General features: G+C 40.3%; 1 protein-coding gene and 1 long non-coding RNA gene across 5 annotated transcripts; one reads left to right on the top strand and one right to left on the bottom strand.

The window, feature by feature from the left end:
* Positions 1-52,450: 52,450 nt before the first annotated feature.
* On the bottom strand, positions 52,451-109,313 carry ANKRD50 (ankyrin repeat domain containing 50). 4 transcript variants are annotated; one of them, XM_002717240.5, is made up of 5 exons: positions 109,024-109,313; positions 106,627-107,546; positions 69,418-69,647; positions 58,546-62,093; positions 52,451-55,494 (listed from the first exon to the last, which is right to left on the bottom strand). In XM_002717240.5, exons 2-4 carry the CDS (start codon positions 107,136-107,138, stop codon positions 58,549-58,551), a joined length of 4,287 nt encoding a protein of 1,428 aa, XP_002717286.2. In that variant the 5' UTR covers positions 107,139-107,546; positions 109,024-109,313; the 3' UTR covers positions 52,451-55,494; positions 58,546-58,548. The 4 variants fall into 4 exon arrangements, with proteins under 4 accessions (XP_002717286.2, XP_008266164.2, XP_069903719.1 ...); XM_008267942.4 differs by having other exon boundaries at positions 106,627-107,867; positions 109,024-109,164; XM_070047618.1 differs by lacking the exon at positions 69,418-69,647.
* Positions 109,314-127,362: 18,049 nt separating this feature from the next.
* On the top strand, positions 127,363-129,719 carry LOC138843488 (uncharacterized). The gene is made up of 3 exons (XR_011378254.1): positions 127,363-128,444; positions 128,648-128,795; positions 128,940-129,719. It is a non-coding gene; the product is annotated as an uncharacterized lncRNA (long non-coding RNA).
* Positions 129,720-144,179: the final 14,460 nt, after the last annotated feature.

The following is a 144,179-nucleotide window of genomic DNA, read 5'->3' as shown; positions in this document are numbered from 1 at the left end:
TCAAGAGTGTATATGTTTTCCTCTGTTCTTGGATGTATTTTAATCCTGCCCTTTAAAAGAGTTATTAAAAGATATCTATATTTCATTTTTAACCACTTGCCTTTGTTTTTCATCTTCAGTTCTTATAGCTTTGACATAGTCTCTGTCTCTAAAATGCACACACTAACGCAACTGCTACATTTCATGCTGTATGATTTTTTTCTAAATGCCACTTACTGGAGTCAAATAGAGTATCTGCACATACTGAAGTGCCATATTGAGTGCTATTCCTAAACTCACACCTGTAGATGTTAACCTTCCATGTCAGTACCTTGTTCTTAGAGAAATCGCATTTCCATTTTTGCCGATATTTTAAACAATCATGTACCACAGAATTATTTTGGGTGATAGGGACAGACATGGTAGAGAATGAAGCAGTGGTCAACTTTACTTTCAGCATGTTTACAGGTCAAGGGTACGAACTGAGCAGACTACTGCAGAGAGAAGTAGACTTAAGCACCCAGTAGTCACTCTTTCTCATTGTGTAACCTTGAGCTACGTTTCTGACCAGAGAGCTGAGCACAGGCAGAGTATTTCCTTCAAATGTGATTGTTACAAAGAATACATGACATTTCCAGCTGGAAGTGGTTGACAGATTTTACTGCATGTTTTACATGTATGCAGAAATTCTAAATAGGAAAATCTTAAAACAGTCATCCCGAAATAAAAATAAAAGTGGGATATCTGTTGAAATTTTTTGTATAGTTTTACCTTTGTGCTTTAGGATATATTTGTGAGAATAGATTGAATTCTGGGGTTTTGTTTCGTGGTGGTTGTTTCCTACACCTTACTAGATCCTATTGACATTCAGGTAATGAGTCTTAGTGTAAACTATGATTTGCCTTTTCTTTTACAGATTCATTTATTTATTTGAAAAATAGCATCAGAGAGAAAAAGAGAGAGAGAGAGAGAGAGAGAGAGGGAGAGAATCTTCCATCCTCTGGTTTACTCTCTAAATGGCCACAAGAGCCAAGGCTGGGCCAAGTGAAGCCAGGAGCCAGGAGCTTCTTCCGGGTCTTCCACATGGGTGCAGGGGCCCAAGCACTTGGGCCATCTTCTGCTGCCATCCCAGGTACATTAGCAGGGAGCTGGATTGGAAATGGAGCAGCCAGGATTGGAACCGACACTCATCTAAGACACTCGCATTGTAGGCAGCAGCGTAACTCACTACACCACAACTCCAGCCTCTATTTGTCATTTTTTTAAAAAAACTAAAATATAAATTGGTAAATAGCTATCATCATTAAAACAAATTTAAGTATGTACTGGGTTATAATCACTAGTTACAGTCACATTAAAAAACTACATCCAAATAAACGATTCTAAGTTTAACAGGAAGTTGTTTACTCTGGAAAACTACAATGATAGCCCCTTGACTTTGTCTTACTGGCCAGAATTTAGATGAGCTAACCCTGTTTACAGATGTAGATAATGGTGGCTAACACTTTTATTGCTGCCTGTATTCTAGGCTCTAGATACTATTCTTCATTTCAGTTATTCTCTGTGAACATCCTGTGAAAAAAGGAATTCTTATTTTCCATTAAATGTGAGAAAACTACAACTCAGCTGTGGTAACTTGGTTACCTAAGATCATACAAGCAGTAAATTCCAAGGTCGTTTGATCAGACACCAAGCCCACGGTTTTACCCACAATATCAGGATGATTCTTATGCAGAAGGAGCTCTCCATGCAAGCAGGGCTATGAAAGCAGCAGAATCAAACTGCAAGGCTTGCTCTGCAGGTTGTATAAAATATTGAATTAGGAAACATGGAATTAACCTTGAATCCTTCACTAACAAAGCCTGGTCTTAGGTCACTTGGCTGACCAATAGAGAGATGATGTCATTAAATAATTTCACTTAGGTATTCTCTAACACTCCCTAGCTCAATCTTTCTGTGTGAATTATTATTATTTTTTTTTTAATTTATGAGGTTTAGCACAATGGTTAAGATGTTGCTTGGGGAACTTGACCTCACGTTGAAGTACCTGGATGTGTGTCCCAGTTCCACTCCCAGTTCTGGCTCCCTGCTGTTGTGTGCCCTGGGAGGCAGCAGTGATAGCTCAAGTTCTGGGTCTCTGTCACTCATGTGGGAGACCTAGACTGAGTTCCAAATGCCGGAGTTTGGACAAACTGTTGTGGGCATTTGGAGAGTGAACCCGCAGATGGATGATGTCTCTGTTTTTCTGTCTTCCAACTAAATAAACTTAAACAAATTTTTAAAAAGTAAGCAACTAATTTTTTTAAAAAAAATAAAATGTTTTGTCTAATATCTGGTTAGGTGACCTAGGCTGGTAAAAGAAATCTGGATGTTTACCTAATCACAAATTCACTAATGAAGCAATTATATGATCTGGTTGCTAAAAATTAACACATATTCAGAGTTTACCCTTACTTGGAGTTTGTTCAGATAGCAGGAGGTTATAGCTTCCCTGGGCCATGCGTGACTCAGGCAGTGTATCAGTGTTGATTCATCTCTGGCCCCAGATGAGTGGGTGACCCACAGAAATGTTGACATGGGGTCTCTGGATCCAGGTTAGGACATGGAATTTGGGTGCAACCTGTTGAGAACCAGGAAGGTGTCAGGCAAAGTGGAAACCACACATCAAAGAGCATAGCCAAACAAGAGCTTCCTCCAGCAGGACCAAGGCTTTACACCCTACAGTCAACCTCTCTCCCTGCCCACTAGAGCTATGCCTGGACCAGGAACCTGCACAGTCTCAGGACTCAATGACTCAAAATGGAAAGGAGGGGAGGAAGCAGGTAGGAGAGGGGAAACAGAAAGAAATGGAGAGCTAATCAGAAAATTATACTGTAACTTATCTGGAGGGTCTATATACTCTACCAAGAGAAAGAGCAGTGGATTTGCCAGTTTGGCAAATACAGCGTGCTTTACCAACAGAAAGAATACTCGCCCAAGGGAGCAGCTGGCCAGAGAAATGCTGAATGAAGATAGGTGCTCTGAGGAAAAGGAAACTTTCATACGTGTTTTTCTGGACTCTTCCACCTCTTCCCATGACTTGTAGGTTATTGACACATTTTGCTAATGACAAACTTGATTTGCCAGGTGAAAAATATTTTCTGTATGCAAGAGTTTGATAAAAATGTAAAGTTACACACTCTGGTCTAAATACATCTCTGGGAATTCACTAATTTTGGAGATTTCAAGTTCCCTATTCCTGCCTTACGGGGAGAAAATGGTGGTGCTACCCATGCTACTCTGTAAGGTCCTACATGTAGAATAATCTGGCTTTTGTCAGCAATTACACTGTGTGAGAGCTAACATTACTCTGTAGTTATTCAAACTTGAGCCCAGTTTATAAGATTTTCTCGGGGAATAGCTCAGCAGGAACTCCAATAACAGTAAGTTTAATGTTCTCTGTTCCAAGAACAAATCTTGCAAGGTCATCTACCCCACTGACTATATTTTCTTTCAACTCTCTAGTCACATAATTCACCTCTCTCAATCTCTCTTTCTCTCTCTCCTCTCTCACAGCACCTTTCTCTTCCTGCAGGCTGATCTGCTTAAATTCTCATACACAATCTTTTTTCAAGACTGCTATCTAGAAAGTCTTTCTTCTTGTTTTCCTCAACCTGCATCAAGCCCCCTTCAAGGGTTCATCAGGGTGTGCTTTCTTTAGAAGAGTTTACTCCCTGTTTCCCCAGGACCACGGTTGCTTGTAAGGTGTCACTGCTGTAACATCATGAAGATTGTCATTTTAGGTACATTCTGCAGTATTGTTCTTGTTATCTCTGCTTTATCTTCTTAGGCATGGCTTTTTTTTTTTTTTTTTTTTTTTTTGACAGGCAGAGTTAGACAGTGAGAGAGAGAGAGACAGAGAGAAAGGTCTTCCTTCCTTTGGGTCACCCCCCAAATGGCCACTACGGCCAGCAGACTGCACCAATCCGAAGCCAGGAGCCAGATTGCTTCTTCCTGGTCTCCCATAGGCATGGCTTCTAAAAGAAGCAACTTGGGGTGGGCATTTGGCCTAGCAGTTAAGACGCTAGTTAAGACTTCAGCATCCCACTACAGAGTACCTACATTGGATCCCAACTGCGGCTCCTAACTTCAGCTTCCCTATCAATGCACCAGACAAGTAATGCTGACTCAAGTGACCAGGTCCTGCCACCCGTGTGGAAGACCCAGATTCTGTTCCTGGCTTCTGGCCTTGGCCTCAGCCCAATTTCAGCTGTTGTGGGTTTTTAGGGAATGAAATAGTGGATAGGATATCTCTCTCTCCTTCCCGCTCTGTCTTTCCTGTGTTTCTCTGTCAATTAAATAAGTAAATAAATAAATAGATAAATAAGTCGATGCTTTCTTTCTGATCATTTCTTCATTTTCTCATCTCAAAATGCATGCCCCATTACAGACCCACCCATTTTGCCTCATTTTGTAATTTTAGTCAGAGAGATTGAGCAGGCACGCAGGATTATTACCATTTGACCCCTCTTTTCTATTGCCAAGATTGTGTTCTATTCACTAGAAAATTACTCTGCTTTACAGGGAAGGCATTGAATAAAAGTCTATGACATGGTTCATCGGAAAAAAGAAAAGTCTCATAATGTAAAAAGAAGGGCTACTGCTTTCCCTAATTCATAGGAAACTAGATACCTTATATATAAGAATAGCATGATCATACCTGACAAAGACAAGGAACAAAATTGTTTTGCCTCCTTTCTGAAAGCCCTGGTTTAGACAAATTTCCGGTTCAGCATGTCATTTTGGTCTCTATTAGTGAGTTAGAGGCACCAGCCACTTAGCACATAAAGTGACTAACTCATGTAAAGCGAGCAAAGCAAGTATATTTTGTCTAAAATTTTAAAAAATTATATTAAGGAGAATTTCTAAGTTGTTGGCTCCTTGAAATAATTAATTTCTTCAATGGTTGGCAAGAATTTTTGCCATCTTTCTTTTCCAAATGATAAATCAAGATCTAAAACAAGTTAAGAAAACGTTCCATATTCATACAGATGGTGAGTCCCAGAGCTGAGAACCAAACCAGCGCGTTCTGTGCCAGTCCCAGTCGCTCCATCATGATCACAGCTGCTTCATAAGAAAACAGATCTGTATGTTCATGATACGGCTGCGACAAACAACGTGCTTTAGATCTTATTGTTTAAAGATGCATATACTAAAATGATTAGATGAGTGTTTTATATAGATAGATTGACACTAAAAATACAAATTCACAAACACAGAAGCAGCTAAATATGAGGATGTTTTAAAAATAAATTAGTGGGAAAATGGAATAAGAAGATAACTGTGCAGGTGAGAGTTCCAATCCAGCTTCTTGCTAATGTGCATCCTGGGAGGCAGTGAGTGATTGGGCCTCTGCCATGTAAATGGAAGACCCAGATGGAGTGTCAAGCCCCTGGCTTCCACCTGACCAAGTCCTGGCTGTTGGTTGTAGGCTTTTAGAAAGCAAAGCAGCAGAAGGAAGAGCTCTCTCCTTCCATTTCTGTCATTTCTCTCTCTGCTTTTCAAATAAAATGAAAATAAATCAATACAAAATTTTAGTAAGATAAGTTTATTTGAGTGCAAAAAAATTTTTTGAAATCCATGCATAGGTTTTTCATACATGTTTTCCATGAATTTTTTGACGTTCCCTTGCATGAAAAAGTAAAAAGGTATGGATTCAAACTTGGGGAAGAAATTAAAATAGTGTTTCTCAACAGTCTAAAGAATGAAGTCATCTGTCTCTCCTCAGCAAATAAGGAAGAGGATCCGAAGCAAAGATGTGTGTTGCCTACAGCAGGCTGCCAATTCCTGCCAAACACCCATATCTGTTTTTACCTCCACTGGGGCCCATTGCTTCAGTGTAAGACCTTTGGAACTTGTTGAAGCACAACTTGTTGAATTTGCTTTCCTGTCCTCCTTGCAAACATGGCAGAGATGATCTGCAGTGTGGCCCCAAAATTGTCACTGAATCTAGAGCCTTCCCCAAATAGGACAAGTGTTTTCTCTTGTCTTCCCTTTGGAATTCAATCCAAATACTCTTCACAGGAGATAACTAAGAGAAGACAAACTCAGAACATGGCTGGAGTGAAATTGATATTTGATGGAGTGGGTAGGGTATTATTTGGTGCCCCTTCAAATGAATGGTTTTAAACATCTAAGAGTAGTAGAAGTTCTGGGAGAACAATCATTCCTCCTGCATCTTCCTGAGATATTCTGACTCCAAATTTGGATGTTCCCCTCGGCAAGGCAAACTCATGCAGTTCAAGTGATGCACCAGTGATTGGAAGTAGATTATGGATCAACACTGGGGAGAGGAGGCTAGGAGGACTTTGCCCCACTGTCACTCTTCCTGAGAACAGGTATGGTAAAAAGGAAATCCTGAACACCCTTCCATTTCTAGCAACAATTAGTTTTCCAGCCATAAATGATCAGCTTTTATAGACTGAAACCTGGAGATCTGGCTATTTGAATGTACACATATGTCATTCATTTGAGCCTGGTGTAAAGCCATTTTAAGCAAACACTTCTTAGGCATCTGAAGAACAGATTAGGATAAGGTGATTTTGAAGTTTCTCATTCATCGTCTTCACTTTTCCCTGCATTCCAAGGTGTGTGTGATCTCACTTTGGATCTTGCCACCGCCTCTAATTGCCCCATTCTCCCGGCCCACGTCTTTTCTCACTCTTGTTTGTTCAACCATTCCCACCACAAGTAAGCACTGGCTGTGGATTGAGTCCAACAGCTTTTTGGTCTGGCGGTAAAACCTTCCACATCTTGAATCCAACCTACCCTGTGAGGCTTAGCCCTTTGTAATCCCAGACACAGCCATCACTCACTGGCCCATGGCCTTTCCTGGGTGTCCTCTAATGTCTCCAGTCTTGGTTTAATGTGACCTTTCTTCATAAAGTGATAGTTGTCCTTCACCATTTTCATCTGTTGAATTCTACCTCAAATTTCAACTCTACCTCTTGCTCTCAAATGATACTTAAAATTTATTTTTTTCCTGTCTGATTCATCTTTCTCTTCCCCAAATTCTAGTGCTGCTCACTTATTTTGAATTTCTCTATTACTCCATTTCACCCTAAATATGAGAGTACTCTGTTTTGTTGAAACCATCTATGAGCTCTTGGAAGACATGGAAATGGTCTTCATCATTGCTATATTATCAATATAGTTAGCTCAGGATTTTGAAAATAGCAGTTTCTCAGTAAATCAAAAATTAGGCTCTTCTGGAGTTTTTATTGATAGTGTTGAAATGTTCATCTCCTTTACAGAAATGAAAAACGCAAAGCTATTTAGAGTTAGTCAATTTGGTTGTACTTTCCAGGGACTACATTAATGCTGTGTGTACTGGCTTTAGTAGAAGTAGAGAGGAGATGGCTGTATGGTTAAACAGTATTTTAGAAGCTCACACCCTAAATTACATTTAAAATTTTGTCAGCTGCCTAGCCTCTCTCAGTTAATATAAACATGGGTACATCACCTAGTGGTAGGTGCATGAAGGAAGCAACAAGTTAACAGTGCCTTGTGTGTTTCTAACATTAATGGAAGCATGTTAAATGATTCAACAAAACATTTGATAAGAGGAGTCACTGTGTCACAGTGTAATTATTACAAAGGTCTTTAAATCACAGCCCCTTACTGTAACTGGTATTTTTGTGGCATGTAAACATACCACCAAGCCGGCGCCGTGGCTCAATAAGCTAATCCTCCGCCTTGCGGCGCCGGCACACCGGGTTCTAGTCCCGGTCGGGGCGCCGGATTCTGTCCCGGTTGCCCCTCTTCCAGGCCAGCTCTCTGCTGTGGCCCAGGAAGGCAGTGGAGGATGGCCCAGGTGCTTGGGCCCTGCACCCCATGGGAGACCAGAAGAAGCACCTGGCTCCTGCCATCAGATCAGCGCGGTGCGCCAGCCGCGGCGGCTATTGGAGGGTGAACCAACGGCAAAGGAAGACCTTTCTCTCTGTCTCTCTCTCACTGTCCACTCTGCCTGTCAAAAAAAAAAAAAAAACAAAACTGTATATTCCTTAATTTTCTAATCTATTCATTGTCACCTTCATTTTTTCCCCTCATATATTTTTTTATTTTTTTAAACTTTTATTTAGTAAATATAAATTTCCAAAGTACAGTTTATGGATTACAATGGCTTTTCCCCCCCATAACTTCCCTCCCACCCGCACCCCTCCCATCTCCTGCTCCCTCTCCCATTCCATTCACATCAAGATTCATTTTCAATTATCTTTATATACAGAAGATTGATTTAGTATATATTAAGTACAGATTTCATCAGTTTGCACCCACACAGAACATAAAGTGTAAAATACTGTTTGAGTACTAGTTATAGCATTAATTCACATTGGACAACACATTAAGGACACAGATCCCACATAAGGAGTAAGTACACAGTGACTCCTGTTGTTGACTTAACAATTTGACACTCGTGTTTATGGCGTCAGTAATCTCCCTAGGCTCTTGTCATGAGTTTCCAAGGCTATGGAAGCCTCTTGAGTTCGCTGACTTCGATCTTATTTAGACAAGGTCATAGTCAAAGTGGAAGTTCTCCCCTCATATATTTTGTTCCTGCTGCTCCCATCTTAAACCTTGGACTCACTAAGAAAACGCATGAATTGCTTCGATATTCCCACACTGTGTTCAGAGTCAGGGGCTCTGGACTGCAACTTAGAAAGTGGGATGGTTCAGTGTTCTTGCTGTTACCTATCAGTGAATTATCAGTAATTTGTCTTTGCTACTAAAGTTTAAATCCAAGGGGCAGGTGTTGTGGTGTAGCAGGTTAAGGCGTGGCCTGTGACGAGGCCAACATCCATATGGACACCTGTTCGTGTCTCCACTTTCAATCCAGCTCCCCGTGAACGCATCTGGGAAAGCAGCAGAAGATGGTCCATGTGCTTGGGCCCCTGCCACCCACATGGGAGATCCTGATGAAGCTCCTGGCTTTGACCTGGCCCAGCCCCAGCCATTGTAACCATCTGGGGAGTGAACCAGGGGATGAAAGACCTCTCTCTCTTTCTGTTACTCTGCGTTTCAAATAAATAAAAACAAATCTTTAAAATAAAGTTTAAATCCAGAAGCTTAGTAATGTATTGCTCCAGTTTATTTAAGGGTTCTAATTAGCTGAAAATAAGAGAATTCTTCACTTTGTGTGTGTGTCAACCTTGTTGCCTTATAAAGTAGAATATAATGAATATAATAATTATAGTGAGGATATTACATAGCCTAGGACCAATATTTATAGCATATATATTAACTTTATAATAAAGATAACAGTTGCATGGGAAATGTTTGTTTTGTTTTTCTGAATGGGTATAGACACCAAACTATCCTGCAAGTTTTGGGTGGATTTTTGCAAAGTAAAAGTTTAATCTATGTTTATTTTTAATTTTGGGTTACCTCAATTTTTCAGCTTTTTTCGGGAAAAAGTGTAAATTAAGGTATCCTATCATGTGAATTAAACTTAAGCAGGATTGATTATACTGGATTTAGAATTCTTAAAACAGCACACATAAACTCAGTTAACTTTTTTCTTTTGAGGCCACATATTGCATTGAAGTCAGTGGTTAAATAAGCAGCCCATGAAAATAAAAAAACAGTTTTCTCCTGCCAACATTATTTTAATTACAAGTTCCAATTTCTTCAGTATTTTATTGTTTGTTGATATGTGAACAGCTTACACAGCACCTTGGTCTGCCATTTCAAGTAATGTATTGGTTCTCCCATAATCAAATTTAAGTAAATTATTTTCCCCAACACACAGCTCATCATTTGTAAATTATACAAAATTTTCCATTGGTTATTTTTCTATATTTTTAAAATCAACAATAAAATTTTGGATTAGCATAGCTATTTCTTAAAAGTCTCATTTATCAGATGACATTTAATATGAATACAAATCCTTTCATAAATATTTATGTTTCTTATTTTGTGCTTTATAATGTAATTTCAGCATTAGGGACAGGAATTTTAATCCTAGCATTATTTTGCATAAATACAACCTACATTTTTCAATTTTTATTTTTCTTTGCTTCTCTTTGCTAAATGTAGACACAATCTCTATTAAAACAAACAGTGGTTACAACTTTATCCCATTGTGTATTTCTTTGGTGCCAATTATGCTTTACCAAAGAATAGTTGCTCTCTCTAAGCAATAAACATCACTCATCAACAAAGACAATAAAATGTAGTTTACATTTTTATTTAGCATATTTGATAAAATATTGTAAGCTCACCTTGCTAAGGGCAGGGAGACAGAAGTGTGAGTTACTGAAGGAGACATGTTTTCTCATTTACTAATGGCTCAAGTGGTCTATTCCCTGCTACTATCCAAATATAGAAAATCTCCCAGGTCAGTGCTGCAGTGTAGCAGGTACAGCTGCCTTCTGCAGTGCCGACGTCTCTTACCGCACTGGTTCCTGTTCCACCTGCTCTGCTTCCTATCCAGCTCTCTGTTATGGCCTGGTAAAGCAAAAGAAGATGGCCCAAGTACTTGGGCCCCTGTACCGCCGTGGGAAACCTGAAGGAAGCCCTGGCTCCTTGCTTCAGATTGGCCCAACTACACTACTTGCAGCCATTTGGGGAGTGAACCAGTGAATCAGCCTCTGCCTCTGCCTCTCTGTAATTCTGCCTCTCAAATAAATAAGTAAATGTCTTTTTAAAAAATAAAAATAAAACAAATATAAAAAATTCCCCCAAGAAGGGAGGTTGGTTTTGTGCAGGAGAATCAGTCATCGAGCCTAGTTGCCAGTACAAATCCAGGGGCTTCATTTCTAGAGTTATTGGTTAGAAAATCTGGAGCACGTTGTAGTTAATGCCTTTTCTATAACCTTGCCGCTATCCCTGACCCTCTCCCGCTACACCAGCCCCTGGAACTGTACCTGCCACATGCAATTGTCTAGCAATGATACATTGGAACACACTCAGTGAAAAACTGCATTAGAGATTACACTTCTGCGTGGAAATCATGTCTTCTAGTCAAAAAGTGGTCAACTATCAACAATTTCCTCTGACTCAAGCTATTACGTTCCCTGTTTATTATATTAAAGTATAAATTTAGGTTTCCCATGGGTTGAGGAATTCAATATTGTGGTGGAATAATATTTTGAAATATTAGTCCAAGTGTTATCCCTTACTCTGGGACTCACTGGCATCAGGCCAGCTAAACCATGCAGCATCTATTGACTTCTGGAAGAAATATGCTCCTAGCAACAGAGAAAAGGGGAGCATTCGGATGATACATGAAATGTGTTCCCTTTATGTAAAGAAACAAATTTTTCAAAAAAGAAACAGAACAGCCTTTTGGGGATCCCTGTGTTTTTCCATAAAGAATCTCAAGGCACAGAGAGTTGGTGACTCAGTACAATGTTACTGCTTCTGTCCCCTGTTCACTTATCTTCCCTCACCCCGAGATGAAAAGTCACCCCAAAGTTAGGAGAAGACATTGGGAAGGATATCTGGGAGGGAGCAGGCATCGTAGAGGCTGGGACAGGGGCATCCAGTCTCTCCTGCTGGATTCCAAATCTGTTATGGAAAACAAATGTAGAGAGGACATTTGCTTCATTTTTCCTGGAGGGAAGAAAGAAAGGGAAAGTTCCTTAGAGTAGGAACAGCTTCAAAATACAGCGTCCCTCAGTGCCTGCAGAGGACTGGTCCCAGAACTCCCTGGATACTGAAATCTGAGGGTGCTCAGGTCCCTTAGGTGAAAGCACGCAATATTTGTCTAGAACCCACACACATCCTTCCGTATTTTAAATCATCTCTAGACTACTTATAAGGCCTGTACAGTCCCGTGTGAATAGTGGTTGTGCTGTATTGTCTAGGAGAGAGTGACAAGAACAAATGTCTGCACATGTTCAGTGCTGGCCCAAGTTGGTTTGCAATGTTTTCTCTCCATGCTTGGTTGAATGTGCCGATGCAGAACTCACAGACACCGGGGTGAGAAAGGGAGGAAACTGGACCTTTAGGAAGAGGTGACCTCCTTTGTCCTGACCTCAGTGACCTCCTTTGTCCTGAGACCACAGGAGGGGGTGAGAGCTGGTGTTAGCCCCAACTGGGTTTCTGTAGTCCTGACCCAGACAAGAGAAAATGACTCCTAGGCACCCAAAATGGGCCCAAGCTTCTACTGGGTCATAATGTGACCCATGAAGGCTTGTGGTCAGCACTAAAGAAGGTCACGCAGCACTGTGCATGGGCCAGCATTCAAAAGCCACACTATACAAGGCTGCTGCAGGGGACATGGGGGTGGCTAGTGGGGACACACGCCATTCTGAACTGCTGGGCACTGTGTAAGCGCCCTGAAACGCAGGCACAACCTTGCATTATGGGGAGTATGTGGAGTGGGTGGAGGGATAGTTACCTGGTGAATATTGGGGTTCAGGTTGCATGTATCAACAGAAGAAAATCAAGTAGAATCTGAATCTTGGACATTTGAGCATTGAGGATTAAGTGGAAGACTTTTCTTTGCATACAAGCTATACACAGTTGACCAACATTTCAAACCAAGAAAAATGATTACAGTTGTGCCTTTCCAAACACTGAGCTGGCAGCACCTCTGGTCCATAGCTATCCTGGTTCTCTCTGTGAGGAAAAGCAATTTGACTTTACAGTCTGTCTCCCAAGTCAGAGCTGTACCGACGTCAGGGCCATGTTAGAAGCTGGTGAAGCTGGTTCTCATTCCGGTTTTTGATAAATGCATTGTGGGTCTCACCACCTTACTGAGTGCCACATAGTGCTGCTGCTCAAGAATCCTTATCTCCTCCTTCTCCTATACTCCTATTTACAGACTTTTCTTAAAGATATTTTCATTAGCCCCAACTCATCCCTGCATCATTTTGTCTGACTTCCTGTTATGTTTATCACAATGGTAAAATCCACCTTGCTCTCACATTCTTTCCAAAGCTCCTTTCCTTTCTCCATCCATTCCCCTTTCCCCAGACAGTGTGCTTGTGTATGCTGAGTCTAAAATGTTATAAAATGTCTTCCAAAGGTAACACTAACTCATCCTATACACTTTATTTTTTTAGAAAAAAATCTGTTAACAATGCTTGTGCATATTTATAGGCTACCGTGTGACATTTCAAATCAAGCTTACAATTTGTACTGATCAAAACAGAAAAGTCAATCCCCATCTGTGAAATTGTTTTGTGATTATAAACTTAGGGCTTCTTTCTTCTGCTTGTTTACACGATATTTACCAGGTTATTGTGAACCTCAGTCTCCCTACTGAACTGTATAACACTAGGAATTTATTCCTTCAATCTAACTCTGGTTTGATACCCATTGTCTAAACTGCCTCCATCCTTGCAGCCTCTAGTCATCATCATTCTGTGTTTAGATTGAGTTGGTTTTTTTTTTAGCTTCCACAATAAGGGAGAATATGCAGTATTTGTCTTTCTGTGTCTGACTTATTCCACTCAACATGATGTCCTCCAGTTCTATCCATTTTGCTATAAATGACAAGATTTCATTTTTTATTTCAGAATACTATCCCATTGTGTATATATACATTTTCTACATCTAATGATGGGTACATTAATTGATTCCTTATACTGGCTATTGTGAACAGTGCTGTGATAAACATGGTGGAGCAGGTATCTCTGATATAATATGTTGACGTCTTTGGGATGCATATGCAGTAGTAGGATTTCTGGATCATGTGGCAGTTCTAATCCAGTTTTTAGGAAATCTCCATTCTGTTCCCTGTAGTGGTGGTACCAACCTAATTTCCCTCTAACAGTGTCTGAGGGTTCCCCTTTCTTCACATCCTCACAAGAATCTATTACTTTCTTTTTATTAATAGCCATAAGTCAACTCTAGATGAATCGAAGACCTAAATGTAAGACCTGAAACTATGAAATTGCTAGAAGAAAATATAGAAGAAACACTTCAAGACTTGGTGTAGGCCATGATTATTTTTTTAATAAGACCCTAAAGAAAGCATAGCCAACACAAGCGAGACCAGGCAAACAGGATTATAACAAACTCAAAAGCTTCTGCACAACAAAGGAAGCAATCAACAGAGTGAAGAGACATCTGACAAAAAGGGAGAAAATATTCCCAAGCTACTTATTTGAGAAAGGATTAATATCCAGAATACATCAGGAACTGAAAAAAAGTGAAAACAACAAACAACCAATCCAATCAAGAAATTGACAAAAGGACCAGAATAGGCAATTCTTAAAGAAGAAATACAAACAAACAAACAAAAAAAAAAAAAACATGAAAAAACTCTCACTATCACTAGCCATGGGGAAATTGGCTAGTGATCACCCCATCAGAATGGCTGTTATCCAAAAGACACTTTCTTGAAGTGTGACTTCTCGACATCGCCCTGTAAGGCAGAGTTAGTCTCGGTGCCCCTTAACTCCTGATCCTGCTTTGACTAACACTATCACAACAGTGACACAGGCAGTTCTGGGTGTAGCCCTTTCACTGGGTTGGCAGCTCTGCTTCCTGCTCCTTAGAAACCAGCTGACACGGAGGTGCAACTAGCATGCAGTGAGAGGCCCAGCCACCTGGAGAGGCCCTGCAGGACAAAACATCTCAAGGAAAGACAGCCAGGAGGCTTCGGGAAGGGGTCCTTCCGATGCCTTCCCACCAAACCTTCAGATGGAAGAAGAGGCCCTAAGAGAGAAATGCCCCCGGCACCTTAGTTAGGCCTACTAACTACATTTGAAGGTATATTCTAGTCTGAATCTCCCTCCAAAAGCTGTGTGTTGAAATTTAATCACCAATGGAGAAGATCAGGGTGGGGCCTTCAGCAGGTGGCTAGACCAAAGGGCTCCACCCTCACGGACTGGATTAGTCGCTTAGAAAAGGGCTGAAGAGAACCTGGTGGGTCCCTTTCTGCCCTCCACCTTCCCCATGTGAGGAAGCCTGATGCTGCCATTGGAGTAAGCCTTCACCGGACAGTGACCATGCTGATGCCTTGAATCCAGATTTGTTCTTCATAAATTACCTACCCTCTGGTATTTTTTTAACAGCAGCACAAATGAGACAAGGTGAGTTGCTGTGTAGTAATGGATAATTGAAGCAAGAGAAAATGATGGCATTGCAATCCTGACTCATCACAGGAGCTAGAGTCTGGAAGACTTTCCCTCAGGAAGCAATGATGGGGCAGAGGTGTGATAGGGAACCAGTAGTTAACTCAGAAAATTGAGGAGGAAAAGATATGCAAATAAGAACAGAAAGAAGGCCATTTGATTGGAACAAAAGCAAGGTGGGCCCAGAGCGCTGTGAGGAGAAGTCCTGTTCATGTGCCCGTCATCACAAGGTTCTTCCTTTCCCTCAAGGACCATTTACATTTCATTCATCTCAAATAAAATGGCAGGCTTTTGGGAGACTTAGCATGAGGTTACTTTGTAGTCATTCATTTTTGCTTAATCCCAAAATATTAACTTAACATGCCATTCCACTAAACTAAACAATTCCACTGAATTGTAAACTATAAATGACATTTTCCTGTATAGGAAGTGGTACACACAATGGTAGGCATAGTGGTGTGAAGGATATGCTTGGTGGTCAAGAAATCTGTCAGATGAAATTTATAGTTATCAATTAAATCAGATGACTTTGCTAGGATATTACTTATCCCTTTAGAGTTAACTCTTTTTGCATTACAGCAAAACTTCCAAATCCCTACTGTGGTACAGTAAGCAGAGTGCCTAAAAGAACCAACCCAAATACTCAACTTGCAGCCTCTACAAACTGTGATGAATTAGCCAAGGAATATTTAAATCTCCCTGGTTCTGCCATGGTTTGAAGAGTTAACTTTGTAAATTCTCAGTGTTATAACCAAGTTTTATCTACTATGTATCTACACTGATGATTTTCTAAAAAATTCTTTGCAAGGGAAAGAGAGAGGGAAAGTACATGCTTCCATCTGTTGCTCACTCCCTAAATGCCCAAAAAAATAGCCGAGGTTGGGCTAAGGCCAGAGCCAGGAACTGGGAACTCAATCCAGTTCTGGGTGGCAGGAACCCAGTTACTTGAGTTATCCTTTGGCCTTCCAGAATCTGTATTAGCAGGAAACTGGGATCAGGAGCCAGTTCCAGAACGCAGACCCAGATACTCTGCTATGGGATGCGGACATCGTAACTGGTGTCCTAACCTATGACAAGTGTCTACTCCTGATGACATTTTCCAAAGCGAAGCTTTGCCAATTTGACATTGAGGACATCCATTATTCCTTAGTTCAGGGGAGTCTAGAGGTGGGGATGGAGAATGTGGTATTGGTAGCCATAAGTCTGTGGCCAGAGGTAAAATTATTAGCACAGAGCTATTTAGCTGTAGGTTGTAGCACAATGAGTCAAATTGTGTCTTTGACTATATCTTGATCTTTGCCATTCTGCTGTCATGGATGAGACTCTCACATCAAAACTGGACTGATGGTGACCACCGGTGAGTTTGGGGTCCATTGTTCCTTTCACCTCTTCCTTATATATTGCAGGACCCTTCAGAGATGAAGAAAGTAGAACAGAGTACATGAAAAGAGATTTAAAGAGATAGGCAAAAGGAAAAACACGGATTGTTCATGCTGTATTTTCAAAAAGAACTCCACAAACATCCAAGTAAATGATATTTTTTTTTCATTAATGCATTCAGGTCTCAGGGTTTACTTTCTTTCTCTGCTTTTTTTTCTTTCTTTCTTTCTTTTTTTTTTTTTTTTCCAAAGAGAGAGAAACAGAGATCTTCTATTCACTGATTCACTTTCCAAATGATTGCAACAACCCAGGCTGGGCCAGACCAAAGCCAGGAGGAGCTTCTTCCCAAGTCTCCAAGCACTTGGGCCATCCTGTGGTGTTTTCCCAGATGCATTAGCAGGGAGCTGGATCACAAGTGGAGCCGCCAGGATGCAAACTGATGCCCGTTTGGGCTGCTAGCGCCGCAGGCGGGAGCTTAACTTGCTGTGCCCCAAAACCAGTCCAGAAGGTTTACTTTCGTATAAAAACTAAATAATTAAAGAAGAGCCATATTTTGAAAATTATCCAATTGTTAGTATATCTAAAGATAATTCCTAGCTCTCCCAGTGCTAAGAAAGAGGAAATACACAATGAATGTGACTAAACAAATAAAGTTGTCAACAAGCTTTTTTAGTTACCTTACAAGTCTAAACAATGAGTGGCTCATCTGAATTTTGCAATCAAATATACTGTTATATTTTCAATAGCCAGAACTTTCAATTAAAGTGATTATAGGGCTAAAGAAATTTTAAAAAAAGACTATATTATTAACTAAATATTTCTGTTCTCCTGAAGTGTGACATTTAAGATTATCAGCCTGTTTGGAACACATAATTCCACAGGGATGGGCAGGAGGACATTTGAACACAAGAGGCTATAACAATGCTTCAATCTGAAACATTTAGCATAGCAATTAAATTATTGTTGGATTGTAAGGTTTTTCTGTTTATTAGAATTACTCTGCTCTAAGCTTTATCTCTAACCTCTTTGATATGTATGTGGGGCTTCAAAAGTTCATGGAAAATGTATACTATGAAAAAAACTAGGGGACCAGTGCTGTGGCATGGGAGGCCAAGCCTCTGCCTGTAGCGCCTGCATCCCATATAGAGCTCATGTCCTAGCTCCTCTTCTGATCCTGCTCTCTGCTATGGCCTAGGAAAGCAGTGGAAGATGGCCCAAGTGCTTGGGTCCCTGCACTCACATGGGAGACCTGGAGGAAACTCCTGCCATTGTGGCCATTTGGGGAGTGAACCAGCAGATGGGAGACCTTTCTCTCTGTCTCTCCTCTCTCTGTCTGTAACTCTACCTCTCAACTAAAATCTTAAAAAATTGTGAATTATTAAAAAAGGAAAAAGAAAAAAAACCAGGCATGCATTTAAGAATGTTTTTGCACCAAAATTAACTTAACTTTAATTCCGTTTTCAGTGAACTTCTTGTGTTTTTGTTTATTCTATCTCCTTGTACTTCTCTTTTTGGTATAAACACTTTCATAAAAGAGATTTAAACACAATTATGAGAGATTCTTATTTGTGGAGATTAATGCCCATAAATTCAGTTCACACAAATGTGATAAAGAATTCCATTTTTTGGTAATTTTTAATGGTCTGTATGTAACACACAGCACAAGAAGCTATTCCTTGTATTGCTTTGAGACTGCTGTTTCCATACAGAAGATCACTGCCTCAGTGCTCATGTTAAAAAGATCCTACATGGGCTCCAAACAAACAAACGGAAAAGCCAACACAGCCTCCTTTTCTTCTAAGAGGATACACAGAAGGGCTTTACTTACCTTCTTGTTGTTGTTTATCGTTCTAAGAAAAGCATAAGGAAGAGGTGTTGGCTCTACATAAAGGAAGTGGAATTCAGGAAGTTTAATGACCTCCCCAATCCCTTGTCCTGGGATAAAAATCCAACTTAGGAGTCAGCTCTTTAAAAAGCTCCTTGTTCTAGGTCACATCCAGTGTTCACCTCCCCACCTATGAGAACTCAACACTGCTTGCCTCTTGGGAAACTGATTTCATGTGGCACGACATGAGGCCTCCTGATAGGATATATTAACTGATCAAGTTTCAAAATGATACTTGCTTCATCGGTATCATTCCAGGCCTTGGTCTAGAGGTTACCCATGACAGCTTGAGCAGCAGAACCTTGCTGTTCTGGAACCCAGTGCCTCTGTCAGTCTAGATTTGTGGCAATGAGCTGTGTTGCCCATTTGAGACAGAAACAGATAAAATTGTTTTTAATTCAGAATTTCAAGCAGATATTATCTTTCTTCCGTGAAACTCTTTTCTGCATGTCTTCATGGGGATGTAATAATCCTTGCATGCATATAAATACTTTTATCAGGTGTTGCCTAGCAGCAAATAAACTCTTGCATACCTAAAGTAGAGCACAGGAATAACTGAACAAGCTTAGTGGAATAAGGAAATTGGAATTTCAACATAATTAGCTCTCTAATTGTAAAGCCCAGCTTAGCTGATGTATCCAGAAACAAAATTAATTATGATTTACTTAAACACAATTTAAAATGTATATTCTTCATTTTCTAGGAGCTGAATTATAGAGGGAAGAATTCAGTTTTGAAATCAGTAGTATTTATAAACATTAAAAGTTAATACAGTAATTAGGAAGTTAGTTGTAATTGTCTAAGTGTAATTTTAAAGAGAAAACATCATACAACATAAAGGAGTATAAATTACAAGAAAGTCAGGCCGGCGCCGCGGCTCACTAGGCTAATCCTCCACCTAGCGTCGCCGGCACACCGGGTTCTAGTCCCGGTCGGGGCGCCGGATTCTGTCCCAGTTGCCCCTCTTCCAGGCCAGTTCTCTGCTGTGGCCAGGGAGTGCAGTGGAGGATGGCCCAGGTGCTTGGGCCCTGCACCCATGGGAGACCAGGAAAAGCACCTGGCTCCTGGCTCCTGCCATCGGATCAGCGCGGTGCGCCGGCCGCAGCGCGCCGGCCGCGGCGGCCATTGGAGGGTGAACCAACGGCAAAAGGAAGACCTTTCTCTCTGTCTCTCTTTCTCACTCTCCACTCTGCCTGTCAAAAAAAAAAAATTACAAGAAAGTCTGTTTATATCAAATCAATTCATAATAGAAACCTTTCTACTTAGACAAATTAGCAAAATATTTTTAGAGCAACATATTCTCATCATAATTTACAGGCAAGTAATATGAAAAAACTGCAAATTTGTTTCTTAGAGATAATTTTTAAAATTATTTTTAAAGTGGCAAAAAAGAGGAAAAATTTACTATCTTAGCAATATCTAAATATACAGTTCAGTATTGTTAAAAAATATATTCACACTGTTGTGTGATTAGTCTCCAGAAGTTTTTGATCTTACAAAACTTACACACTATGTTTATGAAACAAACAAAAAAGAAAAAACATTCAGGTCTGGCGCTGTGGCATAGCAGGTTAAAGCCCCGGCCTGCAGCACCCGCATCCCATATGGGCGCCAGTTCAAGTTCCAGCTGCTCCACTTTCTATCCAGCCCTCTGCTATGGCCTGGGAAAGCAGTAGAAGATGGCCTTGGGCCTCTGCACCCGAGTGGGAGTCCTGGCTTCAGATTGGTGCAGCTCTGGCCATTGCAGTCATTTTGGGAGGGACTAGTAGATGAAAGACCTCTCTCTCTCTCTCTGTCTCTACCTCTCCTGTAATCCTGTCTTTCAAATAAATAAAATACACCTTTAAAAAAAAAATTCACCATTCTCCCTTCCTCCCAACCTCCCAGCCATTCTCCTTTTTGTTCCTATGAATTTGACTATGAGAAATACCCTATGTAGAAGAAATCATGAAGGATTTGCCTCTGACTGGCTTATTTCACTTAGCATAATGCCATTAGGATTCATGCATTTTGTAGCATGCATCAGAATTTTTTTTAAGGTTAAGTAATATGCTTTCTCATGTCTAAAACAGGGTGGAAGAGCTTGGTACCTCCGCCTTCATAAAGTGTGTCTGCTGTGCTCCCTTCACCACTGGGTCGGATGTTTCTGCTCAGCTGAGCCTGTGGACAAGTTAGTCATTAGACTCAGCTTGCAGCTCCAGTCTTCTGCAATTAGAATCCCACCCGGAGAGAAGAGTATGCACAGCAATAAGGAAATAAGGACTTACAGGAGCGGCTTGGCCAGACCCCCCCCCCGCACACCCCCCTCTCCAAAGTCAGCTAAACAAGGACTGGGAGTTTCACAACCCTTCTTGGACCCCTGCTGGTGCCAAGGTGTCTGCAGTGATCCTCACCTCTTGACCTCACTCCCTCTCTTTTTCCTGCCACTTGTACTTAAAAACACTGTTCCAAGGTACAGGTAACATCATTTTGTTAGGACATTAGTTTCCCATCTTCTTGGTTAGTGTGCAATACGAATAAACTCGCCCTCTTTGCTTCAACACCACCCTGTTAAGTTATTAACTTTTTTACGTGGCAGGCAGATGAGCTTGGCACTCACCAACGGGTATAGGCCACATTTTATTTACCCACTCGTCAGTGACCTATGGATAAGGCTTTCCTGAAATCATTTGAAAGCAAATATGAGGGTATTTCAAAAAGTCTGTGAAACATGGATATTAAAATGGGTTTATTTTGCTGCAAAAAAAGTTTGAAATGCATGCATAGGCTTTCCACAGTACACATTTCCCGTGAACTTCTGAAGATCCCTTGTATGTCCCTGCAGTGCTGTGCAAGTGTTTCCTGGGGAGTTACAGGGTTTTCATAGGCCAGCTTAAGAACTTGGCTTTTCCGAAAATGTTAGTAATGAGGCTGAACTTTATTGTTTAGTCTAGGTGGTCCCATATCTCTCTGAACTCACATTTTCTGATGAAGAGTCCATTTGCATCACCATTGTTGCCTCAAAGAGCAAGTCTGGTTTAAATGTGCATGTGCACGTGCATGCCTCTCATCCTCTTCCAGGCCCCACAGAGTTGATCTGATTTGGACACCACAGCCACCTCCAAAAAAAAAAAAAAAAAAAATGGAGCAGCTGTTGCTTGGGGACACCAGCATCCCATGGCCAGTGCCAGTGCCAGTCCTGCCCACTCTGCTTCCCACCCAGCTTCTTCCTAATGCACGTGGGAAGTTGTGGAGGAAGAGAGGCAGATGGAGTTGCTGGCTCCTGGCTTCACCCTGGCCCAACTTCAGTGCCTTTAAATAAGTAAATAAATAACTCTTTTTTCAAATCTCATATTCAGATCAGCACAGGGCACTGAGGATAATTCCAAGAGAGCAGTCGTCATGGGGGACTCAGCAGTGCTGTTAACACTGTAGTTGATATCGGAATCTGGGGTGCCATATGATATCACCATATGCTTATTAATAAATCCCCGATATTAATAAGCCCAGGTGGGTTCTTGCCTAATATTCAGAGAAGACTTCTAAATACCAGCATAAATGAACGCGGCAGCATGGTACATTTTAAGCTTTTATTCAGTGCGAAAGGTGCACAGGAAAGTGAGGGCTTTCGTTCAGTCTCAGGAGAAGGGAAAGCCTGGAAATTAGGGTAGAGTTCACACCAGCAGAGAGCAGGCCAAAAGCCGCGTGCAGCAAGTGCTTTGAGCGGCTGTTCACCGCTTATCATGGGCAGCGGGGCAGAGGCAGAGAAACCTTTGGGGCGCTCTCCCGTTTTACATATTTTTCAAAGGGGAGTGGTTAATTAACATGATTGGCCAGTGGGAGCTCAGGTATGGTCAGGTAGGGCATGATGTCACACAGGGGTGTGGTGAGGGTATCAGGTAGGGTGTGAGGTCATACAGGGGCGTGGCAAAGGTGTAGTCTTCCAGCTCACGAGCCTAATCAATTTTAACCTGTATGCCTGTCTACTTCATAGCGAGTTTGGGACTCCAGAGACATTTTGGATTTTTGTTAATTTTACAATGAATGCTAACTTTGAGTAGTAGGCCTAAGTACAGCAAACTTCTGTAGACAACTTATACTAAAAGTACTAAAAGTCAGTTCCGGGGGGATGCTTGGCTCAGTGTTAAGATGCTACTTGGGTTCAAGTGCTGCCTCCACCCCTAATTCCAGCCCTCTGCTTTTGGGCACCAGGGGAAGCAGCAGGTGATGGCCAAGTAATTGTGTCCCTGCCATCCATGTGGAAGACTTGGCTGGAATTCCCAGCTCCTGGCTTTAGCCTGCCCAGTCCCGGCTGTTGGTGGATATTTGAGGACTGAATGCAATGAAAGTTAATCCATCTCTGCCTTTCAAATGAATAAAAATACATTAAAAAAAAAAAAAAAAGAAAAGGTAAATTCAAATACGGAGTTTGTAATAAATCGACTACCAGGTACTTTCAGGGGCTCATTTCACAGAGCTCCAAACGCACTGCACAGCCCTCTGATGTAAGCAGACAGTTCAAGTATTCTGGGAGAAACACAACCCCGTACACGGTCGGAAAATCCTTTATGCTTTATGCTCTTTGCTCCTGTTGAGGGTAATCCAAGACAGACCACGAAACGAGGGCGACGCTTCTAGTCGTGCACTGCTCATTGCTTTCCACCTCGGGATGACCACGTCTGCTTCAGGCACATCTGCAGGAGAGTTCCAACTGCTTTAACAGCCAGGGTCCACAGGGCCCCTGAGAGCAGCCACAGCCCGGCCTCCCCAAACCCGCCCGCCCATTGGCCGGCAGCAGCAGCTACAGTCTTCTGATCTCCAAAGCTACATTTGCATGGAGCCCGGCCTTTGTGTTCAGATCAATTAAAGTGCCCTGGGCAAAAGGCTAGTCTCTTCCTTTCATGTGCTTTGCTCCCCTCTGCGTGGCCTCCAATGTGTTTACTTTAAAGAGAAACTTATGGATGTGGAAAAGCCTATTTGTGTGATGAAAAACTGGGCTCTGTGGTTCTAGAGAAATTCAACCGTCCTGTTAACTCTTGTATTTGTGAATGGGAAGTGTGGCGGGAATCCTTTTGGGGAATACATGCTCATGAAACTTCTGTTGCTTGCTAATCAAAACATACTAGTCTACAGGAAAGGGGTTGCGTCTATGTTTTGGGGAAAAGGGTATGTGTAATGATCGTGGCTGCTTCAATTTCTGCTCTCTTTCTTCAGGGATCACGGGCCTTTCCTAGCTTCATTAAAACTAGGGAGCACAGCACAGTGAGGAAGGTAGGTGCAGACCTCACGCGCTAGCCGGAAGAAGATAGGGAAAGTGCCCGTGTTCAACACGCCAATAGCAGACTGAGTCACAGAGAGCAACACGGCCACAGTCCAGGGCTGTAGGGAGGCTGACCTGAACTAAACACAGATTTATTCATTATTGCCATTAAATTTTCCCCTTTTTATTTTTTTTAATTTTTTTAAAGTTTATTTATTTATTTGACAGGCAGAGTTAGACAGTGAGAGAGAGACAGAGAGAAAGGTCTTCCTTCCATTGGTTCACCCCACAAATGGCTGCTACGGCTGGCGCGCTGCACCAATCTGAAGCCAGGAGCCAGGTGCTACCTCCTGGTCTCCCATGCGGGTGCAGGGCCCAAGCACTTGGGCCATCCTCCACTGCACTCCCGGGCCACAGCAGAGAGCTGGACTGGAAGAGGGGCAACCGGAACAGAATCTGGTGCCCCAACGGGGACTAGAACCCGGCGCCCATTTGGGATGCCGGCACCGCAGGCGGAGGGTTAACCCAGTGAGCCACAGTGCCGGCCCCAGTTTTTCCCTTTTTAAATATTTGAATGTAGTTTTTAAATTTTCTCTTTTCATTATAACCTTTTTTTGTAAAATTTTAAGAAGATTTTATGTTATTTATTTGAAAGGCAAAGTGACAGAGAGTGAGGGGAGAGACAGAGAGAGAGAGAGACAGAGAGAGAGAGAGAGAGAGAGAGAGAGAGAGAATCTTCCATCTGCTGCTCACTCCCCGAAGGGGCATGACAGTCAGGCCTGGGCTAAAGCCAGGAGCCAGGAACTCGAGGCAGTCTCCCACGTGGTGGCAGGAACCCAAGTACTCAGGGTCGTCTTTCTCTGCCTTCTCAGGAGCAGCAGCATGGAGACTGAAGCTGGCTCTGCCCTGTGGGATGCCAAGGAGGCTGTGGCCACCGGCGGAAGCGTAACCAAGGTGCCACAACGCTGTAAATGTTTGCCATGCCATGTCACCTGGTTAATGGGAGGCTGCTGGGGTTTAGGACTATTCAAATTCAATTCTAAACACTTTTATTAAAATTTATACATCATTTTAAATTGAGTCTCCAGTATTAACAAAGTCTATATATTGTTTAAAGTGTATATATAATTTTGCTCATTGCATGCTTGACAAAGTTATTTTCATCTAAATATGAACAGCTAGAACAGAAATGATTATTTCTACTTTATAGAAGAAGAACAGTAGCTCAGGACTTTCTATGCTTCCAGGGGCTAACTCGGCGTTGTTTCCAATACATCGCCGCCTGCTACTGTTTTAGAGAGTTCTCAGGGCCAACGTTGTGGCTCAGCAGGTAAAGGTGCGGCCTGTGATGCCAGCATCCCGTTTGAGCACTGGGTCATGTCTAGACTGTTCCACTTCTAATCCAACTTGCTGCTAATGGCCTGGAAAAGGCAGCGGAGGAAGGCCCAAGTGTTTGGAGAGACCTGGATGAAGCTCCTGGACCCTGGCTTCAGTCTGGCTCAGTCTTGGCCGTTGAAGCCATCTAAGGAGTGAACCCGCAGGTGGAAGATGTCTCTCTGTCTCTCTCTCTCTTTGACTTCCAAATGAATACATGAATACATACATCTCTCCAAAATTTAAGTGCCTAAGGAATGGCCTCTTCAGAAACCTAGGGAACCAGGTTTTTGTTGTTTGCTGTTTAATGTGTATTACGTACATTGACATTGATGCTAAAATACATTTGCCAAGGATAAACCACACATGTAGGTGTGAGGATTTTCCAGCTTAGCCATTGACTCCTTAGGGGGTGGGATTAATGTTTCATACCCACAGAAAGCACAGAAACATTAATCCCCAAGTTTCAATAGCAGACAACTATCAATGCCTTACTCATCCTTGCTAATTGACAGAGCCCTGTAAAACATAAACAACCACCAAACTGTGAACACAAGAGTGTTCTAATGACTGAGAACTCTCTGAGTTATGGTTTGGTTTTGTAGCTGCTGTTTTGTTTGTTTTCTTTTGGCAAGGTCATTGAGTTTGTATTCAGGCCTTGTTCCAAAATCAGTTTACATATACATAATATAGCTTATCAGATTTTCATCTTATTCCTTTCCCTATATTTGAAGATAACCAAACGCCTATGGCAACTCCGCCACTCCCTACTCACACAGCACGTGTTGAGAAGGAGCCAGGTACTCCCTTGCTGACACTTGGGATCCTCCTGGAGATTCTCCCAACTATTCAAGTTTTCTGCCTGCTAAGCTCAGTGAACAAGAAGAAAATAATGTGATTGTGATCACCTGGTGCTTCTTCTACATCCACGGGTGTAGCTTTAGGTTTGGTCATTTTTCCCTATCTCATAATTAAGAACTAATACCTGAGAAATTTCATATAGACAGGTCTTTTCTATGAAAACTGTATCAAAAATTTTTTAATTTTCCTAAGCATTTTTACCCTTAAATTTTTCCTGTAGCTAAAGCTATTCTTTATTATTAAACTTTTTTTAGTTGTACCCATTTTTTCTTCTTTTCTATGTAAAGTATAGAACAACTCTTAAATACTTTACTTAGTTTATGAACTCAGAGGCGGTATTGAATTGCCTTTCCCATATGTTGCAAAAATCTCAGTTTCCTGTCCCTTGTCTATAAATCTAATTTATTACTCCCCAGTTTCTTTAGCTTTTTCTTGAAACTAACATTCAATAATAGTGAATGTGGAAACTTGTCTCTGTCTTGTCATTTACTTTGTTGTCAATGTTACTTCCCTCTGGAAATCTATTTCCTTATCTTATAAAACATGGATAATAAAATTAATTTCCTCAAAATGTCTCAGAAGTGCCTGCAACAGCTCCTGGTCTGGGAAAGAGGGGAACGTGAAGAGGCTTTGTAATTTGTAAGTCATTCTCCTCTAAAAATTCTAACAATGAGATGAAGAAGAAGAAACAAAGGAAAAAGAACAAATCACCAAACTTTTCACCAAAATTCATTGATCCCACCAGAAGAGAATGTCTTCCCACTCTGCTTAGTTTACAAGGGCCGCCTCTCCCTCCACGAGCAGGGGCTTGCATGGCCCCTGTTTCTGGTTTTGCCTATTGGCCTCATCCTAAATAGGTTATTTCTTTGCAAACACATCCCTGGATTGCTTTACACCGTGTGTTCTGCCTGCTGTTCTCATTTCCCCAGCTCCTGAGTTGATGTTCCTATTCTTCAAATTGAGGGCACCCTGAGGATGGAAAGCGGCAGGGCGGCAGAATGCATTGAATCCCTTTGTTAGCTCCTATTCTACACTGCTCAGCAAGCAAAGAGCAACTCCTTGCAGAACGCGCTGCTCCTGAGAGTGAAAGGGTAATGAACTGTAAAACCAGATGGCTCAAGCCCCTGAAGCCATTCCCGGGTTAGCGTCCCACAAGCCTGGGTGCCGCCTGCTGCTGGTCGCAGCTCCAAATCCCCTGTAGAACTAACTCCATCTTAAAAGAAGTCCCCTTTTTTGAAGGCAGAAATATTAGAATTTGTTAGGAAGATTAAGAAAAAGGAAGTCTCAGTTCCGGAGCTGATACTTTAATTTGGGGAAAGAACCTTTGCGTGTGGATTGGAAAAGAAAGAAATGAATAAACAAATAAATGTGCTCTATAAGAAGCTTGACCAGAGTTCCTCTCTTTCTTTTTTTTTTTTAACTTTTATTTAATAAATACAAATTTCAAAAGTACAACTTTTGGATTATAGTGGCTTTTTCCTCCCCATAACCACCCTTCTACCCGCAACCATCCCATCTGCCACTCCCTCTCCCATCCCATTCTTCATTAAGATTCATTTTCAATTATCTTTATATATAGAAGATCAATTTAGTATATACTAAGTAAAGATTTCAACACCCACACAGAAACATAAAATGTAAAGTACTGTTTGAGTACCAGTTATACCGTTAATTCATATAGTACAACACATTAAGGACAGAGATCCTACATGGGGAGTAAGTGCACAGTGACTCCCGTTGTTGATTTGACAATTGACACTCTTTTTTATGACATCAGTAATCACCTCAGGCTCTTGTCATGAGCTGCCAAGGAAGCCTCTTGAGTTCTCCAACTCCAATCTTATTTAGACAAGGTCATAGTCAAAGTGGAAGTTCTCTCCTCCCTTCAGAGAAATGCACCTCCTTCTTTGATGGCCCGTTCTTTCCGCTGGGATCTCACTCACAGAGATCTTTCATGTAGGTCCTTTTTTTGCCACAGTGTCATGGCTTTGCATGCCTGAGAAACTCTCCAGGGCTTTTTAGTCAGATCCGAATGCCTTAAGGGTTTATTCTGTCTCTCTTTCTTAAGATCTATCAGTTTCATAATTTGATTCAAACAACTCATCATCAGTACAAGCATATCTGTCCCCTGTAATAACTAACAGGAACTATCTATGCGCATCAATAAAAGACATTTCTCATTTAAAAAATAGTGCTTTTACCATCAATATTATAAAAGGAAAAGTAACAGCCTTGGTTCCTTTTCTTTTCTATGCGTTCTATTTTTTTGAATACTTTATTAGGAACAATGAAGTACTTGGTGAAAAGTGCCTTCATCCAATAAAGAGATGACAAAGAAGAGAAAGGTGATCTTTTTGCATTTAGTCCATATTGCAACTTTTATTGTACATTGGCTGTTCTTCGTATTGTGTTGCTGTGATGCATACACACAGCTATAACCTTGCCATATTATTGCCATTGTAAATTGTTCTCAAAGATCATTATTTTGCTGATGACATGAAACTCTCAGTTATGTCTTCAGAAGTTTATTTGCAGAGTCAGACACCATTACTTTCAAGAAGTGTGTATGTTGGTGGCATTTTTGAGCCTTGACATTCAGTTACAAGATTCTGACGGAAACTTTCCTTGAGCAAACTTTGGGCAGGTCCCTCTCTGCCCTCTTCTCAGCTCGGCCTCTGTCCTGTGCTCCCCTGTCCATCTTTGCAGAGTCCAGCTAAGGCAAGAATCCTGCTAAGTCAGTTTGGCAAGGATTCCCCTGTCCAACCCTTGATAATCTGATTATATTGGTGTCTAACCATTTCCGCATCTCACACTCTTTATATCTGGTCATCCACACCTGCCTCTAGCCAGAATTCTGTTAGATCAAATTTAGCAAAGCCTCTCCCTACTCTCTTGGCAATTTTTCACCCACCAGCCTTTTCTTCCAACACGCTTCTTAGCTGTACATCTCCCATTTGTTCTTATATGCAGGATTTTTCTCTCCTATTTTGACAAGATTGATACCTATTGCAATAGTCCTGAATAAAGTCTTCCCTACCATTTTAACTAGTGTCAGAACATATTTTTTTGTTATTTTATAGTTCATTACTACTTTGTACAAGTGTCAGTAACCTACTCATGGGAATTCCCAAATAAATCAGAGGTACCCACTAGAGGAACTAACCTGCAGTTTCATTTTCCTGAGCCGAATGTTTCAGAATATTTACTAGTCTTTGAGGAGAAAGCTTAGTTTTTTTTTAATTTTTTATTTTTTAAAAGATTTATTTAATTTTTTGAAAGAGTTACAGAAAGACATAGAGCCAGAGAAAGAGAGGTCTTCCATCCACTAGTTCACTCCCCAGATGACCGCAATGGCCGGAGCTGTGCTGATCCGAAGCCAGGAGCCAGGAGCTTCTTCCAGGTCTTCCACGCGGGTGCAGGGGCCCAAAGACTTCAGCCATCTTCTACTACTTTCCAAGGCTTAACAGAGAGCTGGATCGAAAGTGGAGCAGCCGGGACTCAAACCGGCGCCCATCTGGGATGCCAGTGCTGCAGGCTGAGGCTTTAACCCACTACGCCACAGCGATGGCCCCGAAAGCTTATTATTAATCTCAATTTGATATTTCATCTGTTTTCATCTCTTCATTCCTCAGGTTCAAAATTTAATTTTACTTCTAGTTTCTAAATTAAAACATATAGTTTTTTGCACTAATATCATCCCTGATTAGAAAGGGGAAAATGTTTGCCTGCACACAAAAATCTATTTAGTTATTTTTTCAATTTATTTATTTTTATGTATTTGAAAGGCAGAGGGAGAGGGAGAGAGAGATTGGGGGGGGGGGGAGGAATCGTCCATCCACTGATTCATTCATCAAGTACTTCTAACTGCCGAGGGTATGCTAGGCTGAAACCAGGAGCCCAGAACTCCCACTGGGTTTCCCACGTGGGTGACAAGGACCCACGTATGTCAGCCATCACCTGTGCCCTCTCAATGTGCTCAATAGCAAAAAGCCAGGCTGCAAGCTGAATGGGGACTTGAGCACAGGCTCTGGCATCTTAACCGCGGCACCAAATGTCCAGCCTTACTTTGTGTTTTGATGGAACTGACTTTTCCCAAGAAATCCACAAACCAGCAATTGGCAATTTGTGAAGGAAAACACTATTAATGCGCACTATTAGCCTGGAATGAATGGACAAACATCGTCTGTCATAATCTTAGTCACCATATCAGAAAAAGCAAAACCAACCTGTTTACAAACTATTTACTCTAAATCGGATGTTCAGTGAACACAAATGTTAATGAATGAGTGAGAGCCACACTTGGTTCAAGTGAACTATTGAAAAGAACATTCCCTAAACTTAGAACAGAGAAGAAAGGAAGAGACAACTAACATTTCAGTAGTGCCCCAACAAGTATTTTATAATGTTTAATCTTCACAACTGTGTACTGAAGGTATTATCTTAATTTTGCAAAAAGGAAGCTGGAGCCGAGGGAGGTTAGATAATTTGCCTGAGGTCATGGTGCTAGGAAATGGTAGATACACAGAGATTAAACACTAAATCCTACTAGAATGTGTTCACACATCTTGTGGCTTGGACAGGAAGCAGCTTGATGGTCTTCCCTGCTTCTTGGAGCTGTCTGCATGGTAGGCTGGGGTGACACCAGTGTGAGTAATCATGGCGTGACTCTAGCCCACGTATGGATTGGCAGATGGGACCTTCTTTTATTCAAGAAAAGATTAAATAATAGCAAAAGTCGAGCTAGAAAACAAGTTGGAAAACTCTAACATGTCAGTTTCATTGGGTTCTCTGTAAATTGAGACTCAATGAACTTGGTAAATCAAAAAGAGGTTTCACTTAAAAAACTGGGCCTTCACCTTGAACCCCGGGCACCCTCCCCATTCCCCTGCTTCTCATTCATAAGCCCTGTGATTAGCTTCTTCCTTGCCTGGACGGGTGTTCTTTTATGCAGATCTTGTTGTCACTTTTTTATGCAAAAAGCAACATAAAATACACATCCTCTGCACCAAACTGCTTTCTCAGGCAGCAAAGCACCTTGGAGATCTTTTAGTGTCAGTCTGTAGTTCCTCATTCTTTTTTTCTTTAAACAGTCGCAGAAGTTTCCAGTATTTAGATAATAATTATTTAATCAGTCTCCTACTAATGGATGTGTTTTTCAAATAGCTTACTATTATCAGTTTCCACTTCTGTGCTGTACTTTCATCATTGCTGATCAGTTCTCTCTTTCAATTATTCAGACACTTCCATGAATACATTCACGTCTGTATCATTCTAGACATGTATGAGCATAGCTGTAGGTAAACCAGCAGCGGCAGGAGTGCTGGGTCAAAGAGCGAATGAACTCGCGGTTTTTTTCTGTTGTAAGTAAATTGCTTTCCATGGGAATTGTACTGTTTGTATCCAACCAGCAACGTGTGAGCTTGCCTGTTTCTCATGGACTTCATTAAAAAGAGAGGTTTCTAAAAAATTAATTTTAGGGGTTTTTGGTATTCTGATGGATATAAAGATTCTATGTTAGGATTGTTTTCTATCATCTGATACACTTGGTTATTGTTGTATTTGTGATAACTGTTGAAAATTCATATTGTGACTTGCTGCTTTATTGAAGCCTTTAATTGCTTATGGTACTTTGGCAGTTGATTCGTTTGTATTTTGTCTGAATACACAGCGACATTATCTGCCCATGGTGATACCTAGGCCTTATTCTTTACAAACTCAACTATTTCTTTTTCCTCTAACTGCATTGGCTACAAACCGCAAAACACCATGAAAGTAACCGTGGTTACAGTGCACACTTAAACCTATGCTCCACTTCATTGAGAATGTATCTCATAATAATTTTTCAGTAAGTATAAAGCTGACTTTATATTTTATCCTATTTATATATAGGATTTACATCAAGAACTGCTGTAATTGTCAAATGTGTATTCACAGTAATGGAGCATATATATTTTTCTTCTTAAACATTTCATGATAAGAACTACTATATGTGCTAATGTTTTTTTTTGTTTTTGTTTTTGTTTTTGTTTTTGTTTTGACAGGCAGAGTGGAGAGTGAGAGAGAGAGACAGAGAGAAAGGTCTTCCTTTTGCCGTTGGTTCACCCTCCAATGTTCCAATGGCCGCCACGGCCGGCGCCACAGTGATCCGAAGCCAGGAGCCAGGTGCTTCTCCAGGTCTCCCATGTGGGTGCAGGACTCAAGGACCTGGGCCATCCTCCACTGCACTCCCGGGCCACAGCAGAGAGCTGGCCTGGAAGAGGGGCAACCGGGACAGAATCCGGCACCCCGACCGGGACTAGAACCCGGTGTGCCGGTGCCGCAAGGCGGAGGATTAGCCTATTGAGCCACGGCGCCGGCCTATATGTGCTAATGTTAACCCATGCTTGAGTATCTGAAAATAACACCACTGATCTTAATACAATATTTTTATCTCTTTTTATTTGAAAGGCAGAACAAGAGAGAGAGAGAGATCTTCCATGATTGTGTTTAATCCCCAGGTGTTGTAACAGCCAGGGCTGGGTCTCCTGTGTGGACATCAAAAATGCTGTGAAACCATTTCTGTAAAATCATGTACTCATTATAATTTTTAAAAATTTATTTGTATTTTATTGGAAAGACAGAGAGAGAGAGAGACCAAGAGAGATCTTGCACCTGCTGTTTCACTCCTCAAATGCACACAATATCCAGGGCTGAGCCAAGGAGAAGTCAGGAGCCAGGAATCAGAAACTCTGTCCAGGGCTCTGATGTGGGTGGCAGGGACCCAGATACTTGACCCATCACTGCTGTGTCTCAGGGTGTGCATTAACAAGACGCTAGATGAGACACTGAGGAACCAGGCACTCTGATATGGGTTAGCAGTGTCCCAACCAGTATCTTCATGCCTTGCAAAGCACCTGCCCCAAACTGTGCACTCTTGCTTTATTTTTCTTTCAAGAGAAAATATGGAAATAAAATGGAAATAAAATGTTCAGATACAAAAAAAATCTTTTTGGGTCCAGCTTTGTAATGCAATGGCTTAAGCCTCGGCCCGCAACACAGAAAGGAGCGGATTCAAGTCTGCTTTCAATCCTGCTCCATGCTAGTGCTCCTGGGAAAGCAGCGAAGACGGCCCAAGTACTTGGGCCCCCACCACCTATGTGGGAGGCCAGGATGAAGTTGTAGGCTCCTGGCTCCAGGCTTTCTGGCCTGGTCCGGCCCCAGCCATTACGGTGGCCATTTGGGGAGTGAATCAGTGGGTAGGAGATTTCTGTCTCTGTCACTGTGCATTTCCAAAAACAAACAAACAAATCTTTTAGAAAAATCTTTTCTGGGGTTAGTAACGCCGAATTATATTTCCCTGGAAAATGATCCATTCCATGAAGACTTTCGAAGGTACCTGGACAGCAGCAAGTGGCTCTGGAGGTGTGCATCCGGTACAGGTTTGTCCCTTCAAGGTTTTGCTCTCTGAGATGGGCTGTGGCTGAGCCTCTGGAGACCACTTCTGCTGAGACAGTGTTTGCCGCTCATCACCCCAGAGGCTTGAGCGGCGCTCTGGCCAGCTCGCAGCACCCCTTCCCTTGGTTAGGCCCTTTGGCTCCTGTTTGTCCTCTAGTCCGCTGCAGAGGAAGCAGAGGGGTTTCGCCCTGTTCCTTCTGCTGCTTTTGTGTAATATTTGGGAGGAGAAAAGGGAAACTGCTGCCTTGCTTTGCATGTTTCTAATAGAAATGCTCACTACAGTCCAGAGAGGTTTTTCATTTAGTGTTTAGATTTAAGCCCGTAAAGCTGAGTTTTGAAAGTAAATACTTTGTCTATTCTCTTGTCCTTATGGCTTTTAGAGTCCTGGTTGGTGGGGAATGTGTGATGATAAAGGGCCAGTCCAAGGAAACTATTGAGGGCTGAGAGAATAGTTATGCACCTTGGTTGTAGTGACCGTTACAAGACTCCATGTGTGTGCTAATATGTCATAGAACCATAAAAGTGGAAAACAGAATGCATTCTGAGAGGTATACAACTTGTGAGACTTGTGAGATCCTAATGGATGCTATAGTTTTTGTTATAGAATTGCTCCAGCGTCAATCTCTTAGTTTCAGTAACTGTTGAACTGTAATGGAATATGTTAGTATTGGGGGAATACATGTGAGGAGTGTACAGAAACAGTGAACCGTGTTTGCAGTTAAAATAAAATGCTTTCCTGCAGCTGAGCAGATCCTTGCTCTAAATGTTCGATTGATATAGAAACTTAGACCTTTTAGATATTTTGATAGGCTTTCAGATAGAAGGAAATTCAATCATGTTGTTTAGTCTATGCCATTCAAGGTTCCTAATGTGTCTCATATGTGTCGTGATTGTATTTCATATAATGTAGTCATCTTTCTTGACTTGAAAAATTGTATAAAAAATTACTCATAACTCAGATCTATGCTGCTGTTTCCTGGCAGATCCCTTTTGGGAAAACAGAAGCACCTCTGTTCTCTGTGTGACAGGTTGATGACGGAAATACGATCCAGCCTCCTTTGAAATAATGAAACTTCACTGTGATTCCCTTATGGGGAAGGAAGAATGTCACAAAAATGAATGTGAAAAGTAGAAACATAACATTAGGAGCTGAGACAGGGATGGAAAATCACTCAGTTTGGATTAAGAAGATCTGACCTATGATTGAGACTAAGTTTTCCAAGTAATTCTCTTACGGGCAGAAGTTGAATTAGATGACCCAAGGCAGCACTTCAGATCGGCAAGGTGCTAAAGTGATTCTGATGGCCAGTTGGGTTTGGAAATCCAGTGATCCAAAAGACATTTTACTTTTAAAATTATTGTTTTTTTTTAAGATTTATTTATTTGTTTATTTGAAAGGCAGAGTTACAGAGAGGCAGAGGCAGAGAGAGAGAGAGAGAGAGAGAAAGAACTTTTTCATTGCTGGTTCACTCCCCAAATGGCTGCAATGGCTGGAGCTGAACAGATCTGAAGCCAGGAACCAGGAGCTTTTTCTGGGTCTCCCATGCAGGTGCAGTGGCCCAAACACTTGGGCCATCTTCTACTGCTTTCCCAGGCCACAGCAGAGAGCTGGATCGCAAGTGGAGCAGCCGGAACTCGAACCAGTGCTCATATGGGATGCTGGAGCCGCAGGCAGAGGCTTAGCCCATAGTACCACTGCGTCAGCCCCAAATGATTGTTTTAAGCAGTACTAGAACATCCACTGTTGAGATGAATGGTATTCCCAGCTTAATAACCAACCGTTTGAGGAAGTAAGAGGAACATGTCTGGAATAAACCCATATGTGCATTTTCAGGCCTTAGAAGAATAGTTATTGTTGCTTTAAAATTGATCTTCATCTATTGGAAATTCTGGATCATTTTCAACACTTCCTTCTTAAGTCTTCCTTTGGTAGTGCATTTGACTTAAATATAACCCACATAACAGATTCAAGTACAGCAAAGGAGTATCCATTCTTCCAAATGCTGTAAGTTGTTGTTCAACATTTGAATAGGGTCACTACCCCAAAAGAGGCAATGCTTCAGAAATAAAGTTGTAAATGACTTTATGGGGCCAGGGCTGTGGTGCAGTGGGTTGAGACCCTGGCTTGCAGTGCTGGCATCCCATATGGGTGCCAGTTCGGGTCCTAGCTGCTCCACTTCTGATCCAGTTCCCTGATTATGCGCCTGGGATGGCAGAGGATGGCTCAAGTCCTTGGGCCCCTGCATCCATGTGGGAGACCTGGAGGAAGCGCCTGACTCCTGTCTTCAGGGAGGCTCAGCTCTGGCCATTGCTACCATTTGGAGAGTGAACCAGCGGATGGAAGAAATTTCTCTCTGTCTCTGCCTCTCTCTGTAGCTCTTTCAGGTCAATAGAATAAATCTTCAAAAAAAAAAAAATGTTGTATATGACTTTGTAGGTGGTAATGCATCTGTTGCTTAACTGAAGTTTTGTGGTCCTGCCAGCTCTTCCGTTCCTGAACTTCACAATGATGTAGCCATTGCTCTTTCCCTTAAAAAGTAATTTCTTTGTGTATACTCATCCACCTGCATGGGGCTTTCACATCAACCTGCATTACCTTGCTTAACTTCAGATGTTTTTGTTTTAATACCAATGTTTATCTTTAAGCAACTGATATATTTTTAAAACAGAAACCCAGAGAGATGTCTTTAAATCTTCCTGAGAGGCACATCACAGGAGGAACAGATGCAAGTAGGATAACTAGGGACTTTGCACAGTGTACCCAGTGCACAGAGTGATCTTTTGTTGTTTTTCAAGAAAATAAAGATAATGGCTCTCTTTGGGGCAAAGCTTGAACTAACTTGCTAGCAGCCCCTTTCTAAGACAGGAATCATTTTTTTCATCTTTCTTTCTTAAATGTAGGTTTTTTGCTTTTTTGTTTGTTTTTATGTTCATATTTGAAAGGCCAGAGAGATTTTCCTTCTGCTGTTTCACTCGTCAAATGGCCACAATGGCCAGGGCTAGGCCATGCCAGAGCCAGGAGCCAAGAACTCTATCAGGGTCTGCCACACAGGTGGCAGAGACCCAAACACTCGGGCCATCTTCCTCTACTTCCCCCAGGCACATCAGCAGGAAGCTGGATTGGAAGTGAAGCAGCCAGACTTGAACCAGCGCCCACATGGGATGCTGGTATTGCAGGCAGTGGCTTAATCTGCTGTGCCACAATGCCAATCCCTAAGATGGGATTTCTGAGGCCCAGGGTTTCTCAGCTGGGATGCAAAACCTCTGTGGATGCAGCATCCTCTTGGGCCTGCCTTCAAATCACCCAGGTAGAGCTTGGGGGAGAAAGAAAACCAATGCAAAGATGAAGCTTATGCTGCTGGCTGTGTTGTGAGTCATGAAGGCCCTTGGCTCAAGCTTAGCAGACCTGTGCCTCCTGACACCTGTGAACTTCCAAGGCAGGTACAATCTCAGACCCTGCTCCATCCTTGCCAACTTCAGGTCACATGAACAGTAGAGCTGGCATTTTCTATTTTGATTTTTCCTAGAACTTGTTGCCTTTCCTAACGTCATCCCAATTTCCCCTTGAGGATGGCTTGTTCCCCGTTGGATGCTATCTTCAGGAATGTAATGAGGTGTCCTCTATTCTCCTGGTTAAGGGATGCAGACATGACCCCAGCTAACCTCACTGGAACTTAAACACAGTGACAAAGACAATGGAAACAATTGGCATTCATTGAGCCCAGCAGTGACTCCCTAAACAACTATTTCCTGCTATTTCTGTACATCCTTTTTCTAGAACCTATAGATAACTTGAACTCTGCCTGTAACCAGGCAAGGTCCCTTACATTTCCCATGAATTGTGTGAGCTCCTACTATCTCTAGAATACATTTCTTTTGGCTTCTGTCGGTTTCTGTCTCTTCTGACATAAGCAGCCAGCATGCTGGGAAATCTGAGTGTAGCTCTGCACAATTATGTGTTTTGTGGTATTGTGGGATGTCTTCTCATATAGTGTGGCACTGTCTCTCTGCATTTAGGAGATTACAACAAGACACTGTTAAATACATAGATAAGAACAAGAGGAGCTGTCACTGAGGCGCAACAGGTTAAGCCACTGCCTGCAGCGCGGACATCCCATATGGGTGCTGGTTCGAGTCCTGGTGACTCCACTTCCCATCAAGCTCCCTGCTGATGTCCTGGGAAAGCAGAAGAAGATGGTCCAAGTCCTTGGTCCCTGCCACCCATGTGGGAGGCCTGGAAGAAGTGCAGCCCTGGCCATTGTGGCCATTTGGGGAGTGAGCCAGCAAATGAAAGAACTTTGTCTCTCTCTCTGTACTCTGGCTTTCAAATAAATAAATTAATCTTTACAAAGAACAAGAAAACACTGTAAATTTCTACATTTTATAAGTCTGCTTCAAAGCATCCATTCATTCATTTTATTAATATGTACAGAGCATTTTTTTATGCCAAGAAGTACTGGAAATCCTGGCTCAGCCTCAGCCATGGATGCCATTTGGGTAGTGAACCAACAGGTGGAATCTTTCTCTCTCTCTCTGTCTCTCTTTTCTCTCTAATTCTACCTTTCAAATAAATACATAAATCTTTTTTTTTACAAAAAATTAAAAGCTCTAGAACCCAAGAGTATTAAAGAAAAAATAGAGTATGCTTTATACTTAGATGAGGTCCATTTAATAGTTTTCACAGCATTCATTTGGTAAATCAATTCTTAACATTCAGTGGACCCTAAAAATCATTCTTTGATAATTAAGAGTTTAGAAAGTGGGGCCGGAGTTGTGGCACACTGTGTTACTCCACTGCTTGTGATACTCGCAGCCCATATTATAGTACCAGTTCAAGTCTCAGCTGCTTTTCTTTGAACCCAGTTCCCTGCTAATGTACCAAGGAGGCAGCTCTGACTCGATTCCAGCTTCCTAGTGTGAACCCTGGGAGCCAGTGGGATGGTTTGAGTGGTTGTGTTCCTTCCACCCACCAAGCAGATTTGGAATGAGTTCCTGGTTCCTGGCTTCAGCCTGGCCCATTTTCAGCTATTGCAGTCATTTGGTGATGAACTGAAATTGACAACTCTCTCTGGGTCTGTCTTTGTCTCTTGGCTTCTCAAATAAATTTTTCTTAAGAAAGAAGAAGAAAATATATACAAGAAAGGAAAAAGAAGTGTAGTTTTAACACAAAAATAGAGGTCTTAAAAGAGAAATCAAGATGAAATGATATAAACCAAGCAACGAAGGCTTTGATTTTGTTTTATGTTAAAGTTCTAGACAATACCTCATTTGATTCCTACAAAAGAAAAATGCTCTTCCTTAAACTATAAATTACATTTTATTCATGTGCTTCTTATTTGATTTTTGTTTGTATTTTTCACACATGTTACTTTTTACTATTTAACTAATCATATTCACTTTCTAAATTCCTTTTTTGGAAGATTCACTTATTTATTTGAAAAGCAGAGAGAGAGAGAGAGAAGCCAGAACTGGGCAGCATGAAGCCAGGAGGAGGGAACTTCAGCTGGGTTTCCTATGTGGGTGGCAAAGGTCCAAGTGCTGCTGCCTCTCAGGGGGTACATTAGCAAGAAGCTGGACCCAGGAGGGGATTTAGGACTTGAACCAAGGCTCTCTGGTATGGAATGCGGGTGTCCAAAACAGCATGTTAACTGCTGTGCCAAACACCCACTCCTTATTTTCTTTTTAATGAACTATTTTCCACACTGATGTATATCCATTTCAGCTTCTATTAAAATTTATAACAAAGGAGGTACTACTAGGTCTCAAATCAAATATCTTGTGGTCATCATTGCACCAGCAGAACTTACTGGTGGACACTCAGAGACAGGGTTGGTCACTCAGGGAAGTGGTGTGTGTGACAAAGAGAGGCACTGTCAGTTCACATGTATTTTTTTTAATACCTGAAAGCTGCTCATTCTTCATTTGTGTTAGAAATTAAAGAATAAACGGGTATATATTTAATTTAATGATGGCTACTGAATTCTCCTTCAAACGACCAAATGAATTCAATGTAATTGTTTCTAGTACCAAGAGGTCACTGCAAGGTATCAGCTAAAATCAACCAAACTGTCCACCACAAATGTTCAAATGAATAATGATGAATCACTGGTTTATTTCCCTATTATATTCCACACAAACGGAAGGAGGAGAGCAGATGGAAAGCAGGGTGAGCAAAAGCATCCTATTTTATATTAAGAGTTGGGTCTCTGTTTGAGCATGATGAAGCTGAGTATGCTTTAACAAGTGAGCTAAAATAGCAGAATGTAAATGCTTCTGACTACCACACAGCTGTTTCTGAATGAAAAGGAAGTGCAATCCAAATAGTAATAAGTGCTTACTATGTGTACGAGACAATCCTACAGATACAAAGATAAGTGAGACTCGATTCTCATCTCTATGAAGATTACAAAGTGGAGAAAAGGAGACATCTTCTTGGCATGAAACAGAAAAAGACTCATAAAAGGAAACATAAACTACAAGAGTAATTTAGAAAGCTGCGATCCCTAGCTGGGACGGAGGACAGAGGTCCATGGGGCCGTGAGGGAGCAAACAGCAGCTATTTCTCTAGGGGCTGGGAGCAGATGGATTGGGGCTTGTCCTGCAGAGGTAAAGAAGCAACTGGAAAGAATGGTGTTTGAGAAACAATGTTTTTCTTCTTCATACTATGTGTTGAACTCTTTTACTTAGTATAGGGTTAACTTTACTATCATTAAGTAAACTGAAAATAGATTTTTGTAAAAATTAAGAGTGGGAATGGGAGAGAGCGGAAGAGGAAGGATTGGAGCGTGGGCAAGAGGGAGAGTAGTGGGGGGAGTATCACTATGTTCCTAAATCTGTGTGTATGAAATACATGAAACTTGCGTTACTTATATACAATTAAGAGAGAAGGGTGGAAGACAGTCCGTGAAGGGCTTTGTGTACCATGCGTTAGCCATGAAAAGGGAGATGCCGTAGGCCTGGAGGGGGCACTTGGCCTAATAGAGTGGTGTTCTGCACAGATAACTGGTGGCTCCATCAAGGGAAGATGGCAGACTCACGCAGGAGGAGAAGCCAATGACAGGTTGCAGGCCGGCCTAAGATGATTGATCTGCCGGGTGCTTGCAGAGTTGGAGAAGGTAGAACCGAGAGGAGGTGAGAACTGAAGACGAGGGGGACCCGACCCAGGAGACCAGGCGGGGCCTTGGCAAGGGTGATGGAAATGGTCAGGGAACTGAGAGTTAGAATGTCAGAAACGTCATTGAGCTAGAGCCCATCCAAAATGCATTTCTCACCTGTATTTTCACACGATAGATTTTGGAATGAATGTGAATCAGGGCATTTTATTGTCAAAATTAAAAAAAAAAAAAAACTAAAACATTTTGCAATGTTAATACTTTTTTTTTCAGAGACTTAATAAGACAACGTGGGTTATGATTCTCCCAGAAAGAAAAGCAGCATAGAGCAATGACTAAATGCAGTGAAACATGAAGGTCTATTTAGATAGATGAGCACAACTGGAAAGCAAAGCACAATGAACATGACTTTGGGATTTCGCCCTAGGGGAGTGAATTGTGCATAGAAGTCTCTGACTCATTCAACCAGGATGGATACTTGCTTTTCTAATCAGAATATTTGGTTTATTGTTGTAGATTTTAGTCACTAAACAAAAATGTGCATCCCTTCACTAATTTCCTGTGGACGGACACAAGCCTTTTCTTCTAGGAAGTCTTGCCTGATGCGAACTTCCTGTGCATTTTGTGTGTGGAAGCCTCACCCGTACAGCATCATCCACAACAGCCAACTTCTGTTCCTTTAAGGTAGACTGGAAAACTCCACTGATTTACAGAGGGCTCGAGGAGATTGCTGGTGTTTGTGCGGGGAAATTGATCACTTTAGGTTTGGCTATATTGACTTTAGTGTTGTCACAATATGCATGTAGAAAGTGTAGCTGCCATTTGGAAATGCATAAATTGCCTTTCCCCAGTGAGAATTAATGACAATTGCGACATTTAATTTAAATTTGTGAGCTTGAGTGTGCTTGTATTTGTTTTTTCTTATCTCCTTGCTGAAATATGCTAACGAAATTATTCTATAGCCACCAAATCTCGTAAAATCGCATGTTTATTTTGTTAGAACCTCCAGCTTAAGGGTAAACACTGCTTTTCTCAGACATAAGGTTTGCATTTAGACATAAACATACACAGAGACACACTGATTGTTGCCTGCAGTAAGAGTCACAGAAGCACCAGCGGATCCCACGCTGACAACAACACAGAACTCTACCTTCACAGAAATCAAACAGCCCCTTTATCCAGTGTGCTTCCTACACCAAATCTCCTCAGGCTCAAAAGTCTCTTGTTAGATGTTTTCCCGCACGTTCTCCCCTCTTATTCTTGAGTGTAATCCAATATTTTGTTTTTTTTTTTCTTCGGATAGCTACTTAGAACACCATGGCACCTTGCGGTTCTGATTCCAAGTCCCTCCTATCAGAACTTGCCTCAAACGGCGTGGGTTTTTTTGTTTGTTTGTTTATTTGTTTTGTTTTGTTTTATATCAGCTCCCTCTTGCCTAATTCATAAAGCTGTTCCCAGACGTCTGATTAGGGAGTCAGACTTGAGCAGTATTGCTCACTCTGTACTTGTAATAAATAACCTTTCTCTTCAGAGAGAAGACGGTGGCTTCGGGAGTTTGGTCTTCTGATGGGTGCAGGCGATGGACTCATTTTGATTCAGTAACTATATTCACAACTCTGAAGTTTTCTCTGTTGTCACCACACGTGCCATGAGCTATTTTCAAAAGGGCAGGGTGGTCCTCAGCCAGAAACAGTAAGAGTGACAACATGGACGTAAGGGGAGCAGTCAGGAAGTCCTTGTAATAGAGTTGAGTCCCGAGTGTGGACGCGATTCTTCCGAGACTGACACAGCGAAAGGCGGGTGTGTGGCCGGAGCTCTCGTGTGCACCACAGGCCACCTCCATCGTGCTTCTTGGAAAGCAAGCAGATGCTGAGGAGCTGGGGATGGCTGTTCACATCACTGGTCCTGAGTACCTCCGGGTGCTCACTGGCTGATTTCGTAACAAATCTAGGTGAATGCAAGGATAAACGGAGGTAATTTTTGATTCTTGTTATTTTTCTCTTTGGAACCATGACTAGCCATGGTGACCTAGCCTAGCTCAATAGTTTAGGACTTGGCGCTTTTTATTTATTTCTATGTGACTTTAAGCACTTTAAGCAATGCCATATATTCTCCTTCAAGGTTTTTCCCCTTCAAATTTTGTATTATTAACTTAAATGTAGTATACTACAAAAGAGTATATTTAAATAGGGGTACTATCACAGATATCACAATTAGGTTTCCAGTGCTGTGTGAAGATAACTGAATGGAATCCCTAGGACATTGAAAATAAGTTGTAGCATGCAAGTTGTGAAAGAATTATCTACTAAGAATTTTAACCTCAAACACAATGTTCCATTTGCCAAAGTGGTGTAATACTGAGAATCCAGCGCTTGCAGATGGTTGAAGGTTACACCTAGAGAACCCTGAGGCTTAGCATTTGGGGATTTGGTAACGCACCAATACAGAGCTACTTTTCTTTCATAGCAAGATGGTGGGCACAGGGCTCACACGGCTGTGAGCGTTCCCTCCTGGTTTTGCCTTGTGCACTAAGTGCTCTTGGGCAGATCATTTAAATCTCAGTGCAAACCCTGAACTGCTCCTCTGTAAAGCAATAGTGATGAAAATGCTTTCCTTGTAGGGTTATTGTGAACTTAAATAAGTCGATAGAACATTCAAGGCGAGTTCTAGCTGGAATTTCAAAATTCATACAGGATTCTCCTGGAGGGACAACTAAAGACACAGACGGTTCGATTAGGTTTGCTCCTTAGCAGTGGTTTATAAGCAGCGGAACTAGAGCCAGGCAAGCAGGGATTAGAGCAGTCTAGTTTTGGCCGGCACCGCGGCTCACTAGGCTAATCCTCCGCCTTGCGGCGCCAGCACACCGGGTTCTAGTCCTGGTCAGGGCGCCGGATTCTGTCCCGGTTGCCCCTCTTCCAGGCTAGCTCTCTGCTGTGGCCTGGGAGTGCAGTGGAGGATGGCCCAAGTCTTGGGCCCTGCACCCCATGGGAGACCAGGATAAGTATCTGGCTCCTGCCTTCGGATCAGCGTGGCACGCCAGCCGCGGCGGCCATTGGAGGGTGAACCAATGACAAAGGAAGACCTTTCTCTCTGTCTCTCTCTCTCACTCTCCACTCTGCCTGTCAGAAAAAAAAAAAAAAAAAAAATAGTCTAGTTTCACCTGAGCAGCAGGCCTGGGCCATGGCGACTTTCCTATTAGTCGGTGAACAACTCAGTGAATCGTTGGGACAGAAGTAATCAGGCAAGTGCGTTTGAAAGAAGACTAGAGAGTTAAATGAGAAATGGGCCCAAAATTAGATGAAAATTTGAGTGTGATTTAGGTTAAAAGCAAATCATAAGATTCCTGGTAACCGAAGTGTCAGGGCGGGGTAGGCCAGGGAACAATGACAGAAAAAAGTTCACACGGTAAATCATGGTTTCTCAAGATCCACGGCCAACCACTTTCTCCAGGAGGTTTTTCCTAAGCACCCTTCTCCATCAGGAAGACAGTGGGCAGACAAGACTGAAGTTGAACACACAGAGCAGAGACAGGAGCTAGCATCAAGCTTTTTGTTCTTGAAAGATCATTCCAAACAGAGAAGGAATCATAAAGGAGCAGGTACGGCAAGCAGGGAGACCAACAAGCTCCAAGAGATTCTTAAAACAGCGCCCCAAGTCCTGTCTTCCTCCATGATGCTCGCTCTGGTTAGATACTAGATGAGGCTTCTAAGTCAGTGGTGTGATAGAGGGCTTTATGTTATATCACTGTATACTTACGACTGACATACAGATTTTCAGGGACTTATGCAGTCATTGATACCAGGCTTCATCATCAAGAGAAATCCTGCTGAAAGCATTCTGTAGAGAAGGACTCCATGGCTGGCCAATGTGTTAGTTTATTTACCTGGAGGTCTGCCATCGGTGTCTTTGCAGGATTGCACTGATCGCCTGTGCCTTCCCTCTTTGCTGGGATGGATTTCAGATCTGCTGCTTTATCCTTTCCTTTCCAAGTAGCTGTTAGGCTCCAGGTTCCTACCTGGCACACCACATTTGTGTATGTATTTATTTTCTGTCCCCAATCTTTGCCCACCATTACCACTGAGAGGTGGGCTTCATGTGAGTAGGGACACTACATGTCTTATTGACTCTTATTTTCTCAGCACACAGAACAACATAGGAGCTCAATAATTGCTTAATCTCTGTGGAAATGTGATTGAGTGACTAATCAGTCTTTTAAAATGCACTCGGGGCTGGCGCTGCATTGCAGTAAGTTAATCTCCCGCCTGCGGCGCCGGCATCCCATATGGGCGCCAGTTCTAGTCCTGGCTGCTCCTCTTCCAATCCAGCTCTCTGCTATGGCCTGGGAAAGCAACAGAAGATGGCCCAAGCACTTGGGCCCCTGCATATGTGTGGGAGACCCAGAGGAAGTTCCTGTCTACTGGCTTCAGATCGGCGCAGCTCCAGGCGTTGTAACCATTTGGGGGAGTAAACCAGCGCATGGAAGAGCTTTCTCTCTCCGTCCCCCTTTCACTGTCTCTAACTCCACCTCTCAAATAAATAAATAAAATCTTTTAAAAAGTGCACTGCATGTTGACATATTCCAATGTAAACATAGGATTCTAGGATTCTGTGTGGACGGAAGATTGAGAGAATGTAAGCGTTTGAGTGGAGTCCATCTCTTGGAGAAGTTGAAATCTGAGATTTTTCTTGATGATCTTTTGAGTTTGGAAGACTGATCTGAGGTAACTAATAGGACAAGTCTGTTCTTCTCTATCATATGGACTATTCTTTAAAATGGTAGTAAACTGAACTTTTGAATACGCAATGTTAAGTCGGTTTAAGAAATTTATCACCTTCCTGATTATAATAGTTAAGAAGTTGGTATTCTATACTATATATTATTTGACATATTATTTAACAAACACCAATTACTATATGGAATATGTTAGATTTTGCTTCCCAGATAAAATATCTGGATACAAATTTAAGTTAGAGTTGAAATAAAAAATTATTTACTTTATGCAAAGCATCTATGAGTTAGCTCAGTTTTTTAAATCCATTCAACAAGGACTCATTTTCAAATTCTTCATAAAAACTGTTGCATAAGATTAATTGCATCTACAAAGGATCTACAGAGAACACCATGGTTAAAGGTGAAAAGCTGAATACTTTTCTTGCAAAGTTTGTGAATATAGCAAAAATATTAATTTCTAAAACTTGCATTCACTATTACTCTTAGGGCTCTAGACAGTGTCATGAGGTCAGAGAAAGTAGCAGAGGGCATACAGACCAGAAAAGAAAAGAGGCAAATCTCTTTAGTCACAGATGACATAATAATCTATACAGAAAATCCCTAGGACATTACTAAATACCACAGAAATAATAATTAAACAGTCAATATATACACACACAGTTTATTGCTGTATAATAGCAACAAATATTGGATAAGGAGGAGTGTTGTGATGCAGTGAGATAAGCCACCATTTAGGATGCCTGTATCCTAAATGAACCCAGGAGGGCCTGTGTTCAAGTCTTGCCTCTGCTTCTGAATCTTTTCTTGTTAATGCACACTGTAGGAGGCAGCAGATGATGGCTCCAGTATTTGAGCCCCTGGGAGCCACCTGAGAGAGCCAGATGGATTACCAGGTTTCTGGCTTTGGCCTGGCCCAACCCAAGCAGTGGGCATTTGGGGAGTGAACCAGAAGATGGAAGAGAACTCTCTTGTTTTTCCTCTCTCGCTGTTCCTCTGTCTTTCAAGCAAATAAAAATAAAGTTGAAAATAGGGTAATGAATAGAGAAAATCAATGAAAGAAGATGTTGGGTGTTCCAAAAAAATCAATAAAGAAATTTGATAAACTTCTAGTAATGCTGATAAACTAAAACAAGAGGAGATACAAATCAATAATATCAGAAATACAAAAGGAAAGATCACTGTAGATCCTGGAACCATTAGAAAGATTTTAAAAAGGTAACTTAGAGAATACTACTATCAACATTTTACCCATAAAATCTCTGTACCATTTCTAACAATGGCATGAAATGGCATGTGAGCCTACAATCTTCTCAAATAAAATTTCAACCATAAAACCAATATCAGGTGTGGGTGAACACATGTGAACATGTGGAGAAAGTGGAAATCTTATTCATTGCTGAAGATGCAAAATAGTATATGCACTTTGGGAGATGTTTTATCAGTTTCTTATACATCAAAGCATGCACTTATCTTCAAATTTAGCAATCCCACTGCTGGGTGGTTGCCCAAGACAAATGAAATCCTATGTTGACACAAGTACCTAAATATAAAAGTGCATAGAAGCGTCATTCATAATAGTCAACTAGAAAAAGCTCAAAGGCTCTCAACTTGCAAGTGGATAAATAAATTGTGATGTAGTCTGACAGTACAGTATCAAGTAATACTCAGCATCAAGTAGCTGTGCTGCTCATACATGCTTTCATGTGGCTGAATCTCAAAAACATTTTACTAAGTAAAATAAGCCAGGTACAGTGGGCTATTTATTATATGATTTCATTTGTAAGACATTATTAAAAATTACGCAACACTATTAAGAAATCATATCAGTGATTGCTAGAGCTGGGAGTTATGGAGGCAACTGATTCCAGAGACAAAAAGAAACTTTTTGAAATAATGGAAATATTGTATATCTCAACTGTGGTGGTGATAATACCATATATACTTATCAAAACTCATAAAGCTATATTTTAAAAGAGTAAATTTTAGTGTATTAAGGTCATAACTTATTTAAAAATGAATTTACCAGGATTTCTGAATATATGATCAATGTGATTAAGCTGTATTTTTATGCATCAGCAACAAATATAAAATAAAATAAAAACTACCATTTTCAATAGCACTAATCAACAACGAATCACCTACAAATACAGCTAAAAGAGGCACATGCACACAGAGCTAAAAACATTGTACAAAGTAAAGATGACCTAAATAAATGGAGGATACAATAAGTTCATTGATCCGAAGACTAAAAGGTAAAAATGAATCAATTCATTACACGCAGATTGATCTGTAGATTCAAAGCAATCCCAACCAAGACCACAGATAAAATAATAATAATACAGAAGTTTATGTTAATTTTATACCAAAATGCAGACTGTCAAGAAAATCTTAAAAGAAAAAACTGGGAAGATTCATACTACCAGATACTAAAATGTACTAGAAAACTACAGTAACTCTAAGGTACAATAGTGTCTCAAGGAGGACACAAAGACCCACCTGCAAGTATAAGCGTGCCTAGTTTATGAAAAAAGGTGCCACCAAAATGCAATGAGAAATGACCTTTCAATGCAATAATGATGGTTTAATTTGATAATTACCACAAAACAATGTTATTAGAAGAAAATAGTGAGAATGTCATCATGATCTTGAGATAGGCAAATATTTATACAACAGGGCACCCAAAATTATAATTACTAACAATATTAGATTTTATAAAATAAGAGTCGCTAATCAATGTAAGCTATGTAAGAGTGAAGGGGCACTGAGAAGACATGTGCATTGAATATATTATGAAAAGAACTTAGGGGCTGGCGCCTTGGCTCACTTGGTTAATCCTCCGCCTGTGCCGCCGGTTCTAGTCCCGGTTGCTCCTCTTCCAGTCCAGCTCTCTGCTGTGGCCCGGGAGTGCAGTGGAGGATGGCCCTAGTGCTTGGGGCCCCGCACCCGCGTGGGAGACCAGGAGGAGGCACCTGGCTTCTGGCTTTGGATCAGCACAGCGCGCTGGCCGCAGTGCACCAGCCATAGTGGCCATTTGGGGAGTGAACCAACGGAAGGAAGACCTTTCTCTCTCTCTCGCTCTCACTGTCTATAACTCTACCTGTCAAATAAATAAAAATAAAAAAAGAAAAGAACTTAAATCCAAAATATGAATGAATTCACACGAAGCAAGAAACCCAAGTGTATAAAGTGTAAACTTCTCTCAAGATGGAATATCCAGCCGGCGCCGTGGCTCACTAGGCTAATCCTCCACCTAGCGGCGCCGGCACACCGGGTTCTAGTCCTGGTCGGGGCGCCGGATTCTGTCCTGGTTGCCCCTCTTCCAGTCCAGCTCTCTGCTGTGGCCTGGGAGTGCAGTGGAGGATGGCCCAAGTGCTTGGACCCTGCACCCCATGGGAGACCAGAAGAAGCACCTGGCTCCTGGCTTCGGATCAGCACGGTGTGCCGGCTGCAGTGCGCCAGCCATGGCGGCCATTGGAGGGTGAACCAACGGCAAAGGAAGACCTTTCTCTCTGTCTCTCTCTCACTATCCACTCTGCCTGTCAAAAAAAAAAAAAAAAAAAAAAAAAAAAAAAAAAAAAAAAAAGATGGAATATCCAAATAGACAATCTATATAAAAGTGACTAATTTCATTAGTCATCTGAGAAATGCACATTCACACTTCAATGTGCTATTAGTTACAACCAGATAGAAAGAAAGAGGGAGAAAAAAGACAAAAATAAAGTTGTTGGCAATGATATAAAACTACACATTCTTGTATGTGGCTGGTGAGAGTAGAAATTGATAAATTCACTTTGGAAAACTGCCATTATGTATTAAACCGGAGCCTACACATACCCAAAGATCCAGTGATTTCATTCATATTATTCAAAGGAAATGCATGCATAGGGACACCAAATATATTTAGTGTATATATATATATATGGGGTTAAAAGGAATTTGGATTACAAGGATCAGAATGTACTTAGATCAAAGGAAGAAGTTCTATGTTACATGGCACAGTGGGGTGACTAAAGTTCACAGTATCCTATTACAGATTTTCCGAGCAAATAGAAGAGAGGAGTTCAAAGGCTGCATTCTTGAAGTAATAACAAGTATGGGTAAACATTAATTACACTGATTTGATCAGTATGCACTGTATACATTTACATAAAATTATAGGTAATCAAACACATTTTTTTAGAAAGCGTTTGAGTAGCTGGAAATACTAACCTATTAGATCATCACACATTGAATAGTCTACCCCAAAATATATACAAATTATAAAAAGTACAAAACTTTGCAGTATTCCTAAGAGCCAAAAACTGGTAAAAACACAAATGCTCATTAGTAAAATGGATTTTAAAAAGTATGTGCCATATACATAATGGAATACTATGCAATCATCAGGAAGACAAAGCAATACTTATATAGTGATGAAGGTACTATAGAGCAATGAAAAATGAGCGAATCCCTGCCACACGTGTGGGCAGATTCCACAAGCACAGTGTTAAGGAAAAGGAGCGAGCACAAGAGAAGATACAACGTTTGATTTCAGCTATATAAAGTTAGAAATAATGAATACCAATCTACGATAACGAAAGACAGCGCAGTTTTCTTTGTTGGTGGTAACTTCTGGAAGTGGTAACAGGGGTTTCTGAGATAAGCTTATGGTCTACACCTTGGACCAGCTGATAAACAGGCCATTTTGTAAATTTATAGGACAGCAAGTCAGGATTTGTAAACTTTCTTATATATATGAGGGAACTTCAGAATTTTTGTAGAAAAATGGAATTAAAAGTGCAAAAAGAATTGAAAACTCGTGGATAACTTTTGTATAGTATGCATTTTCCATGAATTTTTTGAACATCCTTTTTACGTACTACTTCAAAAAAATTTTGCATCAAAATAAGCATCTTTTTTTAAAACTCATTTTCACCAACTTTTAGAATTATCCTCGTATGGTAGAATTTAATGTAAGTTTACAAAATGGGACACATACACTCCTATTAAAAATGTAGCATTAATTCTATCAGATCATTATATTAGTACTCACGCATACAATCAAGAATAACAAAGCTACAAGTACATGGGGATCTTCTAAATATTACATATAAATTGTGCTATTACATCTTTTTTTGGTTGATTTATTTGAAAGTCAGAGTTAGAGAGAGAGGGAGAGACAGAGAATCCTCCATCTGCTGGTTCTGTCCATTGATGGCTACAATGGCCAGGACTGGGCCAAGCCAAAGCTAGGAGCCAGGAGCTTCATCCTCTTCTAAGAATATGGCTCTCAGAGCTAAATTTTGCCAGCGTGGTAATGATGCAACATGAGAGAGGAAATCTAAGCATGGTTTAAATTTCAAATGAACCTATTTTAATTTCAGTATAAATTTCAAATGAACCTATTTTAATACTTGGTACTTTTCAGTTTTATTACAACAGCAAGAGTGCTAAGTAGAAGTCATATACTGAAAATGAGTGCACATATTTGCATAGCAAGCAAAATTTTCCCAGCATATGTCAGTATTAGTCTGAAACGTTCCCTTTGCTAGGTCAAAGAAGTGAAATTAGTCATTTCCAAGCTCTCACAGTTTTTCCTTAGACCACTAGCTAGAAGACTCCATACGATTTTTAGACATTCAGTTGAAATTCTTTTATGCATGCTATTCATTTGCTTATTTTTAAGACTTTTTGAGAGGCAGAAAGAGAAGAGAAAGGAGTAAGAGCGAGCACTCCCATCCACTGATTTACTCCTAAATGTCTGCAACAGCTGGGGGCTGAACTGGGATGGAGCTGGCCTGAAGCAGGGAGGTGTAAGCTACCCAGGTCTCCCACATGGCAGGCAAGCACCCAATTCCTTGAGCCATTACTGCATCTCCCACAGTCTGCATTGGCAGAAGATGGAGTCAGGAGCCATAGAAAGGAACTGAAGGGCTGGCGCTGTGGTGTAGTGGGTTAAACCCCTGGCCTGAAGTGCAGGCATCCCATATGGGCACCGGTTCTAGTTCCCGCTGCTCCACTTCCGATCCAGCTCTCTACTATGGCCTGGGAAAGCAGCAGAAGATGACCCAAGTGCTAGGGCCCCTGCACCCATGTGGGAGACCTGGAAGAAGCTCCTGGCTCCTGGCTTCAGATCGGCACAGCTCCAGCCGTTGCAACCAGTTGGGGAGTGAACCAGCAGTTGGAAGATCTCTCTCCCTGCCTCTCCTCTCTCTGTGTAACTCTTTCAAATAAATAAATCTTAAAAAAAAAAAAAGGAAAGAAAGAAAGAAAGAAAAGAAAGAAAGAAAGAAAGAAAGAAAGAAAGAAAGAAAGAAAGAAAGAAAGAAAGAAAGAAAAGAAAGAAAGAGAATCGAACCCAGGCACTTGGATGTAGGATGCAGGTGTGTTAATCAGCGGGTTAAATGTCCACTCCATCCTTGTGTTTATACATTCTACTAATATTTTTTAAAATAAGTTTTTTTTAAGATTTATTTATTTATTTGAAAGTCAGAGTTACACAGCGAGAGAAGGAGAGACAGAGAGAGAGTCTTCCATCCGCTGGTTTACTCCTCAGTTGGTGCAACAGCCAAAGCTGCGCCAACCCAAAGACAGGAGCCAGGAGCTTCCTCTGGGTCTCCCACTTTGGGTGCAGGGGCCCAAGGACTTGGACCATCTTCTACTGCTTTCCTAGGCCATAAGAGAGCTGGATCAGAAGTGGAGCAGCCGGGACTCAAACTGGCACCCACATGGGATGCCGGCACTGCAGGTGGCGGCTCCACCTGCTACACCACAGTGCTGGCCCCATAGAATAAGTTTTTTTTTAATTTAATCTAACATGTTAACGTAGAACACAATTATGAGAATTAGTATAATGCACAGTAATTACAGAAGTATTGTACAGAAAATATCCTGTTGACCTTTTCGATGTCTCTTTGGAGAAACAGATTTTAGAGCACATTATACATGCTTGTGTGTTTGCTGTGTTCTGGGGCAGGAAACACAGGGTTCTGAAGTGACTCACACAAATTTCATCTAGAAAGTAAAGGGCTGTTTGCAATATAACCCCAAAATATCTGACGCGAGGTGGCCGTACCATGCTGATGACCCGGGAGAACACACGTACGTACACGCTGTTTCAGATAAGTGCAATTCTCACAGGCATGGAACCAGCCATGGGAGAGCCTGAGGACAAGTCCTCATGGAAACTTTAGCAAGATACATTGTGAACTCTTGCTTCCCTACCTTCCTTTGGACAGGGTTCTATCTCATTGTTGGACAGGGTTCTATCTCATTTTTTTCTTTGTAAAATGTTTCCAAATTTCTTGCTTCAATACTTAAAATATTAAAACAACTGACAATTGTTTTCACTATAGCATATCATACATGCTGTATGGGTTAGGGATAAAATTAAAACAAGATATCCTCTGTAAAGCAAATATATTTATTATGCACTTTCATATACATAGGGATTTTTTTGCATAATATAATACAAGGAATAAAATAAAACCTTTACAATGTGAAATTCAATGTACACTTTAGGCTATTTATTTACATACCCCAAACCCAGGGAAAAATAAAAAGAAAGCCTTTGTCTGCAACTACTTTGCTGAGAAGTATAACTGGACTACATTAAGCAAAACAAACATCTGCACAGCCAAAATAACATAGAGAAAAGTATTTACTCCTTTTTTTTTTTTTTTAAAGTAGTGAATTATTTTTAGTGAGGATTCCGGTGGTGGTGGGAGTGAGGACAAGGGACAAAAGATACTGGCTGTACATTGCAGTACACACTGACTTCCAGTCAATTTTCCTCCCAAAACCTTTCCTAGGAACACTCAGATTTTTATCTTTTATTACTGTATTTTTATCACCTCCTTTATTATCAACTCACGCCATTTAGGGAATGGGCACACAGATGGAATGTTACAAAAACATTTTAAGCACATAGCATCTTAAGTTGTGTAGTGGCAACAGCTGATTTACAAAATCTAAACATTTAATTTCAAAAATAGCTATTTAGAAGATTTATATTTTGGGGACTATTTTTCATTTTTTTAATGGAGCAGAAAGTCATTTTCATTTATGGTATCAAATTCTCCATAGAAACAATGAAGCAAAGCAGGGCATCTCCTGCACCCTTGCCTTCCTGAACCTAACTGAAAGTCACTTATGTTCTAGTCCAAAGCATGATTTATATAAAAACATCCAGAGGAGCTTACTTTTGAAAATTATATTTTTTCAACAAGCTCTCTTCCTACCAACTGTTTCAAGTGTAATACAGAATGGATATGAAAACATTTAGCTCTTTGAAAAACATAAAATCCCTTATGCAATGAATCTTAACTTTGCCCTTTGGCCACAAGGTGCAATTTTGTAAAAACAATAAAATTAAATAAATACAATGACAATAATTCAAGATTAATAGAAAAGCTGGCAGCTTTTAGGGTTCTCTTTCTAAAGAAAAACACACCTAATAAGAAACTACAGCTTCATCTTCTACTGTAATGTAAATGTGCTGTATCTGAGATATGACTTAAGTTGGTTCTAATAACAGTATGTGTTCATATCTATTAACAGAATCATTAACACTTTTTAAGGCTGCTTTGCAAGAGTCCCATTAAGTGTATTTAATAAATGTCCCATAGGGACAAGAATTCAATACTTGAAACATTCACATTCGAGTTTTCAATATTGCTATGTCATCTTAATATTGATTGAACTTTTCAACTTATCTCCTAGTCCTCATCCTTAGATGACACAGACAAAATGAGTTTTGCTGACTTTAAGAAACAAAAGCATGAAACACCTTAAACAAAGATTCAAGTGAAACATTTATGACATCCAATCACATATTTCCATTTCCATGAACGACGATATCACCTAAGAGCCCTTCATAGCCACAGATGACATGACTGACCTCTGAAACTAACACAGAGTCTACAGATTTTTTTCCAGTAGTAGCAATGGTTTTGTGCTCAACCTCCAAATTCTCTTTCCTCATTCCCCCTCTTTATCAACAGTACATAGGAAAAACAAAAGTTCTGGGTTCTGTGAATCAGCAGACCTCAAAGATCAAATCCAAAACCTTGACTTCTAACCGCTACGGCTACCCTTCCAGACAAAGGCACAGCTCACTTAAGCTGGCTCCTCTGGTCTAGGCTACACCCAGGAGGCCAAGGCTATGGCTCATGTGCTCTTTCGACCAATTTTATTTTCCTTGGTAATAGAATTTTCCTGTAACTCTGGCATGCAGCCATCCTGCGTATCAATGTCCAAAGAAGAAAACAGGAAAGAGTATGTGGATAGAAAAGTGCAAATCCATCACTATCATCACGTAACAATAAAAAAAAAAAAAACACATGTGCTGGCGGTGGTGTCATCTGAGAAGGACAGCACAGATTACATTCATCAAGAATATTCATCCAGCTAACCATTAACATCAACCCAACTGATTGTGAGAGAGGCTATTTTGGACACGCAGTGATTTACAAAATAGAAACAGGTGTGAGAGGCAAGCATTAGTGTTTATGCTGATAAATTATATTTTATTTATCTGGGAGGAAGAGACAGGGCAATGAATTGTTCAGGGGTCAAAAAAAATCTACCCTCAGACAGACAGGTGTATCTCCCTCTGCAAACACATGCAACTGAGGCATGGCTTTGGCCCTGAGAATTTTCATGTCTCAAGAATGAGTCTATTTCTTGGAGATGCAGTGAGATATTAGTGGAAAGTGAATAAAATAGGACTTTGTTCTGCCTATAGTCTGATTGGTTGGTTGGTTGCTGTGACACCTGTAACCAGAGATGAGGCGGATTCCACTGGGAAAATTCAGATTTATACTATTTAACTCAGCTCCCCAAACTAGTAGCAATTATTAGTTTTAAAATCTATCAGGAAACAATTCTTCTCACTTCAATGTGGCATTTATACAGAAACTCATTTTTGTACAATGCTGAGGGTGTAGTGAACATGAAACAATTGCAAGATTCGTTTTATTGAGCAACATTTTTAAAGATACAGAAATAGGCCATACATTACAATGCAAATGTGACTGAAACAGTATGCTTAACTCTTGCCACAAAAAAGAACAAAATAAATACTAGGAACACTGCCCTTTCATATATATTTGACCATGGCACATGCACATTTATCAAATCTTAACTTAAAATATTTTATTCAATTTTTTTCAGCTTCTCTCAGGGAACTGCAGTATATACCTGCATTTTTAAAAAGTGCTTATTCTTGTGTAGTGAATACAAAGCACACAAAGTGAAGTATTTTAAGCACAGAGGGTTACACTGAGAAGGCAGCCTTACTATTTAGGCACATTACAGTAATCAAAGTAACTGTACTACAGATATCACATTCTTCATCTGTTTTTCAGCAAATCAACAGGCATTTCATGTTTTCATCCAGCAGCTGAAGAACTACTCCAATCACAATGTCTTCTGTTTCACAGAATGGGAAACTAATGCAAAAGAAAAAAAAATTAACTTTGTTTTTCCCCCAAAGAAAACTTTTATTTAAGGAATACAAACTTCCTGCATTTCATAAGCACAACTTCAGGAATGCGGTGATTCTTCCCACCATTCCCAGCCTCTCACCCCTCCTCCTCCCTCTCCCTTTTCCAGCCCCATTCTCCATTAAGATACATTTTCAATTAACTTTTACACAGAAGGCCAACTCTATACTAAGCAAAGAGTTCAACAATTTGCATGAAAAAAAAGAAAAAAAAAAACCTGTTCCTCAACAGTGGAGACAGGGCTGTTCAGTAATTGCATCTCAAAGTTAATTTCATTTTTTTAAGAAACTTAATTAACTTTAAAGCAGCACAAAAACTAACTTTCTATATTGTACCTATATAATTACATATAGCTTTAAGACCTTAGGTAAGAATACATATATTTATTTACTCCGTAAAGCACAAAATATATTTGTCTATTAGAGGCTCATTACAGTGTTTTACTTTTTAATATATATTTAAACTTTGCCTTTACAAAAGTTATCAAGAGAGTTAGAGGATTGTACCACCAGAACTAAATATTTTTATTTATTTTTTTACTTTTTTAAATATTTATTTATTTGAAAATCAGATTTAGAGAGAGATCTTTCATCCACTAGTTCACTCCCCAGATGGCCACAATGGCTAGGGCTGGGAAAGGCTGAAGCCAGAAACAGGAGCTTCCTCCAGGTCTCCCAAGTGGGTAGCAGGGATCAAAGCACATGATTCATTCGCCATTGCTATTCCCAAGTGATTAGTAGGGAGCTGGATGGGAAGTGGAGCAGCCTGGATAGGAACTGGCACCCATATGGGATGCCATTGTCACTGGCAACAGCTTTACCCACTATGCCACAATGCTGGCCCCATAACTAACTACTTTTAAATGAGCCACATTGGTGTATGCATTAAACACTTTATGCAAGTTATTTCTGAGTGACATTTGATTGGCTACCCATAGCTGTCCCGTCCCGCGGGACAACAACTGGGGCCGAGCACCTAGAAGGAGAAATGAAAGGGACAGGAGACACAAAGATGGCAGCAAGACAGGTGCCGATCAAGCTGCGAATTTATTTTACAACCACACACTTATATATCATAAAGGCAGGGTGTCGGGCGGGGGAAGGAGGGGGAGCTTATCTTGTAGCTGCAATGCTTGTGCAAGTAGGGGAAAGGTTACAAGGTCTTAAGGCATGAGGTCACACAAGGTTGCGTTATCAGTACTATCTGGTCTGGCCTGTCTAGTCCTGTCTTTCCACTAAGAGGTCACATGCTGTTGGTCCCCGACACATAGCGTCACAGGAAAAGAAGATTATCGTAAGATGACAAGGAGAATTTATTGGTAATATTTCATACATCTTATCCCTAAAACATGTTCCCCCAAAGACAAAAAAAAAAAACAAGAGAGACTTCAGTTTGCTTTCAGAAAGAGCACAGTTTCTTTAGAGAAAGAAAAATGATTAGGCAAAGTGGAAAAAAAAAAGTAGTTACAAGATAAACCAGTTAGCAAAGATTCCTAATGTTCAGGTTGATCTCCAATATGGAAAATATGCTTGTGAAAGAGCACCAATCAAACAAGAATTATATACTTACTTTCCTACTAACTCCCTCTACATAATCAGTGAAGCATCCTTTGTGGTGGGGAGGAGAAAACATATTTTTATTTCAGAAATACCATTTTTATTTCATATTAAAAAATGGGTTCTACATACTCATCTTGCGAATACATTTATTTATTATCTTTCACCCTTGAGTGAATGTGAATCTATGGGTTGCAAGTCAAATGTCATTCAGAAATAATTTGTATAGAGTAGTTAATTCATTCACCAATGTGATTCATTTTAAAAATATTTAAGTCTAGGGACCGGCGCTGTGGTGTAAAGGGTAAAGCCGCCACTTGCAGTGCCGGCGACCCATATGGGTGCTGGTTTGAGTCCCAGCCACTCCACTTCCGATCCAGCTCTCTGCTATGGCCTGGGAAAGCAGCGGAAAATGGTCCAAGTGCTTGGGTCCCTGCACCTGTGTGGGAGACCTGGAAGAGGCTCCTGGCTCCTGGTTTCAGAATGGCTCAGCTCTGGCCGTTACAGCCCAACTAGGGAGTGAACCAGTGGATGGAAGACCTCTCTCTCACTCTGCCCCTCCTTCTCCTCTCTCTGTGTAACTTGGACTATCAAATAAATAAATACATCTTTAAAAGGAAATTTAAGTCTGATCATACAATCCTCTAATTCACAATAACTTTTATAAGGGCAAAGTTTAAATATGCATTAAACTTTTCATCTAAATACAATGGGCCTTAAATACCCTTCTTGTCAATGTATCCATTCAGCAACTTTTGCAGCCATTTTTGGTGTGAGAAAACACCACTTTGAGAGATCCGTCACAATGAAAATCGTCTTTTACTGATTAAATCTTTAACTTCTTTCTGGATAGAAAGGAATGCATTTAGTATTCGCAAATTACTTTTTATTGGTGTTACTATTAATATCTTCTAAGCAATACATGTATTTACACCAAAAATATGAGTACTACAGGCATAGACCCCCTCTCTATCGCCACCAATTACAAGGGGGAAATGACTGCACGGACAAGAAATCTTAACTGGCATCCATAAATGGATAGTCATTCATTGATTCATTCATTCAATGACTTTTACTGAGAAACTACCACAAGTTGAAGCACTATTGCAGATACCTGGAATATGGCATTGAACACAGATAAAAATCCCTATCTTCACAAAGCTTACATTTCAGCTGGGAAGACAAATAGTAATCATAGAAATAAAATATACAGTTTGTTTGCAAATAAGTGCTTTGGATAACATAAAGCAAGAAATGAAAAATGGGAGTGGTAGAGGTGGGAGTATTCAAATTTACAAGGATGATAAGCAAATGCCTGGTTGATGAGATCTAAATGGGGATTAGGTGATGAGAAAATCACATATATATTAGAGAAAGGAGTATTCTAAGCATAGGAAACTATACTTTTGATATTTTAACCTTTATATCGACAAAACATTACCTTTTATAATGGCGTTTCCTTTTTATAGTTGAAGCTAGGGTCTGAACCCTCAATCTGAAGCTTCAGGGCTTGTTTAAGGCTTAATTCTGTCTCCGAAGGATACCCTTCTAACACGTCCTGATGCCCTCTGTCTTGTATTGTTCGGGGAACTGAAACCCTTCCGAGAAAAACCTGGTTGCTCTGAAGATGATAGTTCGGATTTGTCATTATTCCATTTCTCTTCTTCTGTTCTCCACTCTGTTGATGAATGAGAAACTGCTGTTGGGATCGACCAACTTCTGGTTGGGTTGAAGGTATCACAATTTTGCACTGAGATTCTGCAGGCATTTGTTTAGGTGGTGCACTGGTCCCAGATTTGGCTACAGGTCCTCTTTTATCAAACTGAGTCATTTCATATTCTAATACCTTTGGCTGTGAAGAATTATTTTGCTTAGCTTTTTTTCCAGCCGACCCGGATTTGCTGGAATTTTCTGATTTTCCCCCTTTATTTGCTTTAGTTGACTTCAAACTGGGCTTTACTTGACTCCATTCAAACTCACTGCTTGGGGAATTATGACTCTGTCCCAAGGACTGTGTTGTGGAAGAAGGGGACACGATTGACTGCCGACTTCTACTGCGTGGCAATGAATGCTGTTGAATTTGTTCTGTAAATGACAAGCTATGGAAGCTATCAATTGGCACTGTCTGAGCAGTAGCTGTCGACGAAGTAGTTCTTAAGGATGAGTTTTTTGAGCTTTTCAGGGAGTTATTTGACAGCGATGACTTCTGGCGATCAACCGTAGAGTCTGGAGATTCTGAAGGAGAGCTGAAGGCATGAGCTGGCCCATTAGGCAAACCACGTAACGAAGGCTGCATCTCCCCTCCACCTGTACTACCAGAGCTATTTGATTTAATTGTTAACGACTGCATTTTTGAAGACGCTGACTGTAGAGGTTTTTGCTCCATTGTGTGAACAGGGGATGGGGAACAGCCATTCAAACTAGATGCACCATATTTTTCTAATAATTTAATTATTTGGGAATGCCCATTTTTGGCTGCCACACGCATAGCAGTGCGTCCAAACTGGTCAGCATGGTTAGGATCAGCACCCTGCTCTAACAACACCTGCACGACATCAATGTGCCCTTCCTGGGCTGCAATGCAGAGTGCAGTTGCTCCCTGGTTACATGTGTGGTCAACGACGGCGCCATGCTCGATCAGAAGCTGAACCACTTTGACATGGCCCTGCCAGGCTGCAGACTGCAAAGCGGAGCGCTTCTCATTGTCTGCAGCATTGACGTCAGCATGGTAGGCCATGAGAACCTGCACCATTTCCATGTGGCCTTGCCAGCAGGAGACGTGAAGCGCTGTCCTTCCTTCAGCATCACTTGCTTCTACGTTGGCACCATTTTCTAAAAAATATTCAGCCATTGTAAGCTGGTTTTCCAAGGCCAAGATATACAGGGTGGGCCTACCATCAGCATCTTTGTAGTTAACGTCAGCTCCGTGGCTAAAGAGCAATTCAACAATGTCCCTGTGTCCTTCTAACGCAGCAACCCGTAGTGCGTTTCTCCCGTCATAGCCTCTCTGATCAATGTTGGATTTGTTTTCCAACAATATTTGAACACAATCATAATGGCCCTCCTGTGAAGCCAATATGAAAGGGATTCGCCCGTCATTGTCAATCTCATTTGTCCTAGCACCTTGTTCAATAAGTGCTTCACATATTAATCTGTGGCCTTCAAAGGCTGCCATGTGCAAAGGTGTCCATCCAGCATCATCTCTGTGGTTTTCATCTAACCCTCTATCCAGCAGCGTGCGTACCACCTCAACATTTCCTTGTGCTGAAGCTATGCTCAGGACAGTCCTACCTTCACTGTCAATACTATCCACAGCTGCTCCCCAAAACAGAAGAGTGTTTACTACTGAAGCATGGCCCATAGAAGCGGCTGCTAAGAGGGGTGTACGGCCATTGTTATCTGTGTGATCCACATCGGCTCCCCCCTCTAAAAGCAAGTCAACCACATCCACGTGTCCTTCATAGGCAGCTACCAGCAGTGGAGTCATGCCATCTTTATCACAATGATCTACTTCGGCACCTCGGTCGATTAAGAGGCTCACAACCGATGCGTGCCCTTTACTGGCAGGAACACACAGTGCAGCCACAGAGAGTGCAGTCCTGCCATCGACATCCTCATGATTCACTTCTGCTCCATGGTCCAGCAGATGCTCCACAATCTCTCTATGTCCCATGTATGCTGCTGCTATCAAAGCAGTTCTACCTTCATTGTCAGCCTTGTTAACTTCAGCACCGTGTTGTAGAAGATTCAGTACAATATCCTCATGTCCTCCCCACGCTGCTGCTCTTAGAGCTGTTCGGCTATCAGCATCTGCACAGTCCACTTTTACGCCAGCATAAAGTAGTGCAGAAACGACCTCGGTATGACCACCCCAAGCAGCAGATCTTAATGCTGTCCAGCCATCTTGGTCAGTATGATTAATATTTGCTCCACATCCAATCAAACAATTAACCACCTTGGTGTGTCCTTGTCTAGCAGCTAGAGTGAGTGGTGTATGTCCATGAGCATCTTCTACCTCTAAATCTGCTCCCCTAGAGACAAGTAAATTCACAACATCAAGATTACCACTGTAGGCCGCATTAGCCAATAACGTTCTCCCGTTCGAATCACACTGATTTACTGAAGCTCCATTATCTAATAATGTCCTTATGGAATCCTCTCGTTCTAAGGCTTGTCGGACTATGCATGATGTGCGATCATCTTCACTGTTGACATGAGCACCAGCTTTAACCAACAGCTGCAGCACTTCTTGTTCCTTGGGTATTAAAGTAGACAGGGAGTCTCTGACAGGTGTGCCATTCCAAATCATCCACAGTGCCAACTCAGCTGTCTCTAACTGCAGATTTGAATTAATTAAGTGCAACGCGAATTCTTGTGCTTCCAGTGGTGTTAAATTCTTGGCTTGACAGGTATAACTCATAGCCAACATTCTGTGTCCTTCTGCTGCATTACATAAATACTTCTGAGTACAGTGCTTCACATCCAGAAGCCATTCTGCAAAACTATAGTGAAACAGTATTTTAGTATTTCCTAGTCCATCAACAAGCAGTTTGGAGAGGACATCCAACTTGCGTTGAAAGTCTTCTAAGGTCAATGACATGTTTTTGGTCCATACTGCGTGATACAATTCTGTTATGGTCAAAGGTCGGCAGGCTGCAAGGATCACATTCAAAATAGGCTGAACCTTTGCAAACTGTTTTCTTACAAAAAGTCTTTGGCACAGCCAGAGGTACAGACCATTCAGAGTTCCTGGGATGTCTCGAATTTCTCTCAACATAATAAAATTTTCTACTACTCCATCTAGCACTCGTTCTAGGTAAAGAAAGCACCCACTGCTTTTAATGTGCAGCTGATTTAGCATCTCTGCAGTTTCTTTTGTGAGGTGTTGTCGCAAAGCTTCTTCTTGATCTAAACGGTGAAGAATGTACTGTTGAACATCCTTGACAATATACGCTTTCCGAAGGTCATCTAAACTTATTTTTCTAAAACCTAAAAGAGATAAAAAAGATTATTAGTTGAAAAGGATTAGAAGTTGTGGTCTCTTCAAACAGAATGTCTTTAATAAACTAACAATCAATTAATGAATTAATACTAATAAATCAACATTCTTTACTATGGAAATCAGTTTTCCTTCTATACACGACAGCGACAGCAAAAGATGATTCCATTTTCCATCTACAAATAGTTAGCTCTCCATATTGGGTTCCTTATCTGCAGATTCATCCAACCGTGGTGAAAAACATTAAAAGCTGCATCTGAACAAATGAAAATGTTTTTCCTTGTAATTATCCCCTATACAACACAGTATGACGACTGTTATACAGCATTTACATTGTATTAGGTGTTACAAATAATCTGTGGATTATTTAAGGTATATGGAGGGCGTGTATAGGTTATACGCACATACTATGCTATTCCATAAGAGACTTGAGCATTGACAGATTATGTTTTCACGGAGGGGTGGGCGTATTCTGGAATCAGTTCCCCAAGGATACAAAGGATGATTGTACTTCTTATTCTCTTAGTTGGCTTGTGCCCCTCTTAAGTCTCCTATAAGAGATATTCACTAAGCATTATCCAGTCTTAGATATCCACAAAAGTACTTTAAAAATTATTTATTTTATTTGAAAGGCAGAGAAAGAGAGAAATCTCGCATCTGATGGTTTACTCCTCAAATGCCTGCAACATGCAGGCTGGGCTAGTCTGAATCCAAGAGCTGGCAATTTGATCCGGGTCTCATGTGGTGGCAGAGACTGACACACATTAGCCAGGAAGATTTGGGAAGGGAGCCAGGACTCGAACTCAGGAACTCCAATAAGGTATGTGAACATTCCCAGTGGTATCTTAACTGCTGTGCCAAACAGCTGTCTCCACAAAAGCACTTAAGATCTTCTGAATGCCCAAATGATTACTGAAACAAAAAACAAAAAACCCACACAACAAGAGAAAACAAAGCTTTCAGGACTTATAACACATAAGATTTGTTTTTATGGGGTGATCTTTTTCCTACAAATATTTGTGCCCTTACATGTGAATATACATTTGATTGTACACAAGTCTTAAGAGACTGAATATTTATCTCCAGTTAGAATACTATCTGTCACTGCTTTTAAGTACATTATTTTACATCATATCAAATGAAAATAATAAATATGAGGCTGTCAATAAATAGGTTGGACCAATTAAGATGCAACTTAGCTACACCATGTTCATAAAAATTCAGCAATGCAAAAACAAAGCAACTTAACAAAATTCAAAACAACCTAAAATATAATAGTTACAGCTGTTTGAAACTCTAAGTTCTTTAAAGGGAATCACAATTCCATTTTCTGTAAACAAAAATTATTAGATAGTTGAGTATTCTCCTTACAGAAGAAAAAATTGTGGAGTGGAGGAATTCACTGAGGCACAATATGACCTGATCTGCATTTTGAAGGGCCATTCTGATATTACTAAAGAGGTAGAACTGGAGTGAGTCAACAGTAGAGGCAAAGTCTTTAAAGAGTCTGTGATAAAAGGTAGATAAGAACCACAAAGGGCCTGAATAACCATGGTAGCAACAGCAAAGATAGACAATGGCTCTTGGATTTAGTGAGAGCTAGATGGTGTAGGGTTGGTGAATGTGGAGAAGTAGAAGCTGACATTACCTCCTGGTTTTGCCAACAGTATTGAAAACAAGACCACTGAAGAATAAACAATTAGGTTGGAAAGAAAACTGATCCATTCAATTTTCTGATAATAAGCTTGATGTACTTAGATGAACTAGGCAAATAGGAAAAAAAAAAAAAAAAAAACCTAACCACTGACCAAGAATGAAGCATGAGGAAATAGCAAAACTGTATAGCCCTAAGTCCATATAAAAATAAAATTTATAATTTAAATATATACACACAATTTAAAAATTGACAGAAACAATCTGAAAAACTAAATTGCTATTATGAAAAAAAAGGGTTTAAAACATGCCTAGAAATGAACAGCTATCGACAGTTTCCTGTGAAGTGAAATGACTTGCCTCCAAACCTTTTCCTGCGTGTGTCTGCTTTATTCTCTAAAAGTTCATCAAAATAGTAAAAGTTGGAAAAGGAAGACCCGTGGCATGTTGCTCATACAGTTAAAAATACTCTCTTCAGGCATGGAAAGCCAAGACACTCTGGCAACAACAACAACAAAAACCTAAATGAAAGATCTCTGCAAGTGAGATCCCAGTGGAAAGAATGGGCCATCAAAGAAGGAGGCACCATTCTCTGAAGGGAGCAGAGAACTTCCACTTTGACAATGACCTTGTTTAAATAAAATCGGAGTCCGCGAACTCAAAATGCTTCCATAGCCTTGGCAACTCATGACCTGAGCCTAGGGTGATTACTGACACCATAAACAAGAGTGTCAATTTGCTAAGTCAACAACAGGAGTCACTGTGCACTTACTACTCCTCATGTAGGATCTCTGTCCTTAATGTGTTGTACAATGTGAATTATCGCTATAACTAGTACTCAAACAGTATTTTACACTTCATGTTTCAGTGTGGGTGCAAACTGTTGAAATCTTTACTTAATATATACTAAATTGATCTTCTGTATATAAAGATAATTGAAAATAAATCTTGATGCGAATGGAACGGGAAAAGGGGTGGAAGTTGGGGGGGGGAAGCCATTGTAATCCATAATCTGTACTTTGGAAATTTATATTTATTAAATAAAAGTTTAAAAAACAACAGCAACAACAAAAATAATTAAAAAAAATACTTTCTTACATTATACCACGCTGAAGTATTTCCATTGTGATGATGTACATACTGATTTACTTGAAAGATCATTTAACCTATGATAATTATGGTTATGAATAAATACCTAGATTTCTCATCCAATGCACTAAAACCTCATGGTTGAAACATAAGATAATTAAGATGGACACACAGCCGAACCTCCACACTGACAAGTTTTGGTGCCTCAGAATGGGATAAAACACTGCAACAAAATTAGTGAGAGTCAGCTGTTTTCAAGTGGACATTTAAGTACTTATCATACATGACTTCTTCTAAAACAGGACCGTCAGGTAAGTATCCCTATCTTAATAATGAGGAAGTTAAAATGCTGAAAAGGTATCACAGCATGTTAAGTGACAGAACCAAGACTTTGTGTTCTTCAAGTTTGTGTTTTTCATTAAGATGGGATTGGGTACAGTATGTTGTGGGGAAAAAAAAGGGTACTGAGAGGAAGGAAATGGGGACACAGAAGGAATTAATTCTACAAGCAAGTAGAGAATTTTGTGAAGAGTAGGTTCAAACTGTTTGCCACTTACAAAGTGACTCTCCCCCATATTGAAAGACTTAGTAAGAAGGATTTATATAGAAGAAATTATGTTCATTATTGATAAATAGTTAATCTGTTCTTTAAACAGAACTAAGAATCATTACTCGATAATTTAAGTATCTTGAATTAAATGTACTGAAAAGAATTAGTTTAAAATTGCAACTTTGAGTAATATATATGTAATCCTTGTATTATGCAAACAATAGAATTAAACATACTCCTATCAAAGCAAATTTACATATTTGCCAACAAGTGACAGTTCTGTTCCAAGTTCCATACTGCATGCTGACGGGGTACAGCAGTGGCCAAGACGGAAGACCCCTATTGTCAGAGAGGCCGTACGCCTGATGGAAAAGAGACTAGTAAGTAAAGAAAAGTAAAATAGAAACACATTTTAAACAGTAATGAGACACAAGCAGAAAATAAAAACAGATAGAGTATATACATAATTGGAAAGGCAAAAAAATAAGACTAGAATAGCAAATACAATCATTGTGTGATTGATATTTGGGCATAGACCTAAATGCAAAGACAGTAAAGCAGTAGTGAAAAGTATATCTTAAAAGAAATGTTGAGTGACAAGAATACAAAGAAAAGGGAAATCTCCTGTTGTTTCTCAGAGTATGAGTTATTTCAAGCGTGCTAGGTAGTGATTTGGCAACATTAACTGAGTTTGAATTGCACATAACCTATAACCCAGCAATGTCAAATCTAGGGTTATAATGTAAACTTTTATCACATGTGAATGGACAAGGATTTTCAGGTAGTTTTTTTTTTTTTTTTTTTTTTTGGTAATACAAGTTGAGAATTCCTTATTAGAAATTCCTGGGATCAGAAATGTTTCATATTTTGAAATATTTGCATACATATAAAGTTATATCTTGGGGTTGGGACCCAAGTCTCAGCATAAAATTCATTTAATGTTTCATATCTATCTTAAACATTCAGTATCAAGGTAATTTTATACAATATTTTTAATAATTTTGTATAGAAAATAAAGTTTCATGTCTGTAATTTTCTACTTGAGCCATTATGTTTGGTGCTCAAAATGTTTCAGATTTCGGGGAATTTCATTTAAAATCAGATTAGGGATACTTAACCTGCAGTGAAAAAATGAAGACAATCTAAATGTCAATGGAAAAATAAATAGGAGGCTTATTCATGGGAAAGAATAACTATACTTAAGTTAAAGCCAATGAACTAGATTTATAAGTGGCTACAGAAACAGGACTAAAAAAAGTTGGCTAAAAACAAAATGATAATTATATAATCTATATGTGTATATGTTTATGTATAAATATGAAGATTTATTTATTTGAAAGGCAGAGAGACAGAGAGATTTTCCATCTGCTGGTTCACTCCCCAAAGGGCTACAATGGCCAGTGCTGTACCAGGCTGAAGCCTTGGGCCTGGAACTCCATCTGCATCTCCCATGTTGGTGGCAGGGGCCCAGCCACTCAGGCCATTCGTTCTCTGCTGCTTTCCCAGGCACATTAATCAGGAGTTGAATCTAAGTGGAGTAGCACTAACTTGAACCGGCATTCATATGGGATGCTAGGGTTGCAGACAGCTGTTTAACCAACTGTACCACAATGCCACCCTCCTGCCCCTCCAACTTTTAAAGATTTACTTATCTGAAATGAAGAATTAGAGAGGAACACACACACACAGACACACACATTTTCCATCTGTTGGTTGCTGGTTCACTCCTTAAATGAATGCAACAGCCAGAGTTCCAATATATTTTTGAAACACTTACTATTCATTAAGGATTGTCCTGATCTTAAAGAGCTTCACATGAAATTTGTCAATTAACCTATATAAATTCTGAGAGAAAAGTAATATAATCTTCATGTAACAGATGAGGAAATGGAAGCACAACAAAACGTAAGTTAACAGAAGTTCACACAACCAGTGCATGAGTGAGAAATAATAAAATGGTACATATAGTATTTCACTTAGGTAAATATGAGTTGAAACAATATAAAGTTAGCTAACCATATTGGTTCCTTGAATGAAGACGGTAAAGAAAGGAGTAGGTAACACAGACCATAAAGAGCTTCAACTTTACCCATGCCTGACAAATTCAGTGCTATGTAATATTAGCTATTGTCACTTTAACTTCCACACTTTTCCCAATACATTTTTATCATTAACAATGGAAAAGAATGCCATACATGGAAACTAAAGTGTTGCCACCAGTTCCAAGGGAATCAGAGACAATCAGATGGAATGAATAAAGGTGGCTTCAGAAAAACATTTTTAACTAATTAATGGAGTTTCATCATACTCTAAAATGTTTAAAACATCTTGAAAGTGATAGCCCCAACTAACCACTAAGTTAATTAATATCTCTCCAATCACACTGTAAATCTTGTCAGAGTTTCTTGTTTTACACTCTATTTTCTACAGGGGAAAGAAGAGTGCTTCACAGTCTAATAGGAGTAGCCATAACTTCATTACTGTAGTAGAGAACAAAAATCAGTAAGAAATTGGGAAAAGAAAAAATCACCAATCATGAACTTTTTTTTCCTGTTTTTTTTTTTTATATTTTATTTTATTTTTCCCCTCAAAGAAACCTTTTATTTAAGGAATACAAACTTTATGCATTTCATAAGTACAACTTTAGGAATATAATGATTCTTTCCATCATGCCTGCCCTCTCACCCACACTCTTACTCCTCCTCCTCCTCCCTTTCACATTCCCAGTCCCATTCACACTAAGATCCATTTTCGATTAACTTTATACATAGAAGACCAACTCTATACTAAGTAAAGAGTTAAACAATTTGCATGTAAAACAAAAACAAAAACTTTCTTCAACAGTCAAGGGCTGTTCAAAGTCATTACATCTTGAAGTTAATTTCACTTCCTCTTTTATTTTTTTTTTAGAAAATTAATTTTAAAGAAGCACCCAAGAATGATACATCCTTTGGGAGCACTTAGACATAGTTGCCATGGCTATTGAAGCCTTTTGAATCCACAAACTCTATCAGTATTTAGACAAGTTCATAAAGCAAAGTAGAAGTTCTTTCCTCTCTTCAGAGAAAAGTACCTCCTTCTTTGATGATCACTTCTTTCCACTGGGGCCTCACCCACCAAGGCTTTTCATGTAGGACATTTTTTGCCACAGTATCTTGGTTTTCCATGCCTGAAATGCTCTCCTAGGCTTTTCATTCAGAACAGAATGCCTTAAGGGCTGACTCTGAGGTCAGAGTGCTACTTACAGTGATTGTCATTCTATGAATTCACTGTGTGGACTGCTTCCCATGTTGGAGCACTCTCCATTTTAATTCTATCTATTATTATTACCAGACAGTTAATCCTATCCATATGATCACTTTAACACTTAAGATAGTATTTTTACCACCAAGCTTAAGGGGATTTAGAGTCCCATGGCAAGTTACTAAACTGTACCCTTAGAAGTCTGTAGTAATGTATTCAGAACTACACAGCTTTATAGTTACAAATTTCATACACTTCATAATTCCAACTTTACGAACACAACAATGAACTTTTATACATTATATAAACTGTTCTCTCACACACCAGAAAAGGGTTAAAGAAAAAGGATATATTTCAAGAGGTATCAGTGCTATTAACTTTGTCTTTCATTGTGTATCAAGAAACATACCTTGCCACTGATTTTTTTTAAAGGCCTATTCACTACTCATAAGATTCTGTTACAAGTATCACAAACTGGCCATAATAAATGCAATCGTAAAGATGTGTGGTGGGGAATAAGGCATGAAACATTCCTAATCTGTACTAAGCTGGTTAGGAAAAGAATATTAAAAACAAACAAAAATAATGTTTAAATGACCTTGAAACATGCTACAGCTTGTTTTTAATGCAACTTTAAAAAAGTGCAGATGAGAATAGCTGATAGAAAAAGCAGATGCAACATTCAAATTTTTAACTGCTTACTTTTCTCTAACAAAGAAACATATATACTGGTTCATCAGTGAAACATTTGAGGATGGTAATAAGGTAATTATGCTTACCAGTAAACATTTTAGTAACAGCCTTACTCTGTTTTCGGGCAGAACAGAGAAGCAACAGCCATGGTGGAAAGAACTCATGGTGACCAGCTAAAAGCTCTGCGACGGTCCCAGACAGGCTGGTAGATGTCTGTTCACCTTCTGTAATGTTACACCCTTCATCAACAGAATCAACGAGCAGGTACAGGCTCTGCTGGGGCGGCTTCACGCCCAAAAGTGGGAGCAGCACACACCTGTAAAACACATCCACGTGAGCACCCTGAATGCTGCTGCCAAGGATGTTAGGGTTTATCATCTAAACGTTAGTATTCTTAACTGTAAGAGTTTTAAGGATAAAATAAAGGTTTTAGAACAAAAATCATGCATTTCAATTCCTTACATAAATAGTTCAATTCTTTCCCCTTATGTGGATAAATAGTTCATATTTTCAACAACTTTTCCCCCAATAAAGTGTGTTGTGTGTGTGTGATAATAATTCAAAATAATTAAGGAGAAGGGTAATCAGAACTGGAGGAAACTATACTTCAATAATCCTTTCCTGATTTGTCAAGTGAGAGATAAAAAGCTTGCATTGTTTTTGACAAGGTTGAAATGTATTGCAGAGAAAAGCAAAACAAACTTAGGAGATTACCGTAAGAAGAAAAATATTAAAGATTCTATAGAATTTAGAAATGTTTGGTCATTTCCCTCAAATGTTTGATTATTTCCCTTTATAGTAGCCTGGCATATAAAAAGTATAGATAAACTATACTCTAGATTATATTTGATGTGTTTTTAAATTTCTTTTTCTTTTTTTTTTTTTTTTTGACAGGCAGAGTGGACAGTGAGAGAGAGAGACAGAGAGAAAGGTCTTCCTTTGCCGTTGGTTTACCCTCCAATGGCCGCCACGGCTGGCGCGCTGCGGCCGGCGCACCGCGCTGATCCGAAGCCAGGAGCCAGGTACTTCTCCTGGTCTCCCATGGGGTGCAGGGCCCAAGCACTTGGGCCATCCTCCACTGCACTCCCTGGCCACAGCAGAGAGCTGGCCTGGAAGAGGGGCAACCAGGACAGAATCCGGCGCCCCGACCGGGATTAGAACCCGGTGTGCCGGCGCCGTAAAGCGGAGGATTAGCCTAGTGAGCTGCGGCGCCGGCTTTAAATTTCAAAGCAAGGAACAAATTAATAGATTTTGTTTGACTGAATAATGCAATTTCTACACATGTAATTTATATTGCAATTGAACAGAACTTTTTAAAAAATGAGACCAGGTTTATTCACTTTCAATAAGTATTTTCTTGTTGTACATCATGTGCTAAATAAGGCACTGAGCATACATGACAATGAAGAGGACATTAATGCAACCAGTTTGAACACCAGAAATTCACAAGTCAAACATCTACAACCCACTTCTTAATCTTTCAGTCTGACAGCCACCAAGACCTAATCTTCATCACTATGTAACAATCAATACTTCTTTCTAAAATTTTCTCAAATCTTAGACTGTACCATCATCATACTACTCCAAACTACCATTGCTTCTTTCCTCTGAGCTACATTAACAACTTAAATGCGTCCAAAAAGTTTCTTCTGCAGTCAGAGATGCATTAGCCTCATTTCAATGATATTTATTAGATACAATCACACAGGGGCCTTTTATTAGAAGTTTCCTCTGCTTAGATGTACTTTTTAATATTCACTTACTTATTATCATTATTTTTTTCAAGTTTTTCTCTTTAGATTGCAAGCATCAAGAGCACAGGAGAAACTAAATCTGTTTTGCTTATCAGAGTACCTCTAGAACCTAACACAGAGCCCAGAGCAGTTCCTAAATTAAGACAGGACATTGTTGCAATCCAGAGTAGAAAACAATTTCAAAGCAGTGTGCTCTGTGCTATGATAAAATCTGGTAAAACTATTAACACAGTGACTAAGAAATGGTCAGATCAATGGGGACTAAGTAGGGAAAACAGAGAACGTCCCAGCAATAGTCATCTATTAAGTGCTCAATATTAACCATGCTATCTCCAGGAAGACAAGACAGGGCAATTCTGCAGAAGGAACAAGCTAAATTTGGCAAAATCTACTCTATTGTGCCATATATAACTATAGTTTGTCTGCTCTGAGCACAAAGAAAGTCGATGAAGAATCAGTAATACAAACGGTTCCACATATATACTATAATATAATAATATAGCACAAACCAGTGCCTCTTCAGAAATAACACAGGCTGTACAGTATGCAGGAAGTCAACCTAACATACTTTTGCTAGGGAGGGTGTGGGAAAGTGGTCAGGGAAGCTGAGAACTGAAGTTGGTAAGGCAATGAGCCAGGAGATTAGTCAGGAGGAAGAGGTAGGGTAGGAGGGAGGATACCCAGGGGAAAAAAATCTTGCTGAGGCAACAGCACATGTAAAGGGCTGATGAAGAGAACTATCAGCAAGTATTTATTTGTGAAAATGAGTAAATATTCGGCTTTGTAAATTCTGTTTATAAAATTTGGACTTCGCCTTCAGTGTACTAAAGAATCACTTTAATATTTTAAGCATAAAATTGTTGAATTGTCATGTTTATATTTGTGTTTAGAAAGTTAACTCTGGGGCCAGCAAGTGGCATAGTAGGTTAAGCCTCCGCCTGCAGCACTGTCAGGTCTTGTCCAGGCTGCTCCTTTTCCGATCCAGCTGTTAATAGCCTGGGAAAGCAGTGGGAGATGGCCCAAGGGTGTGGGTCCCTACACCCATGTGGGAGACCCAGAAGAAACTCTTGGCTCCTGGCTTAGGATCTGCCTTTGTGGCCATCTGGGGAGTGAACCAGCAGATGGAAGACCTCTCTGTCTCTAACTCTTTGTAACTCTGCCTCTCAAATAAATAAAATAATCTTTAAAAAAATTTTTTTAAAAAGAAAGATAACTGGTGCATATGAAAGAAAACCTGAAGCAGTCTAGCAGGAAACAGTGACAGAAGGTCATTGCTTAGAACTTAAAAGGGAAAAGGAGGCTGGCGCCGCGGCTCAATAGGCTAATCCTCCGCCTTGCGGCGCCAGCACAGTAGGTTCTAGTCCCGGTCGGGGCGCCGGATTCTGTCCCGGTTGCCCCTCTTCCAGGCCAGCTCTCTGCTATGGCCCGGGAGGGCAGTGGAGGATGGCCCAAGTGCTTGGGTCCTCCAGGATAAGCACCCGGCTCCTGGCTTCGGATCAGCGCAGCGCGCCAGCTGTGGCGGCCATTGGAGGGTGAACCAACGGCAAAGGAAGACCTTTCTCTCTGTCTCTCTCTCTCACTGTCCACTCTGCCTGTCAAAAAATAAAAAAAAAAGGGGGGGAAAGGAAAAAAAATTCTGCATCCTGAACTACTATCACCAATTCACCACTGACTTTAATTCAGTGCTCCATGTGCTTTTAAGGAATTTATTGGTCCAGGATTTCATCAGATCCTCACAATTAACCCTTTAAGATGAGTACTATGGTAACACTCATTTCCAAATGAAGCAATCAAGGCACAAGAGGACCTGTAACTTTTCCAGTTACTTCCAAGTGCTGGCTCCAGAAACAACACACAGGTGGCTCTTCAGTCTGGTTTTTGTGAGAATGCCTCAGCTGTAAGCCCTTGTCCCAGAAGCCAATCTCTCCAAGCTCCCTCCCACTTCTCCCCCTAGGCCTGGGTCAGTCAGGACCACCCCAGTCTGCATTCTCAACCATCACAGACCACTAACTAACTTACACAATAATACAGTAGCGGTAGGTAGCATGAATGAGAGTGATTTGGTGTGTAAAATGGACAAAATCTGGTGATTATCACCTTTCTTTTGCTTATGCCAGCTTATTTGCTCTTCTTTGTTGCTTCTTATTTTTCTTCTCTTTTAAATATAATCAGTTAATGCTAAATTTTTTTCTAAGTTTTTTCAGTATCATTCACTTCAAAATAATTTCCATTTGATTCCTTTATTGAAACAGATTATTTAGTAGTGAATTGCACAGCTTCTACATATTTGGGAACTTCCCAGGTGTCTTTACATTATCAATATATTATCAAAATTAAATACAATTGTGATTGGAAAATATGTTTGGGTAATTTGCATTTATTTAAAATTACTGAGATTTGTTTTATGGCTCAGAATACAGCTCTTAGCACATATATATGCAGTTGGGAAGAAGGTGTGTCTGCTGTTGTGGGGTGGACTGTTCTACAAATGTCACTGAGTTCAATTTGGTGGTGGTGTTTAATATGGTGACAAGTGCTTTGTGCACTGATTCTGTCAATTATTGAAAAAACAGTGTTAAAATATTAAAACATTAGTGTAGATTTGTCTCCACCTTCTTGCAATAGTTTTACTTCCTGTATTCTGAAGCTCTGGTATGAGGGGTACATTTATGATTATTCTATCTTTTTTTGAGGGACCGATCCTTTTATTATTATGATATTATTCTGACAATGTTCTTTATCCCTTGTAATACTCTTTTCTCAAAATCTACCTTTTTTATACTAATGAAGCTCTATTAGCTTTCTGTTGATTTGAGTTAGTGCTGTATTTATTTTTTCACTCCTTTATACTTAAGCTACTTGTCTCTTTATATATAAAGTGAATTTCTTAAAGGTAACACATAATTTTAATGGAAAATTTTTATTTAATAAATATAAATTTTGAAAGTACAACTTTTGGATTATAGTGGTTCTTCCCCCATAACCACCCTCCCAAATGCAAACCATCCCATCTCCTACTCTCTCTCCCATCCCATTCTTCATTAAGATTCATTTTTAATTATCTTTATATACAGAAGATCAACTCTATACTGAGTAAAGATTTCAACAATTTTCACCCACAGACACACAAAGTATAAAGTACTGTTTGAAGATTAGTTTTACTGTTAATTCTCATAGTACAACTCATTAAGGACAGTGGTACTAAGTGGGGAAAAAATGCACAATGACTCCTCTTGTTGACTTAACAACTGACACTCTTATTTATGACATCAGTAATCACCCGAGGCTCTTGTCATGAGATGCCAAGGCTATGGAAGCCTCTTGAGTTCACAAACTCCGACCTTATTTAGACAAGGCCATAATCAAAGTGGAAGTTCTCTCCTCCCTTCTGAGAAAGGTACCTCCTTCTTTGATGGCCCCTTCTTTCCACCAAGATCTCACACACAGAGATCTTTCATTTAGGTCATTTTTTGCCACAGTGTCTTGGCTTTCCATGCCTGAGATACTCTCATGGGCTTTTAAGCCAGATTGAATATCTTAAGGGCTGATTCTGAGGCCAGAGTGCTATTTAGGACATCTGCCATTCTATGAGTCTGCTGTGTATCCTGCTTCCCATGTTGGATCATTCCCTCCTTTTTAATTCTATCAATTATTATTATCAGACACTGGTTTTGTTTATGTGTTCCCTTTGACATTTAATCCTATCTTTATGATTAGTTATGAACTTAAACTTTAACTAGTATGGTGGCACTGGTACCTGCCAACTTAATGAGATTTGGAGTCCCATGGCAAGTCTTTAGCTTTACCCTTAGGGGTAAGTCTGAGGGAGCTTGAAAGGCAACATATAATTATATCCTGTATTGTTATCCACACAAACTCTTACATTTAAATGAGGATATTTCTAATTTACACTTGATGTGATTATTTTAGATATGGTTAAATTTATTTTCTAATTTAAAAAATTAATTTTTTAACAGATTTAATATAGTTCATACATAAAATTTTTTAAAAAAAAATTTATTTGAAAGGCAAATTTACAGAGAGAGGTAGAGACAGAAAGAGAGGTCTTCCATCTGCTGGTTGCCTCCCCAAATGGCCTCAAGGGCCAGAGCTGGGCCAATCTGAAGCCAAGAACTTCTTCTGGGTCTCCCCCAGAGGGGCACAAGCACTTAGGCCACCTTCTACTGCTTTCCTAGGCCATTAGCAGAGAGCTGGATGGGAAGTGGAGCAGCTGGGACTTGTACCAGCACCTACATGGGATGTTGGCATTGTAGGCCAGGGCTTTCACCTGCTGCACCACAGTGCCGGTCCCATATGTGCAATTCTAAGAACATAATGATATTCCCTCCCTCCCTCTCTCCTTCCTCTCTCTTTCTTTCTTTTTTATTTTTGAGACAACTTATTTTAAATTTACATTACAGTAAAAAGGCTTAAGTTTAAATACTGTGTTCTTATACACATTATTTTACAATAATGTACAGAATATACTTCTAGAATGGAGTTGCTAGAGAGGGACCTGATATATATTTTGGAGAATATTGTCGAAACACTGTTCTTAGAAATTATATACATTCTCAACATCTCTATAAAAGTGTGTTTTCTTAGTGTCTCCATAGTGGTGATTAATAGTCTCTAGTTTTTCTACAGATACGTGAAAAATGGCAACTTCATTACAGTTCTATTTTACATTTCCTTGCCGTGAGGGCAATCATGTGTACATGTGCCTAGGAAACATTTCTTTTTACTTTAAAAATGTCTTTGTATTCTTTACTCACTTTCAAAAGATTGTTAAGTCTTCCCTTAAAATGTTAAGAAATTAAGTTTGATGTATGTAATATGAATTTCCAATATTTCACATTATTTCTCATTTTTAATGTATTATAAAGGTTTTCTTTTTCTTTCTTTTGACAACAATGTATTTTCTTTACTTTTAACGATAAAGTACTGACTTTTTTCTTTAATGGCTTGTAAGATTTACGTCAAATTTCTGAGGAGCCTTCCCAACTGAGTGGTTTTAAAAAAATTTCCTCATGGGACGGTGCTGTGGCATAGTGAGTAAAGCTGCCACCTGCAGTGCCGGCATCCCATATGGGCGCTGGTTTGAGTCCAGCTGCTCCACTTCCAATCCAGCTCTCTGCTATGGCCTTGGAAAGCAATAGAAGAATAGCCCAAGTCCTTGGGCCCCTGTACCCGTGTGGGAGACCCGGAAGAAGCTCATGTCCCCTGGCTTTGGATAGGTTCAGCTCAAGCTGTTGTGGCCATTTGGGGAGTGAACCAGTAGATGGAATACCCCCTACCCCCCTCTCTCTCTGCCTCTGCCTCTCTGTAACTCTGCCTTTCAAATAAAATAAATAAATCTTTAAAAAAAATTTCAACTTAAGATGGTATTCTAATTTATCTTTTTTCCCCATGGTTCTATAGTTATCCCCAATCCATTTACTAAGTGATCTGTCATTTCCTTATTGATTTTAAATATCTCCCATTTCACATACCCCTTTATGTGTGTGTGTGTGTGTGTGTGTGTGTGTGTGTATGGTATATTCCATCTCATTCTGTTATTTCACCACGTCCATTCCAAGCACTTATATCACTGCTTCATGCAATTGCTCAACAGAGACAACTGTTCATTAATTACGTTTTCATTTAAGGCAATATATGTGGCCACAGATTTCTTTTTATTCTATGACAATATTTTCTCCTGTTTCTTGTCCTCTGCTTTTTCAGATTTCTTTCCGTTTTGTACTTGAGACATATTTTTAGCTATTTTGGGATACTTCTTTTGGAGGAAGTTAAAGGAAATCAAAGGGAAAGTTATGATGAAAACAACATGGAAGACATTTTTAAAATGGGGCTGGGAGGCTATTAAGTGGGCAGGCCTTATGCATGATTCCAGCTGCTGCCTAGGAATGTGAACTTTCCTGCTTAGCCATGTGCACTTTGGTCACCTCCACTTTTGGACCACAGGTATGCAGAATGACCTGACTGACTGCACAATTACATTGTGCCCAGAGGGTACAGATTCATATCAAAAGGTTATCAGACTCTTGTTTTATGCACATTTCCATGATGTTTATACATTCTTTTATCTTCCATGGGTGCAGCCAGCTTCTTTCTCAACATTTAGTAACCCGAATAAGTCCCCTTTTTCCTCTCTTCCTCAGAACCTTGCTTCTGAGCTATCTGAACCTGTGTCCCCTGAAATACGATTCCTAAATCCCTGAAATAAAGTTCTCTACTCTTTGGCAGTTCCTGAATTTGGATGGAGCAATGTTTTTTCTGGAGTAGCAATTACAAGTTAGTGTCTGCAGCATCCATGCTAACTAGAAATCTCATGACTCAATTAAGGGCATGAATAATTTTATTGAGCTTTAACTTCTTCCTAGCCAATTAAGATCAGAACATGTGGATGTACAAAGGACAGGGTTTCTCAGTACAACCGCCACCCACACCAGATCCTAATGTCTGACTTTTCCTTGCGCATAGTTCATCTGTGTGACTCATTCTGCCATGCCCTTTTTGTACTTCCTTTCTGTTTGAGTCCAGAGTAACTTCTAGTATAGAACTTCTCTCCATGGTCCCACGTAAGAGCTTTAGTGTTGTTGATATTCATAGTTTTTAATATACTCATAATGTTCTGCCAGGCTATTTGGTATTAACTTCCATATCATAGTTAGGTTTGGGTTTGTAAGTCTCACATAGTTTCAAAATATATGTAGCTTTTTATTCACTTTCCTGCTGTGGAGCTATTTCCAAGAACCATTTAAAATTTTCTTAGTCATGTTAAAATCAGCAGTTCATCCCATGGTTTTGATGATGCTGAACTATTTTTTCTATCCTTCACCTCATGCCTAAACTCAAAACTGAAAATCCCTAAAGCTATAAGCCATTTCATGTGAATGTTCTACAGGCATCTCGAATTTACAATGTTTAAAGAAACATTCTCTCGAAATTATCTCCCCATCATTTTCCTCATGCCAGGTGACAGTAAACCAGCACTCCACAGTTTTTCCAAGACAAAATCCTAGAAATCATTCCTGAGTTTTACATTTTGTTCCAGAATACTGTCCTTTCCCTTATAATGCCAAGCTTTTTTTTTTTTTTTTAATATTTTATTTATTTGAGAGGTAGAGTTACAGACAGTGAGAAGGAGAGATAGCGAGAAAGGTCTTCCATCTGCTGATTCACTCCCCAACTGGCTGCAATGGGCGGAATCCAGCCAATTCAAAGCCAGAAGCCAGGAGCTTCCTCTGGGTCTCCCACGCAGGTGCAGGCACCCAAGTGCTTGGGCCATCTTCTACTGCTTTCCCAGGCTATAGCAGAGAGATGGATTGGAAGAGGAGCAGCTGGGACATGAACCAGTGCCGGTAAGTGATGCCTGCGCCGCAGGCGGAGGATTAACCTACTGTGGCACAGAGCTGGCCCCATGCCAAACTCTAATTTAGGGCCCACACCCACTTGCTACTCTACCCAGAAAGCTCCCCAAGGCAGAATTTCACACCCTTAGGGTTTCAACACAAAGTATACACAGTACTGTAATACTTCAGAGCATTCTTTTTTTTTTTTGAAAAAATTTTCCATATTTCAAATTATGTCCCCTTGTTGTGTTGTTTCTACTATTTTTGTTATAAGGCTGGGAGTTTAGTTCCCAAACCTCCCTCCCTCCCTTCTCCATAATATAGTTTCTACCAGGGCAGAGACAACAAGGACTATACCTGTCTTGTTCACTGTTAAATTCCCAATATTCAAAACCATTCTTAGCATATCCCAAACATTCAGTAAATTTGCTTCATAAATGATTGGTACTTAATGGAAAAGTTGCTACTTTAAAACACTAGATAAAAATATTTACTGAGGGCCAGCACTATGGCATACTGGGTAAAGCCGTCGCCTGCAGTGCCAGCATCCCATATGGACACCGGTTTGAGTCCTGGGTGCTTCACTTCTGATCCAGCTCTCTGCTTTGGCCTGGGCAAGCAGTGGAAGATGGTCCAAGTCCTTGGGCCCGTGCACCCACGCGGGAGACCAGGAAGAAGCTCCTGGCTTCTGGCTTCAGATTGGCACAGCTCTGGCTGTTGCGGCCAATTGGGGAGTGAACCATTGGATAGAAGATCTCTCTCTCTCTGCCCCTGCCTCAGTCTCACTGTACCTTTTTCAAATAAATAAACAAATCTTTAAAAAAAAAAAAAAAAAAAAAAAAACATTTACTGAACTTGGAATTCCCATGTTCAATTTAAAGAGCTATTTGGGAATAACTAAACCAAGTGGCAGACATATCTGTCAGGTCACATTTTATCATTTTGCAAAATGAAAATCTCACCAAAGTATACATATACAAAGTGTGAGTAATAAAGGCAGTCTAGAGCCACGGCGGCTCACTTGGCCCATCCCATATGGGCGCCGGGTTCTAGTCCCGGTTGCTCCTCTTCCAGTCCAGCTCTCTGCTGTGGCCCAGGAAGGCAGTGGAGGATGGCCCAAGTGCTTGGGCCCTGCACCCGCATGGGAGATGAGGAGAAAGCACCTGGCTCCTGGCTTCAGATTGGTGCAGCGCCGGCCGTAGCGGCCATTTGGGGGGTGAACCAATGGAAGGAAGACCTTTCTCCCTGTCTCTCTCTCTCACTAACTCTGCCTGTAAAAAAAAAAAAAAAGGTAGTATAAAACAGATTTTTCCAGGTGTATCTACATTAAGCACTCCAACAAGTTTGTGGAAAATGAAATTAAAAGATGTTTCTTTGGTGCCAAAAATTTTTGGAATCATATAAACAGGATCTTCAAAAGATTCATGACAAATGCATACCATAAAAACACTAGGTGTGGATTTCAAATACTTTTGCACCAAAGTGAACCTACCTTTTAATTCCATTTTCCATAAACTTTTTGAAGTACCCTTGCTGGGGCCATAGTTGTGGTGCTGCAGGTTAAGCTACCACCTGCAACACTATCATTCCATATGAGTACTGGTTAGAGTTCCGGCTGCTCCACCTCTCATCCAGCTCCCTGCTATTCAGCCTGGGAAGGCAACGAAGATGCCCCAAGTGCTTGAGCCCCTGTACATAAGGGAGACTTGGATGGAGCTGCAGGCTCCTGGCTTTGGCATGACCCAGCTCTGCTCAAAGGCCATTTGGGGAGTTACCCAGCAGATAGATCTCTTTCTCTCTCTCTCCCTCACTGTAACCCTGTCAAATAAATAAATAAATCATTTAAAAACCTTTATGCCCTTGTGTGTGTGTACGTGTGTATATGTGTATTATTATTCCAATTGAGATACAGTAATGGTGTTTGATCATCACACTCACACAAAACATCATCACTCTATAAAAGTAGCAGTATGTGCCATGGTTTTACTTTTGTATGCTTCCTATTTGTCACCTACATTATTAATATTAATCAAATAAGTATTTTCCATTGATTATATTTCTATTAATTCAATTTAGAATCCTGTAGCTAGATTACCCCCATTTTCACTTCTCTCTTGAATCTGAATGCCAGCCAGACCATTCTTCTGTAGCTAGCCTTTTGATTTCCTGGCAGAAGAGTAGCTGAAGGACCATTAAGGCAATTCTGAAATAAAAGACATCCGTTGTTCTTTTTCTTTGATACAGTGAATTTACTTATTGCCTTCTTAGGAGGCTAATTAGTTTTAAAAGCTACTATAAATAAATTATAAAGGATTTCCATTAGATGCTAGAAAAAAAAAAGTAGGAAGAATGAGCATGCACAATAGTTTCCTAAGAGCTAAAACTGTCAGAGTTGCATATCAGGTTTCAACTCTCTCATGCTCACTTCTTCAACTACAGAGAACCAGAGTGTACCTCCTAGCCTCACAGCAAAACAAGCTAGCCAAGCTGGAAGTTCAAGACTTGTCTTGATTTTCTGAGACCTGAGGTCACAGGGCAACTAAATAGCCCTCAAACTAGGGAGAGACAGACATCTGCAGGCTACCTGCAGATGAAGCTAGACACTGGGAAAAAAAAAATCAAAAGTCAACTAAAAGAGTTAAACTATGGGTGAAAATAAAGTGTAGGTTCCAGAGAAGAGTATGGAACTCTGGATAAATGGGAGAGTTCATAGTTTCTTACAGACTTTTATTCCTACCTCAAGGCTTTCTTTGTAAAACAGACCACAAATCTAAGAAGGGTATAGAATGAGAGCCCCCAGCCAGACTCTTCTCCCACATACCTCATACATTAGAGCATTAGTGGTGGGGGTGGGAAGGGGGCCTTAAACACCACTGCCCTGAGGGAACTACTAAACTCTCAGGGCAACATACTATACCCTCCAACAGGAGACAGGCCTGACCACTGAGAGACCCTGCTACTAATACAGGGGCACAATGTAGTCTTAATAGGAAAAACAGTAAATGCTCCCACTCTGACTCCTGCCCCCTACTGATGGAACACTTGCAGAATAGAAGCATAGTTAATTGTGGGTAGATCAGCTATTGAAGAAGCCATCTGGGAAATCATCATCACCCTAAATACAACATTGCTAGAGGATCTGAAGCTTAAGGTACGCTGAGGGTAAACACAGCAACAGTAAACTCCATATCCCTTAGCTTGTAGCTACATTAATCCATCTCTGCCTTCTCCTCCATGCTAAGGGCCCAGCAGAAAGAAGCAAGTGAGTCCATTTCCAGGTAGAAAAATTATCTACTTCTGTCACAGTTGTTTTACATATGATACTTGAATTTCAACAAAAAACTTAGAGAAATTAAAAAAAATCCTGAAAGAGAACAGCAAAGTTGGAAGGCACACACTGCCCACTCTTAAGATTTACCATAAAGCAGGTACAATCAAGAAATGATGGTATTTGTTAATAAGAGACACACAGAAATTTAAAAAGCAAGACAGCATAAATAGAGGAAGCTGAGTTCTTATAAGGTTGCAAAGTAATTCAATTAGGAAAAAAGGAAAATTTTTCATCAACTTTCACTGAACTAATGTTGAAAACTGGATGCCCACAGGCAAAAAGGATGAACCTCCATATATATCTCACACTTTATAAAAGATCTTACTCTAAATGGATCATAGTGTGAAATGTAAAACCACAAAATTTCTAAGAGAAAATTATTTGTAATTTTGAGTTAAGTAGAAGTTTCAGGTTTTGACGAAAAGCAGGAGCCAAAAAAAAAAAAAAAAAAGGAAAATCTAACTTCGTGAAAATTAAGTTTTAGAAGGCACTTAAAACAATGAACAGGCAACGTAAAGACTGGCAGAAAATATCTGTAAAGTAAGTTTATGACTAGGGCCTTACATATAGAATATGTAAAGAACTTTCCAAACTCAAAAAACAGAAAATTAAAAACAAACAAACAAACCAGCAGGCAGAAGACTGGAACACATACTTTAGAAAAGAAGACATAAGAATGTCAAATAAACATATAAGAATATGTTCAACATCATTAGGTGCTGGAGAAATTTAAACCAAAACCACACTGAGTTGCCACTAGACACTTACTAGAATTGTTGACATAAACTAAAGCCCTAAAAAACACCAAGCATGGTATTCATGCACAGCAATGACACAACCATCTCAAAATGGCACATATGGCACAGCCCCTTTAGAAAAAGTTTGGTTGCTTCTTAAAAAGTTAAACATACACCTACTACATGATTCAGGAATCCCACTTGTAGACATTTACCTAAGTGAACTTAAATATATGGCACACAAAAATCTGTACATAAATGTTTATAATAGCTTTGTTTACAAGGTACCCAAACTATAAATAACCCAGATGCTCCTCACCTGGAAAGCACATAAACTGTGGTATTATCCAGGGGTCAGCATTGTGGTACAGTGGCTTAAGCCACAGCTAATGATGTTGGTATCTCTTATTGGAGTGCCAGTAGGAGTCCTAGCTGCTCCACTTGCCACCCAGCTTCCTGCTAATGTGCTTGGGAAGGTAGGAGATGATGGTCCAAGTACTTGAGCCACTGCCTTCCACGTGGGAGACCCAGATGAAGTTGCTGGCTTCTGGCTTCAGTCAGGCCCAGACTTGGCTGTTGTAGTCATTTGGGGAAGTAAATCAGTGGATGAAAGATGTCTCTCTCTCTCTCTCTCTCTCTCTCTCTCTCTCTCTCTCTCTTCCCTTCTCTCCCTATCACTCTGCTTTCCAAAGAATAAAAATAAATAAATAAAACAAAGCCTGTGGTATATCCACACAGGAGAATAACAATCATAAAAGGGAAAAAACTAGTGATACCCACAACATGGATGAATCTTAAATGCATAAGAACTCAGATTTACAAAAGGCGATACGTAACACTGCATTTACCTGACTCTCGGAAAATGCAAAACTACAGAGATAGAATTTAGATCAGTGGTTGTCAAAGTCTGTTGTGGGGAAGGAGGTTTACTACAAAAGGACAGAAATGGAACACCCTGCAGTTGCACAAGTACTGTACATCACAACGTGACAGATTCATTACTGTGTCAAAATTACAGAACTGTACTCCACTCAGAATGGATTTTACTGTATGGAAACTAAAAATAATAATAAATTATTAGGCTCTGAAATACAAAATGTATAGCTTGGCACATACCAGGGAATAAGAATATTCAAAATTCAGAATCATAACTGTGTCCTTCTTAATATGTGTAACACTGAGCAAGTTGTTACAAAGAGTCTTTGTCCATGAGTTATCCTCTTTGCAGTTGGTACTCTGAGGTTCACTTGAATGACCAATGCCTTCAGAGCACATCATCACCACTGAAACCACTAGCAGACCCACCTAGTCTTAACAGCATGCTGTGTCCAAACCACAGGTTTCTGTATTCCAGGACTTGACCCACAACTGGCCCTTGAACCCATTGCTCCAACCTCATTAGCCCTGCTCCTGGTTCTTTGAACAGTTCCTCCTTTCATTCTGAGAATGTTCATCCATGCGGTACATTATTTCTCTGTAATTTTCTGAACTTTTCACTTCAGGGTTTTCATTCATCCTTTACAGCTCAGCTCAAATGTTACTCCAGACTATCCTACAGCAAGGACTAGGTAAGGTTCTACCAATATACACTCCTAGGACACCCATCAAAGTTCTAACAATGCTCTAATTAATTAATCAAGTAACTGAGGACTTGGTTGCAGACAGCATCTACCTTCAAAAACTCCACGAGACAAGAAATCACCTACATACCACATGTACTGTTGCATTTCTAGCAGCTAGCATGGGACCCTGTAGAAAGTGGTTGATCTATAAACAATATTCCATTCGTGAATAGATGGGTTTATTGCACTGTTGCTCTACAGAACAGTGCTTATTCATTCCAATGTCACATCTTTAAAATCAAACGCAAACCAGAGCTCTTTGTTAGCTGACATTCCACTCCAAGGTGTTTGTGGTGGCTCATGTCACGTGTCAACTTGACTGGGCCATGGGGTGCCCACCGTTTGGTCAAGCACTCTGGTAGTTTGTGAGGGTGGTTCTGGATGAGGTTAACGTCTGAGTTGACTGAGTAGAACAGTTTGCCTTCAGCAGTGTGACTCCTGAGCAGAAGCAAACACGCTGGCTCTGTGGCCTGTCTGCGTGAGGTAGCACGTCAGTCTCTCCCTGTCTGCACAAGAAATCAGTTCTTCTGGAGAATGCTGGCTCTCAGACTGTAACCTGCACACTGGCCAGCCCAATTCCTGGGCCTCTGGATGCAGAGGGGAATGACGTCATGGCTTTCTGGGCTTTCTCTAAGCTTGCTCTGTGCAGATTGTGAAACTTCTCAGCCTCCACAATGGTGTGAGTTGATGTGTTCTAATAAATCTCTTGATTGGGGTTTTCTCCAGAGATGCCTAACAATAGAGGTTATTGTAAAATTTTCTTTTCTTTTTTTAAAAGATGTATGTATTTATGTGAAAAATTCAAAATGTTTCTATGATTTTAAGAGTAGATGATATGGGAGTACCAGGAAGAACAGCCAAAGAGGACTCTATGACAGAGGGAAAACAGGTCTAGGATGAAAAAAAAAATAGAAACAGAGCCCTGTGGTTTGGATTAGAAATGGGCAGACAACACTGCCTTTAATCAGGACTCAGAACCCCATGGTCATTTTGTTAGGCACTGATTTTAAAATTGAGAAGAATACTTAAACTTTTTAACTCTTTGAAGACACTGAAGTTCAAGGAGTAATTTAGCTGGGATATGATGAGTATTGCTGCAATGATCAGCACAATGTTACTGAAACAAAAGTTCCGAGGACAGATTTCCCATTTCCGTTCTAATCTGCACAATTAAAGATTCTGGGCCGGTGCTGCAGCTCACTAGGCTAATCCTCCACCTTGCGGCGCCGGCACACGGATTTCTAGTCCAAGTCAGGGCGCCGGATTCTGTCCCGGTTGCCCCTCTTCCAGGCCAGCTCTCTGCTGTAGCCAGGGAGTGCAGTGGAGGGTGGCCCAAGTACTTGGGCCCCGCACCCCATGGGAGACCAGGAGAAGCACCTGGCTCCTGCTATCCGATCGGCCGCGGCGGCCATTGGAGCAGTCTATTGATTCAAGCTGCGCTGCTTCCTCAAGTCAGTAATGAACCAAAAGTCTCAAGGACAAAACACCCCAAATCATATGCAAATGTACTTCAAAAAGTTCATGGAAAATGTATACAAAATACAAGTTAATTTGGGTGCAAAAATATTTTAAAATCCATGCATATTTTTTCATAATATGCATTTTCCATGAACTTTTGAAGACTCCTCAGCACTGAAATAAAGGCCTGGAAAGTGATTTAACTGGTAGATAATGTGAGTTATAAGTCATCAACAATCTCCTCAGGAAACTAACTACATGCAAAAATGGAAAACAAATACAATCATCCAAATATAGGCTAAATGTCCATGTCCCTCCCTATATTCCTGTGTTTAAATCATGACCCCCAAGGTGGGGCTTTTGGGAAATGGTTTAACCAGGAGGACAGAGGATCATCAATGGGAATAGTACCCTATAGGAGACATCCCAGAGAGCCAGCACATCCCTTTTTAACCATGTGAGGTCACAGCAAAGAGTAGCCATCTAGAAACCAGAGAAAACAGACCTCATCAGATACCAAGTTTTTCCTAGTACCTTACAGCTGGACTTTGTAAACCTCAGAATTGTGAGAAGCCATTTCTTTTGTTATTATAAGCCACCTGCAGTACTAAGATGCATCCTAACATTAACTGAGTACTTATTATGAATGCAGCATTATGCTAAGTAACCTCTATAGATATACTTATTTATCCCTCACAACAGTCCTGAATAGTAATATTATTTCTGTATCAGTGATGAAGAAGCAAAGGTTTAGAGGGTAAGTAGCTTGTAAAAAGAGACAAGTAGTAAAAGGCAGAAAGGGGTTGTGAATTCTAATCATTTCAAAGTGCTTCTTCTTGATCATTATGTTAAATTTCTCCTGAAAATAACAAACAAAACATTATATATGAGAACTCAAATTTCAAGCAAGATAGTTCTTAGAACAACTTAACTAAACCTTGCAAATGATACTAAATTTTCAGCAATTAAATAAAAACTGAGAATATTTTTATGGAACAAATAAAATCATAGTTTTATGGTTATTTTTCAAATTTTTTGATAGTATTAAGTATTCAATGTGTTTGCTATTGACTCTTTATTAAACATGTCTCGATACTGAAATTCAAGATAATTAGATGGCAGGTATTACTAATAATTTTGCTGAAACTAACATATAATAATTACCAAATATTTACTTACTTGCTCCTAAATTCACTATATCTGGACATGAGTTGCTTTTTTTGTGATAGATCAGTATTCTCCTTCAATATAGAAAGAGTGCTCCTATGTGTTTCATTTTATTTTTATTTCATTATACCATGCTAGACATGGCAAAATTAGGAATGATTATTGACCAAAAAATCTATAGGCTTATTGCTTTCAATTAAAAGTACCTACATTTTTTACTACATTTATTATTTGATATTTAAGGAATTTAAACATTAAATTAGTATAATATTACTAAATTATCCATTTTGAACTCTGGGTTCTAAAAATCTCTTTAACTACTTGATAAAATTTAGCATGAAAACATTATATAGCCTTAGAATTCACCTGAAAGTTAATCCTAAATATCTAGCATCTTCTAAAATCATAAAAAAGTATGTGCTGACATGTGGGAGCTTCAAAAAGTTTATGGAAAAGGTACACTATCTTTTTAATTCCAATTTCCATGAATTTTTGAAGATATAGCTACCATTTTACTCATCAAGTCATTAAATTCTTTCAAAAAGCCAGGCTTTTTTCTTTTTTTAAAGAAAACTATTTTATTTATTTGGAAGGCAGAATTAGAGACAGAGAGAGAGAGATCCTCCACCCTCTGCTTCATTCCCCAGATGGCCACAACCAGCGCTGTGCCACACCAAATCCAGGAGCCAGAAGCCTCATCTGGGTCAACACGGGTGCAGGGGCCCAAGGACTTGGGCCACTTCTACTGCTTTCCCAGGCCATTAGAAGGGATCTTTATGGGAAGTGGAGCAGCGGGGACTTGAACCGGTGCCCATATGGGATGCCGGTACTGCAGGCAGCAGCTTAACCCACTATGCCACAATGCTGGCCCTCAAAAAGCCAGGCTTTAAAAAATGTTTTTATGGCAGATGTAGAAGATATGGAAGAAAAAGTAAAGCACTAATGATTGTTAATATAGCTTGTCTTCTCTTGGGAACATAAACAGATTCTATATTATTAGGAAAAAGACTACTCATCCAAAAAAGTAAACCATGTGGAACAGGAGAAAAAAGAAAAAGAAGTATAATCAATATTTTCCAATGAGTTAGGAATCAAATATGATAATTAAAATCAGGTCAGGCAAATGTAGCCAAAATGTGGGATAAAAATCAGTCTCTAAACTTTTGACAAAAGTGTAGTAATTTCAGGCTTTTATGAACTGTCTCCCTTTTGCTAAAACACAGTAGTGTTATATGGAATATGACAAAAGAAAAATACAGCTAGAGATAAGACACACATTTCACAGTATCAGAAACAGACAAGAAGCCTAATGCCCTGAGCAAACTTAAAGCTCGATCTTGGAGCTCAAGAAGCAGGCGACGACAGCCTGGAGATGTGCTGGTGGAAGTAAGAGGGACTCAGCGTTCTGCTGCCTCTAATAACAGGCTTTAGTCTCACTGGGAGTAGGGGCTGGCACAGGAATTGGCCCTATTAATAACGAGAGAAAGATGAAACAAAAAGAATGGCTGACTACCACCTAGGAGCCAAGCTCTGACTGTTAAGGAGCAGCAGGGGGCAGATGAGCTGGCTTCACTGGAGACAGGAACTGGACCTAAAAGGATCCTGGGTCAGTTTCAGGGAATCTACAAAATTGCCACTATCAGCTTTGAGTAGCCTCTTACTGTCTCAATTTTGAGTCCTCATTCTAGGTCACTTAGGATGGAGAATCAAAGTGGCTGTCAGTAACACACAGAGCAGGGAGAGCCAAGAGGCAAATATGGGGAAAGAGAGGGGATACAAAGAGGGGAGTGAAAAAAAACACAAAACCCACAGTACTCAGCAGCAAATCTAGCAATCAGGAATATGTATTCAAATCCAAATGAAAATAATACACAAAACTGTCAATGTTTTCACAACCAAAGGGATTAAATCACTTAAAATTTATTTAACAAGCAAAGGAAAAATATGATAAAATAGAAAAGCAGGGAAATCTACATAGGGACTTCTGCTGCAAGATAAAATGTAGCAGGTGGCAGCAGCCAACTAGGAAGAAATGGATAAGTTATAAAGTTCATATTTTTAAAGACATGACAGGGCTGTTGAATCAAGAAAACAAAATGAATTCAAAATCTAGAGGACCGAAGCTCTTTTAAAGAGAGCTGACAACAACAAAAAATGACCTGTTGATTTCTTCTCAGGGGTTACTTACCGATTTGGGAAGCATACATTGATTATAAATAGAGACCAAGAATCAGGTGTGGCCCACTGAGGCAATCTACCAAGGGAATAAACCAGCAAGGCTTTCAGTGGTCAGCTGTGTCCCTTTTAAAAAGCAAAGCGCAAATCTGAAGTGTCCTGAACACAAGGCTGATTTTCCCCAAGGTATGTTGTCTAAATTCTGGCCTGTGATTAAACCGCTGGGGAAACAGGCCAAGAGTGTTGAAAAACCAACATGAAATTCTCCATAGCCTGGAACTGTGTCTGGAAACACAATTCTGCTAAAGGGAGAATTTGAAGCTGTAAGAGGCAGGAAGTTAAACAGCTGAACAAATTTTATTTGGGGAAGAACTGAATTGCCAAGAATCTCTAAGAGGTGAGAGGATATCTGTAGGCTCTTGATCAAAAGCTCCAGGACCACACCAGGGTAACATATTGAAGAAAATAGAGTACGTGCATAAAAGATGGTTAAACAGAAAAACATGGAATCTGTAAAAATACACATTCCATTCCAGAAATACAAAAATACAATATTTCATACTAGGGATTCTTTGGATATATTCAATGTCATTGTCACTACAACAAAAGACTGGAAATACTAAAAACGGGTCATTAGAAAATACCTACACTGGATTACAAAGAAAAGGATAGAAAAAAAAATTGAAAGAAAGAAAACACATGTAAGACACAACAGATATTCAACTGTGGTCCCCAAAGAAAAAAACAATGGACTAGGAAGCAGTATTTGAATAGATGATGGAGAAAAACTTTTCCAAAACTTATGAAAAGTATCATTATGTAGATGCCACTTACTGGACCCCACCTCATCTCACCTACTCAATGACATACATGTTTCCAGTAATTTACATTTTCTCCCCTGAATTACCTATCTTTCCTCTTTACCATTCACATCATTATCAAATATTCTGGAACAGATCCTTTCTTAAAACACTCCACAAACTCCTATCCTTTTCCAGCTACTACTAAATTTCACTGCTCCCCCTGTATAGCAAAGACATCAACAATTCTGTTTACTCTTCCTATACATTCATGATCCTATGATCAAGCTTTATTGTCCATTATACCAATATCTCAAGACTGCCCTGTTGCCAATTCCAGTGCTCAATCCTCAACTTACTTAATATAGCGTCTCATGCCTTCCTCCTAGTCCTCCTAGAATACTTTCCTCACTTTCATTTCCTCCTATCACACCAGTCACTTTTTTTTTTTTTTTGAAAGGCAGAGTGGACAGTGAGAGAGAGAGACAGAGAGAAAGGTCTTCCTTTGCCGTTGGTTCACCCTCCAATGGCCGCCATGGCCGGTGCGCTGCGGCTGGTGCACTGCGCTGCTCCGATGGCAGGAGCCAGGTGCTTCTCCTGGTCTCCCATGGGGTGCAGGGCCCAAGGACCTGGGCCATCCTCCACTGCACTTCCTGGCCACAGCAGAGAGCTGGCCTGGAAGAAGGGCAAGCGGGACAGAATCCGGCGCCCCGACCAGGACTAGAACCCGGTGTGCCAGCGCCGCAAGGCGGAGGATTAGCCTATTGAGCCACGGTGCCGGCCTATATGTGCTAATGTTAACCCATGCTTGAAGTACATCAAGGTTTAGATCCTGGCTCTCCTCTGTTTTCTATTTACATTCACTTCTTAGTAAGTTCATCTATTTTACAAAATCCAAATGGTTATGTAAAGCCAGCACCTTCTCTGAACATACACTTGTAAATCTAACTGCTTGTTCAACTTCCCTGTCTAGATAGCTAATGTTGAACACACACAGAAGTAAAATTCTGTCCTCCAACCTCCATCTTGCTCCTCCCTCAGTCGTCTTCTTTTCAGTAAGTAGCAAGTACACCCTTCCAGTTTCTCAGGTCAACGGTCTTAGAATAATGCTTTATATCTGACATCCAATACACTGATCAAACTTAAAAATGAATTAGCAAAAAACACTTTTTACCAGCTCCACCACCTCACCCAAGTCCAAGAACCACTGTCTCTTACTCAAATGACTGTCCTAGCCACTTTCTGGTTTCCCTACTTCCACTTTTGCCACCCCTCTTCTCAACAAAGCAGCCTGTGTGAGCCTATCAAAGCTTGAAGCTAATGTTACTCTATTCGAAAGACATCAATGGCTTGCAATCTACTCAAAGTAAAACCAATGTCTTTACAACAGCTTCCAAGGTCCTACACTGTACTAACAATTCTACTAACTATTCTCCTCACTTATTTTGTTCCAGTCAAAAGGGGTCCCTTGCTTTCTTAGGTGATACCAAACCAATTCCCACTCAGGACATCATCCCATCTCAGGCTCTGCATTTCAGATTTCTCTGCAAACTTGGAAGCTCTTGTCAGCAATGTCCTTCAGAATGCCCTACCCACTCCCATATAAAACAGTAACTCTAACTCTTCCCTCCGCACCCCCCCCCCCAATCTACCTAGCACATCATTCTTGTCTTCCTTATTCTGCTTTGATTTTCTATACAACACCTACTGCCAACTGACAGGTTATATATTGTTTTCTTAACTTTTCATTGTTCTACCAGCTACCCACCACAACTCCCAAAATGTGAGCTCAGGGGAAGGCACTGGTGCACCAGGTAAAGTTGCTGCTTGCAATGCAGGCTTTCCATATCAGAGGGCAGTTCGAGTTTCAGCTGCTCTGCTTCTGATCCAGCTTACTGCTAATGTACCTGGGATGGCAGCAGAAGATGGCCCAAGGACTTAGGTTCCAGCTATTCATGTGGGACACCAGGATGGAGTGCCTTCCTTCTGAATTCAGCATGGCCTAAACCTGTCTGCTACATCCTTTGTGGGAGGGAGCCAGCAGATGCAAGATCTCTCTCTCTGTCAATCTGCCTTTCTAACAAATAAATAAACCTTAAGAAAAAAAGTAAGCTTAATAAATGCATGACAGTTGTCATTTAAATGTACTGCTAGTACCTAGAACAGCATTTTGTACACTGCTAGTGTCCATTATTTATTTAGTAAGAAAATGAATAAATGAATGAACCAAAGTTGAATACAGAATGCAGGAATACATACATACATATGAATGTGCATACTAAAGTATACATGAACAAATTAGAAGTATTACAAATTAATCATAAAAGATGCAGCATTCAACAATTGCTGCTAGAAGAATCAGGCAGAAAAGAAGTTGAAATCGTCCGTCACTAATTGACTACTAGTAGATGCCTATAAGGCTATCCAAGAATGTTCTCCGAAGCAGTACCCTATTTTGGAAAAGTAAAATAGTTGGATACACCTTAAATGAGTATCAAAATGACAAATTATGGTAAGAAGAGCAAAATTAGAGCAGTAAAAGTGGCTCATGTAGATCCCTATGTAACAACACAGATATACCTGAAAAGAACACTGTTACATAGCAAATGCTGCAGAACAGTGCAGTAGCACGATACCATTTATATACAACAACTTTCAAAGTGTGGCCTAGGGTTTACCACAGTCACGTCAGATCCTAGACTATCTCACGGCTATTAGAAAACTAAGCCATTATTCGCTTTTCACACTCTCGTTCTTCCTCATGAATTCAGTTGAGTTTTCCAGACACTACATGCAGAAGCAGATATGATAATTCAGCTGCCTTTAAAGTCGAATATGAAAAATAGCAAAAATGAAAAATAATGGTGCTCTGTTAGGGGTTTATTTCTTGGAAAATACAGTTATTTTTCACTGAAATGTTATTTAGGATATGGATTTAATATTATTAATATTAATATTATTAACATTTAACATTATTAATATATATTTTACTAGTCATTTAAATTTTAAATACAGCAAATATTGGCAGATGTAGCATACATAATAATGAGTTCTTTGGGTCCTCAATCATATTTTTAAAAAAATTATTTACTTATTTGAAAGAGTTATACAGAGAGAGCAGAAGAGGCAGAGAGAGAGAGAGAAGGAGAGAGAGAGAGGTCTTCCATCTCCTGGTTCACTTTCCAATTGGCTGCAATGGCCGGACGGACCTGCACAGATCAGAAGCCACAAGCCAGGGTTTCTTCCGGGTCTCCCATGTGGGTGCAGGGATCCAAGGACTTGGGCCATCTTCTATTGCCTTCCCAGGCCATAGCAGAGAGCTGGATCAGAAGTTGAGTAGCTGGGACTTGAACCAGCGACCATATGGGATGCTAGCACTGTAGGCAGCGGCTTTACCTGCTACACCACAGCGCTGGCCCTGTCCTCAATCATTTTTAAGAATATATGGGGATGGGCCTGGCTCTGTGGCATAGTGGGCTGAGCCTCTGCCTGGGGTGCTAGCATCCCATATGGACACCGGTTCGAGTCCTGGCTACTCCACTTCCGATCCAACTCTCTGCTATGGCCTAGGAAAGCAGTGGAAGATGGCTCAAGTGCTTATACCCGCCTTGGATAGCTGGAAGAAATTCCCGGCTCCTTGGCTTTGGATGGAAGACCTTTCCTCTGTCTCTCCTTCCCTCTGTAACTCTGCCTCTCAAATAAATAAACAAATTTTTTTTAAAGAGTATATGGGCATCTGGAACCACAATGTCTGAAAATGTCTTGCTACAGAATAAAAAATGTACAAAACTAGAACACATAACAATCATGTGTGTATCCTTACATCTCCCTATGTGGTCAAGCTACACGAGTATAAAAAGTTGACTCACAAGAAGGGTTCATCCACGGCATGTGAGTAGATCATAATTAACAATACCCAAGAGCTTCAGCTGTCAATTACTTTGTTCTCTAGCACAAAGCAGAGCTCCAGATTCAAAGTAAATATGGCAAAAAAAAAAAAAAAAATCAGGTACATGCTTGATTTCTTATTTACTTTCAGGGAAGAGGAACAGTCTGTTATTTCCCCCACAAATGGCTTTTCCACAATCATTTGTTCCCTTTTCATACTATTAATTTTTCCCTTTCAATTCCTGTTAGGTACATTGTTTGCAAGCTGTTTCTCTCTCTAAACAGAAATTTAACAAACATATTAGCTGAGATTTAAGGAACAGTTTTTTTCCCTTTTCCAAGAAAGTATGGTTTTGAAATGGTAATCTCAGAAAGAATGATAAGAATGTCAAAGATGATACTACGGATTCATGGAAGACAGACAGAAAGTGACCTCAAACAACTCTCACCTTATGACATAAATCTGATGCTACTAAAATTATTTTCCGTGACACAAATTGTTTCAACATGAATTATAAAAGTACAATTAGAACAACCAAAAATACTGGTTTAAAACAGATTCCTTCTAATCTATAACTTACAGTATAGACTGTATTTGCTCTACAAAAAATGGAGTATTTTGAAACAGCATGATTAAGACAATATAAATTATTAATGTGACCAAAATTATGTTTTAAATTCAAATGTAAGTTGTTATTCCTTGATTCAAGAAACAGTTTTGCATTCCTAAGTATTGGCAATAAAGAGAGAAGAGAGGCACATACTCTGCTCATTCTAGGAGGCAGGCAGAAAATCAAAGTAAACAACTGCATGAAATAATTCCAGATCATGACAAACTAAGAAGTAAAGAAAGTGAGACGATGCGAATTAACAGGGTGACTGAGTTAGGAGACTTCTAAAGACTCAGCAGACAGGAAAAGCTCTCTGAGGAGGCATGATCCCTCTATACTCTGAGGTAGTTAATGGAGAAATCAGCCATACAAAAATCTGTTGACAGGAACTTGACCTAGTTCAGAATACAAAGGCAAGGTGAGGGGTTGGTGGCACTGGCACAGTGAGTTCAGCTGCTGCTTGCAACCCTGGCATCACAAATGGAGTGCTGGTTTGAGTCCTGGCTGCTTTAATTGCTATTAGCTCCCTGCTAATGCACCTGGGAAGGCAGTGGAACATGGCCCAAGTGCTTGGCCTCTGTCACTCACATGGGAGACCAAGATGTAGTTCCTGGCTCCTGGTCTCAGCCTGGCCCAGCACTGGCTATTATAGACATTTTGGAGAGTAAACCAGCAAAAGAAAGATAATTCTCGCTCTGCCTTTCAAATAAATACTATGTAGGGGCCTGCACTGTGGCATAGTGGGTAAAGCCACCACCTGGTATGTTGGCATCCCATATGGGCACCAGTTGGGGCCCCAGCTGCTCCACTTCCCATCCAGCTCTCTGCTAACGGCCTGAGAAAAGCAGCAGAAGATGGCCCAAGTGTTTGGGCCCCTGCCACCCACGTGGCAGACCCAGATGAAACTCCTGGCTTCTGGCTTTGGCCTGGCCCAGCCTTGGCCATTGCAGCCATCTGGGGAGTGAACCAGCAGACTGAAGAGCTCTCTCTCTGTAACTCTTTCAAACTAAATATATAAATTAAAAAAAAAAAAAAAAGGACAATGTGGAAAAGATGGACAAAGAGCAATGTCCAAGGGTAAAAGTACTAAGCAAGGGGTAGATCATGAAAAGAGCTTAAGTTTTTATTCTAAAGGTTACAAGAAGCCATTGGGAGGTTTTAAGCAGAAAAGTAACATGATCTAACACTCCTACTGCTATGTGAGGGTACCATGGACAACAACAGCAACAAGAAGTCTAGTTAGGAGGCTACTGTATGTCTAGGCAGCAGATAATGGGGGTAGTGCCAGAAGAGAGAGCAGTGCAGGTATTTATCTTAAAGACTGAACAAGGGGCTTGCACTGTGGTATAGCAGGTTAAGTCTGCTACAGCGCCTGCATCCCATATGGGCGCCGGGACTCCCAGCTGCTCCACTTCAGATCCAGCTCTCTGCTATGGCCTGGGAAGGCAGCAGAAGATGGCCTAAGTCAATGGGCCCCTGCACCCATGTGGGAGACCCGGAAGAAACTTCTGGCTCCTGGCTTCAGATAGGCTTAGCTCTGGCCGTTGCAGCCATCTGGGGAGTGAACCAGCGGATGGAAAACTGTTTTCTCTCTGCCTCTCTGTAACTTTGCCTTTCAAATAAATAAATAAACCTTTAAAAAAAAAAAAAAAAAAAAACTTCTCCTCACTTCTCCTCTAGCAAAAAGACCTGTCATATCATATGACAAAGATGGATACATGGAGAGCTGAAGAAAAGACGTAAAAAAATCCAACCTCCCAAGAGTAGCTATGTATTCAGATAATGACACATAACCGAAAAGGTCACCAGCTTCTGGAAAACTCAATGTATAATTAGTCCTCTTAACTAATATTCACTTTTATTAAGCAACTGAATGAACATTTTCAAATTCTACTTTATTATCTGAGATTACTTTTAGCTACGTATGTGTACAGTGGAAAGAAAATGACAGTATGAATATGTGAATATTCAATATGAATATTTAAGATAATCTGATAGAAATTGGTTTGAAATTTAAAACAAAACGGTACAGTCAGAGACATCACTGAAACAACTAGAGGATAAAGACAGGAAACTAATTAGAATATTCTTCAAAGAGATATTTAATAGAAAAATATTGTTTTTATTTCATAAAAGTATGAGATCATTTCATTTCACAGAAACTTTAACTTCATAAAATTAAAAAAAAAAAAGAGCGAAATTGCTACAAAAAAGAAGTAAAGGACTTAAAATAAACTGGAAAAAAAAATCTTGGGGCAGGCATTGTGGTTGTTTTGGAATGTCTGCATCCCAAATCAAGAGTGTAAGTTCAAGTCCGATTGCTCTACTTCCAATCCATCTTTCTGCTAATGCATCATGAAAGGCAGTAAATAACGGTTTAAATGCCTGGGCCCCTGTCTCCCATGTGGAAGACCTGAATTGAGTTCTGGGCTCTGGGCTCTGGCTAGGCTCAGGCATAGCTATTGAAGGACTTTGGGGGAACAAACTATGAAGAGATCAATTAATTCTCCCCAATCCCCACCCCGGAAATGAACCAGCAGATGGAAGATCAGTCTCTCCCTCTTTGACTTTCTCTATGCCTTCCAAGTAGATGAAAAAATAAATAAAATAAATAAATTAAAAGAATTTGGCAACTGGGACCAGGCTTTAGTCTAGTGATTAAGATATCTGTGTTTAAAATAGTACCTGGGTTCAATTCCCTGCTCTGGCTCCTGACTCCATCTTCCTGCCAGTGCAGATCCTGGGTGGCAGCAGGCCATGGCCCAAGTGGCTGAGTTCCTACCACCCACATGGGAGATCTGGATTGCAAACCCACAGCTTTGGCCCCAGCCCCGCCCCAGGTGCTGTGGGCATCTGGGGAGTGAGTCAGCAGATGAGAGCTCTTTCTCTGTCCATCGCCCCTCTCTCTCTCTCTCTCTGCCTCTCAAATAAACATTAATTTTAAAAATCTGAAACATGAAATAAACACAAGGTTCACATCCTTAATATATATATTTATTCATAACCACTACCAGCTTTAATCTGTTCCCTATACTTAAAAAATAATCCTTGAAGGAATGAATGAGTTTGTTTCTGATGAGATTACGGAACATGATACACAACTTAAATGAGACAGAACCAAATTACCAAGAGTTTTTAAAGCTAGACACAGAAATTCAAATGTGTTTTGTAGGTTACCAAAGACACAGAGGAATAATTTAAAGAAAGCACTGTTTTACCATGGTTAGTTGGGCAACTGTGAGCAAAATACATTAAAAGTAGACCAACCGAAAATAGATAAACAAATTTCCAAGTTAGGGTAAAAAATTTCATGGAACAGTCCGAGAAAAATGATTAAACATCTTAGAGTAGTATAATAGAAGACAGTCTAAGAAAACTCTAGAATTCAGCTTACAGATGTGCTTCTCAGGCTTCAGTGTGCACAGGATTCTCATGGAGGTTTCATTAAAAAGCAGAATTTGGTTCAAATGACCTGAGACTGTGTATTTCTAACAACATCCTTGTTGATGCCAACAGTACTGATCTTAAGGTCGCTTCTGACAAAGAGCCTGGAAATAACAGTAATTATGGAACAACTTAGATCAAGAGTCAGTTTTCTTGGGTAGCATTTGGCACGGTGTTTAAGATACCATTTAGGACACCTGGATCCCATATTGGAGTGCCTGGGACTCAAGTCCCCATTCCACTTTCAACTGTAGCTTCCTGCTAATGCATACACACTGTAGGCTCCAATACATGAGTCTCTGTCTCCAACGTCAGAGATTGGGATTGAGTTCCAGGCTTTGGTCTGGCCCAATCTCAGCTATTACAGGTATCTGGCAAGTGAATCAGCAGATGGAAGATCTCTCACTATCTCTGTATGCATTTCAGATATAAATAAATTTATTCAAAGTTAGTTTTCTTGGGGCCAGCACTGTGACACAGTAGGTTAAAGCCCTACTGTGCAGTACCAGCATCCCATATTGGCGCCAGTTAGAGTCCTGGCTGTTTCACTTCCAGTCCAGCTCCCTGCTAATACACCTGGGAAGGCAGCAGAGGAGGGCCCAAGTCCTTGGGCTCCTGTACCCACATGGGAGACCTAGAGGAAGCTCTTGGCGCCTAGCTTTGGATCGGCTCAGCTCCGGCCATTAAGGCCAATTGGGGAGTGAACCAATAGATGGAAGACTTTCTCTCTCTCTCTGGAACTGTGTCTTTCAAAAAAATGAAAATAAATCTTATTAAAAAATCAGTTTTCTCAGAATCTGAGATAATGATCAAGTTTTACAGTAGATGCTTAATTATCCTGTGTCTGTCTTAGCCCTTAGCAAAGCTGTTACTTTGCATTTATTTTTGTGACTACTTGTTTAATGTAGTTCATCCCCAGTTTAGCCCTGATATTTAGCCCATATATGGCATGCAATTGGCACCGAATACTTATTTTAAAAATGAATGGATTAACACACAGAAGCAGCTAGAAGTCAAGTCAGATTTATCATAAGGTCAGTGAAGGACATTCATGTGAAAACATGTTTTCTGTTTTGTTTTTTTTTGTTTTTAAGACTTATTTATTTGCTTGAAAGTCAGAGTTACAGAAAGAGAAAGAGAAGAAGAGAGAGATAGAGATCTTCCTTCCACTAGTTCACTCTCCAGATTGCTGCAATGGCTGGGACTGGGCCAGGCAGAAACCAGGAGCCTGGGGGCCGGCGCCCTGGCTCAATAGACTAATCCTCCACCTTGCGGCGCCAGCACACCAGGTTCTAGTCCCAGTCAGGGCGCTGAATTCTATCCCGGTTGCCCCTCTTCCAGGCCAGCTCTCTGCTATGGCCCGGGAGTGCAGTGGAGGATGGCCCAGGTCCTTGGGCCCTGCACCCCATGGGAGACCAGGAGAAGCACCTGGCTCCTGGCTTCGGATCGGTGTGGCGCCGGCCGCCGCGACCATTGGAGGGTGAACCAAAGGCAAAGGAAGACCTTTCTCTCTGTCTCTCTCTCTCTCACTCTCCACTCTGCCTGTCAAGAAAAAAAAAAAAAAAAGAAACCAGGAGCCTGGGGCCTCTTTCAGGTCTCCCACATGAGTAGCAGGGACCCAAGCACTTGAGCCATCTTCCACTGCTTTTCCCAGGCCATTATAGCAGAGAGCTGGATCAGAAGTGCAACATACGGAACACAATCCAGCACCTAAACAGGATGCCAACATTGCAGGTAGCCACTTTACCTGCTTAGCCACTACACGGGGCCCGAAAGATAATACGTTGATCAGAATGAAGACAAAGACTATTGGTACAGATTTGAGTTCTATCATGTCAGATATCGTAGTCATACATACAAATAAAATAAGCTGATGGAATCTTTCACAAAGAGACAACATCTGTGAGTAAGCTATGTGGAGTAGACACGCACAGACAATAAAGAGGAAGGACCATCAAGCGATAGAGTCAGCAGGGGCTTCTGAAAGGAAGAAAGTACAAATCAGAAAAAAAAGTTCTAAAATGCATTATCTAAGGCTAAGGGCAGATTGAGCAATAAGTTCAAAAGCAATTATTTCTAAGTATCTTTCTGAAAGCATGTAGGGATAGAAGTTAGATTGCAGGGAGCTGTGATAGGGAAGAGGAAGTAGCACTCCAAGACAGAAATTCAGGACAAACAAGAGATTTGGGGGAACACAAAAAAGTAGTGTTATTCTCACATAGAATTACGAAACATGCTGATGTTTGAAAATGCTTATAGGAGCCAGGCTGACATATATAAACAAAGTGGTCTTACTCCAAGATAAGACAGTAGAGGATCAAATGACATCATGTAAGCCGCATATAAAGACACAACTGACTCAGCTACAAGATTATTAATTCAAAGGAATCTGGTATTATAAAATTTTTCAGTTTTTTTTCCAGGAATTAAAAAATCCATGGATATGCATGTGAAATTTCCTGAATTAGGTAAAAAAATGTATTCAACTGGTATGGCACCACGACATTGATTAAAAAAAATTTTGAGTTATCAAGAAAGAAATAAAAAGGTTGCCAAACAGAACTAAGAATGTGGCTGACTTTGAATAGGATAAATATGTAAGCAGGAATAATATATGATGCCATTATAGCTTCAGTGACTAGAGGTGGAAGATTGCTTCAGCAAATGATAAAGAGTACGAGAGACCAAAGGCAGCGCACTTTGCTATGAAATATTGAAGAGCTAACTTAGGGTAAAAAGAAAGGATTCTACGAAGGGAAAGTGAGAGCATATAAATGAATGGAAGTCCATCTTTAAGAAAACATGGGATGGTTTAAACTTGGAAAAGGCCAGCAACTTAGTGAAAAGTGATGCTCTTAGACCAAAATACAAATGTGGAATTTTGTTTATGAAAATTATCTTTGGGACCGTCATTGTGCAGTAGGAGATAAAGAGCCTCCTGTGACACACGCACCACATATGGGGCTGGTTTGAGTCCTGGCTGCTCCACTTCTAACCCAGTTCCCTGCTAATGCACCTGGGAAAGCAGTGAAGATGGCCCAAATGCTTGGGTTCCTGCCCCACCTCTACCACCCACAAGGGAGCCCTGAATAAAGTTCTTGGCTTCAGCTTGGCATAGCCCTGGCTGCTGCAGCCATTTGGGGAGTGCATCAGTGGATGGAAAATATCGCTCTTTGTCTTTCCCTGTCTCTATAACTCTTCCTTTCAAACAATAAATAAATCTTAAAAAGAAGAAAATTGTATTTATTTAATGTAAAATTTGAACAGTAAAAACACTTTTAAAAGGCTGTTTAAATATGACAATATTTAAGACTGGATAATGGCAGTTCTTTGAAATAGCATTAGCTATACAAGATAGATTATGGAAGTGGAATGTTTTGTCATGAAAACACATCACAAGTGAGGGTAAGAAGGAGGCATACATTCCAGTCCCCTTCTGTTCTTGGCCCCTTTGTTGAGTGTGCCAAAAATACTTGGAGCCAGTTGAGACAAGAGATAGATATCTAGCCACTTAAAACTATCTGGACTATTGCCATAGTCATACATGTTAAACAGCAGACAGTAGGTTAATAAATTAATAATCACTATTCCAGTCTGGTCTCTATTTAAAACTGACCTAAATGATATAACATTCCAATTTCCTTTCTAATTCAAGAGCTTCAGCTTAATTTCAATTGGGTTCAAACTCCAGATAGGCAAGTAACACTATTTACTCATTCAAAAGGAATTAATTTTGTAACTGTATACAAAAGGCTATACAAAACACTATGGCCAACATAAAGAAGCACATGGCTATAGAGACAATAAAAAAACAGTGTAAATAACTACTATATAAGCTAAACATCTGAAGAATTGAAGGGAAATAAAAACATGAGAAAGAATATTCAAACATTCAAAGACTTCTAGTTGATATTAAAAAAAAAAAAACTTATCTCAGCATTTGATCTGGTTTTTTCTTTTCCTGACAACTCCTGCTATCTTTCACCAATAACCAATAACAAACTCTCAAGATTTAAAGTAAGTCATCTTTAATTACTTAACATTTTTTAAAAATTTTATTCCATTTATTCTTAATTTGTAGAACCCCAAAGAGGTTTAATTTTTCTTGTCACCATTATACGGAACAAAATCATTTTTACTCAACATAGGGATATTGACAATGCACGTAGGAAATGCACACTCGGTTTTGCAGATCAACCCAGAACTAAAAGTTAAGAAATGACACCTGTCAGGAACAAGGTTCTCATCATCACATCCATCGAAATTGCCAAAAAGGCCCCTAAGTTCAGGGCCCATGACACTGAAGTTCAGGAAGGAGTTCTAGGAAGTAACCACCGTTAGCTCTGCTTCTAAACCAGCTATAAAGCCGAAAGCTGCTACCCCATTTCCCCTCATTCCTTAACTTAGATGCTTGGTCTGTTTGTCAAAAGTAATTGCTTTTTTTTTTTTTTTTTTTTAAGTTATAGGGCTACTAGAAAACTAAACCTCTAATGCTAACTTTAGAAAAACACATTAAGGGGCCGGTGCCGTGGCTCACTTGGTTAATCTTCCGCCTGTGGCACCGGTATCCCATATGGGCGCTGGGTTCTAGTCCTGGTTACTCCTCTTCCCATCCAGCTCTCTGCTGTGGCCCGGGAGGGCAGTGGAGGATGGCCCAAGTGCTTGGGCCCTGCACCCCATGGGAGACCAGGAGGAAGCACCTGGCTCCTGGCTTCAGATCAGTGCAGTGCTGGCCGTGGAGGCCATTTGGGGAGTGAACCAACGGAAGGAAGACCTTTCTCTCTGTCTAACTCTGTCAAATAAAAAAAAAAAAAAGAACAACACATTCAATACAAAATACACACAGTTTTGGATGAAGAGTCTGAAGGAGGAGGTCGAATAGAGACATTAGCCTTTAGTTTTCAAAACAAGTAAAATATAATCATCATGGACTTAGTCCCACCGGCAAAAATGGGAAAAAAAAATGTTGTAAGCCTACTAACAGCTTCAACCAGTTCAGAACTTCAACCAGTTCAGGAAAAAAAAAAAAAAGGAAAAGAACAAAAAACAAGCCAAACAAGTAATCAGTATGTGCCTTATTCCTCATTCTCTTTAGCAGATCACAGAATTCTATAAATGTTAAACTGTTCATATATTTTATAAACACTCTGATATTTATTCCAACTATTATTTCTCTGTACAGAAATAAAATAATTTGGTAAGTTTAGAATACAAGCTCCATGAAGGCAAGGAATTTTTTCTGTTCTATTCAAAGACTAATCTGCAGCTCAACTCTCCTAAAGACAAAGAAGGTTCTCAAAACATATCTGAGCTGAACTACGACGAAAACACAGAGTTCTCAATATTTATTCTAGGAATTGATGACTGAATGTCAGAAGAAATCTCTTGATAACTAAGCCTAAGAGACAACAGAGTATACCATACCATACCAGAACAGAAAGAACATGGTAATATCTAACCAGATTAATATGAAATTCCTTTCATGCTTTTTGCTGGTTATAAAGAAAACCTGATTTCAATAAGCTAGTAATTGACAGGTTACCACTTTGCTACATGGTTTCATGTGGGAAGTCAACTTGTAGTACTTCGTATTCTATTACCATTAGCAGCATAAAATAGAGAAAAAAAAAATCAGACTATAAAACTGAAGAAAAGATAAGTGGACCATACAGTATCCATTACTGAATCACTTCTCTTCAGTCTCCCCAGTTTTGTGGATCTGTGAACAGTACGATTTTTTTCTTTATTGATTTTCTATTACTATTCAATTGTTTCACACAGGAATATATGAAACCAATATTACCAATTTAAAACAAATAAGAACTTAAGGAAATAAAACCGGTTTTGGATTCTGTTGTGAAAAAATGGAAAAAAACCTTATCCTTCTCGTTGCTAAGTTTTTATTTCATCTCCCATTGCCTTATAATTAGCTATTTCCATCTCTGTCTCTGAGAATTCCTTGGAAACATGGTTCTCTGCTCCACTGGTCTAACTGTTGAATTCCAGTATCTGTCCATGGCTAAATAAAATACAATCCTACTAAAATTCTCTAAAGGACTTAAGAAGTCAGTCAATCCCTAACAGAACACATGGTAGTCTTGGTTGTTTATCCAAAAGCAGAAGCCCAGATCATCTAACACTACAGCCCACACTAAAACACAGTTCTTAAAGTTAGAGCTCTGTTCTCCTGTCTGCATTTGAATAAGGCTATCTACAGCTTTACAGATTTAGAAGTGTACAAGTATCTCTATGAACAACCAAAAAAAGAGTGTTCAAATACCCGTTAAATAATTTTTGTTCATGGTCAATTAGTTTAATGATGTAGAAAGGGAAATGACCCAGGTTCCTGAAAGATCCAGTAAGAGATTAAATAAGAATATAAAGTGATTAGCTCCTCTGTCAATCAAAAAAGCCGTGCTAATGTGGATTTCACACACTGCAGTAATTGCTTCTTTTTTCCCCTCAAAATCATATAAGGAAAAAGAAATAAAAGAAGGAACACATGAAAAGGGAAATTTGCTGTAAGGACAAGCTATGATACTAAAGAGATATGCTTAGGATCAAAATATATCAAAAGCGTAGTTATCAGACATGATTTCAAACATTTGGGTACTAGAAATGTATAATTTCCAAGAAATTATACAATTTAGTTAGATTAAGTTAAACTTAGACTAAGCTCTTTGAAAGTGACTAAGATGTCTATAAATCTGTGCTGGCATTGTGGCTTACCAGGTTAAGCTGACACCAGTATCACATACAGGCACCAGTTCAACACCCAGCTACTCCACTTCCGATCCAGTTCCCTGTTAATGTGCCTGGGAGAGCACAGGAAGAGAGCCCAAGTGTTTGGGCCTCTTTAGCCATGTGGAAGACCCAGAAGAAGTGTCTGGCTCCTGGCTTCAGCCTGGCCCAGCACCGGCCATTTGGGCCATTTGGGGAGTTAACCTCACAGGAGGAAGATTTCTCTCTCTCTCTCTCTCTCTCACTCACTCTCTCGCTCTCTTCTCCTCCTCTCTCCGTAACTCTGCCTTTCAAATAAATAAAATACATCTTTTTAAAAAAGTCAATAAATCTAAATAACTTACAAAGTAACTTAAAACAAAAAACCAAAAACATAGCTCTTCAACTAGTTATAGTTTCTTAAAAAATCAGTAAGAGGAAAAGAATTGCTTATATACAAAGATTTTAAATCTTTTAAAAGGGCAAGTTTTGATTAAAGACTATATTATTGATTCCTTATAGTAATTCTATATTGAACAACCTCATCAAACTTGGCATCTCAAATGCATGTTACAGGCATCAACTAATAGATTTCTTCATTAATGTAAAACTGAGACAACAGTTCTAATCCTGATTTTGATAGCTGACAGCTAAAGAGAAGAAATTTGCCCTGAGTTTTACTGGATCACATTTAAGTATTAAAAGGTATCATACCTGGCAAAGACAAGTCCCTTTGGCCAACTTTAATAACCCCCTCTCATGCTTGAATTCTATACCATCATTCATAATTCTCATTTTAGAATGCTACTTTTTCTATTACTTATACGCATAATCTGAAATCTGCACTCAAACATACTGTGATACAACCCTCCCCATGCCCCAATTTCAACATATTTTTCTAAATTCCTCTTCCCATCAAGTCCTCCTAAGAATGTCTACTATTACAACAGTATACGAACATACAAACAAATCCGTTTCAAATCTCAATCCTGCCACTTACTGGCCTGGAACTTTGAATGACTCGGGCTTTGTGTGCTTCACTTTGCCCATCTACAAAATGGGAATAACAACTGTACCTACTTCACAGGATTGCTCGGAAGATGACAAGATTTCATGACTGACACTGTTTGCTACAATAATTATTACATATTTTCAATATTATTCCAAATGTATACATTCTATACCATTACATTTGAGGACATCATAATAACAAACATGACTCTTTTTCACAGCACTTCAAATCTTGCTCAAATCCTTCCATAGAGACACAGGTCTCACAGACAGACACACAAACTTCTAAATCACTCCTCTTCCCACCACACAGAAACCTCCAGGGCACACTATTCCAGAATCCTTTGGGGACCCTCTTCTACCTGCTAAGAACTATTTACAGTGAAGGAGGTAAAAAGGAGTGTGGCCAAATGAGTAACTGCAGCTGACGCGAGGCAACAGCAAACACAAAATGACAATTTGCCTGCCATGCTTACAATGAGCAGCGGATAGGCCAAATTTATTTTCAGGGAGTTATGTTTTCTTGAACACATTTTGAATCTGACACCACTTTGAAAAGCAACTTGCTCACCCCTTAGACCAATGCAAAAGACCCCTTTTCCCATGGAAAAGTGCTGTACTGAACTCAGGAGAGGAATGTCCTCTATACCACTCACTAAAAGTACTAAAGTGACTCCACATTTTCACTGTTTTCTAAGTTTCACAGGATCATTCAGCTTTTCAATTACTTCCTAGGGAATAAATTCCAAATCACATTAGCAAATTTTCTTCGGATTTTCAATGGCTAACGATCTCTTTTATAGAGAACCTTTCTTAAAGAAAATAACATTGTGATAAACAGAAATAGGCTAGATTCTAAGAGTTTTTCTAAGTTCAGCTCCATGTATAGTATCCTAGTTTCTGCAAAAGTATCCTAGTTTCTAGGAAGCTAAATGTTCTTCTCTACCGTAAGAACAAACGCTCCTTCCCACTGACAGGTATCAGAAAACTAACATTCTGTGTCAAACAAGTAAAATTAAAAGGCTTGCTTTTAATCCCATATACTGCTAAATATAACTTAACTTTTGTTTCTTTGAATATTCAACAGTAAATAGATGTTTTCACAACCATAGAATAAACCCAAATGGACAGCACTCGCAAAGGTACTCCAGTTAAAAGCAAAACAAAAGGTCACTTTAATTTTTCCATAGAAGCCTGAACACCAGGATATTCCCATTGTTACCTTTTAAATGCTTCAGCTGGGTTCCTCTCACATTCCCCAGGTTGTAAGAGGCTCTGGACTGCTGGATCTCTGAGCTTGTCTTCATATCCTTGGAGTAGTCCACTGCGGCAGATCTGGGCCACCAGACCCCTGATAAAGCCTCCAACACACAAAGTATCAGAGTCCTGAGCTTTGCAGAAATGAAAGGCCAAAGCCTGACGATGTAACCCCCTCTGCAAGCCTGCAGGTGAACTTGGCCACAGGAGCTCAGTGCACAGGGCGGTCTTACCACTTCCAGGCCCTCCTACCAACAACACACCCCAGGCAGCTCCCTTTCCAGCAATGGCACCAGCATTATTCCCAGAATTCACTGCAAGGGATGGGGTGTTGACAGCACTATTACAGCAGTTAGTTTTCTCCTGGAGGCAATGCTGAAGCTTGTGGAAAACCCACTCCCTACAGTAAAACTGCTTTCCTTGCAGTAAACTGGTTTGAGCCATTTTGCAGACTTTCTCTTCCCAAGGATTAGTCATAATAGTTTTTTTTTTAATCTTCAATGTTTGCTAGAGTCTGAACACAGATGCATAGGTCTTTACATCCATTAGGACACAATTTGCATATTCAGTTGACTTCAATGAGCAGTTAGAATAAAACTCATCAGTTACAGAGTCTACTTGTCAACAGAACGTGCATGTCTTTGTTTGGCTCCTTATTCTTGATAAGGTCTTGAACTGCTGGGTAAAGGGCTAGCTCCAAAGCTTAGTAACACCTTTCCAATAGCTGGACAGGTCACACAACTCCATGGCTACATCTGCAGTTTATGTGATTGTGGAGGTTTCGAGTAGACAGATGAGATACAACATCTGGAAAACTAAAGAGCAAGCCCAAATCTTGCGGTCTGTACCAAGCGCTCCTCCAGATGCCAGGTGTTAATTCTGTATCTGAAAATGAGAGGCAGAAAAGTTGTCCATCATCACATGGCATCAGAGAAGGGACCCTTAGACAGCACAGACGCGAACTCTGTATTTCCTTTTGCAGGATGATGGCTCAAAGTACTAGCTCTTGCCAGTTTCAGGCATCTGGGCAACTGCCAGGGAACTGTTTCAGATTATAGTCTCTTATGTGGCAGAAATGACACTGTTAACACCTTCTTAATCCAAAGCACTCATAAAATATAGTTTTCGAGAGCAGATTCTTAATGAACCTGTTAACAGGTCTCTTGCTTTGAAGACGTCTGGGGAATCAAAAATTTCCACAAGTCACTAAAATAGAACAAACAAAAAGCTCTTAGCATCATGCCTTAAAAGTGTGTTCCCCAGAAGATCCAATTGACCAGTTAAAGTCATCTCAAACACCCATGTATTCCATCCTGAGCACTTTCAAAAAACACTGGGACAATTACCCTCAGAATAATTAATTATCCTTTCAATCTTTTTCTTCTCTTATAGTTATGCTTCCCAAACAGTCACATTTGAATCAGGGTACCCTAGATTTTTTAAAACTTCAGTGAGGAAAAGGGGGGGGGGATACTTTTTGCACACCCAGTAGCATCCTTAACTCTCGCCCAGAAAGCTCTTTCGGAGGAGCCTGGGAGCAGAGCGCCAGCTAAGGCAGCTCGGTTAACTTGCACGGGCCAGCCAGTCAAGGGCTCTCGGCTGCTCCACCAGTCACACTTCTTTGTTGATAGTCTGCGGAATCTAGGGGCAGATGATCAGGGCTGCGGTTGGATGGGGGACTTTTTTTTTTTTTACAATAATAATAGTAATAATAAGGTAACGGGGAGGGGGAATGTGTGTTCAAGTACAACCGTGAATCTTCGCTTCCTCGGAGCCCGGGCTGGAGGTTTAAAGCCGGGCTCAGGGAAAGCAGTTCGGCCGCAGGAAAAGCAGCTGGGAGAATCCTTCCCGAGGCTGGAGCGGGCTAAGGAGTGCTCCGGCCTCCGGTTTCAGCTGATAGACAAAAGGAACTCCGGGGTTCCCAGCGACGGGAACCACCTCGGGCTGGAGCCGCCCCAAGGAGCCCCAGGGAGGCCCCCTCGGAAAGGACGGGCGCGGAGGTGCCACCTCCAGCCCGAGGTCTACCCTGGCAAAGCCTGGGAGCGCCTCGGCACCCCGCCCCGCCCTGGGTCCGGGGTGTGTCTTCGGGAGGGGGAGGGGTGCTCGAGGTCCTTGCCAATCCCCGACCAGGGCTCGCCGCCCGGGTGGGGTCCAGCTGTGCGCCCCCACCCCTTGGCCCGCGCTGGCACCCGCACCCACCCGGCCCACGGCGGAGCCAGGTGAGCGGGCGAATCGCGGGCCCGAACGCTGGACGGGGTGAGTGGGTGGGTCCGTTCAGGGTTCCAGCCGCAGCCCGGGGGCTTCCGACCTGAGGGAGGGCCCTCGCTGCCACCACCAACGCCGCCGCCGCCCCCTGGGTTACCTCAGTCCGGTCCCCGCCGCCGCCGCCGCTGCGGACTCAGCCTCAGGCACTTGCTTCGCTGAGCAACCGCCGCCAGCAGCGCTCCTGGGACTGCTCCGGCAGCCGCCTCCTCCGCCCGGCCTGGGGCACGCTCCCAGCTCCAGAGCCTGCGCTCGGTCCCCGGCGACGGCCAGCTCCGTCGGCCCCAGCAGCCTCGGTCGCACTGCTCCCAACCCCCAACCGGCCAACCGCCGCCGCCGCCGCCGCCGCCGTCAGGGCAGTGACTGTCTCAGGGAGCCCCGGCCCCGGCCGGCTCCGCCCCGCCCCGCGGCCCCGCCCCCGCCAGGCCCCGCCCCCGGCCTCGCCGCTCGGCCTTTCTTTGCCTGCCGGCTCCGCCCCTTCGCCGCGCCCCACCCCCACCGCCCCGGCCCGTCGCCGCCCGTGCCCGGGCGTGTGCGGCCGCCTGGGACCCGCGGCGGGCTCGGCGGGGAGACCTTTCTGGGGGGCGACGTGGGGGCCCCGCCTTTCTCAGGGGAGGCGGGGCTGCGTTCTCACGTCCCCGAGCTCACGCGAGTCGCTGCCCCCACCCACCCCGTCACCGCTCGGCCCCGAGCCTTCCTTTGTCTTGCAGGCGGGAGAGGCTCCCTGGCTGCTGGGGCCGCGTCCGCCCGCCCGGAGAAGGGGGCAGCGGGGGCGGGGGGCGTTCTGCCCCTCGCCTCTCCCTGAGCTCCCTGGCTTCCGAAGGCCACCCTGGAGCCCGTCCTGCCCCCTCGGTCGACCGAGTCGCCTTCCAGTCCCTTAAAATCCCAGAGGGTGCTTTTTACTCTCTGGGACTAAGAGGAGGCAGAAGCCGGGCAAGGATGATGTAAAAATGGAACCCCCAGGGGGATCGTGTGGGGGTCTGAGGGGACGGAAGGGGCCTCCATCGCGTGCAGTTGACAGCTGGCGGGGCTGGGTCTCGGGCCTCTGCCCTTGTGCACCAGGGTCGGACCGCGCAGTGGAGGCGGCTGAGCCTGTCCACCAGGCCTGCCCAAGGGCAGCGCCTCTCGGACTAGGCAGACCAGTTGTCTGTCCTCGCAGGGCCTCCGTGCTTAGATTCCAGATCCCTGCTGAGAGAGTAAAGGTGTTAGCCACGGGTGGGGTGGGAATGGGGTGTCTTCACCGCTTTCGTTGCTCCTGCCCAAAGCGAGAGTTCTCCATCTCCTTTCCGTTGAACGTGTTTATTTCCGACAACGTTAAGCCAGTTTCTCATCTGGCTTCCGGAATTTCAGAGTATAGCTATCAATAGATGATGTTTGTGCTTGCTGCGTACCAGGGGCCATCGAGGCTTATTGATCTTAATGTTTAGATTCATGAACCTTGAATTTGAGGTTTGTTTTCTTCAAAACACAAGCCAAAACCGATGAGAAATACGTATACTACGTTATCGCTTCCATTGAACCATTTGCTAATGTGATAATTAAAATAATTTCTGACTAATAGAGAATACGTTGCAGAAACTTTTGGTCTGGTGAACCTGTGTTATGCTAACTAATTGCTCTCATGCAATGCACTTTTAAAACTTGTCAGCAATAACTAAGCAACAGTTGGTCTTCAAACTCACTTAGAAGTTTGTTTTTTTGGCTTTAAAGCTTATTTCACATTTCATTTTTATAGCTGTCTGCTTTCCCTAATAGAAAAATTAACTACATAGATATTTGTACCAAATTTCACAAAATACTTTTTTTTTTATCGATTACCCAAATGTTAAAAATGGAGTAAATTGAATACTTGATCTTGGTGCTTAATCTCATACTTTAATCAGATCCTTAGCCATGTTTTCTCCAATACTGGTATTTTTTTTTTAAGATTTATTTATTTATTTGAAAGAATTACACAGAGAGGAGAGGCAGAGAGAGAGGTCTTCCATCCAATGGTTCACTCCCCAATTGGCCGAAACGGCTGGAACTGTGCCAATCTGAAGCCAGGAGCCAGGAGCCTCTTCCAGGTCTCCCACGTGGGTGCAGGGGCCCAAGGACATGGGGCATCTTCTACTGCTAGCCCAGGCCATAGCAGAGAGCTGGATGGGAAGTAGAGCAGCCCTGTCACAAACCGGTGCCCATATGGGATGCTGGCGCTTCAGGCGGGGGCGTTAACCTGCTGAGCCACAGCCCCGGCCCCTGGTATTTTTCCATAGAGTGTATTTTATTTTTCTTTTCAGTCTTCCTTATTTTCAGTTTGTTCGTAAAACTTCCCCTAATCTTTGCAGTTGCATGCATTTGAAATTACTAATAACTTCAACAACTGCTTCTCTGTAGACTATAATTTTTAAGTTGGAAACAATTAATGAAACAACCTAATATGCTTAAAGTAAACTGCTAATTAAAATATGTTCCAAATTCTAATTTTTATACTGAAATGTAAAAATTTTTCAACCCAGTGTTTTCTTAAGTGTTGTCTTTTTAACCTCACTCAAACTCTTCAACAAATATTTTTGCAAGATAAATATCACATTGTCTTTATGCTTATTTTTATGCTTTTGGTCAAATTTATATAGTGCAAAGTTATACGTTTTCTCAATTTTAATCCACTTGGATATAAAGTATATTATTTAAAAACATAGATCTCTATGATGAAAATTACAAAATATTAAAGAAATAGAAGAAGACACAAAAAAATGGAAAAATCTTCCATGTTCATGGATTGGAAAAATCAGCATCATCAAAATGTCCATACTACCAAAAGCAAGTTACAGGTTCAATGCAATCACAATCAAAATACCTAGGATGTTCTTTCAGATAATAAATGATGCTGAAATTCATATGGAAACACAGGAGACCCTGAAAAGCTAAAGCAGTCTTATACAACAAAAACAAAGCCTGAGGCATCACAATCAAAACAGCCTGGTACTGGTACAAAAACAGATGAATAGACCAATGGAACAGAATGGAAACTCCAGAAATCAACTCATCATCTATAATTATCTTAACTTTGATGAAAGAACTAAAATGAATCCCTGGAGCAAGGATGGTTTCTTCCACACATGGTGCTGGGGAAACTGAATCTCCACATGCAGAAGTATGAAACAAACTCTTATCTCTTAATGCACTCGAAATGGACCAGAGATCTCAGTCTATGACCTGAGACCATCAAATTATTAGAGAACATTGGGGTTACTCTGCAAGACATTGGCATAGGCAAAGACTTCTTGGAAAAGATCCCAGAGGCAAAGAGTAATAAAAGCCAAAGTTGACAAATTGGATTATATCAAATTGAGAAACTTCTGCACTAAAAAAAAAAAAAAAAAAAAAACAGCAAAGTGAAGACGCAACTGACAGAATGGGAGAAATTATTTGCAAACTGTGCAATTGCTTAAGGATTAATAACCAGAATATATAAAGAGACCAAGAAACTCAACAACAACAAAACACACAACCCAGTTAAGAAGTGGGCTAACGACTTGAACAGGCATTTTTCAAATAATCAACAGACACATGAAAAATGCTGAGGATCATTAGCTGTCAGGGAAATGCAAATCAAAACCACAATGAGGTTTCACCTCACCCTCCTTAGAATGGCTTTCATACAGAAATCAACAAACAACAAATGCTGGGGAGGATGTGAGGGAAACGGTACCCTAATCCAGTGTTGATGGGAATATAAACTGGTACAGCCCCTGTGGAAGACAGTATGGAGATACCTAAGAAATCTGAATATAGACCTACCATATGACCCGGCCATCCCACTCCTGGGAATTTACCCAAGGGAAATGAAATCACCATATGAAAGAATTATCTGTACTCCCATGTTTATTGCAGCTCAATTCACAATAGCTAAGATATGGAATTGATCCAAATGTCCATCAACTGAAGACTGGATAAAGAAATTACAGAATATGTACACCATGGAATACTACACAGCAGTAAGAATAATTAAATCCTGTCATTTGCAACGAAGTGGATGAAACTGGACATCATACTTAGTGAAATAAGCCAGTCCCAAAGGACAAATACCATATGTTCTCCCTGTTCTGTGGTAACTAACAGAGAAACTAAAGGGTAATCTATAGAAGTGAAATTGACACTTCAAGATGCACTGACTTTGAGCAGCCCTTGTTTCCACTGTTGAACCGTTTTTCAGACAATTTTTGAACTCTTTTCTAGTATAGAGTTAATATTATGTGTATAAAGTTAATTGAAAATAGGTATCCGTAAAAAATAGGAGTGGGGAAAGGAGAGAGATGAGAAAGAAGGATGGGAGTGTGGGTGGAAGGGTGGGTACAATGGGAAGAATTACTATGTTCCAAAGTTGTATTTATGAAATGTATGAAGTTTGCATACGTTAGATAAAAGGTTTCTGGGAAAAATATATTGTTTATCCAATTAGAAACAGCAGCTCCATCAGAAAGTTCTTCCCACAAGTTGAGATATTCCAAAGCACAATTATAAATTTCAAAATTAAGTATTTTATGTTTGTGCTCTCATCAGTTCTTTGCTTGTTAGAGATCAATTTTAGTTTCTTCTTCTTTGCAAGCTTTGTTTTCATTAGTAACAGTACCTGAAAGCTGCAAAGCTCATATATTTTGATTTCAGAGTTCCAGTGTTTCTAAATGAAATGCTAAGAAAATGTGGAGGGCTCATTTTAGTTCTCTAGTTAGTGTTGGCCACTCAAGTTTATTTGCAAAGTAATGCTTTAAGGAGTTATCACTGGCAGTCATTCAGATTATGCCACAAATTTAAGGAACGCTGCTCACTGGACAAAAGCATTCAGCCTACTGCCATATGCTCTCCTCCAGGGAGGCTCAGTCCTCACTACACATGCTAACTTTACGTCATATTTAATTTTCCACTTTAACTACTGATTTTCAGAAATAGCAACCTGGTGGGTTCCTGCCTGTGAGTGGCAATAGCTGCAGTACAGAGCACACTGAGCAAGTATACCAAGTGCCTGCCAGAATCAACAGACTTGAAAGTGTCTCTGCTCTCCACCTCCCAAGCCCATGAGTTGGGTGTGTGTGTATGTACATCTTATATGTCTATGTGTACATGTTCTAGCCATTTTTGTTAAGCTGAATTTTATTTCTTCAGCCAGCATCCTGAATGCTATTCTTGTAAAGAAGGAGCTAATTGCTTTGAATCTGGGAAGATTGGGAAAAGAGTTATAACTGGTAGTCTTTCCAATTCCCCCACAAATTAAAGAACTTGGTTCATCATTTTCTCTCCCCATTAAACATGGCGGAGACTGGAAATGAAAATTAAAGTCTACCAAACCCATCCCGGATTATTTCAATGCTACCATTGATAACAGTACTGTTGACTATAACACATATAGCATGGCCGTTATATATTTTTTAAAGATTTATTTTATTATTTGAAAGGCAGAGTTACAGAAAGAGGTAGAGACAGAGAGAGAGGTCTTCCATCTGCTGTTCACTCTCCAGATGGCTGCAACAGTCGGAGTGGTGCCAATCCGAAGCCAGGAGCCAGGAGCTTCTTCCGGATCTCCTGTGAGGGTGCAGGGGCCCAAGGACTTGGGTCATCCTCCACTGCTTTCCCAGGCCATAGCAGAGAGCTGGATCAGAAGAGGAGCAGCCGGGACTAGAACCAGTGCCCATATGGGATGCCGGTGCTTCAGGCCAGGGCATTAACCTGCTGCACCACAGTGCTGGCCCCATGGCAGTTATATTAATTGGACTCAATGGAGACCCAGACTCCAGAAAGACTTTAACTGACATGGTAAACCTTATGATAGAAACACCCACTTGTGGCTGCCCTCTCAAATACCCTTTTAAAAAATGCTTTTTAAAAAGTCTCCCATTTTAAAAGTACTTTTTACCAGCTGTGTTCATTCCTGTTTTTGAAAACAGCCCAACATAGTTTTGCTGATAAAGTGTAATATGTAAGCCTTTCCTGCAAAGAATTAAAGAAACCTCCAAGTAAGATGAATTTTGTGCAATGATCAGCCAAAGGGAATGAATACTCACTTGCTGTGGTTCTTAACTAGCTAGTTACAAGCGTCACCTAATCCTACAGGCTCCTAGATAGAGCCAAAACTCTCAGTGGATCCTAAAACTATTCCCACAGTACACAAGATAGCATGAATTTGAACTTTATATGCTTCTCCACCTCTCATATGCAGCAAGAAATTTAAAGAAACAAAGGATTCCCTAGCATTTGAGGATGCTTCAAAAAGTTCATGGAAGAATGGGATAGAAGCATCAATTTAGGGGCAGGTGTTTAGCCAAGTGGTAGAGATGTCATAGTCCTACAAAACAGTTCCTGAGTTCAATTCTCAACCACATCTCCTGGTTCCAGTTACTGCCGATGTACACTCAGGGAGGCAGGAGTGATGGCTCAACTAATCAGATACCTGTTAGCTACCTGGGAAATGTGAAGTGTGTCCCAGACTCCTGGTTCTGCTTCCAGCCCTGGCCTAGCCCCAGTATTGTGGGGGAGTGAACCAGCACATAGATCAGTCATCTTGGCTCTCAAATAAATAAGTTTACTTTGGGGGGAAAATGTCTGAAATTCATATGTAGCTTTGTTCACAATGCACAATTTCCATTCATTTCTTGAAGACCATTCACATGTCCCTCCTTTGGATTCTCCTAATTGCTTTTTCCCTCCCTACCTTCTATACGTGTAATAGTAGTTTCAGTGACCTCCCAATGAAAATCAGAGTCACTCTCACCCATTCATCAAGTCGCTCATCCTGATAAATATCACTGATGAAATATTCCCTGAAGCACTTTGTAAATACCTGAGAACAACTGACAGTGACTTAGAAACAGGCTACACTCTTGATTCCTGTGTCATATGACCATATGTAATAATAGTTTGGTTGCATACAATTATGTTCAACCAGTGATAGATGTCATCTATCAAGGTGAACTTTCATGAATCTATTATTATTTGACCAAATTTCAATGAAATATTAAACAAATTTATCACTTGAATTGCTCTATATAATTTATTAATGTGACCAGTCCCCAAATAACTGAGAAATATTATTTTATTGATTGTCTTCAGGGTCTCTGCTCTTCTACAACCACACCTTATTTTTTTTGTTGTTGTTTCTTTTCCCAAGTGTGTTACTTGCTAAACCAGCATACCTGGGCACTGGCAGCCTCATAAGGTAGACTGTACTGATTTGGAAGAATAATATTACACATGACAAAGCATAAAAATAAACTGAACAAGGAGTCTATGGGAGGGACACAGCTATGTGACATTTTCCTGAGGTCACAGAGGCTCCTGTGAATCCTACGCTCCCCAACCTACACACGTTGCTGGGAAACTCATTTAGCCTGCATTGTGGTGAAGGTGCCAGCAGAGACAGCCTACTACGACACTGCAGAGTCAAGAGGCCTGTAGCAGGGTTGTCACTTGTCAGAAAGTTGTTTTTGTTTTAATTTGTTTGAAAACAGGGACAGAGAGTGAATGAGAAACAGTCAGAGATCCATTGGTTTAGTCTCGAAATGTCCATATCAGCTGAGGCTGGGCCAAGCCAAAAGCAAGAGTCCGGATCCCAATCTGGGTCTCCCTCACTGGTGACAGGGACCCAGGTATCTCAGCCATCATCTGTTGCCACTCATTTATACATTAGTAGGAAGCTGGAACAGGAAGCCGAGCCGTGACTTGAACCCAGGTACTCCAGTATGGGATATACATATCCTAGGCCTCATCTTAACCGCTTGTGACAAATGCCATGCCCTACACCCCAGGAATTTTTCTTTTTCCTATTTTTTTTTTTTATGTAAGGGCAGAGACACAGAGAATTTTATCTGCTGGTTCAGTATCCAAGTGCAAGCAAGAGCCAAGGCTGGATCAAGCCAATGCCAGGAATCCAGAATTGAATCTGGGCCTCTCATGTAGGTGATTGGAACTCAACAACTTGAATTATCATCTGCTGCTTCCCAGGGTGCAGGTTAACAGGAAGCTGGATTTGAAACAGAGCACCCAGTACTCACTGCAAGCACTCTGATACAAGATGTAGATGTCCCAAGCGGTGTTTTAAACACTGTGCCAACTGCCTGCCCCATTACATTTTAAAAATTAATTTATTTTTATTTTATTTGAAAGGTAGAGACAGAAGGATATAGAAATAGCCCCAGAAAGTTATGTTTTGGTTTGGTTTATGTAAGTTTAGCTGGCTATTAAGTTCCCACCAAGCAGCAATTCTTAATTCCCTTATTACTTAATTTTGTCTAGGTGCCTGTATTTCTTATTAGCTCCAATTAACCTAATATATGACTATTCTCCTGAAATATTAAATTTATTTTTATTTTCATTTAATTTTGTACTAAATCCTTTCTTGTTTTGAAAGTCCTTCTGATAGAAAAATATAACTGAAATCCCAAGTATAGAATGAATTTGTTGAGGAATGTTGTATGCCAAGTATTTTAACCATGAAACAAAAATATCTGTCAAAAAGTTTATTTTGGTTCATTTTTTAAAAAAAAACATGCTTTTTATAATATGCATTTTCTGTTCACTTTTTGAAGAACTTTGGTTTGCAGATTTCACATTTTTACACCAGAATTAACTTATTTCTTAGATTCCTTTTTCTACAAAATTTTAAAATACCAATGATGTTGAAAATGCCACTCCTACAATTATTTTCTAAGAAGCCCATGCATAGATTCCCACACTCTTGAAATGTAAAGCAATATTTTTATGAGTTTTGTCCAAATTCCATGTGTGTGCTAAGTCCTTTGACTCAAAAGATGCCTGCAGTGGACCATGTCATCTGGAGTTGATGTCCTAAAGCAGTTGCCTGGCAGTGCATCCTGTCTAGACTGTGTCTTGCATTACCCATCATGATGTGGCAGAACTGACATGGTACCAGCTCCAAGCCTCTATTTTTTTTTTTTAAACTTTTATTTAATGCATATAAATTTCCAAAGTACGACTTATGGATTACAATGGCTTTCCCCCCATACCGTCCCTCCCACCCACAACCCTCCCCTTTCCCACTCCCTCTCCCCTTCCATTCACATCAAGATTCATTTTCGATTATCTTAATATACAGAAGATCAGCTTAGTATACATTAAGTAAAGATTTCAACAGTTTGCTCCCACACAGAAACATAAAGTGAAAAATAATAGATGATTTTTTTAAATGATGATGAAATCAGAGCAGACCTATTGTCATGTTTAATCCCAGTGAGAGTCAAGTTGGGAATTGATAATTTCTTTCTTTTTTTTTTTTTTTTTTTTTTTTTTTTACAGAGGATCAGTTTAGTATGAGGTTTCACCTCACCCCGGTTAGAATGGCTCACATGCAGAAATCTACCAACAACAGATGCTGGCGAGGATGTGGGGAAAAAGGGACACTAACCCACTGTTGGTGGGAATGCAAACTGGTCAAGCCACTATGGAAGTCAGTCTGGAGATTCCTCAGAAACCTGAAGATAACCCTACCGTTCGACCCAGCCATCCCACTCCTTGGAATTTACCCAAAGGAATTTAAATTGGCAAATAAAAAAGCGGTCTGCACCCTAATGTTTATTGCAGCTCAATTCACAATAGCTAAGACCTGGAACCAACCTAAATGCCCATCAACGATAGACTGGATAAAGAAATTATGGGATATGTACTCTTTAGAATACTATACCGCAGTAAGAAACAACGAAATCCAGTCATTTGCAACAAAATGGAGGAATCTGGAACACATCATGCTGAGTGAAATAAGCCAGTCCCAAAGGGACAAATACCATATGTTCTCCCTGATCGGTGACGACTGACTGAACACCAAGAGGGAAACCTGTTGGAGTGAGGTGGACACTATGGGAAATGGTGGCTTGATCAGCATAGCCCTGACTGTTAATGAACAACTAAATACATTATCCCTCTTAGTAGTTTTTTTATCTGTTCTACTTAATATGACTGGTTTAGATCTGTAATTGATGCACAGTTATTCTTAAGTGTTGAAAATTAACTGAAATGTGATCCCTGTTGAACATGGTGGTGGGAATGGGAGAGGGAAGAGATGTATAATTTGGGACATGCTCAGGCTGACTTGCCCCAAGTGGTGGAGTTGGAAGCATACCAGGGGATTCCAATTCAATCCCATCGAGGTGGCATGTACCAATGCCATCTCACTGTTCCAGGTGATCAGTTTCAGTTCACAGTTGGTCATGGTGAAGGGACTGGGAGTCAAAGGGAGCACATAGACAAGTCTAGTACCTGCTAATGCTAACTGATGGAGTAAATAAAGGGGAGAGTGATCCAACATGGGAAGTGAGATACTCAGCAGACTCATAGAATGGCAGATGTCCTAAATAGCACTCTGGCCTCAGAATCAGCCCTAAAGGCATTCGGATCTGGCTGAAAAGCTCATGAGAGTATTTCAGGCATGGAAAGCCAAGACACTCTGGCAGAAGAGCTCTGCGAGTGAGATCCTAGTGGAAAGAACAGGCCATCAAAGAAGGAGGTACCTTTCTCTGAAGGGAGGAGAGAACCTCCACTTTGACTATGACCTTGTCTAAACAAGATAAGAGTCGGAGAACTCAGAGGGCTTCCATAGCCTTGGAAACTCATGACTGGAGCATAGGGAGATTACTGATGCCATAGACAGGAGTGTCAATTGGTAAAGTCAACAACAGGAGTCACTGTGCACTTACTCCTCATGTAGGATCTCTATCCTTAATGTGCTGTACATTGAGATTTAATGCTATAACGAGTACTCAAACAATATTTCACTTTGTGTTTCTATGGGGGTGCAAACTGTTGAAATCCAAGCCTCTATTTAAAGAGGACTAGTTTAAAGAGGACTAGGTTTTGTGCTAGGTTTTGTGTTCCATATTAGAATGCTCTCTTTTAGGAACCACCATTCAAAAACTCGTGCTATCTCACTGAAGTAGTCCAGCACAGGGACTACCTGAGGAAGCACAAGGAGAGGGCGTGAGATGGCGTGGGGAGGTAGAGAGTCCCAGCCAGCCCAGTATCCCAGTGAGCAGTGGGGTCTCCCCTTGACTTTAGCTCCAGCCCCCCTTAACTGCAACTTCATAAAGAATCCAAATTTAAAAAAAAAATGTCCAGCTGAGCCCAGTTGAATAACAGAACCAGAAGAGATATCAAAATGGTTGCTTTAAGTCTTAATTTATGGGAGTGGTTTGTTATATAGTCATCAATAACTCAAGCACAACTCAGTGGAAACAAGAAATCTAGTGTTCAATACATACTAAATACAACTTCCAATGTCCCTTTGTAGTCATCTGATTTCTTGGGCAATCGACACAGATGTAGAGACTGAAACAGCATGCCTTTGTTTCAACCATCCTACTTTTCTTTCGTGTATACACCACCCATTTGAGAAATGATGGCAAAAATGAGACAAATGAAAGTAATTTTCAAGTTCATACAGATTAAATGAGAATTTATATTTATTGCTCAGTGTGTGTCGCTATACTACACTTTAGAAACTTCTGCCCAACAAGGGGCTCTGGTTCAAGCCTATGAGGTAATCATATAATATTTCACAATATAGATGCTGGCTCCAGCATAATGCCTCATAATAATCATAAGCTCCCCTCTCAATTCACCTTCACAGGTCAGTTAATACATAACTGGAATGTCATATACATAACTCTGGAATGTCAGAGAAGGTAGGGTGAGGTAATCTAAATCAGAAGTACATTAATATAGTAATCTCAAGTTTATTTCAGTTCTTAATGCTTAGAGCTTGAACTACAAAATCTGAAAAGGGAAAATACTTTTTTCTGTTGCTTAACATTAACTTTAAGAGATTTGTAGTTTTTTTTCCTTAGCATTAACCTTTGTTTATTTTTCTTTAAAAATGGAGGATTCTGTATGTGCTCAGAATATATTATTGAGGAATTTATGCAAATGAAAGATCTAAGTTTTCCCAAGAACATCAATATTTTATTCAAAAATCCTTTTATTTTAATACTACACTATTTAAACATGGGAGTAAACCAGTTCCCTAGAACCCAAGAATCACTCTTTTATGTGAGAGTCTTATCAAAGTTATTGTTACAAACGCAAGAAGGTAATAACAAAAACTAAATATATTTCAGTCAAATCATGTGCATTAAGAGCCCAGAGGAGATTTAAATGTAAAAAAAAAAAAGAAGATATCCTTTTTTGGATACACTATATGAGAAAAAGGAAGGGGATTTTCTTTTCTTTTTTTTGACAGGCAGAGTGGACAGTGAGAGAGAGAGAGACAGAGAGAAAGGTCTTCCTTTGCCATTGGTTCACCCTCCAATGGCTGCCGCGGCCGGCACGCTGCGGCCGGCGCACTGCGCTGATCCGATGGCAGGAGCCAGGTACTTCTCCTGGTCTCCCATGGGGTGCAGGGCCCAAGCACTTGGGCCATCCTCCACTGCACTCCCTGGCCACAGCAGAGAGCTGGCCTGGAAGAGGGGCAACCGGGACAGAATCTGGCGCCCCGACCGGGACTAGAACCTGGTGTGCCGGCGCCGCAAGGCGGAGGATTAGCCTAGTGAGCCGCGGCGCCGGCCTAGGAAGGGGATTTTCATTGGAGGTATTTCAAGAGAGAGTGTGTCTGAGGAACAATATTGTCTGTAAGGTGGAATCATGACCGGTGCCGTGGCTCAATAGGCTAATCCTCTGCCTTGCAGCACTCAGGTTCTAGTCCCGGTCGGGGTGCCAGATTCTGTCCCAGTTGCTCCTCTTCCAGGCCAGCTCTTTGCTATGGCCCGGGAGTGCAGTGGAGGATGGCCCAAGTCCTTGGGCCCTGCACCCGCATGGGAGACCAGGAAAAGCACCTGGCTCCTGCTTCGGATCAGCTGGATGCGCTGGCCGCAGTGCGCAAGCCCCGGCGGCCATTGGAGGGTGAACCAACAGCAAAAGGAAGACCTTTCTCTCTGTCGCTCTCTCTCATTGTCCACTCTGCCTGTCAAAAATAAAAAAATAAATAAATGAAAATAAATAAATTTTAGAAAAAGGTGGAATCATTATTTGAAAGTTAGGAATTTCAGTTTTAAGACAGAATAGCTCCATCAGGGTCATGCCATATAGCTGCACAGGCTATTCCCTGCACAACTCTAGGTGAGAACATTCAAGTGGACTAGGATGCGCTTCACACACGCTAGGATGTATCAATATCGTGAGTGTAGTTAGAAAGCAGGTTTGATGGGGCGCCGGATTCTGGTCCCGGTTGCTCCTCTTCCAGGCCAGCTCTCTGCTGTGGCCTGCGAAAGCAGTGGAGGATGGCCCAAGTGCTTGGGCCCCACACCCGCGTGGGAGACCAGGAGGAAGCACCTGGCTCCTGGCTTCGGGTCTGCCGCAGCGCGCCAGCTGTAGTGGCCATTTGGGGGTTGAACCAATGGAAGGAAGACCTTTCTCTCTGTCCCTCTCTCTCTCACTGTCTAACTCTGCCTGTCCAAAAAAAAAAAAAAAAAAAAAAGAAAGAACTCATGTTTGAGCATGCAACCCAACCCAAAGCCAATGCTATGATACATAAGGGTTTAGTTTTCTAAACTAAACAGCATCCCTGTTTTCAACATAAAGTCAGCAACGTGGAGGTGGAGAACCTGTGCAGCCACTGGTTAACTAGGATGGTTGGTTCTCACACATGATCTCAAAATGGTATTCTACCTCCAGTTTCTCTTATTCATTAGAAACAGGAGGAAGATTAGGAAAGGAGGGAATAAGTGGTAGGCAGCACCTGTATGAGGAAAATAAAATAAAGTCAAGGTCTTAATAATAAGAAGTGGGAAAAAATTGCTAAGAAGAAAATTAGAAGTGCTTGCACAACTGTGCAACTCTCTCCAGTACTGCAGATCATCCCTGGAACAGAAATAGAGAAATGAAGGCAAGCTGGGGCTGGGGATGTCAAAGAAAGACCATCAAGGGTCTAAGGAAACACAATAACTTGGAGTACACGTATCATGATTAAAATGATTCATCATGCAACGCATACTGCAGAGGAAGTTCAATAAAGCCAGGGAGGATGTTACCTACTGAGAAAAATGATGGAAGGACTAAGAATTTCCCACAAAATATTTACTCCTTTTAGATTCTGCGGAAAAAGCAAACACCAGTAAATCAACAATTTCTTCCGATTCATTGGTAACATCGTTTGCTTTCAACTCAGTGTTCATCAAGTAGTCTGTTCTGAACATTTTAATTCTAAAGTTTTAGGAGTAAATTTTACTTAAAATTTGTATTAAAATTATATTTCTGCTATGCTGATAAATCATATGAAGACATTAGCAGTGAAAAGGAAAATCTAATTGAAAAACTGATGTGATAGCTGAAGGATGTTTTGAATTTATTTTAATTTTTGAGAATTAATTACTTTTTATTTTACTTGAGGCGGGAGCAGGGAGAGAGAGAGAGAGAGACAGAGAGATCTCCCACTGTTTTTTCACTCCCCAGACCCTTACACAGTTGGGTGAGGATGAAGGCAGAAACTGAGAACTCAGTCCAGTTCTCCTACATGGGTGGCAGAGACCCAAGTATTCAACCATCACCTGTTGCCTCCCAGCGTGTCCATTAGCAAGAAGCTGAATTGGAAGCAGGTGCTGGACTCCAACTGAGGCACTTTGATAGGAGACCCGGCATGCAAGCAGCTTCCTAATGAAAATGGTGCGCAATGTTGAATCAAGTATTTGACTGTCATGTGACAACTGGAAAAGCCGGTGAATCTAAAAGGAAAACCATTTATTTGTAGTAAGGCACAACTGAATTGAAAACGTCACTTTCTCCTTAGACACATTTGAAGTAATAATATACGCATTTATTCAGACTAGGAATAAATAGTGCAGTAAGAATATATAAGAAAAATACTCACATATAAATAGCTCAATTTCCCCTAATTACAGGTGAGAAGGTTAAGATACAGTTTAATCCAAAACCAGTGATATTTAAATAATCACATGTTTTTAAAGGATTAATAAAATGTAACAGATCTTGAATTACTTCTTCAAAGAAAGCAAACAAATCAGGATGAAATAATAGACTTAATAGGCTAAAATTGTGACCTAGCTGATGTTATGAATTTTCATACATCATTGTAATATATAAAATAACGCTGGGAAAATATAACATAAATTTGATTTTCAAAGTGTAGACTTCATTTTGATTAAATATTAATTTCAAATTAAATATTAATTGTTTATTCCATCATTGTTATACTCAACATCTGATACAGGGCAAAGAAAATGTAGTATAGATGAAATAGATATAAAATATATCAAAAATTATTTCTGAATCAGGATGTAGCAAACAGAAAACAATCAGTTTCTCAGGGAGAATCCTCCTTTATGAGAGCTTTGAGAAGGCTATATTGGAAATTTTATTTATTTGTGTAAAGTAGGACACAAAATTCTATTGACAATGTAAGAATTTGAGATTGAAAACACGGTAAACTTTCTAGGCATCTAAAGAAAGCAATTATGAGTCAACATGCAAGAGGCTGGTGACTCTTCCTTCCTAGTCAACAGTCTAGATTCCCAGATTTGGTTTACATTTCTTACCTGAGCATAGGTCAATTCTCCCTCAAAGGATTTCTCACTTCTCTAAGTCAAGGAGGAAAAAACAAATGAAGAAAAAGAAGAAATTAGACAAAATAGATTAGAACAATTTTCACTTGCGAAGTGTTCTGCCTACCCCCATGTGGCTGCCTACCCCCATGAATAGGAAGATGGATTCAAGACTGTGAATGCTTGTTGATAAAATGATCCCATAACTCATGACTTCGCCAATGAAAAATTATATATAATTCAATGAAAAATTATATATAATTTTTATACCATAGAAGTTAATTACAAAAGTTTTTAAATTACAAAAATATTGTAAAATAATATTTTTCTGAACATGAATATTTTGTCTCCTTTTAGTCTCTGATCCAGAAGAACATCACCAAAATACTGATAAGGGGTCCCTCTATTTTTTAGCATTTTTTTTTCAAAAATTCTGTTTAATAAATAAAAAGTTGTTGATGGGAAATTTGCTTTTTTGTCCCTACACAAGCTTTTTGTAGAGTGTTACAATTTCGATGAGTGTTGGTTCATCACACACCAAAAGTTCAATGGCTTAAAACCAGGCTTAGTTGTTATTTGTCATAGTTCTATGGGTTGACTGGGTGGATGTGGGTGTAGCCAGCTGGCTTCATGAACAAGTTTGGGTCATCAACTGGGGTAGTTTAAAGAATGGGGAGGGGCCATCTTCCCACTTCTCCCTCACGACAAGGTGGACCTAGAGTCCTGTGATAGCAGAGGAGGACGTTCCACAGCCTCCTGAGGCCTCCGTGCTGGGACTCACCCAGTGGTAGTTCTGCAGTAGTCTGTTGATCAAAGCAAATGGCAAGGACGACCAAGTTCCAAGAGGTGGAGGAATTGATGGTATCCCTTGATGAGATAAAGCACAAAAAATTATGCTTTTAAATTACCATGAATGGAAACTTTTTAAGAATTTGATAAACCATGTAACTATCTCCAGAAAAGAGAAAAAGGTACATGTACACAAATTCTTTGTTAAAGGAAGTTTGTGCTGGGGCTGGCATTTTAGCACAGTGGGTTAAGCCACCACTTCCTATGCTGGCATCCCATTTTGGAGTGCTGGTTAGAGGGCCTGCTGCTCTGCTTCCAATCCAGCTTCCTGCTAATGTATCTGGGAAGGCAGCAAAAGATGGCCCAAATACTTGAGTCTCTGCCATCCATCTGGAAGACCAGGATGCAGTCCCTGGCTCCTGGCTCCTGGCTCCTGGTTTTGGCCTGGTTCTGACCTGGCTGTTGTAGCCATCTGGGGAGTGAGTCAGTGGATGGAAGATCATTCTTTCTGTCTCTCCCTCTCTCTCTGTCACTCTTCCTTTCCAATAAATAAATACACCATAAAAAAAAAAAAAGGAAGGATGCCCCTTTATGTCACAGAACCACAGATTTAAAAACTGGTTTAAAAAGCTTCCACTTCTAATGGCTTAAATGCAACGTACCACTTGATGTGAATAAATAGTAATACTGAAATTAAAGAAAAAATATGTCCCTGTGAGGTGACATTTTTCTCAGTGTCTGTATTTACCAACAATAAAGCAGTGAAGCCTGAGAAAACTTGAAATGTAATATTTGAACAGGAACTGATAACTTTTAGTAAATCTCTTGTTTGACTTTGAAGTTGAATGTTACTTATATAAACTAATACGAAGTGAAATGATGGTATTCTCTTTTCTACTTTAAAAAAAAGTTCTGATCTTATCAATTTGTCACTCTGTCTCTGGTTAGATTTGGCCTTGGTAGTTGCAGGTGCTTTCCTCAGAAAAAGTGAAACAGAATATATGCTTATTTTATATCATTAAAAATTAAACTGGTGGGTTTCAAACATGCCTTAATGGGATTATTTTTCAAAAATATTTTCACACTTAATAATTGATGTCAGTTATAGCCTCTCAAAGTATATTTTTATTTAACATAACCTTTGCACCATGAACAAGAATTGCAAGGCTGGATAGTTTCATTTGGCTAAATTCCAAATAAAATGAATAAAGAACACTTTATTACTTGTATTTGTTTATATACATTCATTATTTACTTCCAGAAGAATTTAGAAGTAAGTACCTGGCATTTCAGCCCATAATCTGTGATTGATAAGATGAAAACAAGACTTTCAGATATGTATACTTGTTACATAAAGGAAACGCTCACATGATCTCTGAATTTCAAGAGGAACAAGGTGCTGCCATTTGATAACAAGAGTTAGAGGCTGAAAAGAGGAAAATATCTTTATCAAAGTATGCTCTCAGACTAAGGTAGAAAGGATTATCAGAAAGTTCGTGGCAGGGAGGTTATATCAGAATAAGAGTCCACAGTCATATCCTGAATAGAAATGAAAAATCCCAATTCAACAAGCATAAAACTCTTGGGAGAAAACTCAATCATAAGTGATGATTTTCAGGGAGAATTTTCTATTGTTCTGTTCTGTTTTAGATACAGCATAATTCAAAGCAGAAGGATTTGATGCATCATTCCTGGCTGTGAAACTGGAGAGAGCCATACACAATAATTGGAGAGTGGCTGCAAGGAGCCGAGAATGGCTCCTGGCCAACAGCCAACAAGGAAACAGCTACTTTTGTTCAACAACAGCAGAGAACTAAATTCTGCAGAGTTAACAATAATGAGCCTGGAAGAGGACCTGACATTCCAGAAGAAAATACAGCCAACCAACACCTTGACTTTGGCTTTATGATATCTTGAACATTGAATCCACTTGAACCTGTATGGACTTCCGATGCACAGAAACTGTGAAATAATAAATGGGTATTATTGGAACAGGTGTTTATCCTAGTAGTTAAATACACCTTCATCTCACACTGGAATCCCTTGTTCAGAACCTTGGCTATAACTCCAAACCAGTTACCCACCATGCAGCAGACAATGGCTCAAGTAGTTGGGTCCCCACCACCCACATGGGAGGCGTGGATCACATTCCCAACTTCTGGCCCCAGCCTTTTCTTAGCCATGACTTTGCAGGTAGTTGGGGACTGAGCCAGTAAAGGGGAGCTCTGTGTCTCTCTCCCTCTCAGACAAATTAATATTTTTTAAATTGAAAGACGAATTTTGTTTTAAGCTTCTAAGCTTGTGACAAATCTGTTTTGTAACATTGGAAAACTAACACAAGTTTTGATACCAGGGTGCTCCATAACAAATTCTCAAAAATGTGAAAAGGATTTTGGAAGCAAGGTCATGAACTCGTTAGAATTTTGAAAAACACAATCGCAAAAGCCTAAGTTGCTCTGAAACGACTGTTAGTAGGATTATAAACTCTATAAATATGGCTGGTGGGGGTTCAAGAGTGAGGAATATGTTTTTGAAATGGTGGAAGGTATATCTTTGTTGTGAGAATTCTTCAAAAAGTTCATGGAAAATGCATATTGTGGAAAAAAGTCTATGAGTGGATTTCAACCTTTTTTTGCACCATCATAAACTGATTATTTAATTTTACTTATCCACACACTCTTTGAAGTTCCCACATATAGTATCCTGAAGCTTAGGACAAATCTTTTCTTGTAGTTATGTGGAAAGCAGAACTTGGACCTTGACTTGAGGAGATTTCCAAGCAACGTGTTCAAGGTGAAGCCTGATTTCTTCTTTCTGTAAACGGTGAGAAGAGGGAAACTGTGGAAGGAGTTTTTAATCAAAATGGAAGCAGGACTTGTTGATTTGAGAAATTCTCAGCCAGCCTAGACTGATGGCAAAAGATGCTAAAGTGAAGAGATTGGTTCTGAAAATGTGACATAGAGGAAAAGCTAAGTGCGTGGCTATACAACTTTTTACCACAGCCTCAGGAAGAGCGGAAAATCAGGTCAGAGTATTCGATAGAAGAGATTAAAGGCACGTCTTGTAGATCCTCTCAATAAGACCAGAGAACTTTGGGGGTGCTTATTGGCATTGTTCATCAGTCATCTCAACAGAAGCCAACAATGGGCAGGAGTGAGGTCAGAAAATCCATGGATGACATTTTGTTGAATGAGAACTGGTACGGAATCCCCACAAAGCTCACACTGTACTGTACTTGGGAATGTGTCTTTAGCAGGGAAACTGACAGTTGGATTTAAAGAGACAGAGATTTCATGAGAAGTGGGAGGGGGAGAGAGAGTGAGAAATGTGTGTGTGTGTGTGTGAGAGAGAGAGAGAGAGAGAGAGAGAGAAACACTCAGAATGCTAATATTTTCCTGGCAGGAATCAAAGGTTGATAAAACGACTCAGCTACAAACAGAAGCCTCTTTTCATGGAGAAAGAAGGATGATTCAGAGCTAAGATCCTGGTGGACAGAGATGAAAACCACAAAGCATCTTCCCTGGCCTTGAACGTAATGGAGTTTTCCCAGGTGGGTTTCAAACTGCTTCCATTTGTTGCTGTTTTTGGACCGGAATGTTTATAACTGTGCTAGTTTTCCATTGCCATGTGACAAATTACCACGAATGTGGGGACTGAAAACAACAACATAATTTTATCGTCTCCCGGTTCTTAGTTCAGGAGCTTGGTCTGGCTGGATTCTCTTCCTGGGCTCTCACGGAGACAGAATCAAGAAGTTGGCCAGCTGGGCTCTTATCTGAAGGCTCTGAAGAAGAACCCACCGCCAGCCAGGCTCATTGCGTTTCGGATGAACTCAGTTCCTTCCAGGCTTCTGTTTCCTTGTAAGTGTCTCCCGAAGTCCCCATTTCCTGGCTCTTGTCAGCAGGGGGCCCATGTCATGTCTAACACCATTCACTTTCCTTGCACCTGTGTCCCTATGTCTTCAGAGCCAGCAAATGCACGTTGACTCATCCTTGGACTTTGCATCATTTGAACTTCCTTTGCTTCGTCGCAAATTTTGTCCAGGTGTTTCAGTTTATGGGCCCATTTTAAATGTAAGCAACAAGAAGGACTTTTAATATTTCAGTGATACACTGGAAATCTGTGCCTTCCATCCAAATCAGGTGTACAAGCCAGTGTTCATGCGTCAGAACACCTTTATTTTATCTTACAGATACTCTCTCTCACGTTACCTTTTCTGAATGTTCTGTGAAAAGTGTTATGAATAAAATAACATACAGTAAGTAACACTCGGTTCTGATAAAATCAGTTGGATTCTCTTAGAAGAAGGTGTATCAGAAAAGTTGACTGGAGACCCAGAGAGCAGGTTTCTTATTCCAGTATGTGGCAATTCAAATGAATTTTATGATTCATTTTTTATGATAAGTTTTTCTTTTTTTCAAAATGAAAATCCTTAGAAAAATGTGTTATTAAATACTAAATATACAAGGCTGGCGCCGCGGCTCACTAGGCTAATCCTCCGCCTTGCGGCGCCGGCACACAGGGTTCTAGTCCCGGTCGGGGCGCCGGATTCTGTCCCGGTTGCCCCTCTTCCAGGCCAGCTCTCTGCTGTGGCCTGGGAAGGCAGTGGAGGATGGCCCAAGTGCTTGGGCCCTGCACCCCATGGGAGACCAGGAGAAGCACCTGGCTCCTGGCTTCAGATCAGCGCGGTGCGCCGGCTGCAGCGTGCCGGCCGCGGCAGCCATTGGAGGGTGAACCAACGGCAAAGGATGACCTTTCTCTCTGTCTCTCTCTCACTGTCCACTCTGCCTGTCAGAAATAATAAAAATAAAAAAAATACTAAATATACAGAAAGCAATGTATCAGTATTGTTTCTGTAACATTGATATCACTGCTGTTGCTCTCCCGGATTTAATAGCAGTTTAGAGACCTGACTCTTCCGTCACTTCTGTGATTATCCCCATTGTATTCTCTGCCCTCGCTGGCCGTGCTGCATATGGGTTGTGCGTCATCCTTTGCCATGCTGTGTGGTGCTCCCTTGTGCTTCCTGGCCTTTTCTCTCTGACCCAACCTGCAATTTCATCTGCCATTTTTCCCATCTGCTCTTCTTATTCTTTATAAGTCACTTGCTGAACCTCTGACAATCCACCTTATATTGAGTACTCTTCTGTGTGCTGATTATTCACTGAATTTTGTCCCCTTCTTTCCTACATTGTGTGTTGAAGCCCTAATCCTCAGTGCAATTCTGTTTGGAGGTCGGGACTTTAAGATGGCAAATAAGGAGAAATGAGCTCACAAGGGGAGGACTCTAGTCTGTTGGGAGTGCTGTCCTTAGCAAGAAGAGACACCAAGAATCTGAGGAAAGCTCAGGTTCACAGTGGGAAACCAGATGTTGGAAAGACAAGAGGCCTCACCAGAAACCAACCATGCTGGCGGATTACAAAGAAAAGAAATGATTTACTTATCTGGGAGACAGAGAGAATGATAGACAAAGAAAGGGCTCCCATGTGCTGATTCACTCCCCAAATGCTTATAGCATGGCCTGGGCCTGGATGAAGCTGAGAGCCTTGAGCCATCACCTGCTGCCTCCCCAGGGTGTATGTTAGCAGGAGGTTGGAATCCAGAGTGGAGCAGGAACTCCAACCCAGGCACTCTCTAATACGAGAGGTGGGTGTCACAAGCAGCGGCTTAACCACCAGGCCAAATACCCAGCCTCTGCCAGCACAGTGGATCTTGGTGCACCGGCCGCCGTAACTGTGAGAAGGTGCATTTCTGTGAAGGCACTCAGTCTCTGGAACTGTATAATGGCAGCCCCAGTGCCCACCGTAGCTCTCTAAACACAGCCCATCAGTGCTTGCCCTGGTTATTTTTTTTTTTGTCAATAGTAAAACCCAAGCTGAACAATACTAACTCGTATGCACAAACAGAAACCTGAAGGTAAAATAGTTAGCTTATGGCCTTAAGTTCAAACTTCTGGACATATTAGGCTAGGCTGCTTGATGTTTCCAATGTGTCACCTTCCATTTGCTCTGGAGTTTTTTTTATCATCCAGCTTTGACCTTCACAACCCTCTAAAGTAGTTTGCAGTTGTATCACTGATGACCTTCAAATGAGCCAAACCTCGATCCTCACTTAGACTGTCTTGCTGTACCAAACAGCACTGTTGAACACACCCTGCCAAGGTACAGCACCACTGGTTTTGCTCATACACTTCTGCCTCGCCCACATGTATTTGCCAGTGTTGATGTTCCCCATGGCTCCGCTCTTTGTCTCTTCTCTCTTTAAACATTCTCACTCAGACCTTCAAATTCTGCTGCTCTCTCTATTTGAAGCACTCTTCAAGTACATATGCCCGACCCAACCTCTCTTCTCCGTACCATGCTCTCTCCACTGCATATTTATATTCGAATTTCACACCGGATTTCATACTGAATGTGCTGGGAACTGAATTATAGCAGTAATTTTTTTTTTTTTTTGACAGGCAGAGTGGACAGTGAAAGAGAGAGACAGAGAGAAAGGACTTCCTTTGCCGTTGGTTCACCCTCCAATGGCCACCGCGGCTGGCGCACCGCGTTGATCTGAAGCCAGGAGCCAGGTGCTTCTCCTGGTCTCCCATGGGGTGCAGGGCCCAAGCACTTGGGCCATCCTCCACTGCACTCCCTGGCCACAGCAGAGAGCTGGCCTGGAAGAGGGGAAACCGGGACAGAATCCAGTGCCCCGACCGGGACTAGAACCCGGTGTGCCGGCGCCGCAAGGCGGAGGATTAGCCTAGTGAGCCGCGGCGCCGGCCTATAGCAGTAATTTTAAAATAGAAGAAATGTGAGTCGAGAAAACAGAAAATAGATAATGGAGATTTTAGAGTTGAAATAAAAGTTTTTTACAGTGTAATCTTTTTTTTTTTTTTAATGGGGGGCACTATAACCCTCCTAGAAATAAATAAAACTGGAGCAAAATGTAGCCAGTCATCATATCTGCTGCTTTAAGGAAGAGGTGGGAGGGCTGGATGACTGGCAATCCAAGGGTCTCTAGATTTGTTTTGTGTCTCGGTTGAAGCTATCAGTGGCAGAACTAAAGTTATGAAACCATGTATGGTGGCGACAGATCAAAGAAACAGGTGTTTTGAAGCAAATCTAATGAGTAAGTTGTTATCATCAGGCACATTTTTTTCAGACTATATAATTTATATTGATTTTTAAATGCTTAGGCTTCAAGATAGCTTTATACTTTTAATAATTATTGAATAAATAAAATAATTATGCTTATGTAGGTTATGTAGCTGTTTATGTAGTAATATATTTACTATTTGAGAAATCAAAACCAAAATGTAAATATATGATGTTTAAATAAAAATAAGCTCACTACATGCTAACATAAACAACATAATTTGTGAAAAATAATTGTATTTTCCAAAATAAAAGTTGTTTTGTAAAGACATTAATGTTTTATGCTTTGCAAGTCTCTTTAATATCTGATTTCATAAAAGACAACTGTATTTTCTATCTGGCCATAGATGTACTATTGTGTTACGTTGTTTTGGTTCAAGTATGTACAAAAGTTTGGACTAACACAAATATTTAGTTGGAAAAGTGACCATATTTTAATAGCCTATTTAGATAATTTTTAATATCCCTTATACTATACCAAAAGTTGGCAAGTGGTGATGTCTTAAATCTTTGGTTTCAATCTGGAATCAATTCAGACCATGGGATTTTTATAATATAATTTTCTGTTACAATAAGTTCATAATAAATTGAAGTTAGTCTGTCTTGAACAATTATAATAAATCCAATTGACATATTACAATAAATTTAATTGGTCTATCTTGAACTTTGAATGGAGCTTTTATCCATGTGTAATTTTATAACATAATGCATTGGTCATCTGGAATTTTAGTTCAAAGAATTATGCATTCACATTTCATTACACAGTTATTTAAAAAATCATACTTGTTATTAGCATCAAAAACCTCATTAGAAAAGTTGGCCAAGCTCATAGAAATGAAAGGTAGTATTCCAAAATTCTAATTTAAGTTTGAAAACTTGCATTTTGCCATTGTTTTCTCCTAAAATGACAGACTCATTTAATACATTTTTGAGAAAATACATGCCAGATATGTAAATATGAATAACCACAGTTTGTCTATTGGTTGTTTCAATTAAAAATGGTGTTCTATGCTTTCAACTTCCAACTCACACGGCACAAAAGTGCTTTTTATTGAGACGGACTACATACGTACAATCATCATACATACTACAGTATGCCACAGAACATGTACTCAACTGTGAGATTCAATAAATATAATTTTTAGTGGCCAGTCAGAGGTATACTTAAGTGACACTGTTTTTTTTTTTTTTAAGATTTATTTATTTCTTTGAAAGGCAGAGTTACAGAGAGGCAGAGAGAGAGAGAGAGAGAGAGAGAGAGAGAGAGAGAAAGTCCTCCATTCACTGGTTCACTCCCCAAATGGCGGCAATGGCCAGAGCCGTGCCAATCTGAAGCCAGGAGCCAGGAGCTAGGAATCAGGAGCTTCCCCTGGATCTCCCACATGGGCACAGGGACCCAAGCACCTGGGCCATCCTCCACTGCTTTCCCAGGCCACAGCAGAGAGCTGGATTGGTAGTGGAGCAGCCAGGTCTCGAACTGGTGCCCATATGGGATGCCAGCACTGCAGGTGGCAGCTTTACCCACTACACCACAGCACTAGCCCCGTGACACTGTCTTTTTCAGAAAAATGTGAATGTGGGGCAGACATGGTACAGCAGTTAAATGCCATTTGAAATGCCTGCATTTCCTATCAGAGTAGCAGTTCAAATCCCAGCACCTCCACTTCCAATCCAGTTTTCTGCTAATGTGTCCAGGGAGGCAGTAGATGATGGCCCAAGTGCTTGGGCCCCTGCCACTCAAGTGGGAGCTCTGATGGAGTTCCTAGTTTCTGGCAGCAGAGTGGTGCAGCCCTAGCTGTTGAGGGCATTCAGAGAATGAACTAACAGATAGAAGATCGATCTCTCTCTTTCTCTCTCTCTGTGCCTTTCTGTTCTTCAAATATATAAGAACAAGTAAACTTTACATAAAAATAATCAGGAAAAAGAAAAACATGAATGTATAGCAATGAAAAATTCAGTGGCTACTGGCCCAGTTTGGTGCTACTGCCTTTGAACCATGTGAAGGTGCCAACATTTTAACTACTACTGATTTTGCACCACCGGTGCAGATCTCAACACAGTGAATGTACAAATACATTTCTAGTAGTTTCATGAAATTATTTTGACCTCATGAATCACTTGAAATGATATTAATGATAGCTAGAAATTGGTAGATCACATTTGAGAATGTGAAAGGTTGAGTTGTTGGTAAGCACAACCATATGTCTCCAGAAACAAGTTTACACTAGAAATCAGGAATAGAGAATCATCATATTTTTCTTTTTATTGATATAAAGGGATAATTTTTATTTATAAAGTTTTAAAAACAAAATGATACTTCTCACCCTACTCTCCCTCCCATGCTATTACCCTCCCTTTTTCATTCTTATTTTTCTTTTAATTTTTGAAATGACATAGTTTCAACTTACTTTATAATCACAAGCTTAATCCTTCACTACATAAAGAATTCAACAAGTAGTAAGAAGGAAAACCATTGTTCCTCAGGAGTATAGACAGGGCTATAAACAATACTCAAATCTCAACACGTCAATTTCATTCATATACAGTATATGTTTTTGTACTCTGTATATTAGTTACCACAAATGAGAGGAAACATGATATTTGTCTTTTTGGGCTTATTTCACTAAGCCAATGGTCTCCAATTGCATGCATTTTGTTGTAAAAGATGGGATTTCATTCTTTTTTAAGGCTGAGTAGTATTCCATAGTGTATATATACCACAATTTCTTTATTCAGTCATCCGTTGATAGACATCAGGGTTGATTCCGTATCTCAGCTGTTGTGAAATGAGCTGCTACAAGCATGGGGTTACAGATAAGTCTTTGCTATGATGATTTCATTTCCCCTAGGGAAATTCCCAGGAGTAGGATGGCTAGGTCATGTGGTAGATTTATTTTCAAATTCTTCATATGGTCTTCCATAATGGCTGTAATGGTTTACATTCCCACCAACAGTGTATTAGGATACCTTTTTTCCCACATCCATTTCAGCATTTGTTATTTTTTGATGTTTGATGATATCCATTCTAACTTGGGTGAGATGAGGCCACATGGTAGTTTTTAATTGCATTTCCCTGATGGCAAGTGATTCTGAACATTTTTCATATATCTATTGGCCGTTTGTATTTCATGCTTTGAAAAGTGCCTACTCATATCCTTAGCCCATTTCTTAACTGGACTGTTTGTTTTATTGTTGAATTTCTTGAGTTCCTTATATATTCTGGGTATTAATCCCTTATCAGATGTATAGTTTGCAAATATTTTCTCCCACTCTGTAGGTTGCCTCTTCACTTTGCTGAGTGTTCCCTTTGTTGTGCAATTCCATTTGTCTGTTTTTGCCTTTATTGCCTGTGCTTCTGGGGTCTTATCCAAGAAGTCCTTGCCTATGCCAATGTGTTACAGTTTTTTCCCTATGTTTCCCTTTAGTAATTTGATGGATACTGTTGTTAGGTTCAGATCCCTGATCCATTGTGAGCTGATTTTTATATAGATTGTAAGGTAGGGGTCTTGTTTCATACTTCTGGTATATATATATGTTTCAAAAGTTTCATTCTTTTTATTAGATTGTTTGTATTTATTGACAAATAATAACTGTACATATTTATGAGGTACAATGTAATATTTCAATATATGCATACATTTTGATGATCAAATTAGAATAATTAGCTTCCATTGCTTCATATATTCAAGATTTCTTTGTAGTGTGAACATTCAAGTCTTTCTTCCAGCTATTTAGAAAAATACAGTATGTTATTGTTGACTATTGTTACCCTACTGTGCAATAGAACACTAAAAGGATTATTTTTATAATAAGGAAAAAAAGTCTTTTTAATTCAATAAAGGTAACCCTTTATGAAGTTTAATTTATATATACATATTTTTGAGAAAATTAATTAACTTTGAAGAAGAACTAAAGAAGGGTATGTCTTTTGCAAGCACTTAGATATAACTATAGCTTATGAGACATAAAAATACCTCCACTTAACACATTAACACAAAGTAAATCTTTGTGAACAAATTTTATTATTAACATTCATAATCCCACTCTTTGAGGACAGAGATCCTGCATGAGTAGTTAGTGTACAGTGACTGCTGTTGCTAATTTAACAGTTAACACTCTTTAAGTATGATATCAGTGATCACCCGAGGCTCTTGACACTAGCTGCCTTGAGGGAAGCTTTTTGAATCCACAATCTCCTTCCTTATTTAGACAAGCCATAAGCAAAGTGAAAGTTCTCTCCTCCCTTCAGAGAAAAGCACATCCTTCTTTGATTACCTCTTATTTTCCACTGGGGGTCTCACCCACAGAGGTTCTTCATGCAGGACAAAAAGTTTCATTCTTATATGGAGCCCCCATTTCCTCTATGGTAAAGACCAACACGTTTGCTAGGATATAGAGTACTCCAGGACTCTGATCCTGTCCCCATATTGCTGATGAATCTCATCTTCGTTTTTGTTGCCATACTTTTATTAGTTATTCTAATCAAAGACAACCATCTGTACCTAAATATTTGCATTTATGTGTATTTGCATATTATTTCTGTCATCTACTTTCCCTTCTCCCCCAGTCTCCAACTGGACTTCTACTCCCTTCACTGTTTAACCTTCTTCTTCACTCTCTTCTTTCCCTAATGAAGAGGATAAGCTAGTTTTCACTATGCTTTAAAAATTCACTAGTTTATTTGCATAGGTAATGCATATACATAATTATATTCTGTGGAAATCCTCCGTAATTTAACTTAATAGAACATACTCAATAAAGTCTTATCTTTGTTTCCTTCTCTCTTCCGCAACTGAACTCTGGAAGAAAGAATTCTTTCTCTTTGACGTTACTCAAGTCTGCCTGTATATCTAAGGTGGAATCTTTTGTCTTTTGTTAACGTATATGTCCTTTGTTCCTAGTCATTTCTTTTATCCTGATGACCTGGTTTCTATTCAAAGTAGAAAGTGAAGCATCCATTGCCTCAGGGGAATAGTGATACCATAAAGAAACAGGAAAAATGTTGCTTTCATTTCTGGAGCAAAAGTTTTTGATTTATAATGTTTCAGGTATTTGAGCTTCTAAACTCTAACCCTTTTAAGATGCCAATATATCATAGACTTGAAAATGCTTAATATAAAAGTAAAATTTTCTCATTCTAGCAGAAAGGTACGTCTCATTGGCTGGGGAGAAATGGGGAATCAGAATAGAGGTAGAGAACACGAGGTGCTATGATTCTGGGAGAATACATCTGAGTCCTAACTCCTTATCTATAGGAAAATACAGCAGCAAGTCTGCCATGGATTAAGTAAGAAAGAACATAAAAGCAGAGAAGACATCCACTTGCTTTCCAGAGTTCTGAGAGGCTATAGCAGCAGAGAAGAAATGAATAAATCAAGTGGCTGAGCAGAGGTACTTGAGACAGACTTGAGAGTTTTCTAGCATCCGGTATACTGTGAGTGAAAGTCAAGTATTTGTCATATGATGATACTTTTAAAAGTTCATAGAAAAATTGAATTAGAAGATAAATTTATTTAGTGCAATAATTGTGAAATCCATACCTAATTTTAAAAAATGCTTTTATAAACTGTTTAAAAAATCTTCATGTACATGGAAAATGATATTTTCTTTTAATTCAGTTTTTCCTTGAACTTTTTGGAGGACCTCCCTACATCTCAGAAGGACTCACAAATGCTGGAGACTTGATCATGTGTGTTAAGGTTGAAGTAAGATACAGGAAGGAAGAGCATGCATTTGCATGGACCAACAACCAGAGAATCAATGTGAACCTGTTATGTTAACAGAGCCCACTGAGAATAGATGATGACAACCGTTAATCAGATTATCCCTTTTTATTCCTCACCGCTGCCTCCTCCGCTATGTCTGGCCACTGGAGAATCCTTTGGAACACAAAGGTCTAATTTCAAGATTCAGAGGGAAGGCAGACAATTGACCAAGGGAACCCTGAAGTGACTAAGGGAACCCTGAAGTGACTGAAGAAAACAAAAAGTTTCCATGAGGTTATCTTTAATTGACTGAGATTAGGTTTCTGTTATCAGGTAGAATAGCAGTCAGAATAATATAGACTGAATTACAGGCAAAAAACAAAAAAACAAAAAAACACATTTCGTGCATATGGAGTTTGGTCTGAACGTTTTAAAGGCAGGAAATTGGTCATTTTAGTATTACCCGTGATGCAAATTACTTTCCCACAATGTTTCTTAAATATATGTTTAACTAGTACAGTGTCTCTGATTCTGTTATGAATAAAAGGAGTAATTTCTGAGTGGTCACCATACTACTTTAAAATATACAGAAATCCAGCACTTTGTCCCACAGTTTCTTCTGTTTTGACGATATTGCTTACAAGAAGAACAGGAAAGTGAAAGAACAGGAGGAAATGATCTAAAGTTTTAATGACACAAAACTTGGCTTCTCATCTTCGGCATATCTATCTATCTATCTATAACTATATAGATAGGCAGTGAATCTAGCTGTTTTTATGAGGGCAGTATTAGCTTTTGAGAATTAACTGATAGAGGCATAAACTAAATTTATGTAAATTAGAAAGAATTAAGAAATTATATATATATTTAGGTCCTTACATGTTACAAGAGTGAGTAAGCAGAAAGGTCCAGAGGATCTTGTTCTAACTTCCATTATGCATTTCTTAACATTTTTGAGGAGTAAAGTCAAGGACCAAGCAGTACAAGATAGAAAAGAGTAATTATGAATATATGCTTGATTATGAAGTTGCCCTAAAGGAAATTCCCTCATCAGTTATGTGGCTTAGGGGTCAAAAGACATTAGCTGTAATGTACAAACATTCAATAACCTGTGTATTGTGTACACACACTGTACACTTGCTGATATATATATGCACGCAAATGGCCAATTCCTCAGAGTTTAAATTAAGAAATAAGAATTTGGCCGGCGCCGCGGCTCACTAGGCTAATCCTCCGCCTAGCGGCGCCGGCACACCGGGTTCTAGTCCCGGTCGGGGCGCCGGATTCTGTCCCGGTTGCCCCTCTTCCAGGCCAGCCCTCTGCTGTGGCCAGGGAGTGCAGTGGAGGATGGCCCAGGTGCTTGGGCCCTGCACCCCATGGGAGACCAGGAAAAGCACCTAGCTCCTGGCTCCTGCCATCGGATCAGCGCGGTGCGCCGGCCGCAGCGCGCCAGCCGTGGCGGCCATTGGAGGGCAAAGGAAGACCTTTCTCTCTGTCTCTCTCTCTCTCTCACTGTCCACTCTGCCTGTCAAAAAAAAAAAAAAGAAATAAGAATTTATAAAATCTAACAACATCCCTGTAACTATATTCCTCAATGTTATTAAACTTTATGGGAGAATATGATATTAATTGAAAAGATACATGTTGATCTAAAATACATACCCTGAAATTGGAAAAATAAAATATGTACTGACAAAATAATGAAAGAATATTTAGACGATATGTCATAAAAATTTAACCTCTATATTTTAGATTCTATACTAGGATTTGCAAGTTGAAATCAAGTGAAAAAGCTTAGCACCAATTGCACCCAATTTAACTTTATAAGTTCAGTATGATCCTCAGAGATAGCTAATTATATTAAATTTAAAAATATTTCACAGTGCACATAATGAAGGACTATTTTTCTTTAATTATTAGCATTTAATAAAATTATGATCCTATGTTTCTACATTTTTAAAGACAAATACGTTTTTTGAATTATTTTTAACTAAATATGTATTCTGTTTTTCTAAAAAAAAAATCCCATTTTTACAAGGTGCCTCTGTTGCACTCTGCTTGTATGAAAATGTAGCGTTATATGGCTGTGGTTTTCATCATGAGACCTTCCACCCAAGTGGCGTCAGCTGACAGGAGCATGCGTGGGCAGCTGACCCAAGTCAAGGACTTTATAGATTGGTCAGGAAGGCTGTAGGGTGAACATGTCTAGACAGCTCCACAAACTCAATGAATTGCAGCAGATACTAAGCTCTGCAAAGGAAACTGGGTGGGTACTAGCAGGAGGTAGAAATGAAAGAATGCAGAGACCATCGATTGATCATGAGGAGGCATGCACTCTGGAGTAGTTCTAAGAATGCTGACTTTATCAATAAGCATAAAATATGTTATACATTTATGAAAATCAGTAATACAAACAAAAAGAAAAAGACTGAAAAAAAAAAGCAGCAGCCATGGGTAACAAGGTAGAGAGATCACGTTCATTGAAGAATCAGAAAGTCTGGCTTCTGAAGTCACTAGTGCTGCCTTGAATCCAGTTCCAACCACTGTAGGTCCTGCTTCTGCTCTGGATCTTACTCATGTGTTTCTTCATACGCCTCATGCCTCTCCCTGAGCCGTACATTAAACCTCTATTTTTGTGCTAGCAGTTTAAATAATTTTGTTCCTTTAAACCAAACAGCCTGAGCAAACATTATGTGCTGGGTGTCTGATACGATGACATCTCTTAGTCACCTGAAATAGAGTGAACGTTAGAAATAGGTGGCTCAGAATACAGCAAAAAGACTGAATCATTTTTGCAATGATGTCACATTTTGCTGATTTTCATTACTCTGCAAAGATATATATCTTTTTTACTTTTGTTTCTTGTTTGCCAAAGCCTCTTAGACAGCATTTAAATGCTAAGTGGAATTCGTCCATGGGTTACTTCATTATTTAGACCTAAAATAAGAATCTTTATGCCTTCCCAATTTTAGTTAATTGCACCTATGATACATCCAGCGATTTTGCCTTGACACATTTGTGTCATCATTCATTTCATTACAGTCAATTTCCACAATCAGACGAGACTCATCCAATGGACTTCCTCTTGTTTTCTTTCTCCTATACAGCTGATATTTTGGGGTCCTGACTTTGGCCTGACCCACTCCTGGCTGCTGTGGGCAATTGGGGAGTGAACCAGTGGATGGAAGAGCCCTCGCTTATTCCTCAGTAACTATTGCTGATTCAGTCAATGTCCTAGCACTAACAAAGAGAATCACGGAGCTCCTTTTATAAAATATCATTTAACATAGCCACAACGTGATATTTTCATTTTCGTTCACATGAACATATCTTCCCAGCCCACACAAATCTGTTCCTCCTCCTGGGTTCCCTTTTACTGTTTGGCTACGTTACCCACTTGTATGCCTAAGACCAAAACCTAAGAATCACTCTGCATAGCTTTCCTTTTACTCTTCAGATTAAACTCTGTTCTCTCCCCTAAATACCTTTTAATTCTGTTCTTACCTTACTTTCTCATCATTGCTACTGAGCTCAGACTCTCATCTTCTCTCTTTTCTGGTCCCCTATATGCAGTCTCAACTATCTTCTACTCTATTGCAAACCTGACCTTTCGAATACAAAAACATCTCATATCATGCTCCTTCGTTAAAATTTGTTTGCAATGAAGGTCTTTAACCTATGTGAGAGCTAAGATTTTTTTGTGTAATCCTTCATGGTGTGATACCTAACTAGCAGTCCACATGATCTCTTGTGTTTTATCCCCATATACACTACGTGTATACAGAAGTTCTTGTACACTCTATACTTCATACCTTTGGAGGTATTCTTTGTAGGATGTAGGTTACATGAGTTTGTGAACACTTGCACCTATAGAATGCAGTGCAGTGCGTTTCACATAGTTGCTCAATAGACACATGATAAATTCTTGTGAAAAGATTCATGAATAAATGAATATGAATTAACAGGAAGAGGACAACTATTACTTCTTAATCCTGTCATACATTCCCATTGTCAGAAATTATAAATCACTTTTTTAAGAAATAAAAGGAACGTTAAGCATTATCTTCATTTATTGCAAAGGAATAGCCATGAATACAAATTATGGCATATGAGTCTATAATATTATAGCAAAATTTTTTATTTGTTTCAGTAATAAGAAAATGAGTATCCAACACTATAGATGGAATTCTAGATTATGCTTAATTTTGTTTAAGGATTTATTTATTCATTTGAAAGTCAGAGTTACACACACACACACACACACACACAGAGAGAGAGAGAGGCAGAGAGAGAGAGGTCTTCCATCCACTGGTTCACTCCCCAATTAGCTGCAATGGCCAGAGCTGCACCAGTCTGAAGCCAAGAGCCAAGAGCTTCTTCCCAGTTTCCTTCATGGGTGCAGGGGCCCAAGGACTTGGGCCGTCTTCCACTGCTTTCCCAGGCCACAGCAGAGAGCTGGATCAGAAGTGGAGCAGCCAGGACTTGAACTGGCACCCATATGGGATGCTGGCACTGCAGGCGGTGGCTTTACCTGCTATGCCAAAGAGTTGGCCCCTAGATTATGCCTAAATTTATTGTTTTCCCCAATTTAAAAACACACTGTATTTTTTTTAAAGATTTATTTATTTATTTGAAAGGCAGAGGCAGACAGAGAGAGAGAGAGAGAGAGAGAGAGAGGTCTTCCATCTGCTGGTTCACTCTCCAGATGGCCACTACAGCCAGCGCTGCACCAATCTGAAGCCAGGAATCTGGAACTTCTTCTGGGTCTCCCACGCAGGTGCAGTGGCCCAAGAACTTGGGCCATCTTCTGCTGCTTTTCCAGGCCACAGCAGAGAGCTAGATCATAAGTAGAGCAGCCAGGACTCAAACCAGCGCCCATATGGGATGTGGGCACTACCAGTAATGGCTTTACCCACTTTGCTACAGTGCCGGCCCCAACACATTTTTTGAAATATGCAATATAAACCATGTTTATATCCTTTTCCAATGTTGAGGATAATGGAGTTGGCTTTTTCAATAATGATTATCACCATGTTTGTGATTCTAATGCCCTTAAAATCTACATATGTTAAATATAAAAGATGATGAAACATCTATCCCTGAGATGATACACTCATTTTTTGTACTTAACAAAATTTATGTGAGAGTAGGAAGAAATATTACACTGCAGTGAAAAGTGAATATAGTTTCTGTTTCATCAGTTAGGTAATATTAGGTAATATTCTTCCTGTGATCCCATCTTATAGATGAAAAACCCTCAAGTAATTTTAGAGAATTAATAAGATCCATAATTCTTGCTATTCTTTAGTATAACCTTTATTTCTTCATTACAGCTATGTTTATATACATTTTACAAATACACAGATGTATGTCAGGATGTGAAATATAATTAATATAGTTACTATGTCAATATGTTATCTATCCAGAGTTACAACACATTCTTTGGCATCACAGTATATATCCAATACCAAACCTTTATGCCAAACATACTAGAAAAAAATTAATAATAGGAATGTTAATGGAAGAAAGTACCTGGAAGGAAAGGCTTCAATATAATATGTTGTAAAACATCTGCTTCGTGCTAACACAATCATGAAATAATAAAAGGCTAAAGTGACTTAAGTGTTTTGTAGCTTTGCAAATAAAATTTCATCATTTATTAATGGAAAAATCTAGTTATTCAGTGTTTATTACTAGAAATTGTGCTAAATTATAAAAATATATTATTTTAGTTAATCCTCCCAACAACTCTCTGAAGCGATACTATTATCATTATTTTATTAATGAGGAAATTGAAGCATGGAAAGGTTATGAAACTTCCCCATGGGTGTGGCAGAGGATTTGAAATCAAACAGTCTGAATCCACCTGGGACTTTCTCTGCTTGGTTCTCTCGGCCTAGGTGCACTTTTATTTTGAATAATGTTGGAAGCTGTTCAAGACAAGAAGTATACAGAAGCCTGCTAGAGATTATACAGAGGAGCTTAAGCATTACATGGGAAGTAGAATTAAGCAAAATTTAAGGGTGATTTTACTCTCGTCATTCCTTGAGGCTGTTTATGCCTCTACTGTCGCTGTCTTTTATCTCC

This window comes from Oryctolagus cuniculus, chromosome 8 (genome assembly GCF_964237555.1).
Source record: "Oryctolagus cuniculus chromosome 8, mOryCun1.1, whole genome shotgun sequence".
NCBI lineage: Eukaryota > Metazoa > Chordata > Mammalia > Lagomorpha > Leporidae > Oryctolagus > Oryctolagus cuniculus.
Note: the sequence above shows the minus strand (reverse complement) of the source record. Positions and strands in the feature narration are given on the sequence as shown.

Bases quoted from the DNA above. Each gene is read 5' to 3' on its own strand.
- ANKRD50 (XM_002717240.5), bottom strand. From the start codon at position 107,138: ATGACTAATCCTTGGGAAGAGAAAGTCTGCAAAATGGCTCAAACCAGT. The intron at 69,648-106,626 runs GTAACAATGGGA...TGTGTTTTACAG, and splicing joins CCAGCTGAAGCATTTAAAAG to GTGTGTGCTGCTCCCACTTT. The intron at 62,094-69,417 runs GTAAGCATAATT...TATCTCTTTTAG, and splicing joins TGTTACTAAAATGTTTACTG to GTTTTAGAAAAATAAGTTTA.